A 144179-nucleotide genomic window follows, 5' to 3' on the forward strand; every position below is an offset into this window, starting at 1 on the left:
TACATGTGATAAAACATTTGTACAGTTTTTTTGCAGGGACAAAAGGAAGAGAAAAACCTGAAATGTGATTATGGACCTCAACAGTACACTGCTTAAGAAAGTACTAGTAGAGCTCATCCCCTCACAACTAGCAACCAGACTTGTTCAGAAAAATAAACCTGCTAGCATTTCAACAGATGTGTACACGGAACAACATCTGTAGCACTGCCAAGGCTGGAGGGAGGCAGAGAAAACTGAGGGAAAAAATGGTTCAGGAAAGAGAGAAAAGCAAAACATGAAGAATGATAATATAGAGGAAGAAAAGGTATAAAAAAATCACAAGAAAAAATACTCTCCCCATACGCATCCATTGCTATCAGCCTTCAGTTTAAGGCAATACATCAATATTAAGAGTAACCTCCTCCAATACCCTTTTCTCCCCAAAGCATTATTTTACTGCTATTGTACCTGCTGCAAATACTGGGTCAAATATAATCATTTTGCTGAGTTTTTCAATAGCATACTGTCAGTTCTGGGTGGAAGGAGGTGTTAACAAACTTTACCACAGTTATTACAGCTACTCTACCACCAACCCAAACCTACATAGCACCTCTGCTGAGGCCTTACCAAAGTCCAAATGGGATAGTCATCCTGGATGGCTATTTGCCTTTTTAAGCAATATAATTTTGTTGATTAATATTTAGTTTATGGTCCCGTATATCCAACTCCTTTCCTGCCATAAGGCCGGCCTGGTGCTGACTTTAGGTATATGCAAAGTAGAAAGGTGGCAGAATGGCAGAGATGATAAAAAAAGCCCTCTCATGTTCAGTTGCTGGGGTAGTCTTGCAAAGGAAAGGCTGACTGCGTGCTCCAACTCTTCCAGGTAAGATAGGAGCTTAGGATGACTGTCTTTGTAAGAGAGAGCAACCCTTACAATTCACAAGCATTTTAGAGAATGAATAGTGAAAAGGCAGCAAAAATGAAAATGGCTTTTACTTATAGCAGCTGTGCAGTTGGAGATAGTTCTGAATGTAACAGCTGGCCCCGATATCATTCATTGCAGAATGACTCCTACAGTCTCAGGAAGTGCACAAGGGTGCTCAGAGAAAGGTACTTAACTTCAAGCTTTTGCAGAACCTACTTTACGTGAACTTTGTATGAGATGTTGCAAATGCTGAAAAAGCAATGGTCAGAAAAGCATCTGATATCATACTCCATACCCAGGTCCACTTTTCAGGGCAAAACACCCTGCTTAGCTGTTGCGTGGATAAACTGAACAAGATTTGGCATAGAACTAAATCAATACAACCATCCCTCTCCTGTGACTAAAGTGAAAGAACCATCCAGGCTATAAGCTGATTTTCCTCCAGTAACAGCTTATAGGACCCATGCATTTTTCCTGTCACTAGACACTGCATTTTTCACATTGTATATATCGAATTGACTGTTGAGGTACCATTCATTAAAGAAAAATACCTAGAGAAAACCAAAACTTGAAACATTGCCTACCCCATGGCAAGAGCCAAATATTTTTAAGAACCCTAAAGGATCCCACAGCTGCATTTTTCCCCAGTTGTTTTTGTAGAGCAATTCACATTACCAGCATCATTTAAATAGCAGTTTATCCTGCATATCACACCAAATTCCTTTAAAAATGATTGAAATTGTCAATTGCTTAACATGTCCTTTTGCTTTGTAAACAATTACCATAATCCAGGCAATTCCTAAATATTTTTGACAACCAGAGCAGCAAAACATCTGTCTCAATCTACACATATTTACATGCCCTTTATAAAAAGGAACCTGTGTTCTACTGCTGTTTAAAACTTGTCAAAAAGCCAGAGCTCATTGCGGTAGGCACAGGCTAGACACACAGTAAACTACAATCCCTGCACACAGACATTTAATTTTAACTCTGTCAAATACACTGGATAAATTATTAAAAACTTCTCAATTCCTTTATCAGAAACTATTATATATTGTTCTACATATAACATTCAAAGAACTGGTGCATAACACTATACTTAATTTCATGAGGTAAAGAGTTGCACATGACTGCCCAAATACACGCAGTTAAACACACATACAGCTAATTCACAAGACTTGAATCTTCCTTAATTACTCTGAACAATCTCTATGTTCATTTAACCTCAGGAGCAAAGTTTGTGCTCGAAAATATCCACACCTTCTGCCTCCCAAAAAATAAAACGGGGGGGGGGGGGGGAGCAGGGGTGGCAGAAGAACAAAATGGGTTACTTTGGGAGAAAGACATTTTGACAGATGACAAGAGGAAGCAAACAACTGTATTAAAAATCCCCAAATGGAACAGGAGATGCCAGTTGCTTCATTCACGTTGGGGCATGTTGCTTCATGCAGTCCCCAGGTGCTGGTGGCACTGGCTGTATGCAGGGATGTTTGGAGGTCTCTACACCACAACCTGGAGACCAAGAGCAACAGGCACAGCAGAGGGCAAAGACCTTACTATTCCCACACCTCACGCTCAGTCATGAGAGTTAGTTGGACTAACTCAGAAGCAAGGTGGGATCACACGGACATTAGGAGCGGATCCAGGAGAAAAAAACGTGAAGAGAAGGAAGTGGTGCTCCTGAAATGAGGTGGGGGGGCACGAGGTGCCGCTGCCAACTCTGAGTCCTGCTCCATGCAGACGGAGGTGTTTCAGCTCTTGGAGCACTGAGCACTGCCAGAGCAGCGGTCTGTCCGCAGTCCAAGATGCTACTTGGATCCTCAGTTTCCTCCTTGACTACCTGAGCAAGCAGGTAGCTCAGCTGGCTAATACTGCATATCATTTAGCAACTAGAAAAACTACGGTGTGTTACTGCCACTGCTGTATGAAACATTTCTAGTTGTTTCTAAATCAGATTTTTCTAGGTTTACACAAAGCAACAGTAACACATACTATTTGTTGTTATTAAGTAGCTCCAACCTACAATTGCATTGAACTCTACATGCTATCATTTCTTTAATGTAAAGGAAACAAGACTGACAACACACTTGCACGTCAGTGCACAGACCTGCACTAATTTGAGTGATACTCAGTGGGCAACGCTCACAGCATGACCAATGCTGAGCCAGTCGTTACGTCTGAGTGGCGTGCCCCGAACGATTTGACAATTACTTCAGCGTCTCCCAGAGTACCGTGCCACAGTTAATCACCTCTCCTCTCGACACTGTTCTGGACTTACCTCAGCAGCAGTGCTGCTGGAATGTTTTGCTGTTGCTGATCTCTAAGAAATGATATTTTCACCTCCATTGTTTAAAGGCCAAAGGAGACTGTTATTTTCGCCTGGTCAGCCGGATGCGCTCATGGAATTTCATCCAGGAGAATGATGCAACTAAAGGTTTCTTCCCTCTGGGCTAATACTAAGGAACTACTTATTAATAAAATTATTACACTGTTACGGTTTTATAACAAACAACAAAATTAGCATAATGAAAACCAAACCCTTCCTTCCCATTTCCAGGTCTCTGAACAAATCCCTGACTGCCAGAAGCCACGTTCACCTTTCTGTCCTCCAAATGGCAACTATACACCGAAAACAGAAAATTCATCCCAGTCGCCACATTACAGTCCTGTGCTAGTTCACAGACACACAGGTACCTTTGACTACCACGTGTTAATGCTGAAGGGATGTAACTGTGGTTTCCACAGTGAAGCAGAAGAGCAGAGCCAAACCACGAGAGCTAATGCATGTAAATCTCGCAGAATAATCTGCGCAGAATAGCTTCGCTGTATTTTCAGAACAGGCCTCCACTGAAGTCAGCGCAGTGAATAAAGTTCAGGAGGAAGATACCAAATTAGCTTTAACTTTAGTCTTCTTGTAAACTTAGTAGTTCAAACACAAAATGCAGAAGAAAAGACCACTCTGAATGAAAGATATTAAAAGATGTTAGGAGCTCTGTGGCAGCCAAAACCAGTCTTACTAAGGTCCCCAAAGTATCAAATAGTATAATATTTCAAGGAGTTTTTCCTACAAATTCCCTTATTTGAATTCCAAAGTTTCCTCCTATGGAGTGAGTTAAGCAAGTCTAAAATAATTTATCTTAAGTCACCTTTGAGGTAAATATCAACAAGCAAACTCCCTGGCGCTCTCATATGACTGCAAACATCGTCATGAGAGAGAAACCCATTTTCCAGGCAGAGATGTGTCTTCAGGTTTGCACTAAAGAACCGCAGCGGTCGACGCAAGAAAGCTATTCAATACAGAATGTACATACACAGCCACAACATCGAGACTTACAGAAAAGACAGATGAAGTGGACAGTGTCAGACAAGCAGAAAAACAACACAGGATAAGTACAAATAAATCCCGTATGTACTGGGACAAGTTCCGTGAGAATCTTGAAGCTGAAAAGGTTTGCACTAGACCCTGAAATGAGTGCCCTAAAAGGAAAGCAAAACATGAGTATCAACATGTTATTTTCTAGCAGTTGCCACTGGATTTCAGTTTTTATTGCCACACAGTCTTCATTACACTAGGCTAGCATGGAGTTTTTTTATTTTGCCTCTCAGTATGTTTGCAGAATTTCACTTCAACTTTGAGATCGTATGGATGTGTATAAAAACAATTTTTTTCCCTCTTGGTTGATTTTAATTATACTTTTCTGTATCCAGAAAATGTAATCAACCTAGAAGAGGAAAGCAAGATTGCTAATGAGAGAGACAGACTTACTTCTTCCTTGTTGGCCTGGGAATTTCTGACTTTAGTAGGATTTAAAAACACTTAATTAATTTTAACACAGTCACTAAGAAGATTAATATACCCATTTCCTTCATACAAAGAAAGTAAATACATTAATAAAATGCTGACAAAGAGTCATTAAAAAAATGATTTATACCCGAGATAAATATGCCAAAAAATAGTTTCTAATAGCTTCCAAAATATTCAACAAACTTGTGCAGGGACACTAGAAATATCTCTTTGCATTCAGAATGATTCCTTCATAAAGATTACCATTTTATATGACCTAATGTTTTTAAAATCCCTGCACTGAGCAATAAACTGAGGTTTATTACACACAAATTTTGAAACCACAAAGTAGAAAAGCACACATAATACTGTCATAAAAATACGTCTATCGGAAGGAAGTCTTTGAGGTCTTCTTCACGGCGCGCAGTTTCACAGTAGTGATGAATAGTACCCATTCTCCTAATCCAAAAACAGGAGCTTTCCCAGGTATACTTTAACCATGGCCACTATCGAACTGCCCAGTGCATGAGGCACAGTAGAACAAGCCGGACCTTGTCCAGTAGAGAAGCGTTCATCATGACTAACCAGGGTGCGGCTTGTGTACAGATGCAAAATACAATTCCCTAATGGAAATTTTTAATGCCCTTCTCCCTTCATATTTGAAAACAGGGAATATAATTTTCGTGGTTCCTTACTTTTTCAAATAAGCACCTTTTGTTTCAAGCAGTGAGAATTCAAATAATTTAACAGTTGACATGAAAGTTATGTTCTATACATCACTCTAAAGGAGAGATGGCAAAGTATGACTTTATCCTCTGATACGGTTAGCTATGGGAATTGTAGTGTCTTTAGTAAACGTGATTACAGGAAAACAGAGGATGATGATAGCGCATATATTGTTACTACAAAGCTGCACAACAGTTTTAACTTGATTGTTTGCATTTGCTCAACATATAAGTCAATTATATGGATGTTACTGGAGTCAGGGAATATTAATACTTGTCATGTTAGAAGAGCAGCACTGTTTACAGCTAGAACCAATATCATATGGCTGCACCTAGCAACTAAATATCATGTCCTGACAGCTCATATTGTTGTACCCTCATCTGATTTGTTTTGGGGTTTTCCTAATTTGATCCAAACATGGATTTCCCTCTCCTTTTTAATTTAAAGTGTGGTCTTACTACAGACCTTTGGAAGCCATGCACTTTCAGTGACATTAAAAAGTCATCAACATATTTCTTCCACCCTTGCTTTTTATCATGATTACAGAAATATTCTATCAAGATACACCTATGAAAAGTAATTATTCCAGATGTTACCTGCAGCTTTATAGGTCTGAATATTACCAGGCTAGACTTTATTCTGAAAACACCCCAGTGCATCAGAGAGGTGCATCATTAGCTCCCTTATCAAAAAGAATAAATATTGTTTTAAATGGGAAGCTACCTTTAGAGCTTCTTGGCACAGCTTCCTCAAAATAGGCAAAGTACTAGAAAGCATGAATTTGTTCGGTCTAGGAATACTGGCAGCATTTCTCGAGTCCTGGTTAGGAGATAAAAGAAGGAAGAGAAAACTCAGGCCCTTTCTGGAGATTAAGACACTGTGGGAGTTGATACAGTATGTCTTTAGCTAGACATTCACAATTCTTTAGTGGAAAAGAGTTTTGTTATTAACATAGGATACTTGTAAAAGCATAAGGCTGAATGTTTGTTTTCGGGGCATGATTATTCATTCCTCAGCGCAGCTTTTACCTCGCTCAATGTAGTGCAATAAAATTATAGACTGGTTATCAGCAAATTTCTCTCATACAGCCTCTGAATCTTAAATAAACAAAAATGGATGGCTAAGAAGGGCAAGATTAAAACTTCACAGACTTTTAGATACGAATACTATAAAAGCGGAAATCTGACTCACAAAGCATATAAACTGAGGCTACTCAAATTTTACCAAGATCTAACAGGGCATTTTTCTAAGCTCAGCAATGTGCTAGCTCCAGGTTGATCAGATCATTTAAATTCTATTTGCTTCATGCATGGATGCAGAAGGTGACAGTGCACTATTATTTTTCACCAAAAGCCTGGGGAAACAGTGAGAAATGTGGAATTTCCTGCTGACATGCAGGAGGACTTGCTGAGATCCAGATAAAATTTACTTCAAGTGCAGATCTGAGCACACCATTTTAACATCTTGAATTCAGCTGTAAAATGGAAGAAGAAAATAAAAAAATGAATGGCTGCGTATATAGGAAGCTGACAAAATAGAACAAGTTATTGCCTGTGTGTGGCACTAATGATATCAGTTGAATTCAAAGGAGACCCCAATAATTTAACATGTAGCAGGAAGAAATTCTATGGAAGTTTAGCACCAAGGCAAACCAGTCATCCGGACTAAAGCATTTAGATATTTGCAACCTGATCTATCATTTATGTTACTCTGGTTTTATTAGTCTTTCCAACCATGTAGGTATCATCTTTGCCTTTACTAAATAATCACTGAATTCATGCATAACAAGGGCATTTCCGTTTTAGCTCTTAGAGGAGATTAAAGGTATTTACGTTATTAATGATCTATACCACTTTCCCTCAGATTTCACTCATTCCAGTGCTGAAGATTCTTTTTTAAATTAGTTCTTTTGTGACATATCTGTGAATGACTTTTTAAAGAGACATTCATGCAGGAGACAGTCATTAGCATGTTGGGGAAACATTTTAAATATTTAAGAGAGTATTATTAATGCAACAAAGAAAATAAGATCAGAGTAATGAAGGAACATTGCATTGGAACTGAAGTCTGTTTCTCATTATTGGAAAGAAATTCCAGTCCAAGCATTCCTGGTATTTTCAGATGTTCAAAGCTAGAAGTCACTACACACCTTCAGACTTCCAAAAGACTGAAGTTCTTGTGCAGTTCTGATTTGGGTAGTCGATGGTGCTCCAGATGAAATGAGAAATGGAAACGGAAAACAAATGCCCAGTTGTCTGCAGACTAGATCAGGCCACTTGAGACCCAGTTTAATTTCCTGCTTTATCTATTTCTTCTGTGGCCCTCCACAAGTCAGATAGCTTCTACATGACACATTTGTCTATCATTCTAATGAGTTTAAACATTATGAAAATGAGGCTACATAAACAATATCAGTAGGAAAATAAGTACAGGGCAGATACTGGCCAAGGAAGGTGTCAGTTTCAAATTGCAATGAAAATTGTCCAAAAAACTGGACACCACTCCTGGTTAAGATTTTCTAAAACCAAATACTGTGGAAAATTTAGGATGGGAAATAAGAGTGGTAACCAATACAAAGTTAACCTACAAAAATAACTAACATTCTATTTCTAATCACTTCAAGCTAAGAGGTCTGCATTTGCAAAGATTCTTTGCTTGAACCTTCTTCTTCATGTGTGTTTGAATGAAAATGAATTTTAGCATAATCACACATAGAAGTACTGAAGAAAGATACTGATGTTTGAACATCACAAGGAAAACAGATTCCATCTACTTATTGCTGATATAGTATTAAACTTCATCTATGAAACTCAGAAGCATTCTACAGCTCTGCTGATGATTTCATTCTTCTTTTCCATCTGGGTTTTTAATTTAAATAAAAACTTTCATGGAACTCATTATCAGAGTCTATTCTTCTGGTTCTCTGAAATGATTGATGAGCATCACTCCATCTATTTTGTAACAGTACTAGCAATCAATGAAAGCAATTATCCTCATAAGAGAGTATGCAGAGATACACAAGATTTGATGAACCTGTAAAACTTTTCAATTATCTTTTTAGCTAAATAATATTGCTAAAACATTCTATCTATATTAATGATTTATACTGCTGACCAGTCCTACTGTGCCAAACCACCTGCCCTGCTAATTAGACAGGCTACCTGCAGTTTTTGGCTTGGTCCTTCCTTTGCATTACAGAACTTTGTCTCCACATAATGCATCTTCATTTAAATGTAAACAAGTGATTACACAGAAAATAACATTAAGATATACATTCTTCTTAAAGATCTGTGCTTTAGAATTGCTTTGTGGTGTTTTTTCCCATATAGGTCCCAAAAGTTTAAATGATGTACTTGTTCCGTTATATGCATAGTGAACCTATGGTAGGACCACAGAAGAGACTTTTAATCTCCCCCAGATGACAGACAGGTGTTTGAAACAACTAAAAGTCCAGGCTCATTTCTTGGAAGAGCTCTCCCTGCTTCATGCCAGCTCCCTCACCTTACCTTATCTTAGCAAAAAGCAGCCCCATGTGCCTGAATGAAAGAACCAGAATGGGTTTTAACCAGTAGCCTAAACAGAAGACCATCATCTCAGATTATTAGCACTCTTTATACAAATTTGAATGTCACTTCTTTGTATTATAAACGTCAAAGGAGGAAACTGCATTTTCAAAGCCTACAGTATGCACAAAGTTAGTGTTTAATTAATTCCACTCACTTTACATAACAATGATAATTAATCAAATCAGAATTTCAAACTGTGTATACATTTGCATATTTCTTCACGACCATGAAGAAAGAAAATAATAATTGTTTTAAAGGCACATTGTTTCTTGGACGTGAGGAGTGAAGATACAGTTTTTGTGATGAACATACTGAGCATTGTTTATAGCTCTGAACTTATTAATTACTGATAACATTCAAGCCCATCTTTGTATCAACAGAATTTCACTAACTACTAATTACCTTACAGTATTATTTATGAACTGATAAGTTTGAAGTTGGTAAGCCTTTCTGAAATGGCAGTTTGTACAGCCAGGGTGGCTTCAGCTACTTGACACAATGTTTCTCTTGCTCTCAAATAACCATTAAAAAGGTGAATATATACTGAAATGTTATGAATTTTACATTTCCTTGTAAATGGCATTTGAAGCTAACAACAAAACACCGCACATCACTTGGCTATTCCAAACTTACCAGCACTAGGGGGTAGAAGAAGCTCCAGCTATCACGTATGTGACTGGAAGCTGATAATACAGCTGGCCATATCTCAAAGCAAGAGAAGTGCTACTCTTCTCAGCTGCTGACCTCCAAAAGCAGCCACAGGGGTATTAAATTACATTCTAAAAGAGGCTAGAGAAAGGCAAAATACCCCATTTATCGCAACCTACCTGAAGAAAAGTGGAAAAGAATGTAAGAGCCATTAAATATAAATGCTAGAAACCCCAATAGCAGGCATTAGAAATTGCTATTAGAGGCAGGAAGAAAGATATAACAATGGTATAGCAAAGCTGGTATCGGGAAGTCACAACTACTGATACTTAAGGAGCTTGGAACATGTATGTAGGCTGTCGGAAAACACGGCCTGGGTTGAAAACACCAATTCACAACCAAGCAGAGAAGAAACTGTTTAACGAACTGTGTTTGATACACCGCATGGACAGTACTTTTTTTTTTTTTTTTTTTTTTGAAAGCTTTCCATTTTTATAAAAGATATGTGCTAAAGTCTTTTTGCAAAATGTAGTTAGATTTTCTAAAATTCTAAGATGACTTTTCCCTAACAAAAAAATTTTCTCATTTATTGCATCTAATATAGGATAACAATTCTTTGGGGGGTGGTGGGGAGAAGACATCCGTGAGCAGAAGGAAATAACACAGTAATTCCACAAGTCCAACTGTAAGTAAATAAGCCTGAAGATATCAAAATAGAAAATTAACCAGCATTTAACAGGTAAGGTTACTGCAAACCTTGCATTAGCCAACTGATAACTGTAGTAAAAGTCAGAAATGCTTCCTTTTCTACTTCACATACAAAACATAAGGAAACTTCAAGCTGAATAGAGAACACGAATAATTGCTCTGATTCAGCGTAACCTTCGTAATTAGAGCAGTTGCAGCAGAATGGTGATTGGCACTACCAGAACATAATGGGGTGTTAGTAACAAACATGGCAAGTCATTATCTCTGGTGGGAGGGAGAGACACAAATAATTCCTACCTGCAGATCACTGAGGAGTTAGTTGAGATAGATTGTGGGGGGAAATGCCATTTATTATAAAACTAGTATCTTTCGCGAATCCATGATTTTAGCATCCAGAGTTATACTCCAGCATAACCGACGTTAGACCCTGAGGTCCCAAGCTTGCCTATGGAAGTACTGCATAAGATTCTCTCGAGGAGTAAGACTCAGAGGTCTGACACAGCACAATCGGTTTTATACAAGATATTTCTTTGATCCATTATCAATCACATGTGAATTTGTTAGGCTCATTATGATCTTTTGTGGTTTGGTTTTATTTGCTCCTCATAAAACATTTCTACGGCCTTTGTAAGATCAAAACTGTAACTACATTGTTAAGGAACAGCCTGGTCCCTTCAGGAATTATTTAAAAGTGAAAAAGCCATAATGTAGAATGTCTTTTGGTTGCTCTCTCTGTCAATCACCTCGCAACAACGTGACAAAGTGCTGTATCAAATATGCATGCTAAAAAACCATGGGGTATAGAGAATAGTAAAGATGTTTACAGGCACATTCTGCTTTCCTCATGGTTAAATTTACGAATAAAGAACGGACTTTGCCCTCACCTACTCAGCAGCATTCCAAAATGCAGTACCCCACCGCCACTTTTGTTTTTCTTCGGCCGCTTCTGAGGGGAAATGGTTTGGTAACAGCAAACGGAATTGCAGTACTGTGCTCTCCACTTTGTTTTGGGTTAATGTGCCCATTTTCATCTACTAGCAAATGGTATTGCATCAGCCCAAGAAAACAACATTTTATATACATATATATATATATAAAATATATATATATCCCTTTCCCCTAGCTCCAAAATCACAGCAACCCACAAAGCTCCTTAAAGCCTTTGACATCAAAAAGGCACTTACAAAAACTCACTTTTATAACGCACTTTCTTGTGGAGCTTTACAAACAGCTCAAACAAGTTGGAACACAGCTACATACTTTACTAGAATATTCTGAGTCGGTATATACCTGATGGCTCTGTTTTATCAAAGCTATCAAGTATCAAGCAAGTTGCAAGCTCTGGTGTCTAAGCCATTAAAAGAGTTAACTTTTGTTAGGTCTCTTGACTTTCATTAGAAAACATTTTCTTCAATACCTTGTGCTCTGTGATGCACAGAGTTGCAAAGTCTAGCCTAGTAAAATTGGCTACTACAGTTACAGGAGCTGCCATATATCACAGTGAAGACTCCTTGAATAATCACAAAACTGCTAGGAAATACCAAGAGATCATGATACAATCTACTATTAAGCAGGCATTTCTTTAAAAGATCTCTAGACCTTTGAAGAGCAGTTTCACCAGTGCTTTTGGAAGTAGTAATGAAAAATTAAATAAAAGCATACCATTTATGTTGTAAATTGGTATTTCTTTTCAAAATAAGCTATTAATATAAAAAATAACATTGCCCTCAGATTTTAGGTTGACCATGAAAGCTACTGAAATTGCAGATTCATTCAGTGGCCAGGAATAAATCATCAGGCTGGAAGCTGGAAAAGGCATGTAGATAAACACATCTGTTTTGGAAAAAGGACACTAACTTTGAATGAGCACAAGTGATCTGAGGTTTGATTTTACTTCGTTTGTGAATAAGATCATCTAGCAGGAGAATTTCCTGAAGCCAAACCAGAGTTTGGTCAGGTGTTCACTGTTACCATCCTCACAAATGTCTTCTGGGTATTTCCTTAACCCAACTGAACTGGTGATGTGGATCACATCAGTTTTTTTTTCTTTTTCCTGAGAAAATGGAAAGTAACAGTTAAAATTGGATCTTCTTTTCTACCTTTATAGTTTCCCTTGTTGTGCTCCCTCAGATATGTGAAAAACAGCACTGAAAACCAAATAATTAAAAATTCATTTGGAATCTGTTTTGAACTAGTAAGGTTATATTTTCCCTGATACAGTACTCAGGTGGCCTAATTTTATCTTTTACACTGAAAAAACCCCATGTGTTACATTAAAGCAAAAACTCTGCTGCCTTTTATCATCATTTTCTATCAGGATTATGGTGCTCTCAGCACTATAGCTATTATAAGCTCTGAGCTTACAGCAGATATGCAGAATTGCATTGCCCATTATTCATAAAAATTAGGCTGAGCTTCACACAACAGAAAGCTCTATAGTGCAGAGCACACATCAGTTTTGACCAAAAAAGAAAGAGACTGAAGGGAGCAAAGAACATGAGGCTCACGCAGTTTCATGAAAAAGTCAGGCGGCTTCGTGCAAGTCTCATGCGCTTTATCTCAATGGTGAGACTACTGCAAGTAAAGAACAGTACACGAAAAAGCAATGTAAGAGGCAAATACTGATATATTGCTTTGAGATGTAATTATACCAAGCATGTTGATTTATGCAAGCTGCAATTCCATTTCTATTTTCTATGGGACCCTGCTGTCCCAGTAACACAAGAAACGCTAACCATGTCATGGACTCCAGTATGAAATAAGCACGTCATTTTTTTCTAATCCTGTAGGAACAGAAAATTATTTGGCTAAAATAAGAGGATGCAACCAACCTTAGCAATTCACTGTCATTGTTTCCCTAATATTCACACTAACTTTTGCTTTTTGAGTGAGCTGTGAATAGGTACCTTTGAGACACAGGGACCTCAGAGCCTTTTTTTTTTTTTTTTTTTTTTTTTTTTTTTTTTTAAACAGACTACTGGAATTTTAACAGAACTGAGTGAGAAACATAAAGAGATCCACTATGTACAGAGCTCAGAATATCCACTCATCGAAGATCCTATCTTGCTAGTTTCGTGCAGTTTTTTGGACAGATGAAACATTTGAACTACACCATTAAGATAATCTAGGAGTCAGACACGCACAACCAGGTTCATAACCTACCAATACACTTATATTTTTCCTAATTCACTTCAGATCAGCTGATGTCCAGTGCTGTCCAGGTCAATCTGTTGGAGATACAGCCTAAAGCCTAAAGAAGAGAAGCTTTCATTGCAGATTAATCATTGTAGAGAATTCGGTCCCACATGAGTAGAAAGATAGCCACATCAACTGACGTGGAGGAGAAGAGCATTGCAGGAATCGGGAGACGTTAATATTTCATTTTTTCCGTTACCCTTTCAAAGATTATGAACAAAAACAAAATGCTGCAATGAGACTTACCCTCTCTTTACATAGATCCTTACTCACATTAGAAAGAAGCAATGATTTGTAAAGAGAAGTCAACACCACCTGAATGCTGTTCTGCCCCTGAGGCTTGTGGAGGGTAATAGAAGATAGGTTAGGGAAATTGACCTCTGTCAAGGTATAATAATAGAAGTATTTTAAAACAGTTTTTTTGCCTAGTTTAGGATATTTTGTTTGCTACAGTACTGAATTCATTTTACAAAGCATTTTAGTTCATCAAGGTGATTCTTGAATGATGCAAGGACAGCTGTTTTTACAAGTACTACAGTCTGACAGACTGGAATGCAAAGAACCCTTAGGAAAGTAATAATGTGTAGGAGGTAGGGAATAAGGCTTTAGAAGGGGACAGAGGATAAAGAATTTAAGTTTAGATAAAGTTGCTCAAGCTTACCTCTCTCTCATGCCTTTTCTCCTCCCCCATTTTACTTGTTTTAATATTCTCTGATTGTGATTGTACTTGTCAACATTTATAGAGCTGTTATCTGTAATTATTAACGACAGCTGGAAGATGTAGTGAACTCCTGCAAAATAAGCTAATTATGAACAATTCCAGGGACGGGAAAGCCTAAAAGTCAGCACAGGCATCTTTGAAGACAGCACCAATAGACAGAGTTTGTCGTGTGCTATTGCTGTTCTCCTGCTTTAGCTAGGAGACCCCAAAATGACTGAAGAGGATGTAGGTCTGTGGAATTGCAATTTATTATCTGGAGAATATGCATAATTGCAAGCTATCAGTAAGACTGCCATGTAAGGAGAAGAAAAAGGAGATATAAAATAAACTACCATGATTAAAGAACACACCAATTTACAATCAGCCAGATTTAGCATTGACTCAAGTATTCCATAAAAAGACCCCAAATTCTTATCTGCAACTACTACAAAATCCTTTACACTGATATCCAGACATCACCTTAATTTCACATACACAGAATAAAGCAAAACATTATAAATCATACATTGCAATAAAGAACCATGTTGCTCTCCTCTACATTAAACAGAGTATATGCAGCATTAATTTTTTTTACTGCTAAGATGTTTGTAAGATCCTCCTTATTTCATACAGAATTTAGCAGTATCATTAGAGAGATATCTGAGATGTTTGGTAAGCAAGTGGGGCTTTACAATCCAGGCTTAATCCTAGCAAAGAAAAAACCATTCAAAGAAGATGCTACTTTGAGAGAAAAGACAAAACCAAACCAAACCAAACACGCATGGTGAAAGGCTACCTTGCTGCTATATCTCTACACTACCCTGAGTGGAAATGGATGCAACAGAATATTGGTAACTGTTGCTGCTAATCATCAAGAAAAGAGGTCTGAAAAACAGAAAGATTTGAAACCTGAGCTCTCAACACAGAATAATAGTGTTCTAGACAAAAACACCCCAGAACCTTTTAAACTGAAACGACCAGCTACCAAAATGGCCATCATCTCCAGCATGTATTTTCTTAAAAGATACTTGGTTTCATTACTGTCTTTTTTAAGACTACTACTCTTAAAAGCTCTCAATGGTGAATGAAGAAAAGCTTTCATAGTTGCATACTACTAGGGGGAAAAAAAAACATTTTAAAACACCTCAATTCCATATTTGATCTAGCAAAGGGGTTTTTTTCAGCAGTAACTGGGAAAGTTACTAGTTAAAGTGAGAGAACACTGTGCAGGTAAATATCTTCAGAGGAAACACACATGCCAAAAGCATTAGTAGCAGCTATTCAGGCCACAAAGCAGATGAAAGAATTAAACATTTGAACGGTGGTCCCAGAAAAGCGAGAAAACCAGAATACTGAGAGGTGTGCTCAATTCGCCTCCATTAGGAGAGCAAACTACTACTTCTACTTTTGCAGTGGAAATAGACGACTTTCTATTCCATCCAGGTACAAGACCTATGACCAAGTAATGCTGAGGAAAAAAGCTAAAGTCAGGGTAAGGTCCAGGATGTACATTTCTGATATCAATGTAACTTTTGCATGTAATCTAGCGTGTTTTTAATTAAGGCCAGTATTGGAGATACTACTTAAGTTTAAGCGTATGTGGGTTTTCTATCCAGCAGAAACTGTGCTGGACAGAAATCATCACAATAGTACCTAAAATTTCACATAGCTCTTGTGCAATTCTTTCCCCCTCCCCCAAATCCACTTAGTAAACTCATCTTCTTCTCCAATCTGTTCAACAGCAACAGGCTTTGACAGTATTAACTTCCCTGGCCTGAATATTTCTGCCTCTCACTTTCAAAGGAAAAAAAAAAAAAAGGCTTACTATCTTTCTACTCCTTGTAGAGCAGTGCTTAAAGGGCATTTTTTCAGTCATTAGCACTGGATAGCCTATTTGAGATGACGGACATAACATTTGGTCTGCAGTTTCCCATCTATTCATGGTTTAATTTACAAGACACAATCTTATTGTCAGTTTTATAGTCCTATAGCTGAATCAAAGCATAGCTGATGGTACAGCTGAGAAGAAAGAAATCTGTGGACAATTTGACTCAGTTTTACAACCTGTAATGGAAGGCATCTGTCCTCAAACTGTCAAACTCATCTGCAGCCCCACTGGACTCTTTAATGGCTATGGTCAACTCACTCAGCCAGAGCAGTGTCATCTAGGAGACAAGCCAGACATGTCTTAAATTCTTCAAAAGGTATCAACATAAGACTAGTCCAAATGAGCCAAAAAACCCCCTGAACACAGAAAAAGGTTGATCACATTGATTAAACTAAAACTCCAGGTATTCGTGTGACCAGCAGCCCATAAGAGCATACTTTCTTCAAAAAAACATACGGCCGCAGATGCTATCTTTGTTCTGCCCACACATACAAAACCAGGAATTCACTCTCAGTTACATCTTCTGCTGCTGCCATGATTCTGGCCCTCATGAGAATGAATCTACAGGAAGAGTAGTTTGGCTATACTGACATCTTTGGTGCAGTGCTTCAGAAATCTGGTATCTTTTGGCTGAAAAGATTTCCCACGAAGAAGTAATTCTGACTGCTTTTCCTCACCCTGCCCTTTCAATGCAACAGTTACTGACCTAGTCAGTTAATTCCTACTACCTCAGAGAAAAAGTCAATGCAGAGTTGGAACAGCAGCAAAAAGCAAATGTTTGAGTCTGGTCCTCTGGGGGGGAAAAAAAACAAAAACAAAAACAAAAAACAAACCAAACTTGTCTTCACCCAGCAGTGGGTTTTTAGGAGTAGAAAGCATTAGTGATACTGATGGCAAAGATGCAGTTTATAGAAGTTAGAAATGCGTGCCATAAGCAGCACAGAGACTTTCTCAGCTGCTCTGCTAGCTACTCTTACTTGTCATCTTGTCACGTCAGCTAAGGCTTGGACTCTACAGTGATTGTTAGTAGTCACAAACCTTTGCTTACCAATGTTACAGATTTTTAATCAATCACTCCTCAGTATAAAAGAGTAATATTAAACAACAGATAAACACTCCTCAGTATAAAAGAGTAATATTAAACAACAGATAAACTCTCTTAAAAAGCCTCTTCTGCAGGACTTCAGCAATTTTTTAACAAATTGTGCTTGCAGAAGTTCTTTTCCACAAAGCTTTCAGAGTTCAGTATGAAAAGCATGTAACGAAAATAAAGGCCCCATCTCAAAAAGCCTCATTGAATTTCCATGTAATAAAAGTAACTTTTATGTTAGTGATTTTCTAAAGAAGGTGGGCAGTGTAAAAGTTCAAGAGTTTTCTTCCTCTACAGAAAAAAAAAAACCAAAACAAAACCATAATCAAAAGATTTAAATAAATGAAACTCTTCCATCTTCCAGTTGCTTGAATGGGATCATGAGAGCTTAAGATAAAAGATAATATCCTAATTTCAAAAATAAGCCAGCTCAAATCATAGCAATTAGAAAGTTTAACTAAGGCAACATAAATGAAGACTGACAGACACAAAGAAAGAGATATCAAAGAGATGTATTGGTTTAATTTTCTTCAGAATTAATATAGAAATATATGCATCTTTTTAAGAGCTACATACGTTTTATTTAGATAAAGATGTGATATGGGAAAGTAAGATTCTATACCATTGCTGAGAATCAAAGAAGGGACAGTATTTACGGTTACATTCATGTTATGATTTTGTGCCTGCAACAATTAGAACAGCTTGTGTATTAGTAGTACAGTGAATCAGTACACTGATGTTAAGGAATCTTCATAATGTTTTGAGCATTGGTTCTGAACTAACTGACGTTTCTCTCTTCTGAAGTTCTTGACTACTGTGGTAGATGATCAAGCAGTTCAGAGTTTGGCATAATCCTTCAGGATCATTTCCAACTTCTGGCTCAGCATGATGTTCCCCTTCACTTTTAGTTTACCAGAAAAGAATGCCTACAAGAAGCAAAGGAGGGAGAAAGAGAAAAGTGTTCAACTATTTACCCACAATCCAAAGGGTTACTAGAGCCAAATAAGAAGCCAGAGAAAACCATGGCTATTCACTGCTTATGCAAAAGCCTTCAGTGAGCAATGTCTATTGGTTATTGGTCGTTAACAGAAAACAGTGTGAACTTCATTTTAATACCATCTTGATTTGTCATTGGCAAGGCCAAGCCTACTGCTCTGGAGGAAAAAACACCACCACCACCACCCCTCGGTGACTTCCATTTCTTTAAGTACAGCACAGCGCATTTCTGGTAAAACCATATTTCTCCGCAGAAGCTGATGACAAAAGTTAGCAAATACACAAAAATAAGGCTCCCAGTCCTCCCCACCCTACCCCACAGAAATCCATGTATCATTGTATTGCTCATTGCATTATTTGCTCAAATTCCTAACAAATCCAAACAGGAACTCACACCACATACATACACACACATATTCAAAGGGAATGCACCAACTTTGTACTCAGTACATTACAACATGCAAGACCAAAACAATACAGAAAATTTTGTTGTGCTTGCAGAATCACCAACTGACCAAAATTTTCACTGAAATGCTGGTATATTACATTTTTATTGTCTGCAGTTCAAAGACCTGCACGGCCTATTTCAATCTTCAATTTTTAACTTGTTTTGCTTTGCTGTGGCTTTGCAATTTGAAAGCTCTTTGAAAGTTCTGAAACAATGTGCTTTTGCATGGCTCCATTAACTTGAAATATGTTCAAATAAGGAATAGAGAGAGACAGCAGAACAGAATTTGAATAGATGCTTTGAGCTTCTTTAGATGAAAAACTTCACAGAAACTCAAAAGAAATACTAATGCCTAAGAACAGATAATGCGCCTGAATTGGAGTCACTGTCCTTTAGCGTTCTAAAGCTTACACGTCAACATCTTGTTTGTTTATGCCTTATGTCTGTTATATACAGGAGGTCACAAACAATTTTATTCATGTGGTATGCAAGACTTGTAACAAATATTTGCCAACATCGTTAGTCTTCAATTTTAAATTCAAAGTCTCCAACAATCCTTAAACTTCTGCTTGAGATCAAAGAAAAGCAACTGTTTGATATATGATGAGCTAATTAAAGTTTTCATTTACTGAAGTTTGAGTCTCTAAGCTGGTATATTCAATGTGTGACAGTTTAATTTACTTTTATGTGAGGCTTTTTTTTGCGGGGGGGGGGGGGGAAGTAAAATTAGTAGTTTCAGGGCAGTTTATCTCAAGAACCTGAAGTGCGGACAGATTACACACACATACTCCTTTCCCTTAAAAATTTTGCCCATTTTCAATGGATCTCCATCCATACATTTTTCTTCACTACAGTAGTAGTAAAATCAGAGTACTGCAACACGTGTAAACCTCCTGTAAGGTAACCAATTAAAACAGCCCGAGTGGTAAAACTGACAAATCCTAACCCTGCAAAACAGGTATTCTGAAGTGCCAGAAAACAAATAAATTTAAAAAATCTAATTTTGCAGTGGTAGGCTTTACAACATTTGAGGTATCTTTGTCTTCCCACACCTAGCATAAAGATGGCATAAATTCCTTATCACGCGCTCTGACTAATTCATTACAAGGTTAATGATATGCCTACACCCAGTCTCAATCTGGTTTGCACTGTCAAAACATCCAGTGTTGCAGACTTCAGAATGCTAACAGTAGTGAAACCACAGCTTGAATTAAAACAGATACTATTTCCCCATGCAAATGAATACATCTGTGACACAAGGGTTTTTACCTGCTGGGGGTTGGTCTTTTGTTGAACCACATCCATGAAATCCTGGTCTGAGAGAGTGAAGGTGGTATCAGCAGAACTTCTCGCAGGTCCTTGATAGACTTCTCCAGAACCATTCTTTAAGTCAATTGCTGAGAAAAAGCAGCAAAGATAGATTTATTTCAAAATAAAGATGAAATTTTCAGTCTAAAGTATGTTACTTTTCTTATCTATTATTGTGAAATGTCCAATCTAACCATAACTCTCTAGCTAAAAGCCACTTGGGAAATGACGCGTTTCTTGCTCTTCAATGAAACAAAATAATTGAGATTACAACATGGAAAAAACCCAGATGATTCCTGTACTGTTCTAATAACACTAATAAGAGTTAGTCACACAGGTAGTAACAGAGGTTTACATCCTAAATGTTAGGATTTAAGCCATTAGATAGTAATAAGCCCAAACTTCAAACTGCGCCTTTTTAGACAGTGGATATTAAAAAAGTGTAGGCTTCTGGTTTTTTAGAGGAAGCAAAATATGCCAGAAAGAGAGACTCAAAAATACAATTATCAAGTAATCCACACTTCAGTCACAAGCTGCACAGTGCTTACAGTAATCGAAGGAAGAACAATCCCTACATAGCCTGAAAAATCCTGTCCTTTCATTTTTATGAATAGACACCAAGTTCAAAGACATTAGCACTGTACTACCCTTCTCTGACACGCTAACCAAGACCTACCTGTTACAGGACGATGGGTTGGAATCCACTTGTTTATCTTACTGAAATCACTGATGCTTCTGTAGTTCAGACATTAGTCTTCACAGAAGACAACAGCATAAATTTCCTAACTGTTTAGACTTTTCCAGTGCTCTCTTAAATAGTTACACTGAATTTTTGATATTCAAATAGAAAATCAGACATTGCTCTCTTATAACGCCCATTTTCTATGTGGAGCATAACACAGCAAGCAAGGTTAAGAGACACATACACAGTAAGTCTTACTAATTTGCTGTTTTATCATGGACCTATGCACACGGGATCCAATAATTTCACTGGCATTAATACAATTTAACATAGGTAGTACTAGTAAATATTGTTAACAGTTTGGATGAATGGGAACTTTAGTAAAGGAGTAGAAAAAAAAAAACTATGTCAAAGCAGGAAAATACCTGCTTAAAGAAAAACAAAGACAACTGTTCAACATTGACACCTCTTGAAGGAAAAGTTAACTGGATCATCAAGAAAGCCTTCAATATGATCTCAGCTTCCTGGTTAGATCTAAAACATAGACACACGAGCATATGCATCCCAATTAAATTTTTTGTTTTGGTTTTACAGCAAGAATTTAGCAGTTAATCCTAGAAACATACAAGTTCAAAAAACAACCCACAGTTGATCTGAAAATTCTTCCATAGATGGAAAAAAAACAACCCAGAAAACAAAAACCAGCATCTACACAATAGTTAAGACTCAAAAGATTCTAATTAGCTCAACTATTGCAGAATTTTTAAAGTTAGTAATAACTTCAAGGTTTTAATATTCACAGAAGTCAAATACAGCACTGGAAAAACATGCTGTTGCATTTTCCCTGCTTTGCCCCATTGGTAATATAGCCTGCTCTGCTTGAGGTAAAGAGGATCTTAAGCCTTTGCAACTACTTGCCCTTCTCTTCTGGAAAGCCCCAAATTCCTCAGAGTGTCTGGAGCTTCAGAGTCCTATTTCCCCGAACCACATGCCCTGCCAAAATAATCTATTATAAGGTTAACCCTGTCAGGCATTCTGTCATTTGTTTAGAAGAATATTTTGACAGGATGTGCTCTGCCAACTCACTCTCAGCGTCTGCAGATTCCCAGCCTTTCCCTTTACACATTTTCCTCTTGGCCCCCACTTTTTAAGTACAAAGCAAAATCATTACTCAAGTGGCTGTCTCTGTAAGGACATGACACCTCTGGTTTCAGAATCATTGCTGCCTGGCCAATATTAAGACAGTCACACAGTTTCCCTTAGTTGTCACATTTTAAGCCACTTGCTTGACTACAGAGACTTATTTCTGCATAAACCATCTCATGCACAGTCCTTTTCCAAGTAAGTTTTCTGAAAAGTTGAGGTGCGCTGTATAGCTCAGGAATAGATTTTGTTTGAAGCAGTTAAGTCTTCCATTTTCTGAAATCTGTTCTAAAAAGGAATTTATGCAGTTACAACAAAACTAAAAAGGGAATTAAGTGTATAATGATGCTCTGTGAGAAGTTACATACTGGATTATTATTATCCACTTGATTTTAACAGATACTAAGGTAAATTACCACTTCAGGGACAGGTTTAATAGATATCACTGACTTGACATAATGAGAGGGGGAAAAACCAAAAATTACTGATCACCCATAAGAACATACTGTGTATGTATCAGAAAAGGTTTACAGCATATCAGTATTTAAGATGTCAGCATTTAAGTTACAAACACATACAAATAACATTACATTGCTGAACTTTTCAAAATAATTTCATTTATAAATTTTTGTTTTTATTTTTGTACTCTTCACAGCTAGTAATACAAAACATCAGACAAGTTCCACTTTTTCCCCAGATCAGCTTCATCTATGTATATGTTGGGAACATCAAAATCCTCTAAATATTTTGGTTGCAAAGGTTCATAGTGTTCATATGATGAACATCTGTTAAAGAATAAAAAGCCGAAAAACATTCACACAGCCTTAGGGCCACAAAAATTTTCCTAAACCTTCTGTGTTTGTGGGTAGGAACTGTGTAAAATCCTTTATGATCCAGAACACCTACTACATAATTTATCATCATAAATAAGCCTTTAAACATTGTTCCAGTAGGCTATGCAGGTACAGACCACTAAAGGGGAATATTTTATATATAAATATATATATATATACACACACATACACATATATTATATGTATATATCCATCCATTGAGTCATTAAATGCAATGGTTACCAGCTCCTCAGGTTAAGCCAACCAAACTTAACTCTCAATGAATTCTTAAAAAATACCTCTACTCAAATTCTAGCAATGTGATGAACCATATCAACATAGCCAAACTGAGCCCCTTTTGACCCACATGACTATAACTACCTAGTAAGCCCCTATATATATATATGAAGTCACAAAACACACTTGTGTACTTGTAGGATGCTTAAAATTATTAATTATTTTAAAAGACTTCTGAACTTTAAAAATTGAAAAAGCATGACTGCCTTCTTGTGCTTTATTCTACATGCATTTTTTTTCCCCGTTTTTCCCTTCCCAGCCACTTCCACAAGGAAACCCAGATCCTGAAAGCCTGACGTAACATCTCCCAAAACGCAGCACATCCTATTCTCCTCCACTACTGAGCACTGGCTGGAAAAAACAGACATGGTATATATCATACAGTTGAAGATTATAGTGATAGATCAGTCTTAGCATTGTGTTCAGCACACACAAAGTTAGAATTAAAAAGGTGTAGTGACTCAGGCAAGTTTTAACAACTCCTAGCCTTTAATTTCAGTATAATACATACTTCACATTATTGTTACAAGCCCTCTTCTCCTTCTCCATTATCCTTGCAAGGCTTAAGATCTTTATCTACCAATCCACATCAACAACCAACTGTAATCTCTCCAAGCACAAGTATGCCTGTGAACACTACATAATCATGGTACTATACATATAATTGCTACGTTTAATCACATCAAATCTTTACTACACCTCAAATTAAAACTTACTAGAAATTTTAAAAAGAGGAGCAATCCAGTAGTATGCACTTTTCCCTAAAATATACAAAAGACCATTTCTATTTAGCAATAGGTTAAATTTCCATTTCCTCTTTATTCTGTTTACAAAGTATTATCAGAGACCTGCTAAGGAAGAAAAAAAGAAAAAAAAAAATCGGAACAGCCACAAAAAAACCCCAAAAGTAATGTGATAGCAAGTGCTTTCCTTTCATGAAAACATTAAGGACCCCGTCCTTTTCCTTCAACTTCTTTTTTTGTTAGGCCTTTTGGAGATAAGTTACAGCATCACTAATGCAAACAGTGAAAAACCAAACAAACAAAACCAGAGGAATTACCAGAAGGAAAAGAAATCCTGCAGCTTGATTCACAGATGAGACTTACTGCAATTCTTTATTCCATGCTGGTGAATTACACTGGACAAAAAATAATTAAAAACACAGCATACGTTGGTATTTTGAAGAAGGAACATAACTTCTCTCATAACACAGAATGGAAAACTGTCTCCTCAAAGTTGCTTGTTAAGTTTTTGCAAGACAAAGGCTGAGGAGCTTGTAAGATAGCTTTTCTCACCTCCTGACATTCACCCATTCTAAAGTATTCAGACGGCAACTGAAACTAAAAGATAGCATTGGCACATGGACAAATGGATATAAACTAGCACTGAAAGACATTTCTTGGTATCAGAACAGATCCCAGTCAGAGACAAAAAAAGTCTACCTTTCTGAACCGATCAAAGACCAAAAAGGATGGCTTCTCCTACGAAGTACCTTTATGAGATAAAGCTGTACAACACTGTTGTCTGCTATAGCGGACAAGAAGCCAGGAAACTGGCTTGATACAAGTCTCCTATAGTCCCATGTCTCCATGGTCAGAGTTGCCACCTAGTCACTGCAATTTGTGTCCTGCACTGCCATTTCCTCCACCACCTTGAGAATGACTTGGTGCCAGCGTAGCTATGGTAGTGCTTAAACTCAAAAGGGTTCCTGGGTCGGTTGGTGACCTGGGTAACAGCCTGACAATGATCTCACACGCTGTTACTACAGCTCTGCCACCAGTGATAACTCCCCGGTAGCTTAAAGGTGTCTCACGTGTGCCCGTGCCAACTGCAGATGGTTCTTGCTCCTGAGAGCATGCAGCCCCACCGGCTGCTACAAAACCCAAACTTAGAGACAGCTTCTCCCCCAGCCACTCATAGAGCTGATTCACTCCATACAAAAATACAAGTTTTGCCTATGGACGTGGTACCTGCCAATATTGTGTGTGGCAACACAACTTAAATGAAACTCAGAATTTAAGTCATCAACCAGCTTGTCAAAAATCTAAAATTTAAGTTTTACATACCTGACAGAGAAACAGAATTGAGCCATTTCAGTGAAAGGAGCAGTAACTACCCTCCAAATACCTGTTTTTATTTGTGCACAACAATGTTAACTGCAGCAATCAGATACGTTAATTATTATCCCCCATAAGATGATCTTGGCAGAGAAATAACGAGGTCAAAACAATCACATATACCCAGGCTAAAACATTAGATATTCACCTTCTAAAGCATGTAGCCAAAAAACCTTAAAAGCCAGAACTGGGGGCACGGGGTTTGCTTTTGCTTTCTAAAACTACCATGCCATGTTAACGAGAGAACTATTAAGGGGTCAGACATTTTCTTCTTTATTCTCCTTCACAGAGGATAGCTAATTGCAATACAAGACTCATCCTCAAAGCAAATGTAACAAAATGTCACCCGCCCTTCATTGCCTGGAGTCATATCACATCATAAACTGCTTAGCAGTTTCCCAGTAATTTCAGCGAGATGTTCACCATCAACTGCACATAATGATTTCTTCTCAGTTCTCCTACAAAAGTTTTATTTTTCTGAGACTTGGAAAGGAATAAAAGTTTCTTCTGCCTTCAGCGGTTCCTTTAGAAACATGGTGAAAAGCAACAGATGGGTAAACTGTTTGGAAGAACCATTAGCTATCACCTAATAAATCTGAATGGCAATGCTTTTTCTCTGTGGAAGCAGAAATTGCAGTGAAGGAGCTTAACTCTTTACAAAGATAAAAATTCCATAACTATTAAAAACCTAAAAGCAGTTGTTGTACAGTATAAATATTCAGGAGACAAAAGAGGGCATGCTTTAGTGAAACTAACTGGAGAATTCAAAGCTAGGGGACTGCATTAAGAATTTTGTTATTAAAAAAAAGTTGTAAAAAGCTCCAGTAGTGCTAACCTTATTCCTCTAGCTTTGATGCTGTCAAAATCTATATTGCATTATCTACATTTTCAGCATCCTCTTAAATTAGAACAGTTTGCTTTCGTAAAGAAAAAACACCATGCAAGATCAGCTGACAACAGCCACAATCCATCATTGTTCAGACGGTGAATGAACTGTCCGAAATTTCACATCCCCAGTGCAAGACACCTGAGGTTCTATGCCTTCACAGTTTTATGTAAAAGCAAAGGTCATGGCTAATTAAATAGACTAGTGTTACTAATATTAACGTTATCGAGTCTCTCTGTAATGAGAACGGTTAAATCCAGTTCCCAGATCCCATTTAAAGTAATAAATACACAAAAATCTTCACTTATTGCATAGAAAACAGATCAAAAGGTTACAGTTAGATTTGAAACAAAACACTGACAATAAACATGAATAAAAAACCCTTTTGGTCCCTGAAATTTTAAAACCCACCAAAACAGCTGTGTGAGTAAACAGCTCCCCAGCAGTATTTCCTGCTGCTGCTTCCTCTCCTGCACTTGCCTGCCAGCCTCCTCCGCAGATCGCAAGCTCAAGGACATTAGCTGCAGACGCTGGAGCTACAACCATCAAGCACGACAGCACGGGGCTGCAGGGCCCAGATTGTTTCTAGCACTGTCAATTGCTGCAGTTTTCACAACAGCACAAAGCTGGGCAAAAGTGACAAGCCAAAAGATTAAAAGACAAGGCAACGCCATGGAGTAACAAATTTAATATCAGAAAGAAACCTAGCAGGTAGCCCGAGAGAACCGTAAACACTGCCTTCAAAGGCCTGGGAGGCCCTTAGCAAGGGAGGCCTTAAAAGACAGAAAATGAAACAATTAACATTAACTTAAGGCTTAAAACAAAAACAACCCCAAAACACAACCCACCTCCCGACATTTCAATTGTTTCAGTGATAACACGTCAAGACTTTTGAACATAAATTGTTAGGGTATGGAATACTTATCCAAAGGAACCAAAAACTCTTTACCAATTTTAATTTCATATTTTCCTGTTTGCTTTATTGCAGCTGCTTATGTTATAGGATATAGCTTTTATTACAGCAATTTTATTTTAATAAAAGAGAAGGGAAAGAGAATTCTAAATTGTTAGAATCATTAATTTAGCATAACATTTAGAGTACTGATTTAATATTAGTATACACAGAAGATCAACTAACAACCACTAAGCCAAATTTATACGCAGGGCAAAACAGTACAATTCTACTTACAAAGCTGGCTAACATCAAAACTGAGGCAGGTTTGAAATTGGTCAAAATAATGACAAAATAATTAAACTCAAGCTAGAGCAAGGACAACATTTATCACCCGAACTTTTAAGTCAAAAAGTAGTTTTTCAATGTATAAAACTTCTACTCATGTACAAAAGCTTCCACACCATTAATAGAAAAAATCTAGTGTTCAAGTCAGTAAATGGCATTGTCAGTGCTGCATATCATAAGTTGGCTGTCATTGTTTATGTGTATTACAAGAGTCTTGCTGATCATCATATAAAAGTTTGTCAGAAATGCCACGTTGCTTGCAATATCTTAACTACAAGAAAGCAGCCAGGCTTTGAAAGCAAAGCCACAAACCCCTGCCTTCTTTCATATCCACTATGCAAAGTGAATTAGGCTAGCATGCTGCAGAAGAGACAGTACATGACAATGCTCTTGAATACTGAATCATAATGTAAGCAATTGTTTATCAACTCTTGGATGCTTGCTTCTGGTAGGTCTTCCCTTTTTTTTTCCCCCCTCCTTTCCCCCCCACCTTTCTTTTTTCCTTCTTTTTTATTACCAGAATAGTGTTTAAAAAAAAATCCCTAAAATAAGAATTCCGTCATGCAGATATCCTAGGTCATTAGCAAACTGTTAGAGTAATACTATACGAATACTATTTAAAGTAGAAAACTATTAGAGGTAGTAGTATGCTACTATTCCATATAATTAGAGCTGATACTAGAATTGTCAGAATTTGGTAGCACTTTGCCAGTGAATTTACACAATTATTTGACACCAAGGAATTGCAGAAATTGAGGATAGCTGAGTTTGATGCCTTTATGAGAATTTAAATAACAGAAGACAGCACAGATTCCAAAGCCCACAAATTTTTAAAAATGTTTTTAATATTGCCCAACTTTGCTGGAAAGGGATGACTAATCTGTTTTTTCTTTAACTGTTCAAAATTTCAAAGAAAGACACAAACATTCAGAAAACTATCAGATTGCGCAAAGTTCTTTGGAAAACTGATATACAACAAAGGGACAACCTTTGCACACCAACACAACCCACACACCAATTTTCCTAAGGAAAAAAGTAAGGACATTTTCTACAGACATCCTCCTTGTCACCTAGATATTTACATATTTACATACAGTCTCACATGTTTCTGACACCACAGACATTAGAGTCATTCATAAACACTTTTTGCTATTTTGACAGCTGGGCTTGCAGGAACTGATCAACATGCTATTAATATTTGCAGTCACCTTTTCAAGTTACTGGAAACGTTTGGCTTAAGCTCCTAGTACTAGTAAGCATCAGGAGATGTTTAAGATAATATGAGACCCTTTATCCCAAAAGGTTAAAGTAGTTCCAAATTTGCATAAAGACCAGATTTTGCCCATCGTAACAGGGGCAAATGGAATAGTCAAAGAAAAGTTACAACTCTTTAATCCCCTTTAGTTAGGGCAATACCTATCAGAGGAAGACATTACCTTCTCCCCACCATTTTGGTAGGGAACAGAAGAGAGAACAAGCTCTGTTTGAAAAATAGAAAAGGTTCTGACTGACTTTTGATTTACCCAAAGCAGTAATCCTCTCGCTCAGGATATACTGACAAACATCACCCTTTGTAAACATGCATCCACATTTCAGCTCAGGCCTAAATATCTAGGTGTGCCTATCCTGCATTCAGCAGTTTGCAGCTCTACGTCTTCCTGAGCCAGAAATTTTATTCGTGTTTTTAAAATTCCCCAACAGATTTTTCTTACATTAATTTGTCCATCCATCCTTTGAACATATGTAATCTTCAGTTTAAGTCACAAACAAAGCAGTTCCAAAACCAAAGAAAATTATGAACCATCTTGAAGATGAAGTAATTTTCTGCTTGTTACTGTAAACATGACCATCACTTAATTTGCAATTATTTACTTCGATTTTTTAATGTGTTGAATGTCTTACTAAAAAACACATAAAAGATGTGACTGATGTAGCGCACACAGTGGCCCTTTAACAAGCAGAAGTCTCCCCTTCAAGTGTTTTAGAGTTTACCCTATGCATTTCTAATACAGCTTTTAGTAAAGTAAGAACACAGAAAAGACTTTTCAAGCCTTCTTGTCCAGGTTCTAAGCACGCCCATCATTTCAATTAAAAAAGAATGTAAGTGAAACATTGCAGAGATGTGAGGAATGATGAAGAGTAATAATGAGTTCTAAGACAGCAGATCCTGCAAGTTGAATTATGCAGTATTTACCCACTCTCATTTTGATTTAAAGATACTCAGTCTCCTGCATAATCTAGAGAGGCATTTTCGATACATTGATTAACTGCTATCCAAGTGGAAATCACCCCTTATCTCACAAAAATAGCCTGCTACTCAGTGAAAGTAGAGCAGAGCTATCTTGAGCAGTCTCAGGGGCAAGGCATGACATTTTTCCCCCAACTCGAACAGCAGCCTTGTTATTCCAAACCTCCGTTGTTTACTATTAGGAAAAGAGAAACTGAAATTACAAGATTCTAAACCACCCTGCAAGAAGAAACAAAGCAACTATACACCAAGAACAAAACACTGCACAGACCTAACACTAGCTAAAAAAAAATCACAGTTTATGGGATAAAGCACAGCACAGACTGGATCTGACCTACCAATGTGCCAGTCTCTCTCCTCAGGGGGCCAAAGGGCAGCCCACCTGTATGGTAGCTCCCAAAAGCATTCTGACCAGGTCCAACTATTGAGGCTAATCATAATGTAGCACCCTAAATGACAGATTTGACCCTAAGAGTTTCATTTCTCTACAAAAATGTGAAGACCTGCCATTGGCAACACTACTTTATCCCTTTTTTTGCATTGCACTAGTAGACCATTCTGGACACCTCAATAAAACAAATGAACAAAACAAACTAGTAACACCAAAAATATTGAAATATATTCAGTTTCAAAATGTACGCTTTGCTTTCGGCAAAAATACATGTCCCTACAACCTGAGCACAAGAGGGAAGAACGAAAATTTGAGGATAAAAAAATTCGTGAGAAAGCAGTTTTGCCAAATCAGACTGGTTCACATATTTGTATAATCCACTTATCAGGGACCCCTTCCCTTCCACCTATTGCCAGGCAAGCTTTGGCTTCTGTTTATCAACCCTTGAAGAATGGTAAGCAGCACAAACCTTCATTGAACTTTGATTTCAGAAATTCTGAACAGAAACAAGTTGTGTTATGTTTTCACTGAAGTCACAAGAATAATGCAAGAAATAAATATCCAGTTGGTTTAGATTAGTTAGCTTATATATCATCAGCAGTCTTGTTCCTGTAGCACAGAGCTCCTTGTGGGTTAATTTAGCCTGCTTTTCTAAGTGCAAGAGACACCCATTCTGGAAAATGTAAATAGAAATGCACTGAAGTTCTAGAGGGCAGCTTGCCTTTACCTACAACCAAATAAGCAAGTTATAGAGGCGTATTTTGAGAAAGCTTATTTTTGAACTTTATCTGACCTCCTTGCAAAAATTTCAGTTGTGCATTCAGATTTTTAAGCCCTAGTGAAAATTCACCTGCTACCCTTGTGCTCATCTTTATCAGTTTAATTAGAATGAATATAAGTAATCTCACTTCATTAAAAAATGCACCCATGCATTATAAAAACAAAACTATGACTTACTCCACTGAACTGTTTTTCCATCCTTAGTGATGTTCCATTGAAATACAGCATTCACTTTCTTTACCAGCTCATTTCCAATCTCTTTGATGCGACGACCAATTTCTTCAAACACAAGGTCACTCTGCAGCCCTGCAGTCTTAAAGAAAGACGGTACAAAGAATTTCAAATAGAAAGCTCTGTTAAAAAGTAATAAATATGATTATTAGTTCAAGTACTGTGTCCAGGAAAGTATCTATTGCAGAATGATTAAATGCAATTGAGACATCTTCTACTGCAAATAATCACCTCTAGCAATTGTCAGCATTAAAGATTATATTCAAGCACAAAAGGTTTCATGGAATCACTGTTGACAATCATTTCATATCTCGCTTTTATTATTTTTGTTATTTATCACTACAATTTAAGATATGCTTTATAATTAGGATTGTTTAAGGGTTTATAAATTGCCCGTTATTCCTTCTGCAGGATAACCATTGCCACTTTTTCCAGTGAATGGCATTTGTTAGTTTTTAGAACATAAAATGTTTTCACCAGTGCGTTACTTTAATTTGACATGAAAGACTTTCAAAACAGACTTCACTATGAACACAGTCAGAACTCCAGAGCAAATACAGTATTTTTAGCATTTAAGACTGGGACTAACTACATTTACATGTTTAACTTTTGCAAACATACAACATTTTGTAAGCCTTTTGCTGTTTTACCTTAACAAACATTTGTAATGGATAAAATACTACACTTTCAGAAGCTGTTTCAGTCATATTCCTCATCTGACTGCAACTGGAGTAAAGACATTCCTCATAACTTGAAGCTCTTGTGCTGAACCTACTCATACACTCCTTGCACTGCTATCTTGCCACCTCTATGGTTATGGCTGACAACATTTTCCATTATATGACATGTTTTCCTGTGGCTTCTAGGTTTGCCAAACTTCACTCATTCAGGATAAAGACATCCCTGGTGGATGTCTGCCTCAGCTAGTCAAGACATTTCAGCCAATACACCTTAATTCCTCAGAGTAAGCTTGAAGAAAAACAAACTGTTCTGCCCATGTTAAAAAAATCCCTATAATGATTTCACTGAAAAGTTCTAATGCCTATGTACTTTGGAACCTCAAATGGAAATCTGGCAACAGGTCACTCCAATAAAAGTGGTATGACTCTAAGAAAGTCTACTGAAGCACAGCCAAGTTACAAGCCTCTGAAAACCACATGCACACATGCTCAACCAAAAACTTTCAAAATGCGGCAACAGCATTCTCAGAGCACTCACTCTGTACTGAGCGTAGCCAGGAGAGCCGCAGGGCTATACCTGCAATCATTCCTTGTGGCACCTGGAGGCTGTTACAGTGCTGGCACTGTGAGAACACTGAAATATGGTGCAAAGCAGCCCTAATTTTCTTGTTTCCAAACAGGGGATAGCTTGACTAGCTAACTGCAGCTTTTTTCAGCAAAAAAAATTTTTTTTTTTTTTCATCAAATGTCCACACTACAGTCCTTGAGTCCCATAGGATTTCACTAACAGCTCAACTGCAGCTCCCATCCTGGGACTGCCTCATGTGCTCAAGCAGGACAGCTGTCCAAGCACAGGAACTACAGGGTGAGAAAACGAAGGTCACTCCTGAAACATACCATACTCCTAGAACCACCTGGTTCCACAGCAGACCCAAAGATGTCCTAGTCACCCTCCACTGTTAAGCCCGTGGGCAGACGACTGCTTTTGGACAGGCTGCCTGTGCCTGTCTCCCCAGAATACAGAAAGTCTACAGCTTTCCAGAAAGTCAGAAGACTAAACACAACCAAAGAAAAGAAGCAGTTTTCAGGAATACATCACAAGCTGTATATGAATGCCATTATTTCATAAACTTTAATGGATTAAGTCTTCACCCTTTATAGACAGGATTCCACGGCACAAAGATGAAGTTTATGAAGGCAATGCATTGTGCACCCATGTCTGTACAGACCACCTCAAGAACCTAGGACACTCTCAGTATTGCATGTGCAATTCTGTCTTTCAGGGCAAGTCCAGTACTTCAGGCTGACACACATATGCAGAGAATTTCTTCACATATATAGTGTAAGGCTTGTATCATGCGTCAGTCCTACTACATGTGCAAATAGCACTCACAGCCTTCTTTCAAAATGGATCCAACAGTTTTGGAACCCTGCCAGGCCTCTGTCCCTCCTTTAGTCACAGCCCCTATGTACAATAGGACGAAGAAAGCCCAAGATGAACGGCAAACCCTCACGTTTACAGAGCCTGATTTTGATCTCAGTCATGCAAGTGCTCAAGCTTGTGGTCCTCTCTGATGCATGTCTTGCTTGTTTGGTAATACATACAGCAATGCTTATCCTAATACTTAAACTGGAGTCAAGCACTTCTAACTGCATTAACCATTCTGTATATCCTGAAATGTCTGTGTTTTTCCCCCAAATAGATCCATGAACCTCTAAAAGCTGGGTAACTTGTGTTTTCGCATCTCTGAATTCATATATTCATCTAATTATTGCTAGTAAGACTAATAAATGATTCTAGTAGCTTTCCCATGTTTCCCATAAAAATAAGCCTCATTATGCTGCTCTGCAAATTAATGCTTCTGTTGCTTCCCCCTACCTTCACAGGCTCCCAAGCAGAAGGTTTATCCAAGGCTGATGTTATATCCGCATATCCCCCTGCAATAGCAATTTCTCCAGTCTCTTTGACCTGTAATGGGGGGAAAAAATTACATTAAAGAGGTAACCTATTGGCAAAAAGTCACAACAAACAAAGTGACAACCAAGGAGTTTTCTTTGCCTTTTAAAACAGACAGATCAAGAAAGGAGAAAGCATAAAAGCTCCAAAAGGGGGGGGGGGGGGGAAAGAATGCATTTTAGTCTTGAGACAAATTAGCATATGTGTTTCACAAACAGCTCAAAAAGTCAAATGATTGTTTACTTCTTGACAAATTATACCGAAAAGATGTCGACATTTCTCTGTTTACAAAATGGATTTAAAAATGTATTTAGCCAAAAATTTACCTCTGCATTATAAGCGTTACTTAACAAATAGTTCTGAGAAAAACACATTGTTTAAAATGTATTATACACAATCGGCAGCAGTGCATGTTTCACTATCTTTAGGCATCTTACACTGCAACTTGCACTGTAGATTTTTAAACACTGTAATGCCACAAAAATGGCAAGGAGAAAGGGGAAAATAACTATTTACAAGAATAAAATGGAAAGGAATTCAGGTAAGTCAGAGAAAAAACTGGGTTTCATTTTGACATTGTCTCTTTGAAGAGGACTGACGCTCAATCCTTTCTGACAACAAGACCAGATTTTTTTGGTGGGGGGGAAATCACAAAACCATGCTGACTTGTGACAGTGAACAGATTAGGAAGGCAAAATGACTCCCTACATACATTGTCAGTGAATAGGATGATAATAGCTGAAGAAGAAGAGTAACCAGTATCACAGCTTAGCTTATTGCATAGGTGAAATCATTATAGAAAGACTATATACTAAAGATTATTCAAATCATGTCTAACAGCTTGTCACTGCTACAATGCACAACTTAACACAGTATTGAAAAGAGATTTAAAAATGCATATAAAAGTTATATGGATATTTTTAGTTTGATTTGACTTGACTTTCTTGTAAGTAAAAAGATGGCTTAATTTCAGATTAACTCAGGCAACAATAAACTAAAGAACCCTGCAAAATTCCTTTGAGTAAGTAACTGTTGAAACACTGGTTTTCTATAATCCTGTTAAAAGTTGTAATTTCTCTCCATACTTACTCCACACTGAAGCTTGTTAAAAAGATCTGTAGCAAAAACACCCCCAAACTCTACATATTAGTTTTGATTAGACCAAGCACAGTAACAAACCAAGCCTTCAAACACAACAGAGTATCCCATTCTGCTTACAAATTTCAAAGGCCTGGGAAGCACATCGTGAATTCTGTTAATTTAGACATGCAAACCTTTAAAAAATAAGTATCTGAGAGGCTGGAAGTCTCTCAGGACAGAGTGGTAGTAACTTTAAACACACCTATGCATCTCCAGTACGGTAACCTCCCAGGTTCATTTGAGGCACCAAACTGTCTTGTTTAGACGACTAGTAACCTCAGATGGAAAGTCTGCACATAGCAGCCATATCGCTGTCAGAGGAAAGTGTCATCATTCTGAAATTTTACAGCCACTACCACTCCTCAGGTCTGCAGACAGAACTTACTTCCATCAGTCAACATGTATTCTGCAAAGTAGGATAGCTGTTCCCACAGGAATACTATGTCCTTGTTATCATTCCCCTCATTTGATTTTGTCTGCCCAAACCTCTCTGCAGCTGCAATGATCACCACTGCTGTGCTCACTGAGCAACAGCTTTGCCTGTAGTTTTACAGAGATGCAGTTGCAAAGCTTTGGCTGTCCACTAATGACATGTAAATTGTATGTGCATAAGCCAACGTGTATTCAGTTACCAACATAACAAACTCATGGTTTAAGAAAATGACAGTGCCACACAGCAGTACAACAGAAGTGATGAGAAGTTATTTTGGGGCTCTACATGGAGTAACTTCTCCTTAGCTTTCGGTAAGGATCCTACGGTGTGCAGCACTGGATTACAGGACACCCCTCCAAAATGCTAAAAGCGAAGCCAAAAGAAAGTCATGTAATATAAAAGCTGTGTTTATAGAAGAGTAAACTATGCCTGTTTTAGTGTAGTTAATATGTACAGCTGCTATGAAACTTCTGCTGTTAAGTTCTTCTGAGTAGATTCAACTGAGGTTTAAATCAATTTAAGCTAAACTTGTCAAAGTTTACCAGTGTAAACAAGCCACCAGGAGTTGGCTTAAGCTAAACAAACTTGTTAAAAAAACAAACAAGCAAGCAAGCAAATAAACAAAAGGCAAAAACTCCCCCATGCACATGGTTACAGTTAACTGCAGGAAACAAGTACAAACTATGCTGACTTGAAAATGACAGCCTTTTGCTTTTCCGTGGTGAACACAGAAAATGTGGTGCAATACAATGAGCTCTGATGCTATTTAACACAAGAACTGTATAAAGATATAATGCTATTTTTATTATTTAACTGGAATCTTAGCGACACTGTAAACTAAGTAGGAATATTTTATCCTATTGAAGTCCATTCACTTTATTTTCTTTTTCTTTTCTTTAAAAGAACCTTCTTCAATGGTGCATTTAATGAGCTGGTTTTCTCCCACTCTCTCACACCCACACTCTTTAAACCAACATATCCTACATGGAAGCCCACAACGGTGAGTCTTTGTGTTCTGACCTTGGTCTGAAAATGGATTCTATTTCCTTCCTTCCACATTTCCGTTTGTAAAGTTTGCCCAGGAAAGACCGGTTTTGCAAAGCGAACCTAAAACAAAACAAAACAAAAAAGTGAGAGGGAAAGGAGGATCTGTCATACATACTACCAAATGGTACTGTGACCTCACACACGGCTTAAAAGTATAAGCTCTACTGAAATCAGAAAAAAAACAAAAAAACCCATAGAAAATAAGTCAACTAGCAATGCAAACATAAAATTTTTTAAGTAATCATACTAGATACAGGAATTAAAACGCATACAGCAAAGAGTAAATGCAACTGTGGCAGACAGGACAACCCAAAAGCCTTTTCCCACCCTGTAGAAATTTTTGGCACAAAACCCAGAAAATTAACTGCAAAGAATGAACCTACAGACCTTGATTGCCTTGAATCTGGTCACATCATTATTTGCAAAGTGCTTCAAAACGTGTCTAGCAGCAAACCCAAATGAGCACAATCCATGTAGTATGGGCTTCTTAAATCCTGTTTTTAAAAAGCAACATTTTGATGTTTCTAACGTTAGGAGTTCGCATGTCTCTTCTATGAATTCTCACATTTTGTTTATAATCTTTTCCTCCAATAATTTTTCCTTAAGTTTAAAGAAACAGAAAAAGGACAATCCTGTTGAAAAAGCCTTTGTTACCACTTATTGCTTCCTCTACTTTGCACAAGAACATGTTCACTGAGAACCGGCACTCCAACATTACGTATCCTATCCAAGACACGCAAGAAGAATTAGTCCCTGTCTGAAGAGATGACAAAATGAAAAATAAGGACACTGTCTGTGTTAGAATAGGTGCATAGACAAATTAGAACCAATTACATGCATGTATGCATAGTAAGGACAATGGGTATTGCAATGATTGAGAACTGGTGATATTAAAGTGATTGGATGCTTCCTGTTATGCTTGCCAAACTTCTCATCTGTACTGCATCCTTCAGGATTAACTTTTCTTTGTTGGGGGGAAAAAGCCTCAAAAGAGTTCAGACATTTCAAACAAGCACAAAAAAAAAAAAAAATAAATAAATAAATCACACTGTTTTGGTTATACTGACTTTTTTTTTTGGTCATGTTTCCTTGTACCTCCATGCTTTGAATCAGAAACTGAACTTTGGCAGAGGATAAACTTTGTATTCTGCTGAACCTTTTCCTTCTGCGGAAGTCTGACAAAAAAAGCCTTTCAAAATTGGTTTGAGATTTGCTAAAGTGCAACAGTTAAGTTTTAAAGATGCTGCTTGTATTAAACATGCTCTGAGCTTGGTATGCAAACAATAACTGACCACAGTTGCCACAGCCCACGGATTCAAGGCAGGTCCAGCCTATGCCTTAAAAATAGCGGCATCAGCCTGGAACTCCTCTGCCACTAGAACTGTCAGCTGTCAGAAACTGTTTTTCCTGACCTCTAAACAGCTCCTCAAAGCATCTAACATAGCATGAAAAGTTCTCGGGGGACAACAGCTGGAACAAAAAAAGAAAAAAAGACAGGAGAGAAAAATCTGGCATCAGAAGATGCCAAAGGAAGAGAAACTACCTTGAAGATGGAGAAACAGAAACCACTAGGACTCAATGTTGGAAAAGACAGGGATTTTGAGACAGAGCCCTAAGACTAAGACTAAGACTAGCAGGAGTCAGGATGAAAAACAGAAATTGTGACTGATTGGGTAAGGAGAAGAGACATGACAGAAAGACAGACTGAAAGGAGCACAAGTCTGTTTCTCATCTGTGAGATAACTGTCCTGCTCTGACCATTCTGCCAATTCTTACCTTTAAGATGTTTGAATATGCACACTGATAACATATCATTTTTGTACATTGTACACTGAGTATTTCTGAATGCAATGATATACCTTACAGTCAATTTAAAACAGATTACTGGCATTATTGTAACAATATTGGTATTCAGCATCTCTCTTGCACACAATGTTATAGCAGCATTTAGCTCTTTAAAAGCTTAGCTTTTAAATGCAAGAGCCAAGAATGACCACAATCTTCAGAGCTCAGCAACAGATTCCTATCTTCAGTCCTGTTCTCCCCAGTTCTTTCGTCATAAAAACAATGCACATCCACAAACAAAAATCCATACAGTAATCAAGTTACTTTTTCTCTAGACTAAAATGGAAATAAAATAAATAATGTTTTCACTTTTTAGTATTTTGGGAATGCTTGCTATAGGAATAAAGACACAGGAATAAACACAGATGCTTCTGTATATTTCCTCATAAGCATTATCTACAGAGAAATAATCTTGGAATGACCTGAGTGCATTAAAGTAAACATTTAATCTGGTGCACACAGCCATTTAAAACATTTATAGAGCTTGAAGAAAAAAAATGGATGTGAATATGTCCAAAGAAAGTTTTTCTATCATTAGAAAAATATTTGTTGAATATCTCTGCAGTCATTCTCTTGATCATTTAAACCTGTACTTAATACAGACATTGGAACTGGACACCGACATGGTTCCAAAATCCAGCATGGCAGTTTTCTGTTCAGACAGATTAAGAGATTACCTCACCTACAGAGATAATTTTTTTTCCGCTGTCTAAGTGCCAGTGCTCTTATAACATGAGTGTGTAAAAACCCACAATTCCTCTACTTTTGTAAGGATTTTATAGAATTACCATCATTATTTTAAACATTCACGTCTCAAGTTATAAACAGATTTTTCTCCTCCAGCTTTTTCAAGAGTAATTGGGTTATTCCATCTAAATATTTATCTAAAACCATCATCTAAACAAAATGAGCAGAACTGCGTAGTAAACTAGTAAACTGGGGAAATGTCTTTATAAACCATATTTCATTATAATTAACACCATTTATGTAAAATTACACAAAACAGAGTAACTAAAGAATTAGTGTGCATTTTAAAAAGGAGATTAACATTTGTGAAATTACTTTAAGCATGACTTGAATAAAGGGGTATAGGTCTGCTCTATTACCTTGGTAAGAACATCGTATGATGATACTTCTATACTAAAAAAAAAATGGAAAATTGCAAAAGTAGAACTTTATACAATTATAAATATAATCCAATTTTTTATATAAGGTTTACAATGATAGCATACATATTCAGAAAAATTTCTTAAGTAAATAAAATATCTGCCCTTGAGTAATCACACTATGTGATTAGCAAAGCCTGAACAGAAGCCCTGAAAACATACTTAAAGTAAATGTTTATGCAAACAGACCATTACTTCGTAATTCCATCTGTGCAAGAATCAGTTAACGTAGCCTGTAGTCTGACACTTTGGGCATGTAGCATGATAGAAATGACCAACCAACTTCATTACAAACAGTTGCACCCAAGCAGGGTTTTTGGCTTTGTTTTGGAAAAATAAATTCTACCAGACTCCCCCTTTCCACCCTCCTGTAATTTATTGCGATTGAGACAGCGGCACAAGATATTCCACAAGTTCTAAATAGCCTTGAAGTTACTTAAGCAGAAAGAATGATGTACCAATGAGTTTATGGAATTCCCTCTGAGGCTTTAGAGAGTCAATTACATTATTTTCTCTTATGAAAACAGAGGTTGTACAGATGGGAAGGTGGCAAAGAATAAGCTCTAATAGGAAAATAGGGTTACAGACAGGTTTCCACCAAAGGTAAAGTCCACGCATTCCTAGCTACAAGCAGCAATGCTTCAAAGTGTTGCACAGAACTTTGAATTAGAAGACATCTGATGGTCACTCCAAGAACAGCTATAAAAAAGTATTGTTTTTCCCATCTTGTTAGAGACTCACAAACTAAGCGACAATTGAAAATACATTTACGTCATTCTTCATCCAAGTATTAGTACAACAGCATCTCTCAGCTCACCTCCAAGAGCAGCAAAACTTGGATCAACATGTAAAGGATTCCAATCCCCACTCAGCCGATATAAAGCAGCCTGCAGAAAAAGGGAAAGAAAAATGGGAGGTTAGCTCAGCTTCACAGAAACCATCAAGAGTCACTCAAGACCTATGATAGCTTGAGGAGTTCATCACTGTTTTACAAGTTGTAAGATAACATGCTCTACAATAAACCAGGTAAAATAGAAATTAAATGTTATTTTGTAGACAAACTGTCAAAGATTCAGGAAAAAGTGTCAAGAACTGCATCTGATCTTGGTATGTGACAAAACAATACAACTGCTTAATGGGAGGAAAAGTCAACTTACTCTGCTGGTAAGGTCAAGCAGTTGTAAAATAACTTATTTCCTAGAACTCTTCACTTCTTTTGCTTGAAGTGTAATTTTGAAAAGAATCTTCTCCCATGACAGATTCATTCACATTTTACAAAAAAAAATTTATAAATGAAACCTTTGCTTTTTTAAAAAACACCTTGCTTTTTCACCATAGGATTCATATTAGAGAGACCAGAAATATCCATATCCTCCTCTTTTAAGAGTAACATGATTGACTAATTGTGATGCACTGCTCTTAGGGGCTTCATGAGTAGTAGTCCAAGATTTAAAAAACACACACACGCCAAGGGACAGGTAAAAGCTAAGCTTTCTAGAACACTTTTTACTAGCAAAGCAGAACACTTACAATGAGGCAAAAGATGATAAACATGAATTTAGCGTATTGCATATACTGTGAAAGTGACTAAACCTGAGAAACGATGAAAAGTGTGGCTATGTCATTTTCTTGTCCTCATGTGGCTTTAGCATTTTTACCATCAGATCTTAAATTTCCTATATATGTAAAGTGGCTAGCAGTCCATAATAAAAGAAGCATGACAAGTCAACATTCTGCCATCTTTCTAGGCTAAAACCTTATTCCATCGTCATCAGATTGCGATGGAAGGACTAAATTATTGCGGCGTTTTCTCTAGTGCAACTTTCCCATTACACAGGACAGAGATAATCAGTAATTAGGTTAAAACTAAGTTCTTGAACCCTTTACTAGGGCAGTTATATGCTGACATATACAAATTGAACATGAGTTTTTAAACTGGAAGGGAAGACAGACTTTCTTTTAATAGAGGGTATCACTGGCCACTGGAATCCCTTATCACTAAATACCTCCTCCCTGCATTTTGGGTTGAGATCTTAAAATATAGTACATGTTTACACAAATGACGATAAGCTGCAACAAAGCAGAGCAGCACTAAATTCTGTTTCAAGGCAACAAGCTAATAGAAAACCAAGAAAAAAAAAAAAAGGAGGGGGAGAAATTCCCTTAAAGTAGTTTTGTTTTGATATATACATATATATATATATATGCCTAACATTGTTTTTCTATCCAAATAGGAAGCAAAGGATATTACGACTAAGAGATTCTAACTTTGTATTATCATTTTAATTCATAATCCATTTATTTATTTTTAATCTGTTAATATTCAGGCACATTTCTTCAAGTCTATGCAGCTTTCACACTGAGCTATAATTCTCTCTTATTCGGCCTGACAGAAACACCAAGTGTTTGACTCTCCATTAAGGATGGGGGAACATAGAAGAGTCTGACATTGCTTTTGTGTCTGGGAGTCAGACACACACACACACACGCAGAAAACTCTAAACTGTACCAGAGCTTAAACACACAAATCTTGGAAGGGCAACTACTAAACAGATATTTCTCCATGGCTGCTTGACTTGTTGTTTACTCCTGTTGAAGGACATCTCCTTTTGCAAACAAAGGTGTATTGGTATGACTGGATCTGAAATTTGTAATTGTGCTTCTACACTTGCCCAAAAGGCCTATATTTTAATGTAACTTGTTTTATCTTCTAATTGATCCTACAGACTTTCAGAAAATAGTAAAGACTGCAAAATTCATACTAATGTAAGATTACAGTTCAGATGAGTTTGAAGAACAGAGCAGAGAACATTCATAGAGTTTAACCTCCCAAAAGGGACAATGGAGAGGGTAAGGTCCCTTGCTGAAGGAATGGGTTCCCTGAAACCGATCTTAGAGCCTCACCAAGAATTAGAAATAGCTAAGATATATCATCCAGAAAGAAAAATAAAGTCAAGATGTCATGAAGGCAGCATCCTCCAGTCCCAGGAGCTGTCAACTAACAACCCTCAAGCCAAATCAAGTCCAAAAGAGCAAGCCCAATGGTCCTACATCACAGAAGCCACTATAGGGGGCACCCAAGGACTGCATGGTAAAGCACACAGTGCTGGGTTGATGGGGCAGTAGGAAGTAATACTGAGATAACAGGGCAAATGTAGATATTTACGCTCTACTATGCCACGTTTAAGGGAGCTGGAGTGAAATGAAGAGTGGAAGGAGACAGCTGGAAAAGGCTAACAGTTACCAGCATCAGTGGAGAGCCTGGGCTCCGTCACGGATGCCTCTGTCTCATCTCGGTCCCCACACAAATACAGAGGAGAAAGAACGGGGAACAGAAAGGGTGGCACCCCACTCCCCATACAAAAACCCACAGCACCAGGGGTTCAGAAAAGGACATGCACACACTGCTCTTCTAATGTGCTGAGTCTTTACTTGTCCTCATTCTTGCTCCCTGAAAACTAGATAAAATTGTGTCTTCGCTGTCAAAAGCTAGAGATGAGCAGACCTGATGTACCACTAATGCCTTTGCTAAGAACTGCCTACAGCCTTAATGCCATCAATATCAAAGTTATAACATTATGAAAGAGCGTTTAAGTAAGGAAAGTCTTGTGACGTTAGTTCCATTGAAAATAAAAATAAAAGCTGACAATTTAAAGAGAGTTGTTCTTGACAGAAGTCTCCGAAGTACAATATCCATCCTTCATTACTAAAGTTCTTCCTTCAAGAGTCTGAAATCTAATAGCAAATCACCATCCCAATAACTCAAAGAAAAAGTTTCCCAGACACGACCTAAAGAAAATAATTGAATTTTTAACTAAATTAGAATTCTAAGGTCTCACTTTCATACTTGTATTATTTAAAGTTAAAAAAAAAGTTGTCAGGAGGTTATTTTCACAATGGATCTGTTGCAATCAATTTTAATTCAAACTAATTAATATTTAATTGTAGTACTGGAAAATTCTACTTACATATGAGAAAAATAATGAAAAATCTGCTTTAAGCCCAAATCTCAACTTAAACCTCGCTATGCATTTGTTGCTTACAAATGCTACAATAAGAACTAGCCATTTACTTGGGGTGATATTAAGCACTATTTGGAAGACAATACTTCAACAAGACACTTTTTAAAATAACGATGCACAATTGTGCATCGTTAACAAAATAGATGTAGGATTTAGGAACTAATTAGGTTCAGAGAATTAAATGCGATCATCTATTTAACTAAAAATCTGAAGCGTGGATATGAGAGAAGATGCTTGCTTTTCTATATTTTCAACTATCAGAGTGGCACTGGTTAGAGCTAGAAAACGCATAGGCTGAACTGGATAACATAAAACAGGTTATTTCAGATTTAATGCAGCCAGCTTAGGTGTGCCAACACTCTTTTCACTGACCATGGTCTTTGGTATGACTTCATTATATAAACTGCATTCCATATAAGAACAGAATTGTTTTAAAGCCTTGTTGGCTCTAGTTTCTATACTCCTACAATGATGACATTTCCTGAAGTCTTGAGTGATAGCATTAAAAAAAGTGATACATCCTTGGAGGATGACAAGAGTCAATTGACATGGGGCATTAGACTGAAGTCAGTCATAATATGGTTAGATTGTTCTCCAATTAATAACACAAACTGTCAAGTCTCATTTCCTAACAATTTAGGAGTTCTGCCAGACCACAAAAGGAAAGGCGATATCCAACCCGTCTGCGCCAATTTTTCTGTCTTGCCTGCAGACTACAATAAAGGTCAGTGGTAAAGCTATCAAAAACGGAAGCCAGCTATGCATATTTTCCCTTCTAACTGGGGAGAAAGCTTTGCCCAAGAGCTTATCTTTCCAAGTATCTGCGTGTGCATACATGTATAATTACTTTACCAAACAGCCTTTTTTTTTTTTTTTTTTTTTTTTTTTAAGTAGGAGCAGGCAGTCAAGCAATCTCATGAAGAAAAAACAACTACTAATCTCAATGACACATTTCCAAGAGCTCAGGTTTACACCAAGAACAATGAATGTTTCCAGTTCAGCTGCCAGGGCTGATGCTTTGAGGGCTAAAATTTATTGCAGTACTTAAGTAATTCAATGTACTTAAAACTAAGCAGCTACACTTTGAATGTCTGAGGTCCCCATATGCCATAAAACTTGTTTTAATTACCTCTCATGAGGACAGATACTAGGAAAAAGCAGTTGAAATTAGCACATGGAAAGATAAGGGTTTGTTTGTTTGTTCCTTCAGATAACCCTCAGATAAGTTTTTCTCATCAAAGTAGGCATATGTGGAAAACAAAACAGTGTGAGTTGCTCATGACAATTTCTAAATATATTTCGTGAAAATCTGGTTTATACATGATTCTATCTTTAAGAAGACTATGAAGTATCAGTGTACAGTTATCTAGACTATATTAGGTTGGCAATTCAATGTTCTTTGTGGTCTGGACTATCAAAACACTACCTTATCCCCTAAATCTTTTACTCCTTCAGGAAGGAGAACTGTTAGAAATGTTTTACTGAAACACCTTCACATATGCAGGTAAAAACAGGCACAGAACAGCTCTACATCTCTTCTCCTTCCCCATGCCTCATTATTCATGTCTTTACCATTTATCCCTATCATACCTCTTCCAAATTTAAAATCAGCTTAAATGCTTGTTGGCACAGAAACCTCATCTGAATAACAAGGTGCTACATAGAACATCAGTCATTTTTCAGCACCATGGCAAACGTACAAAAAGTCTTTTCTTCAGTAGTGCCTCCGTTAATCAAAAAGAACAAGCCACTTTTGTAGTAGAACTTCACTACAAATGCAATAAATATTCATATATCCTTCAATAACACAGCACATAGATAAGGGGAGGAAAAACTCTTGGTAATGAAAAGCATCTCATTTAAAGGAAATAGGCCCAGTACCTTTTCTTTTCTCCCTTACCACACAAAATTCTAGTATAATCCTTTTTAAATTACCAAGATTAGAAAATTACATTCTGATCTGCCCAGCAGGGATAAACATGGAAAAATCCAAACAAATCTTGAAATAGGCACCATAAAACATAACAAACTTCCTAAGTAATTACTATTATTAGGTGCTCACTCACTACACAGTAGTTCAGGGGTACTACAGTACAGTCTCTGCACACTGAAACCTGTAGGCGAATTAAGAAAACATTATCACAGCCTTGCAATGGCTTCACATTTCTTTGTTTTGTTTGTATCATCTTTTGTTTTTATGCACATTTTTTCTGGCATGCTCTTCAGATCTGTGAGCCAACAGCAGCATTTCATTCTCTCCACCATGAAACAAATTATTCATGCTACAAACAGCAAGAATCACCTGAGGCTTTCAGGAGGCTCCCTTGTGCTGTCCTCTCAAGTTAATATAAATTTACATGTTTTCAGGCAATGCTGTACCACATTCTTTACAGAGCAGGACACAGAAAATGTTTGTTCTGTAACTATTTTTTTCCCCGTACATGCACACGCTTTCATGATCTTCTCTCTCACATGACTATACCACACTCATTCAGAAAACACCCTCATCTCAAAACATCAGCCCTCCTGTAATTTTTTTCTTTCTATTTAAAATAAGTCAAAGAGCTCTCCAAGGAAACAAACACCAGTTGGAAGTAACCAACATATAGTTTTTTAAATATAAGGTAAACAACTACTTATTCTGCCTACAGACACATTTTCTAAAAACACACACATTCACATATGCTTAAAATGGTAACACAAATGAAATCTGTGTAGAATAAAAGATGACTTTCTACAGGGGAGCACCCACAATCCCAATTACATAAAAAGCTTATAAAGGTCTTACAATTTCTCTTCAGAGTCAAGCACGTATTGGTATCAAAAATAAGATAGCTGTCTTACAGATATCGAATCTGTTTGACAGCAGTGATGATGACGGGCAGAAAACTTAGAGGAGGTTTTAATTTAATAATATATTAGGCCTTTACATGTTTCCCAGGCACTTGTTCCTTTCAAAGATATCTTTTTAAAAATGCTTAATTTCAAAATCTACTCTTTCAAAACAAACTAGTTTTGTGCACAGAAGTCTTCACGATTGTTTCCAGTGAGATTAAGAACTGCAGTTTTAGCAGAACTTGCGACACTGAAAAACTCAAACCAAGTAGCTAGAGGACCACAGCATGAGCAAGAGGACAGCAGGACTGAGACTGACTCAGAAATGGAAGGAGACTCCTGCGGTCTAATCACAGGGCACCGAGGACACTGCTTGAAACATGGCAGGTGTCAGTTCGTTCTTCTCTTTCAGAGGAAATAGCAAGCAACCATACTTTATAAAAACCCACTAAAAAGCAGCAGTTTCTTCCTATCCTGTCAGCCAAGGTTTGATCCATACCTGTAACAGGAGACTTTACACATCTTGTATATTTTAAATCCTGTCAGATTAGTGTAAGTGTGGATTTACTGAATCTCTTTAAAATCTCAGAATAAATAAAGAATAACTATATCTCTCAAGGGGGCTTTTCTATGATGCTCACTATATCACCTTCTCAAAAAGCACCATCAGATGCTGTATGCCACTCCTTAAAACATTCCCTACAGAATTAAAATGCCTCAAACCTTTATAAACATCCTCGCTTTACAGATTGGAAACTACAAGACAGCAGAAAAGGTCATAACTGTCAGCAGTACAAAACAATCCTGGCTCTCCAGTTTAACATTTGAAGGCCTGATGTTTCAAAGCACATCACATTTTCAAAGCACAACACACTAAAAGTTCAAAACAAAGTTCCCATTAATTTCAATTTCAGCCTGCAGCGTTCGCTCTCCTTAGTCATACTCCTAGGTATCAAATTCAATCTTCCCATCCTCTCATATGAGCCACCAAATAAGGAGTACCCACATCTGAGTAGTTTGGGTTATCTGGTTAAACAACTGCCCACAGAGCACAGAAATTCTCTGGAAAAAAAAGAAAGTAAATCCATTGTCCAAAAGCTGCATTTCCAACCAGTGTCTAACCCTGAGATCATTTTCCTCTCATTACTCTGTCTCACAATGCAACCTTCCGCACGAAACAACACAGGAACACAGATTTCCTACTCTATTTCAATTCATGCCTAGAGCCTTTGCCTTGCCTGTGGAAGGAGTTCTTGAAGGACAGAGAACAAATACACTATTACGACTGCATAACTGAAGACTGTATCATAAGGCATTACATACACATGGCATGAAGACTACACACAAAGCAAGATTTGAAATTTTTATCTTTTTAGAGACTCCGCAATACTTCCAAACTTTTGAAAAGCACCTTCAAACTGACAGGATATCAAAAAGTTGTTCCTCCCAACAGACCAGTATCGGTATCCTGAGTTTCAACAGCTCTCGAAAGGATTTTAAAAAATTCTCGAAAGCAAGGGTGGCCAATTTTCCTGGCTCTGCAAACCATATACCAAAAGGTAACATGTGGCAGGGATACCCCAAGTTGCATGGAAAAATAGCTCTGGGAAGAATTCACAGGTGCCAGCTGACATGACACTGCTTTGCAGAGCAATATAGAGGGCTGCTCTACTGCCCAGTTGCATGTAGACAACTGGTCCCAAAGAAGACTCATCAATGTCACTGGGAAATCGCATACTTCAAAACTGAACCAAATGGTCTTTTCTACTTCGTCATTATGCATATTTCTTCCTCTCCATCATGTGAATCCCAAAGAATATTCAGAACCAGAATTCGGACAAAGTAGGAGAATGTTTTAGTCTAAATACACAATATTGTTGCAAGAAAAAGGATTTTTCAATTAGTACTCAGCTGTTAAAACTTTCCACATTTTACTGAAATGAGTTGACATTAACAAAAATGCAACAGTACTGCACACCCCACTTCTTATAGCTTCAGTTTTTCATTTAGGCAAACAGCACCAGTAGTTTTCAGAAGAGAAAGAGGAAAGCAACACAAAACACTCAAACTGAAGTGGCTTCCTGAAAAATTCTGTATTTTACTGACTACTATTATACTGTCTGTTCTGTCCCTGTTTTACTCTCTATTTACCATTCCAAGGCCATGTATCCCGATTATTAATTTTGCTATTTGAAGTCACAGAACAGCTCGTTTCTTTACATCAGCCTCCTAAGAAAAACCAGACCATGCTGCAACAATATGGCAAATACTTTCATAAACAACACAGAAAGCCCCTCTCAAAATCCATGACCCCAGAGCTTTTCGAATAAGGAAATAATTGTGAACTGCAACCCTTGGCCGTCTTCCACTTCTAATACTCACCGAAGCTTGTTTTGTTTTTGTCATCAGAAGATTAAGTCCCAAAAAGTCAAACTCATTTGGGAAAAGGGTGAAGAGAAAACTCTCCAGAGACACAGGTCACTAACTGTGTATCTTAATTGCATGAGGAACCATTTAGTGGAATCTGTTTCCATTCATTAATCTAAGGCACTGGTTTGAGAACCAGCAGGATAAGAGTAACCTGGTGATACCAGAGCTCTGTAACTACATTAAACATTCCCTACAGGGTTGAAATTGAATGATTCGTTTCTTGTTAAACAGCTAACAGTCAAACATTTTCTAGACTTCTTGATCTTCTGTCAAAAAGGTCTATTCTATTCAAAAGATTTATGACAGTAAATCTAGTAAAAAATGGCTCAGGTTACAGAGAGAGACCAGGCCAGGAAAATGCCACAGCACATGGTATTTCTACCTAACACTGTGACATGGAATAAGTCACCTAGCTCTTTGTGTAAAAATTAAGAGCGTCACACAGGAGATGTTTTTATGCCCTTATTTGGCAGGATGCAATTTTTAAGCCTTAAAACCTTTTAGAAGGCCAGGTACATCTGGTAGATTTTCCTTAACAATCTTTCATCTTTATGCAGCCTATAGTATGGCACTGGCACTCATTCATAAGCAGTGGTTGGTGCTTAAGTAACTTCCCAGGAATGGGAACAGATCTGATAGTCATAAACATTTACTACGCTACTTGTTATTAAGTCTTTAGTACCCGTAACAATAAGAATTAGTTTGTTCTGTCAATAGATGCTGACATGAAGAAATCCAATCATGTTTCAGGGAACTGAAAGGCGCTGTAGCCTCTACTCTGATAACATACAGAGAAGGGTGTTAAAAGAAAAAAGAAAAAAAAAAAAGAAAGAAAAAGAAAAAGTAATTTGACTGGGCTACTAGCCCTCAGTCTCCTGTCTGTTCCCAGTCTCCTCTTCACTACACAGCACTTCTTCCCATCTGTACACATGCAAATCATATTCCTCCTCTTAAACCGTTGTTTTTAATATCTGTGAGCTTTCCATGCAGTGCAAGTACAAGTGCAATGTGCTCGGTATGGTGAATGTAGGGAAGTGTCTCAGCACAGTGGCAGCATGTCGTTACCTTTGGATTGAAGACAAAATCCAATATAATCAGAGTCTGTTGACTTCAGTGAAAGGTAGGAGTCATCACTGAAAATTTTTAAAAAGATGCATGATAGTCTGGTTATGAGGAATTTTACTATATGAACACACTAGAAAAAAGTTAAGGGGAAACAACCCTAATTAAAAAGATCAGTTTAGCACTGTAATAGCAAGAGCACAAAAAAATGACTGCTGAATGTCACAAGAATTACTGGAAATTAATATGATTTAAGTGGCTAATTCAAATACAATCTAGAAACTGACTGTGATGACTGAGCAGCAATAGTCATTTCAGCCAATACCTTTTTGCATTTAAACACTTAGAAGAAAAAAAATTTCATAAACTCCTATGAGATTTGCATGCCAACTTCCATTTTCAAAGAAGCTTTAGGCAGTTAGTGCCGTTCCAGACACCAAAATGTAAAATCTTCATGACACTTCCCCAAGCTGTCCTTCACATGAAAGAAGTTTGTATTTCTTCCAAAGAGCTCCCAAGTTATACACATTCTCCTTCAATCTACAGGCATCATCACTTAAGCACAGATGCTACCAAATAATTTGGCAGATAAGCCTTCTTGAGATTCTCAAAGTCCCCTGCCTAGTACACCTACCTGTCAGAGCAAACCATAAAAGAACACTGTTTGGTGGCTACTCTGTGCCACTTCCTTTATTTCCAAAAATCAACTCATTGTAACTCTAACCTGAAGCATGAGAAATCCAGGCTCAAGTCCTTCCCCTAATTTTGAATAGCAGTTTGAACTGAAGATACCCAACAACCAGCTTAGTATTACAAAGATTTTGCTATAATGTATGCTGAAGGCTCTCATTCTCTCTTGAAACCATTCCACTTAAGTTAATGAAACCAGAATCCATTTACTTTGCAATAGCCAAGTCTCCTAACCTCTGTATTATAGGGTCATTACCATCTTCTTTTATCTAATGAACTTAACATCGGATACACAGTAAAAAAAATCTAAACATGAGAGTTTGAGACAAAGAAATTAAGATTACCCCGCAAACAAAAGGTTCACAGAAGTCATCTGGAAGTTGATGTAACTGGAATCAAATCCGATACAACCACGCAGACAAGAATTTGAACTAGGTCTCCAATATTCAAAACAAATGTTTTAACTACTAGGCTATTAAGGCAGCTGCATTTCATCTAATGATTTCTTTTCCCCACCACACCCTTATTTCCCAAGGAATAAAAGAATATCCTGGTTAAAGAGCCAGCTGCAAGAAAACATATTCTACTGTATTTAACCACCTCTCAAGAACGGGGCACTCTCTCACTGTTCACCATTTCTCACTCAGCTTGCTCTCTTTGATGAAACATATTCAGATGAGTGAGACATCCATGTCACCTTTATCTAGGCTGTGAATTTTAAGAGGCAGCAAGTACTTCAGTGGAAGAAATGCTGAGCTGAAATCTCTTTTCTGGTTTTAATTGCTGGGGCTAACTTTGACCTAAGGCACGTGAATCAGCTGGCGTTGTAACTTGCTGATAGTAACTGTCCTTCTACATTCTTTCAGCTTGCAGAACAGGGGCACAAAAATCCAATTTAATTTACCATATGGTGAAATAAGATGAGACTAAGTTGAATTACTATTACTATAATCAGAGACTAAGCAGACATCAGTTACCACAACTCAGCTGATGCTCTAAAAACTAGGAGCATGCCCAAAAGCTACTGACACCTCAACGTGACCAAGTTCTTTCGAAAATACTGTTTGGTGTCTTAACACTGGTAGCTCCTGATTTTCCTTTCTTGGTTGTCTGACACCTGCATTTGCTAACCTTCAGAGTAAGACATTTATTTACTCAGTTTTTTGCTTCTGGGAAGTAGTTGCCTGTGAACCAGTTGGGACTATGGGCAGAGGGAAACATATATGGACAGACATCTATCAGCTTTTCATGTTTTCCTGTCTACTTGCTTCTTTAACTTCCTGTATATGCAACCAGAAATTTAACTTTTTCAAAATAGTTTTTTCAAAACCACTCATGACTATTTTAAGTCACTATTTTAAGTACTCTTTGCTTGCACCATCTGTTGTAATAGTCTGTAAATTTTGTAAGTTTTGAACCTTTTTTCTTACTACAATAGAATATGAAACATTCATTATATACTTTTCCTCTGTACTATATAATATAATTAAAGCATAATAAAATTGTATCAGCCTTATGAAGAGAATTATCTTAGATAGTACTTTGAATACACACTATCATAACTTAACCTAGCACAAATTTTAGTTTCATTTTAGTACAACAGAAAATTTGAACTATTAGTGAACATCATATAAGGCTCCTTTCTCCAAGTAAAATGAACATTTTCACATCTTAAGCATGCAAAACCTTACCTGATCAGCTGTTGTGACATCAGAAAGCACAGCATCAGGGGGTCTCTTGGGTGGATTTACTGTTACCTAAAAGCAAAAGAGGTAGTATCAACATTTCACTGTAAAAATCTCTTATCTGTACCCATGCTAGAATCATTGTAAGGTATGTCTGAAGAGAAGTATTTCCAAAGCTGTTAGGGTTTCTCTCCCTGCCTTTTATATTTAAGGACAAATAGGAAAAAAAAATTTGTATGCCAAAAAAAGTCTCTTTTCAAGTTCATCTCTATAGAAGATGGTGATCCTGAGGCATCAGATCTGCCTTACAGTTACAAGTTCTAGCTGATCAGTTTCTTCCAAATGATCCTAAAAAGCCCAGGAAAGAATTATTCACCTCCAAAAATTAGTTCTCCAGTAAAACCAATGCTTCCACCTAGTACCAGTTTCCGCTTATATAAAGCGATGTTGGTGTTTTGGAACACAGCGTGAGAATGAAGCTTTTAAAATAATGCTTCAAAAAGCTCAATGGAATAAAAAAAATTTACTACCTCACTTCTGAACTATAGCACTTTAGGGCTTACAATAGCTTCCAGCTCTTCTTTCCCCCCTTCCCTTTGACTTTTTTTTTCCTTTTCTGTCTTTGCAATTACGAGTTGTATTTTAAGCCCTATGGCATTATAAAAAAGCCATTTCTCATGCAATCTACAGCTTTGTGGTTTGGTTTCAAAGCCTGTAAACTTTACCAACAGACTGCCAGAGAATATCTTAGATAAGCACAGAGACAAAATACCATAACCAATTTAAACTATTAAAGTAGCTGAATTTTTTTTCAGTCTTCATGGAGTTTCAAAGAAACAAAACAAAACAAAAAACACCCAACAAAAAGAAGAATAAGAGAAACTAGCTTAAACTAAAATTAGAAGAAGCAGCTTGACTAAGGATCCTACTTAATGGTAGTTTGTATAAGCTTTTCCTGGAATAAAAGAGAAATGGACAGAAATTAAAGGCTGAATAGTTTCACATCTAAATCCAGTAAAAGCTCTTTTCTATTTATTACAGCACAGCAAATCCACCACTTGGCTGGGAGGCTTAATAACATCACTCCTGCCACCTTTGTCACCTTGGAGCACAGCAACGGCCCTACACATCAACTCACGCATAAGCTGTGCAGTCAGCAGTAACAAAACTTAGCGGGTTTGATAACAGGACCACCATCTAAAAGGCTTTCAAAACACAAATGGCTTCCCTATGGATTTCCAGTCAGTTTAAGGAAAAATCAGCCTGACCTACTGAGTCCTAAAGAGGTTGAAACTAGTTAAACTTATGAATAAATTAAGGAAACCCCTTTGTCTGAGAGCATCCAACTCAGAGGAGAAACATAATTTACAAAAGGTGCTGCTCATGATAAACCTTAGATTGGAAATGTGTTCACCTTGGTTCTCCGATGCAATGAATCTGTAAAATGATAAAAAGACTCACTGCAAAATATGCCTGCTCAGTTCGGGACTTCTTTTGGCAGAGAGGGACATGAAGGATTTTTTTTTATTTGGGAAGGTCTGTGAAGACAAAGTAGGAAAATCTGTGGTTTGGAACTGGCTTCTTGCTGCAGAAAGGCTGCTGAATTTGCTGTCGCTGCCTTATCTTAACTAGATTGTGTATTTTATGTTTTCTTCTTTCACAAGAGATACTGTTGCTTGAAACATGCATTCTTTACATATTAAAATGTACAATAAAGTAATTTATATAGCATTCTCATCATTCACCAAAACAGTGAAGACATTATGGTTGCCGAAACCACAATATTTCACAAAAAAGTCCCAAAGCTGGACTCTCTGATGCCATCATTATAGATTAACAACACTTCATTCAACCACCTTTTCTTTTTTTTTTTTTTTTTTTTTTTTTTTTTTTTTTTTTACATGCACTATTATAAAGCTGATTACAGAAGAATTAAGGGTTCCATCGTAAAGAATATTATATTCCATCCGCAAGAATATTCTGTGAATTTATTATACTGGACAGAAGCTTCTCCCATTTCCCTTTGAAGCAGCATGCATCTCAAGATTTGACCTGTAAAGTTACATATGGGAAAACTTTTATATAATTGGTACATATTTAAGTAGAAAAAAACTTATAAATTTATAAATGTGTTATTATAAATTATTGAAACTATTGAGCTTCTAATACTGTAGGTCCAGCTGACTATTTGTTAGAGTACAGCCTCAAGGCTCTAGTCTAGAACAATGTTCTCTCATAGCTGGCCCTGCCCTTATAACCATTCTCTCCTTAAATACTACGTTTATATGAAGTAGCTGAATAGCTACTTCATGCATTTGGCCATACACACTATGCGTTCATGTGACACTGTTTGTCACCTGCCTCTCCCAAGATGCAGGAGTTCCACTCCAAGGGAAATAAGAACAATAATGTTATTTTGAGCTTTTTCTCCTCATGCTTTCCAAGCTCACACAAACTCTTAGACTTCTAAAGAGCTACACCTAGAGGTTTTTCCAGAAACTGCAAGCTCAAACCTAACATCATTTATCAGAGCATGCCTCATCAAACAAACTAAGCTTTTCATTAGCGCAAACATCTTTTAATAATAAACATATATTCACGTCTATTAGCACAGTATTAACACATGAAAAGCAATTTACTAATCAACATTAAATATTAACCATACCCTCCATATATGTACACCCAGAATTATCACTAGGTATCAGTTTATTTTTCAGTACGAATAGCAGTCACACACACACACACGCGCGAAATAAAATATTCTGAGGAGGAGCAGCAGAATACACTGCAATGCTAAACTGAGGAAACACAGATCATGTATTCCCAACTGGGGCTATGAGCTCTGAAGTAAAAGTGGAAACGCAGTCACCACAGGAAAGTTGAGATTGGTTTAAGCCAGAAAAACAGACTCTGTCATGAGCCTAGTTGGCACAATCCAACAGCCCAGGAGAAGGCCCCTAGACAAAGTCTCTACGATCTCAGTCTTCTTGTCATTCCCCTCCTTGCCCATGCTTAAACAATAGCAGCCAAAAATTCTGCTCTTACAGCTACACATAAGAGAGGTAAAGCTCCCAGAATGTTCTTGCAAACACCAAGACCTATAGATAAAGGTCATTTCTCTGTTCTTGTTCCAACCCAAGAGGTCTCTTGAAGATCATCGAGATCAAAAGTAGACTATAAAAATAAAACCTTTTTCCCAGATAGTTTCTAACAAGAAATTTATAGTTTTCATCATCAATTCACTTACGAAGATCTTGATTGGGAGCAATTAAATACAAAATCAAAACAGGCAATTTCTTTTGTTTGCAAAGCTTACATTGGGGCTTCCTAAAACCTAAAGTCAATATGACTCTCACCAAATTGGACAGTTCAGCTGATAGCCTCTTCAGCCTGACCTACAGCAGTAGGAGTTTAAGGACTTCAGTACAGCTCAGAGTATAACCTGAGGTAGCTTTTACTACTTTTATGGAATTAATTGGGTCAAATTTAGCTACTTCAGGTTACAGTCTGCTAAATGGTCTACTTCGAAAGGCCTTCTTCTACAAGATTTAATACAAATCCTGCAGACGAGCTTTCTGTCCACAACATTCATTCCAAATATATATCTTTCAATTTTAACTAATTTCTGATATTATTTTCTAATTCCAAGTTCATAGATGATTGCTAGTCATTTCAGATCCCTCAGTAGACATTAAATAGTGTCCTTCCTTCTTGGGAAGCAACGGAGTCTTCAGATAAGACTTGTTATTAACATATTATAGAAAGGATTAGATACTTACTGAGAAGCAGACAGCTTTTCCCAGATGTAGTGTGGTACAAGATACCAAAATACTGGTTTTCAAAGTCTTTATGGCTTTTTGGTTTATTCAGAACTAAAGCAACCCAACTTAATTTAGATTCTAAACATTTGCCAGACAGTCTCTCATTCTGTATGCCATTAGGACATTTAATATCTGTAATTTCAAATGTTTAAATGTAGGAATATCTAATCAGTAGCATGTTAAGGAATTCACTTTCTTTCCCAATTGTCAGAACCATTGGTTTTCCAGGCCCTGAACAGTACCATTCCCCTCAGACTCTTCCATGAACAGAACCATTTAGACTGAATTTGAGCTTGCAGGGCTACACTGCTCAAACGCTAGTTTATCATTTCTAGTTGATATAGCATACGTTTTTCTTGCAATATTAAGATGTTTTTTAAATATCAGTAAGCTTGAATTTACCTTGGCTTTTTCTGATGTTCGCTTTCCACCTAATCCTCCAGCTCCAACAAAAAACACAGTGAACTGATTATAACACAACAGCTCTTTTCCACAATAGGTATTCACTGAAAGACAACAAAAGAGGAGGGCTGTCTATTCCATCTTTGATCTTCGTTTCTTTTGTAGCATGGTAGATACATAGAGTTTCACTTCAAACATGCCAAAACTCAGTTTAACAAGTTACAGAACAACTCTTTCACCTTGCACCATTGCAAGTCAGTGCCTGACTACCAATGATTGATGACCTGTTTCAAGTAACATTATCATGAATTTTCTTTGTATGAAAACATTAAAATTAAAAAACGAGCTATCAAAATGCTGATGACATTCAAATTGTTAAAAGTATTTGACAACACAGGGCTGAAATAAATATTTATTTCAGCATTTCATACACCATTAGCAGTTTATTTAAATATGATAGAATTGTGCCATAAAATATGATGTATTAGAAGCTGTTAAGAATCCCTAGTGTGTAAAGCACATTACCAACTCATACAAAAAGCTGTACTAGTATCAGGTATGAAAAGAGCTCCAGAGCAAGCTTTAGTTTAAGGTCATATACTACTTCTTTTCGAAGCGAGTTTGGATTTGTTAAACTTCTTACGCTGAATCATTGAGATTGAGCTATTTCCAATTCCTGCCTACTCCACTACATTAAGCCTTAAACTAAAATTTACAATAGTGTTAATAGTGTTCATTTCCAGTTACAGAAGAAATTTAAAAACCACTAAGATTCTGCTCAAAAACAGAACTTCCACGTATTGCAGAAATAGACAGGCTTAATGTTAGCCAAATACAGAAGAAAAATACAACTAGAAGGAACAAAGAGATGGAGTAGAGAAAAGATCTTTTTAAAATTTTATCCATATATATACACACCACAAGAGTGTTCAAGATTCATTAATCTACTCTTACAACCTAATTTTCCAAATGGTTTTGGTATATCATGCCTACAAATACCAAAATTCAGCAAGTAATGACCTAAGGACTCTTATGGACATTCAGATCCTTCAACCTAGATACAAGAGGAAAGAAATACTTTTTATTTAAAATATATAAATGTATATTATAATATTTATATGCATATAAAAATAATCCAGGACAGGCTATTACAGAGGGCTGTTTCACCAATGAGACTAACAGCACAGCATACACACATGACTAACCTTTTCAAACCCTCCCTGACACACACCGCCTTGTTGAAGGGTGGCAGAATCTAAAACGGCTGCCTTCAAATAGGGCCAAGTACTAGTAATAAAGAAGTTGTTCCGTTTCCATGATGCAGTATTTCACCTATGTAGGCAGAAACCAAATTTCTTCTGAAATCTCTTTCCAAAAACAGTATTCTTGATTTCAGGACCTTAACTGCCTAAGAACAATGACATTATACATTACACAGCTATTGCAAATTAGCTCATTTCTCAGCTCTCATTGAGATTTAACAAGGTCTTTACTGTGGAAAGGCTGGCAGTAATTGTTAAAGCTAGTTAACATTAAGCCTGTCGAATTTAACTGCATGCTCTTAAAAGAAACATAAACCTTCTTACCATCTACGAGCAAGACTGCTCCTGAACCTTTGTCAAGTATATCAGCAATAGTTGAAACTGAAGTTAACTGCCCTGTAAGAGAACAAGAACACATAGAATGTTTTAAGATTTTGCTTCAACAATGAACTGTGCAGCGCTCTCTTTACGTTTCTTAACTAACAACAACAACGTGAATCTGGGAATCTTTGCAAATCTTGGTTTAGTGTAAGATTACATAGAAATTTATTACAAAATTAATGAAATTGAACATAGATGAGCATTTGAGAGTTTGGTTTTTTTGTTTTTAAATAGAAACTTGTTAGTTTGTGTATTCAGAGCTAACAAATTGCATTTCATATTCGAATATGTAATTAACTCTAAAGATAGCTCCTATCATGAGGAGTGTCCCCCAACTTCAAAAGTGTTGAGATGATTACAGTTCTACAGAGGGGAAGCTCAACTCAGGGGCTGGTACTAACTGATTTATGAAGTTTGGTTTTTTATTTTTTTTAAATGAGATTATTGTTGTAGAAAGATATGTAGGCATATATATAATCAGCCTATGAAATGGAGGCATGGGGGAAAAAGGACTTACTGAGTCCTCATCATCTATTATCAGACTGAAATGAATACAGCATTCACACATTTCCTTCTTGCTTATATAAAAAACATGATATTTATCGCTGGTTCATACTTTTTTATTCCTTTTCTACACTCTGGAAAAAACTTTTTTAAAAAACAAAAAAAAAAAATCTAAAGAAGAAAGCCAGACACATGCACACATCCTGAATGAGTCTAATAACCACCTGTCGAGTGCTGCAGTACGGGAACACATATCTACCTAGGAAAAGAGCTTGCTACCGCAGTAAATAATATCTTGAGAATTTTGACAGGAAGAACAAGAAATGTTTTCAAGCCTCCTCATCAAGACGTCCATTCCACCTTAGTATACATAATTTAAATCTTATCCTCTTAGAGGCACAAGGAGGCAACCACTGTCAAAGTAATTTCGGGTGAACATTACAAAACTACCGTGATACAACCTTACAGAAATAACTAAAAGTTCTCCTAGTTAATATCAAATGATAAGAGTAACAGCATGAAGCAACAGAACAGCATTTAGCTTAAATAATCAGTTTAAATAATCAGCTCATTTCTTTTCAGACCACCTAAAGAAAAAACAATTACAGATTTATTTTTATTACTTCAAAGATTAGGCATGAGTGTACTAAGTATACTACTGAAGGGCAATGCCTGATCCCACTCTTCCAAAGAGCAGAGCTTCAGAGTTCCTTCAACAATGCAACAGGTTGCCTCTATTCTCCCCCACCCCTTGCAAAAAGAATATGCAACAAATCCAGTTTGAAGCAGTGTGTCCCTATTTCCCATTTATAATGTCACTACAAGAAGTGTTGTCATAGTGACAAGCAAATTAGCCACACAAAGGACTGACCTGAGGTTGGTAATGGTTTATACAGCTCCAGATACTGCTCACCATGCAGCATCTATGTAAAGACAGACAATGCTATAACAATCAATTTAGTCTATTGCTTCTCCCATCACAATTAAAAATGAATGTACAGATATTTCACAAAGAAAACAAAAATATTACAAGTTTACAGAAGGGAATACATCTATATAGACAAATCTGGGAGTTTGCATACTGTAAGAACTTCACAGCCCACTAAGTTAAAAAGGCCTATACTACCTTTTGAACTGCTAGCAAAGATTACCTATAGCATATAGCTACTATTAGAAAACAGCATTTCTCAAAATAAGACTTTTTTTTAAATTTCCTCCCCAACAAAATATATTTTCAGAGCAAGATATAAGCTTTGGGGTTTTAATAAGATATATTTATAACAAGTTAGAATTCAACACAAAATTGGTTTATTAGCAGCTTAGGAAAACACAGCCTATACACGTGAACTAGGCGAATTACTACTTAGGAGGCAAGAATACAGAACACTAAGTTTTCCTTTCCTAGAAGGAAGTGCACTTATAAATATTATAAATATGCTAATTGCCATCAATTTATAATTACATAAAGCATAGACAAAAATAGTTACCTAATTCTTTCATACCTTTGTGAAATCAATATTTAGTCCTGGAAGAGAAGGAACACCATCAAAAACTGAAATCTGAGCAGGAATGACTCCAAAGCTAGGTAAACAGCAGAACTCTTCACTTCCTTCAAAGAGAAATTTTAGGTGATCTGGATCCTTAGTCGACATTCCCACACCAAGAGCATATAGAATAGGCTCTAAGTGAGTATACGTATACACCTTGGTAGCCAATTCCCGGCCAATAATGTTTGCCTAGAAATTAGAAGTTAGCATAAAATAAAACTTGGTACTCTTTAATATTGCACGCGTATTCTTCCTACAATTCTCATATCAAACAATTAATGTTTGAGCATTTTTTTAAAAGTATAGTCACATGTAAACGTGCCATGTAAACAATAAATATACTGTAACACATTACTGTATTTGTTGCAGTGCAGAAAACCCTATCACAATGCATCACAGCTTTCTGCAAGCAATCTACTTCAAGAATAAATGGTATAACTTCACATGGCTCAGCTCCCAGCCATGTTATAAGTATCTTTTGAAAACCAACCATGAGTGAAATAATTAACACTGTAATAAAATTAGGAAGAGTAAAAGTTAAATATATATAAAAAAGGAGAGAGAGAACAAAAAAACGAATTGCCTAGCAAGCCCCCGCTCCTGTTTCTGAACAATACCCTAATTAAAGATGCTTGCAGAATTTACAAGCACTTGTATCAAAGAGATTCAACATATTTAACCTCAAGAGTTACACCATCGATGAGAAAAGTGAAGAGTGGAGTCTGGAGATGTTTCCTATTCTACCTCCTCATTTCACAGTTTAAACCCACCTTTCTTTCTTTTTGCAGACAGCAAGCCAGAGTGGAAGTTGATCACCAATAGAATAAGCTTCTCTGCTGAAGGTTTTCAGATAGCTATAAGTATGCCTTGTAGAAAGAGGTACTTACAGTGTCAACAGCTGAAGAGATGACTGAACCAGAGCTTGTGGAATGCATAGAAACATTTCCTTGAGACTCTATCTGACTTAGAGCATCATTCAAAACATTTATGGACTCTAGAGAAAGGAAGGGAAAAAAAAACATTTGAAAATAGACAGAAATAAAAGGCTACAATCTGACATGCCACAAACATGCAAGCAAATGAGCCTTAGCTTGGTACTTCTCAATTCATTTTTAAACACAATGAATATATACCTACAAATTGAGCATCACGCTGCATTTTACAGGCATCTATGCAGTTGTTAGTGATAAGCAGTCTCTACACCTGTTCCATCAGTTCTGCGCCCAGTAGTCAACTATGACATATTTATTTCAAGTGCTTGAAACACAATTCATGCTACACAGCAACAGTTAAGCCAAGTGAAATACATCAGCAATTATTTGGTTTCTTTTACTCCCAGAGCCATGGTATTAAGAGAAGATAATGAGCATTATTCTTCAACTGTCTCAAAAATTAGCATCTGAAAATTAGCCCACCTTTCCCTATCTTTAAAATTATTTTCAATACAAGTAACTGGGCATCTCTTCTGGCGGTTATCCTCTTTCCTGAACCACACTGTAAAGAAAATCCAACTGAGGCTTGAACAATGTCAAGATTACAAGAGATGATGCATAGAGGAGATACAGAGCTCAGCCGTGGTAAATGCAGGCCATCAAGGACATTTGTCTCCTTGAAGCTCAAAATGGATAAAGTCAATACTGAGCATTCTGGTGTCGGACAGAGTCAGACAAAGTGGTGAAAATCACGCACAGAGGAAAAAGTGTTTAAAGGAAACAGAGGAACTCATTATTTAACTACTTTTGCCTGCTCACTTCCAATCCATGGGTGCCCATCTCAGTTTCTAAACTCATATCCCCATATTGACTTCCATCGACCCTGAGGCTCCTACCAACTGTGCTTCTCTCTATTGCACAGCATTCTTCTAAATATCCCTCAAGCTAGCTGCATATTTTCTTGTAGATTTCTGATTTCCTAAACTTCAATTTGCTTCCCAATCTCGCTGCCAGTAGCACTGTAACGTTTTATTTGTGGCCTGAATCTCATGAAGAAGTAGGAACATCTACCAGACAAATGTAAGGTTGTAGCCACTTCTGCTAAAGACAAGCTGTGGCTTTGCGTACAAACGCTGTCATTTTGCATAAAGCAAAATGTGCAAGATATAAGAAAGCTGTAATTGATAAGAACCCTTTAAAAGGAAATCCATCATGAAATGCACAAAGGAAAGGCAATACTGAGCTGCTGGGAGAAGAAATAGACTGCTTCTCCTACTCTTGCAAGGGTACAAGAAAGGCTTTAGAAAGACATTGCCTTAGAATCTTTAAGGGAAAGGTTTTGATTTCTGAGTAATTCTCAATGTTTCCCTCCTTTTTATGTCCACGACCCATTCTGCATGCAGGGAAATAATCATCATTTTTAATGGTGAAATCACAAAAGCAGATTACCAGTATATATTTTACATGCAATTACATACATTAAGACAAACAGTAATAGCACAATCAGTAATTTAAAGTATGCAGAATGCTGCAATCTCCTGTATAAGCAGTCTTTCTTCCAGAATACATGACATGACCGGACTCTCAAAATGGCTACTTACTGAGTATACGGATGAACATTACAGTTATGTGTTGGGAGTTACCCTAACTCTAAAAGGCTTCAGCAGAAATGGTTTTTAAACTTTGGCCTATGGCTATATTTGTAATCAGCAACAGTACTTGACCTGGACCATATCAGAATCATTTAAGCAAGAGTCTTGCTGCTTTTCAAAGCATATTTATGCGGAAAGAGCTCTCTTTTAGGATGGAAAGTTCTTTCAAGGATTCCTGGGTTTATTTCTTTACATCCATGATAAAGACATCTAAAGCATGAGACGTGTCTATGGCTGTAGACTCAAGCTTCTTGAGAGATTTCAGTAGAATGTGTATGTTACGTACACATTTATGTTCCAAAGTGGTCTTAATAACTTTGACATCAACACCATTTTTAAAAAGAAACCTTTCAGGCAACTTATAGGGGCATAAGTAAGCTACTAGAATATCACCAACTACAGGTAAGCAGGGAAAGACTTTTTTTTTCTTTTTTTTTTTTTTTAAGAGCAAAGAAAAATGTTGCTTTCTTTTTTCCTGAGCTATTAGCTTACTGGACTCTTCCAGTCAAGAACCCACTACTATATTTCCTTCATCTTTAAAAGGCTGCAGGAGTAACATGTGACTGATGTGCCTCAACATACTAATTCACTTCGGTCTTCACTGGCCTTCTGCTGCCTGGTCTAATACCTGTAGCATTAAACTTACAGTAATATTCTAGTAGTTGACCAGATATGAAACCTTTATGTGAGGCACGGTTACAATTTCAAAGAAGGGGTAAATTAGATCATTGTATTAAATACTACAAAGGTTAAGATCAAGCCCATTGTTATGAGCTACCAGCTTGCCAAGAAAAAAAACGAAGTGTTATGAGTTACCAGCTTGCCAAGAAAGAAACGAAGTATTACAAATTCATGAAGCAGTAACTACTTGCTCCACATAAATGTTTCTCTGCTTCTGGTTGCAGTATCTTGTGGTTGTCAGTAATAAATGCAGAGACATAAAACACTCAGATTGTGAATTCGTGCCCTTCAAGTTAGGAAGCGGGTTTTAGGATGGTTCACAGAGTCTTCATTTCTTCCTTTTGTGCATTCCTTCTGTGTATTGAATGTAAAAGAGGGGGAGGGAAGCATAGAGTGGTACACTATCATGAGGTTTCAGTCATGTAAACACAAAAGGAAGCCTGAAGTCAAAGTTTCATGAGCAAACTTAAATACGACAATTTCTACTTTTCAATACCTGACTTGACAAGACAAGCGAGGTTCTTTCAAGATCCAAGAAAGAGCTTGGGATAGGGGTATAATCTTCTCAGAAACAAAAGCAGCAGGAAATCTTTCTATTGATTTTGTCATTGTCAATGTTGATTATTAATCGTTCTATTATCAGTGAATTCTAAAACCTTAAATGTTCACTAACCCAGCACGGTCTGCTACTATAGAGCAAATTATGAGCAGACAGCAGGAAAAGAGTCACCTGAAGAAGCAAGATTGAGCATAGCCATAGCAAAGCCTGGCTCTTTCCAAAGGTATTCCTCTCACTTTCTAATCTGGGGACATTGTATATGAACCATATCCCTAAAGTATGGAAGAAATGGCATCGGTGCTTAACACTTTTTTTTCAAACAAAGGAAGCTGAAATTGAAGCTGGAACAATTTTCATCTCATGCAAAGTTCTCATTTTTATATACACACACACATATATGTACATACACACCTCCCATGTGTTTTATATTAATTTGCTCTACACTAGAAGTCAGCCTTTGAAATCAGCCAGAAGTCAGTCAGTGTGAATACTCAAGTTGTTTTCTGTACCTCTGCAGCTTCTAAGAGAATTAAAAATGCACATGAACACAAGAGCTTGATAGAGACCTGCTAGATTCAGCTAAAACTGGCTAGCATGTTCAAAATTAAGGGGAAGATGGAGGGTAAGAGGTATGACTCATACAGGGAGCAAAGGACACAGAACACTGACAGAACTAGTTCTGTTTTCTTAGAAAACAAAAACTGCTAAACATCTGTGCAATCAATACATAGTACAGTACACTGTATGTAGTACGCAGCCTGCAACACGGGGAGCTGTCTTCCACCTAACTATCTCAGAACATAACTTGCTTTCTCCCTTTGGGTAATGGGAAGAAAGACTAGGACACAAAAGCAAGTAGCACCCTGTGAAGGCAAGGCCTACCAGACCTAGCTTTGACTTAGAGGAAATACAAGGAGGCAACATGCCCATGTGCAGTGGGTCTGATAAACAACTGCGAACTATTGCATGCACAGCACACATTCAGAAGCTCTTGTATCACATCTAATCTGGTCTTTCCGTGCATGCACTGGTGCAGGGGTCCAGGACCTCATACTATCTCAAAACATGCAATTATGTTACCATGACAAATTCATCAGCTGAGCTACAGCCAACTGCAAATGAGAATTTGATCAATCCCTCTCTAGTAAAGGCTCGGCCAAGCCACATTATTCTGCAATTGCTGCTGCCTAAGGGTGCACACGGAGTTCGTTACAGTGGCTCAGCTGACACACAGAAACTTGGAAAGCCACTGTAACGTGACTCTGTGTCTTAACCCTAAGGCTTCAATTATGCGCTGCTTATTTTCTTGGAAGATTCCTAGCCATTTCTGAAGCAGTATAAAGTAAGTTAGAACTATGAATTCAGTTGAATTATTAGCAAGAAAATTATTAGCATTACCATCCATATCAGGCAAAAGCTCTAACATATAAGGCAGATTCATAGCTGCCTTGGAGGCAGTGCCGCTTTCACATTGGATTAAATACACTGTTATCTCCTCAATCCTGATACAAGGAACAGAGGAGAATGCACATTACAGTAAAACTAAATCCTCAATTTCTATGACTTCCTGAGGCCTAAATTGTCACATAGTTTGTTTTCAGATTTCTCTTTTGTTAAAAGGACATAACGTAGTGAAGGTATATGTAACCGTATCTTTTGCTAGTTAAACAGGACTATAACTGGAAATGTGTGGAAGCAGACAGGAACTGCCAGAACTTCTCCATGTACACCAAGGACTAAGCTTGTAGGAAAGAACTATAGAGAACATCCAAAGACACCTGAGGCACTAAAACCAAAATGAAGAGGTGTGCATAGTCAGTTATTCACACCAACTGTGGCAGAGAGATTTTGAGGTGGGACGTTGGGGGCGGGGGGGGGGGGGAGGAAGAGGCTTGCACAATCAGCAGCTGCTCATGCAGAAGGATGTAGGAGAACTAGCTACAGGAATGATTGCTTTATTGAGCACATCATCATGATATCTGAGAAACTTCCACAAGTTACTGAACTAAACATCAACTGCCAAATCAAGTGACAACTAGCTATTTCCTGTTCATGAAAATTGCATGAACCTTATACACAGCAAGAGCTGTTTAGCTTTCAGTTTATATCAAGGGAACAAGCTAAACCCAGAAACTTTAGAAGTGCTTAAAAAAGTTACAGAATGACAGAAAGAAGGGGGAGGGAAAAAAAATTTCGGATCTTCTTAATCAGACTGTTTTTAAGAATCCAATCATTTAATTTCTTAAAGGATCACTACTAATACATGAAGATGAGATCACACTTCCTGTCAGCCTTCAAAGCTCAGGGTCTCCAATAGCTGAAATATACAACTGCAAACATGCTCTGGTTCAAACACTGAGTAAGGGTTGCTAAACAGGGCTCTAAATACATTATCATCCATAAATCAGATATTGCGCATTTAACTTGTTTATCCTAAAGAGGATGACTTGTCCCTGTGCTTTCAAAAAAGAAAATTCTACATAAAAAAAAGTACAAAATATATCCAAGTATTCAGTTATACACGATTGTTACAGATGTAGGAGAAATTACCTTTCAAATAACACATGACAGTCCTACTTTTTGTAATCTAGAAGGAATTAAAGTCAAAATGCTCTTATCAGTATGCTCAAATTATGAATCAAGATTAACAACTCTGATTATAGGATTTTCTAGCAAATTACAGGCAAATACTTTATCTAGTTGTATTTTTTATAATTATACATAATGGTTAGTACATCATTGCTCTTCACAGCAAATTACTTAATGCTGGTAATAGATTTTAATGAAATCTTCTGAGAGAGTTTGAATTTGCAGATATTAGGCATTGTAGCTTTTCATTTTTAATGCAAGTACTCTAATTAGTTTTCTTTATTTAACAGTCAAATGCCTATAGGCGATGAAGTAGAAACTCTCATAGTAGGAAAAACTTTTAATGTAGTATTTAAAAATTGTATCTGATCAAATAATTTCTTCAGCATTTTGCTCAATTCTTCTGCTATTTCTTACATATAAGAAAATAATTAAAGGGTTTTCATTCAGACTAGCAATACACCTCTGACTTGATGTCACTGAAAGGACAATGCTATATTTTGTCTAAGTTTATAACAGCACAACAGCTAAGGTAGGCTATCTGCACAGGGAACCTATGCTAAGGAACCCTTTACAGATTCCTGACTATAGAAATCTGCTATGTTGTCCTGTAAGCACATCTTTTACTTCCTAAATCTAAAGTCCTGTTCAATTTTTGGTCCAGAGGGCAACAAGAGACAGATGTAATCTATCATATCCAGTGTTTAACCTGAAGTGACTTTCAATGGAAATTTCCATCTACAACATTTTTCTGCTTGCAATACAAAAATATAGTAGTACAAGTGACAGGGTAGAAGACAGAAATTAAACTGGAATAACATTGTTGTAAATGTCATCCCACAGTTGGAGAGAAAACATTTAGAAGTTGACATACATTTAGAAAAGGGACATCTGTAAGCCAAAGATGAGTGAAAACAAAATAATGAATGTGATGCAAAACTACTGTACAGTTAGCCACATTACCAACATCTGAGGAAAAGGCCAAAGAGTCTACTCTTCTGGTTTTGTTTTATGCATCTAAAAAATATATCCCTTCTGTTTCTATAAATCCTAGGGATTTCAAGACAAACTGCTTAAGCATCTACTGTGTTTTCTGGCAATCTACAGATCTTTGAAATTCAGCTGGCGTTGAATATAGGGATGCCTCTTTCCCTCCTTCCCCAATCCCCTTGTAAGCTGGCATTTCCTGATTTGGCAAATACTCAACCCTTCAGCTAAATAATCACACGCGTACTAAGAACACACTGTCAGGGATATTAAACACCTGTAACTCACACTGACAAATTCTGAGGGTAACTTTTTGAGAAGTCTCGGAAAGCAGTGGAAAGGCTGTGGAATAGTCTGTATGGTTTAAGAACTATGACAACGATGGTTCTAAATAGAGAGAGACCTAAGACACAGAGAGAAAGAGAAATCTTGGAATATGAAAGAGAAGCAAGTACAGCAGCAGGAAAGGTCAGAGTCATTTTGGCAAAAAACAGAGACAAAGAGTGAGAAGGAAGGAAGAAAAGAAGCAAAGCACTGCCATAATGAGACAGTCACTTTGGTCACCAGCAAAAGAGTTGGTGCTATCCAGGAAAAGGAGGCAGGGAGGAAAAGCTCTCTTGCTGTGTCACACCAGTTGACTCCTTAACCAGACATTTTTGGTATGGAAATGTCTAGGACTAATTTCAGGATTCCACGACTGAAAAGAACATACTGTCTCTTAAAACATTGCTTCTACCTAAATTTGGGTCGAATAAAATAAAACACTGCCTATAATTTGGCTGTAATACATAAAATAACACCGAATTCACTTTACTGGAAAACTCTTAAGGAGAAAGATAAGCTGTCTTAATTTTAAAAATGGGAACATATAAGTAGCTTTAAAAAGATCTGACTCTACTGAAAGAACAAATGATTAATGTTGCACATACACAGAAGAATTAATTAATTTAGTAAACTTCTTATTTAAAGAAAAGTTTCAGTAAAAGTCTGTCAAGAAAGTAATCTCTTGTAATCTTTGCTCGCCCAAACTATCTACATTATCAAAGCCTTCTTTACCTTGGATACTCCTGGGTTTGCTGGCATTATCAAAGTCACAGACCTTCTCCCATTTATCTCTCACTGCTTCAGGAGTCATTGGCTGATTCTTTCCTCTGACAATAGCACCCAAGGATCGTTCCCAGCGCACTAATAAAAAGAATAGAAATGGGAGACGTTGACCAGAGAATTCAAGCTGGTTATCACAGTAAAAAATGAAGAAACTTTTAGTTTCTTTAGAGCACTTTTCATCTAGGCCACTACTTGCAAGTCTGCGGAGGAAAGGAACAGCTTAAAAGCTCTCCAATATAACTCACCGGTATCACTTTTAGTGGAACTAAGAGGGCTCACCACTTTTTACTAATGCTTAGAAAAGCAATAGCATTGGTTTTAAATTTCACTAAAGCCAACAACAGACTGATTGCTCTTCAGAAATATTACATCAGGTTTTGGATCCTGTCCAGCAAAAAGTTACAGCCAGTTTGCATCTAGAGACATTCTCTTCTGACATGATTTTGACTACTGCTGCTCAGGATCTTCTGAAAGTCTTGGAAAACTATAGGGAAAATGTGAAAACTGCCTGTTTTCTATTAAAGAATGTTTATACAGTAGTCAGCATCTCCAAATTGTTTCCACAGTCATATCTCAATACTGATACTTTAGAGAAAGTTACTGGTAAGATAAACATGAAACCAGTTCTGGAAGAATATCGATTTCCTAGATCCCAGTTAATCCTTAATCTTTTTTTTTTTTTTTCTCTCCCAATTAGCAATAAGTAATGAATAAGGCCACACTTGTACTCAGACAGAAACCAATACAATGATGAAAAAGGTTCTTTTCTTCTGACCAGAGATGAGGAGGAGCCAGAGATTTTCACCTGTATGAAAACTCTAGTCCTCATGGAGCACAACAGGAGGTTTTACACTGCTGCTCCAGTTTAACCTGTTTAATATGCTACCCCAGGAAAAGCTGTCCAGAGCCAGTTCCAGTGCCATCAGAACGTTCATAGTCAGTCAGAAATAGACAAAACTCACTGCTTTTTCGAGTGTGTCTGTGTGTCTGTGTGTGTGGAGGGGGATGTCCCTTTGAAAGAAGGGGGAAAAACTTCTTGAATTTAATGGTCCTACTTTTCAACCCACACTAATGCTGATGGTATTCATGTAGGCTGGAAAGTCCTTACTTTAAGAAAATAATACTGACTAGGTTCCACATACTTAGAAGAAGAGTTAATGAGTTTTCACACACTCAAATAAGTTTCCCATCTGCTCAGCAGTCACTAGTGCCTGTGAGTATTCTTTCCTCTCGTATTTAAGCTAGTTTCTGGAGTCACTCAAGGACAATTCTTAGCTGGCACAACTACTAGTAATTAAAAGGCAAGTTGCCTCCAAACATCAATGTACATCACTAATATTTTTGTACGAGTGGTGAGGAGCTTAAAAAGTCTGCTTTACTAGGATCAGTGATCAGTGGAACTCTTATACCATTAAAAATAGAAGTAATCAAGAAAGGGCAGCATGTATATGCCACAGGAAAAACAAAACAAAACAAAAATAAACACACTTCAAGATATTGTTAGCATACAAAAGTTAACGCTACTTAGGCAGATTTTCAACTACTGTTAATCAGTTCAAAGCATAACACAGCACAATACAGAGTTTCACAGTATCCCATTTGTAGTGAAATTTGTCCCTTTTACTTAATATAAGTAGCCCCCACAGAACCCTGGGTTTTCCCAAATATTCTCTCCTAAACAAACTGTCTTGAGTAGAGGTAACTACAAAAATAGGCTGCATAATTTTGTTGCCAAATGAAAGCTCAAAACCAACCTTGCAACACCCCAAACACTTACATTTTCCAATCCATCCGGCTCCCACCTGCCAAGAAAGAAAATCATCAGCTTATCATGTGTTACTAAACAAGGTTTTGGTGAAACAAAACTATACTTCAGAACAAACTGAATACAGTGAAGTTTCTGAAATGCTGCTAATAGTAGCTTTAGTTAAGCACTGGAATAACAGCAATATAAAATTTCAAGAACAAGACACTGATGGCAGATAACTACTTTCATCTAATTTATGAGGTAACATTTTGATGAGTGTGCCCATATGCATTCCATAACTAGGTAATTCATCCTTTTTGCAAGTTGCTTTCTGTGTGTTTGAATGAAACACAAGCTTCATTTTGAAGTAGTTGCTCTGGTACCTTTTTAAACATGTAGACTTAAATAAAATAATTGATTTTTTTTTCCCCTAAGGTTTTTTCGGGAAGGTGGGGGAGCAAAAGCAAAGGTTATAATCCCTTCTTTTGGATACTGAATAAAGCATTAATAACATTATGTTAACAGTACATTAGTACTTACTTAAATAACTACAGGTACAACTTAACCACAAACGTAACATATGCAGACCTGTCCTAAGAAAATACATGCTTTTGTTTTGAAGAGATTCAACTTGGATTGTTCTAACCACTTCCCATCAAAACTACCTTTGGAATTGCACGTATATGTGACAAAACCACTGGCACATTCTTTCCCTTCACATATCCCTTAGCAGCATACAGGAGCCTTCAGAAAATGAATGCATACGTACCCTACTGAATGACAAATATGCTTTGCGTATACAGAGCAGGAGCGACAATTTAAACACAAAACAAATTCCAGCATAAGTGGATAGACCCCCAAATTTTAAAACAGCTGATACTAACCACAGAGAAACTATGACAGATGGAAAGACAATGCTCATGTAAGGAAAGAGGCTTTCAGACCAGCAGAAAGCTAAGAAAGCATATTATATAGCATACAGTTACTGAATTATGAAAAACAGCTCCCTCTTATTACTTTAGTTCAAGTTTAAGAAGAGTTATTTTTGCATGGAATCAGAAAACACAAATCCTGAGTTAGCTGCTATTCCACACTTTGTGCTTTAAATGTTTAAAAATGCATTACCTGTTTATTTCAACATCCCCCCCCCCCCCCCCCCCCCAAATTCTAGACTTGAGAAAAGAATCAGAACTATATTTTTAGAGACTGGTGAAATTTTAATACTATTTGGTCAATACCATTTAAGACCAAGCCACTGCGCTTTTTGGCAACCATAGCAGGGAACGCATCCTAGGTTGTGTCAAACATATTGTGTGTTATTTTCTATAGAACAGAAGCTTCCCAGGCAAGAACCACTAAAAAAACCTTAAAAAAGCGGGAAGGTGGAATAGCTTGTCAAAGACTCTTTTCTCATTTTTTACCCCTTACCAAAAAAAAAAAAAGAAAAAGAAAAAAGAAAAAAAAGGAAAACACAGAGGTATTTACAAACTAGAACTTATTCTGGAGAAACCTACAGTCCTCTACCTTAAAATACTTTTCTTCCCTTTTACCAGTCAGTGGTAAAATCTCACATGATTTGGTAGATTTGTTATTATCACAAAGCCAAGAAAATATTACTCCAAAAGACTACAAAATAAGGTATTTAAGGAAACTACCTAGAAAGCACATTTCCTATGAAAGGTGTCAAACTCCTAACCATAATGCCACACCACTGTATTTCACACTGTTTATGTACAGTTCAAATTACATGTGTAGCTTATGAACGTACTGTAACCTTCCAGATAAATGCATGTTAATATGTTAAAAATGTATTGTTACGGATGAGGGGGACAGAAAACAGCATATAAATAAACAAAGAACCTTATACTAGAGAAGAGAGGAAAAGAAGAGCCTGTCTTAAACAACTAGATCTAGCTGGCAAGCGTAATGCATTATTGGAGAAGTGTAAGATTTTGGTCTGCTTTAGATTTAAAAAAAAAGTTACAATAAGAATTTTAACAACTGGTAACATTCTGAGCAGACATCAGCAATAGACAAGTTTGCTACTGCCTGGCATACTTGTCATATACAAAACAACAAGGTAAATACTACTCTCTATGCTGAGTATGCAGTATACAATCCACATTTTGTGGCCATTATATTCAATATATTATATTGAATCTCACACGACAATTCAGCTTTAGCAAGAAGTTTAGGGTAAAGTAAATCATTAATTTCCAGCAGGCAAGAAAAAAAAAAAATTACCTCAAACAGACTGCCATTCTCCTGACAGCTCTCGTGACAAAGCCAAAGGACTAAGGGAGCAACATACTCTGGTTTGAAAGCATCAACCATATCTACAATAAATGCAGGGCAGGGGAAAACGAGGAGAAAAATAAAAATCATACAATAGAAATATGATATGATTTCACCAAATTATTACTCTAATACTTTCTGATCATCACTACAGCCGGGCAGTATTTACCAACAGAGTTTAGCAGTGAAAAGAAAGAACAAACAAAATGAAACATTTGAAGATCTGTTAAATCTGAACGACTTGTGATAGGTGTATATTTCCTCTAAACCTGATCACATTGGCTCTGACTGAGAAAGATGAAAGACTGTCTCAGTGTTGGGAACACCATAATATTCAGACAGCAAAACCAGGTAGCTGCCTAAACTCTCAGCTGAGGAAACTTAGGCCAAAGCTTAGACACTCCCAGCTGACCGGCAACATGAAACGAGGACAAGCCAGCTGGACATAAGCCAGACAGAGCTGTACCTGAGCAACTTTCATTTCAATCTGATATTCAGTTATGAGTAAGAAGGAACATGGGAAGAATTGCAGCTGCTGAATATTTGAGAAGTAACTCATTTGGAAGTGACACATTCCAGGACTTCCAAATGAAGTACTGGGAGTGATCAGCCATGACAGATTTATATATTAATTGATTTTTTGGATTTTCACTGTCATCTGGAACAAAAGAAAAAAATTTTGAAAACTAAGAAACTGTCATATAGCAGAAATGTGATTTTCCAGGCAGCTCTTATCAGATATTCCATCAACTTTCTGAAAATAGTAACTAGATTTGTTTAATTTCCTTTATCAGGTTTGAAAATATTATTGTTTCAGCAACAATAGATACATAGCTGTTCTTCAGCTAATAGTCATTTAGCATTGTAGCATTTTTAAATATACCCTAAGAAATGACAGAGAATAGCATTCAAGAAATGAATGCTATTTCTTAATAGCAGACTTGAAGTAATAGAAGTTCATTTTTAGAACTTCCATGAAGGTAACAAGAGACAGAACTTCATTTAACATGAAGTTATACTTTGTAACTTCGTAACTGCACCACAAAAGCCTTAGGCTTTTCTAAAGCATTTCAATTCATGCCATACACCCTTCTGTTCCAAAAATTAGCACTGACCTGTCATCACTAATTCTATTAATCCACTGTTAAATTGATTAAGAAATTGCTGATAGAAGTTAAAAAAAAAAAACAAAAACAAAAACACACAAACACACTACACAGGAGATGCAGATTGCATTTATCCTACTAGCAAGAACAAAACTAAAATGGACCAGAAGTTGAACATACACAACTGTTGCAATGCTACAGCGCAATTGCTTGCAAACATCTAAGTATCCATAACAGGAAAGTGCTGACTATGATCCCAAGGACAAATCGATAGGACTTATGAAAATAATTTTCGAGTTCTAGTGCCCAAATCTTTAGGAGTAGCTGAAAAAATTGGGCAGGAGGGAAGAAATAAGTGATTAGAGCAATAACAAACTGTCCTATAGGGAGACATCAGGATCTCACTCTTAAACATGACCAAGAAGGAAAAATCAGGAGGTGGTTATCATCACTGTATGCAAACATTTTCAGGCACAAAGATATTCCAAGTACTGAACTTAAAAAGCCAGCGTCTGCAGGCTTGACATATCTGACACTTACTTACATAAGTGAAATAAATCCCCGGAACTGACTACCTATGGAGATACTGGGTTTTCCAATCGCTTGAATTATTTAAACCTAAAATAGAATACTTTACAGAGAACTTAGTCAAACAAAATCACTGCATACACCCATGCATAACTGTACAAAATGTATTAGTCTTTGCTATCTTGTATATCAATCTGGAAAATGTAATGGTTCCCCTGATTTCGAACTCTGCCTAACACTAGGGGGAAAAAGCAGGGGAAAACAAACATTGAATAGGGCTGATTCTAGAAGACTTCTTCAAAGCACGTTCTTTTTACAGAGGCTTCTCTCTGAATTCTTTGCATTTCTTTTGATCGTTTGCCAAAACAAATAGTTGATCTACTTATCCTAAATTTACACTTTACACACAGCTCTGTCTTGCACAACATTCTCCATACTGGCTTCTTAGTGCAGTTCTCTGTTAAAACCTGTTCACATATTTAAAGATTAGTAACTGTGCAGTTCAGAAATACCCAATATATCAGGCATCTGTGTTCATCATCATCTCCTGCTGCTCCTGGAGCCAAGGACTACATACATGAGATGTTGTGCAAAATAAGACATTTTGCAATCAGATGATACCATAACAAATGTAGACGCCCTACGAATATATCTGATTCCATACCTACTGCAACAAACCTTTCCACTGCCTTAGGATGATCTTAAAAGAGGCTATAATTACAGAGCATTGCCATATGCAATTGTTTTTGTGAACTACAAAAATTGCTTTGTATCTTATGACAGAAAATAAGAATTTCTAACACCACAAAACAGGGAAGTTGGCAGTCCAAAGAAAAACAGAAGGACATTAGGAACAGCAAATTAACAGCTTTTGAAATATAAAGGATTTACATTTTGTAATTGATAAGAGGGCCACGCTTCACCTCACTGAAAAAATGTCAGTACACATCAACCTTAAATAATTCACCTTGTGGCATGATAGTCTGGGTCAGCCTGGATCCAGCAGTGGGTGCAATTGTGTTGCAGTGGATGTTGTATTTCCGGCCTTCAATTGCAATTGTGTTTGAAAGACCCAAAAGGCCAAGTTTTGCAGCACTGTAGTTTGCCTGACCAAAGTTTCCATATATTCCAGCGGCTGAGGAAGTCATAATTATTCTTAGGGAAAGAAAGATGGGGCGGAAGGGAAAAAAAAAAAAAAAAGTTAAACATTCTCTTCAAGTTGTTTACTTACGCATGACACTATTTTCTGGCTTTGATACTGTATAGTCTTCATATTCCTGCAAATGAAAACATGTAAATAAGAATGAAAGCATTATGTAGTTTTTTTTTTGCTAATAAACAGATGCCCTGTCTGGCTGGTGGGAAACATCAGACAAATCCTGAAGAGCAGTCACAGCAGTGGGAAACTAACAAAGTCCTGAACCTTTTTGAGTTACAGTGCAAAACTGCAATAGCTACTCTGTGACAACTGGGTATGGTACTGAAAAAAAGAATTTTTCTTTTCACGTTCTAACTGCATTTCATATGGTGATATTAAATAACAAATGCTTCCAGTAGACAGAAAAAAATTATTCCCTTAAAAATGGCTTCATCTTAACATCGGTGTGATAATACATGAAGATGCATTCTTACAAAATTCACAGAATTTTCACAGAATCTTAATATATGTGTTAAACACTTGAGGGAGGGAGAATGTTTATACTAAGGTAGCAAAATCTTGCCCCTTGTCCCCTAACACTACTGCTGTTGAGAGGACAGAACTGCTCACAAGGAAGCTCTAGAACCACTGCATTTTACAGTAGTTTTGAGACATGAAAACATTGTGCTGCATGTTTCCTCATAAATCTGAATTCAAAAGAGGGTTTATACCCTCACTTCTGAAAGAAGCATTATCAGAATCAGTTCCAATCTACTGTAAACACACCGCACAGCTGAGATCAAAATCTATTTCATTTTTTTAATCATTTGCTTCACTGACAATAACATTGTTTTTTAATTTAAATAAAGAGGTGTTATTAGTACTGTCTCAATATGGTCAATATGAAAAAAGCTACAAAATCTATAGAAAGCAAGCATTCTGCAGCTGCCACACCATACATACATAACCTGAAGAGACATTCACTAACACTATTATCTGAGCACATACATAAAAGGAGCCTAAAGAAGCGTTTTCCTGAATGGATGCAACTCCTGAACTTTAGCCATGCATTCTGCCTGCTTACTGGGCTCTCTATTTCTTCCCTTTTCTTTCCAATCCCATTGCTTGGATGAGAACGAATGTCACTGTGGTCACAGAATGAGGAAGAAATTAACACTGCTTTAAAACACATGAGTACTGTAGTTAAGAACAAGACTGATTTAATCACATTGGTGTTTTGACACAGAAAAAACAACAAAAGTTAAAAACTTGAAGCTCTGAATTGACAGCGCTGTTTCAGCTAAAGGTAAGGCATACTAAAATAGGCTATGAACATCCCACAATTACTGTAAGACAAACCTTTGCCCAAAGGGAAACAAACTGCCCCCCCCCCACGCCGAACAAGAACCACAAGCAGAACTGGATGCACCTGCCAATGGAGGAGTAGGAGGAAATCCTCTTAGACATGCAGTCACATGCATATAATACCAAATAGTTCTAATGAGTTCTGATGAAGAGAAGTGATATTTCTATAACCCTATAGCTCCTGCCTGGGATATCTGCATTTACAAGAAGTGCAACTTTAAAGGTTTCTATGTGTGGAGGTGGTGGTGGCAGCAGAACTGAAAGGGTAAGATCTCATACATCTGGATGCTGATTTTGTTCGTCTCAGTAACAGTGAAAAAAGGACAAGAAACACCTTCCCTGCCAGGGCTTGCAGTCTGGTACACATTGTTGGAAGGGAGGGGGAGAAGAGGATATACACATTTTTACCTGCCAAACTTCTGATTTTTCATATGATTCCATGCAGCTCGGGTGACCAGGAACGATCCCCTCAAATGAATTCTATGAATTATATCTAGGATCAAATTAAAGGCAGTTTAATAAACCCAGGAATTCATTTGCCAACTTGAAAAAGACAGTTTGTTTCTTCTTCATAAGAAGAACATAAGAGTCAGCCATGCTGAGAATCTCTTCCTCATCTCTGATGGGGCTGTCTTATCTAGGACTCACAAGCATCCAAAATTCCTGTGCTCGAGCACAGTCAAGCAAGGACTGCAGAAGCTAGACCCTCTTTGCAAAAGCTTGCCACTTAACTGCCTCATCATCGCCTACCATCTCAGTGAAGGTTCCCCCTGTCCTTCTGTTCCTTGGCACATCAGCTTTCTTTCCTTCGTTGTTAGTTTTCGGTCTTTCAAGGTATTCGGTCAGATGGCACTGGGCTATGAATGCAATCTGCTCACAGAAACTGTTGTGTTTCACGTGACTTTTCTGTATTCCACTCAGCACTCAGGAGTGGTAGCTAGAGCCTTTCTTCCCCTCCAGAACTGCGTAAACCTAGCATGAACTGTAGCACAGATCTGGTTTGCAATCACATAGGCAGCTAAATACAAGTAACTTACAACTGATCTTTGAGGTTAAATGCAATTCTCTGCGGTCAAGCACAGAGAGCCTTCCCTTCTTCTCTTCTTCCCTGTGCGACTGGAAGGGATGCACCTTCTATCTTTCACAGAGTAAGTGAATCTCACAGTTCATCAACTCACCCCAATCTTCATCACTTATCCGAACGAAGGAGCGATCTCTTAGAATCCTGGAAAACATTATCAGGAAAAATCGAAAAGAAAGATGAACATGTGTCTACACAAAAGTGACATTCCATAGTCAAACAGAAAAACAAAAACAAAAGCTTCAGATTTACTTACCCAGCATTGTTTACAACAATATCTGTAAAAAAAAAAAAAAAAAAAAAAACACACACTAAATGAACACGTGCTGATAAAGTACAAGCTTATTAGTGTATTTCAATTTTTCTCCCACTTTAAAACCAACATACATGACAGATATAACACTGTACACATATATTCTGTTACTTTCTAGAGCTGCTTGTCCTGATTAGGGACATTCTAACATTGAAAAATGATTTTAAAAAAAAAATCCAAGATATTTAGCAACAGACAAGCCTCAGTCTACCAAAAGAACAAAGACCGACAGTGAGGAAACACTGAGAAGTGCTGGCTACCTGGGAACACAACACCTGCATGATGCAGCCATCCTGCTCAGTTTTGCAACTTGCTCTGAGTTTCAGAGTGCTCCATACTATGCAGTTTGTGCCACCCTCTTTGTTGGAGTAAATCCAAATAATAGCAGAAGTCACCACTGAGGAGCAGTTGCGAAGCCACTAGAACAACTTGGATCATAACAACTCTTACAAGAATATTTCATTTGGTTCCTGTTAGCTTGGATTAAGTCTACTTTTAGGCACCTAAACGTTAAAGTTAGATAAGCTTCACACTTATATAGGAGCAGCACATCCAAAACAGAAACTTGACTTGTTAGATATAACACCTGAAGTGTTTTCTTAATTTGCACCAATACGTTTTGATCTTCATACGGGCTCAAGAGCTTCCAAAACATGACAGAGCATGACTGACTCTCTAATTCCATTATTTATCCTAATTTTATGCAACTAGTTACAATATTTGATGAACTTTGTGAGCTTTCAAGACAGAAATTATCCACCATTATGTACCAAAATTCTGAAGAAAAATAGAGAGTCTTATTCTGAGCTTTATACTTCTATTAAAAAATACCAAGAAGACAAAGCAGCTGCCATTAAAACTTAAAGTGAAAAGCCTTGCATTTGAGAGTTTTAGGTTTCAGCTATTTAGGGCTACAGATATCCAAAACTTATGACTTCAACTGCAATCACGCTGTATTTCACACACCTCTTGTCAATTGCACTGTTTATAATGGATTTGAGCTTGCAAACAAGTTACAACAAGAAATAGGCAACTGTACCTATCTTCCCAAAAGCCTCAAGTGCTGTCTTCACAAGCTTTTCACCATCTTCTACCGAATCTATTTAAAAAAAAAAAAAGTATGACTTTCCAAGTAGAATGAACTGTATACATTGCACTTCCAGGATATTAATAGCTAATTCCATGGAGTTAAAAGGACTGTGTATAACCCCAATATAAACTAAAATTTAGCCACTATTTGCATACAGCCCTAGGCACACCCTACCACACAATGTTTGCCATTATAGGAAAAACAAGAAGCAAAAAGAGTCAGAATAGTCCATTCCCATTCTGCCTCTGACAACTGCTGCTGGCACTTTTCCAGTATCCCAATGTTGAGAGAACACATGAAAGAAAAGGGATTGGAGTATTAATTTAAAAAATTCTTTATGTCACTTGGTTTTAATGTCTCTCTCCCTACTCCAAATTACATTCCACTCTATCTATATAGTTTTGGCAAGCTGGCAGTAGTCCTTTATTAAGCATGTCAACTTGTCATTTAACATGGTCCATTATTCCTGTAGTATTAAATCTAGTTTGGAAAAATAACGTACCATAATTGGGCACTGCTTTCCCTCCTTTTGCTCTGATTTCATTAACAACTCTGTCAGCAGCTGAGGAGCTTTTGCCATATCCCTTGAAGTCACCTCCAAGATCATTCACTGTGCATCACAAAGAGAGGAATTTTTCATGATTAACACTCAACAGGTTTCATTGTCTCTCCTTACCTCATTACCACACTGGAAGTCTTAAAGAGTACTAACAAAACCCACTGCCCCTGGATCCCACTGGGAATCTCTGACCATTAGAGAAGAAGAGTATGTCATGTTACTGGATTAAAAAGTATAATATACCATATCATTTTTTAAAATAACTTGTAAAACAGAACACAGACTCCCTCCCCCCCTCCCCCATGCATTCAATTTAGTCACCCTGCCAAGGTTATCCCTCCAATTGTACTATTACAGTTTGGAGATTAAGATCTACCATACCACTCACAAATGATTAATTCTGTTCTTTTGTCAAACTGCTAGAGCTACTGCACGAACTGTAAACAAGATTGAGAAGAGTTTGTTCCTGTTTTCTCTTTAACTGAGTAGCTAAAATGTTACTGGTAAACTTAGGCACAGAACAAATCAAGAAATCTGAACAAGGGCAGAAGAGCCTGCCCTGGAACTTTGGATCCTGCTCCTGCAGGGGCAGGAGTGACGGTTGACAGGGGCAGCTGTGTTGTTTCCAGACTGGTCTGCGTACTGGAGCACACACCATTAACCGGACCTGCACTGTATCACCGCTGTGGTTTACTGCATTTGCACGTCCTAAAGTTCCACAGAATTCATCAGAGAAAACCCTGATTCAGTCACAGATTTTCAAAAACAACAACAAAAAGGTAAGACTGTTTCAACAGGTACAATACACATCGTAAGAAAACCAGAAGTGACTGTGGATTTACATGCACCATTGAAGAGTCCTTTGCAACAGTGAACTCCAGCTTTGTGCCTTCCAACTTTTGCACAGACTTAAAGCAGCCAACTGTAGTGAAGTCCACAAAAGATATAGAATTTCCTGGTCTTGATGCTAAACAGCAACCTTAAATCTGTTACATCATCACAAAGTGAAATAAAGCTATGTCATTCTCGCCCCCCCCTTTTGTTTTTTTTTTTAACTCCACATCTAAAGAGGAACATAGCTTGCAGGACACGTGATAAAACCCATCTCGTCTACTGAGAAGTAAAAAGGCCTCATCTGGAATTCTGCATGCAGTTTGGTGTGCAGTATTTCAAGAGAAATGTGGAACAATGGAGAAAATCTAGACATGTAAATGAGAACACCAAAGCCCAGAGTGAACAAGCCATGGATATAAAAAAATAAAATACACACACATACACACAAGCTAACCCCACAGATCTGCATAGCCAAAAGCTAGAAAGAATTAAGACAGAACATGACAATGTACTCAAAGACATTAAAAAAAAGATGCAAAAGAAAAAGGAAATAAACTGCTTTCCATGTCCAAGCTAAGTAGATCAACAACTATTAGTCTGAATATGTCAGCTAGCACAACTCAGATGAGGCATTACAGAAAACTCACAAGAACAGTGAAGCATTAGAATAGGCAAGGTGGGACGACTGCCCAGTCCACAGCACCAAAAGTCTTTAACGTGACATTAACCAAAAAATGAGTCAGAGTCAGCACTAGGAATTATGATCTCCTTTTGGGAAGAACAGACAACTGTGTGCTAAACATGTACACAATGTCATTTAATTAGTCTTGTTAAGACATTATAACTCTACTAAAGGCATGTTTATATACGTTTATATTTCACCTAAAACAGCAATTTGCTGACAAAAGCTTAATTAAGAATGCCGTATGTAAGCAAGAATTTAACTAACATTAGTTGCGTCCATACTTGAGAGTTCCAATAGTTTAGCTAGATTAATTATTCAAATGATTTGTCGAGTTTGCTATTGCACATGAGGCTTAAGGCTATACCAGTATGTTAATAAAAGTAAGGACAACATACTAACCTTACTACTACATATAAACTACATCCTTCTACAGAAGTACAAATTTGACTCACAGAATTTTAATATGAAAGACAGAAGTAAGTCTGCAGTCAGAAGGCCTTTCATAAGTGTATTTCTGTTATGAAACAAGGTTACTGTCAAATCCCATTAGTTTTCAAGTATCAGTTTTCAAGCTTGCACCACACTTCAAGAATCACTGTAAAACTACAGTAGGGGACAGCAGTACCAATAAATAGCTTCATATTCATCACTGTTCTTCTCTAACTGCACTAGTTAATTGTTAAATTAGATTTAAGCAATTGACTTAGTGGAAAATATGAAAGTGAAAACTAGAGTTCAAAACAGTTATGCAGTTAACATAGCCCTCTCTGTTTGAAGGTCAAATGATTTAAACTAAGTGACCACCACATCAAGAAGTTCCACAAAGGGTATGGTGAAAGGGCTGCTTGTTCTTTTTGTTGCTGTTATAGCACTACCTCAAACTAATTGGACAGCTGAACATGTGGCTCTGCTGCCCTTTTAAGTATTTTCCTGGATTAACAAAATATATTAAATCAGTATCTTGAATAACATTTCAATTTAAAAGTGGTATTAAATTAATATTCAGACATAATAATATAATCACACAGTTAAGGCCAGATAAACAGTTTTGTTTTGAATCAACTTGTCAAACAAAATTACTTTAAACATATGCTTGCATGGAAATTATTTGCTGCTGCCAACTTCTTTCCTATGCAATAAAGCTGTGATTTTAGAAGTGAAATAATAATCACAAAATAAAATGCTTCAAGAAGTATTGAGAACCTACTGAGGCTTTGCAGGTCCACTCCAGAGTGCTTAAAAGCAGAAGTAAGCCTGGAAATACTTGGGAAAGTTCACAGAGAGCTAAAAAGCCCCAGAAGCATTCCACAATGCAAACGAACACACAAATAGATATGATCAGGAGAGATGCTTCAAAAGCATGACTGTAATCCAAACTAAGACGTTAATTCAGACATACCTTCTGATAAGTTGGAAAGAAACAGTATGTTGTCTGGATATAATTCACTGTGTGAGACAAAAAATAAAACATCCCCTTTCTCCCCACTTGCAACTTTTTCTGATGAGAAATGTAACAGAGATACCTAGAGTGACAAAAAAAGGCAGTAGCAGGCAGCCTTTGAGGGAGAAGAGTTCCATTTTGGCTGCACTGGTCAGTGTAACCAAGATGACGCCAACTCATTCAACAGAAGGTGAGTGGGAATGACATGAGGGACTGGACAGCAGATTAAGAAAGAAAAAGCTCCTGTGCTGGGACCCAGTGGTACTCCTCTAACTAGAGTATTTGATCACTGTTCTTACAGTAGACCTTCACTTACATAACTTAAAAAAAGTTCTTTTGAAGACAAAAGACCTATGCCTTACATCTGCTTTTGTTAGAGAAATTCACAGACATTTGCAAAAGTAACTTCTCAACTCATTTAGGTCAGAATCATAAGACAACAGGAGTAAAGAAATACAAAGCATTTATGAGCATGAAAAGCACCACCATAATCGGTGATAGGATTCTGGCAAGGGCACGGAAACAGCTGCAGATAAAGAAGAGATGAAGTGAGGCGCCATTTCCAGAGAGAAACAAGACGTTTCCCTTACAGTCAGTCAGTTCTGAACTTACTGATTTAGCTATTGTGCAGTAAGCCCAAGAGATAAAGAAGCATTGGTAATAGTCAAGCAATATAACAGATTCTCTTCCAGATCATTCTGAAAAGCCTGAAAACTAACTACATAGGATTTATACAATTAAATATTTGAGCTGCTTTAGTAACCTAATTCTTGTTAAATAAGAACTTGAGATGAAATATTCCTGTTCCCAGTAAATAAGTACCAAAGACAGCACCTACCAAAAAAACCCCCTCTAGATTCTTTTAAAGTTTTTTTTACTTGTCTACAGACAGACTTTTTGTATTTAATCAAGAAAGTAAAAACAACTGATTTATGAAATTTTGTAAACTGAGATTGAGATTTTTTTATTTGAAAGTTACTAAAATCAGTGGGCAACTTCTTGCAGGTTTAATTACATACTCAGCAAAGTCTGTTTAACCCTTTAATCTTGAACTCATCAGCAATACTTATACAAATTCACTCACAGGCAGTGAAACTGCAGATACCAACTGCTGAACAGCGCACAGGAGTGTAATTTAACTATCAGAATTAGCCTGTGATATGGCAGTTTGTATGGCTAAATACTCTCCAAAGAGGGTTCAACCAAATGACTATGAAACTCTGATAGAAATCATTTACCAAGAGCTATTTGGTACTGTCTTTGGGACCAGACGGCTCTTACGCATGATGGCTTTGCATAGAGAAACAACGCTGTGCACTTTCAGCACGTTCTGTGTTTTCTGAAGACTACTGATACTGCATTACGTTCCAATAATTCCTCTCCTTGGAAAAAATAATAGAAGTGTTCACATTTTCAAATGGTCATATCAGAAGTTTCTGAATAGTGCTCACCTGAGATAATATCTTCTCTGGCCACAACTTACAGTAAAGATTGGTACGTATGGATGAAAGTCAGGTCAGGATGATGATGATTCACATTGACTTTCCAGCAGAGATAAGCCCTTGGACAAACTTGGATTACTTTTTTCATAAAAGAAATAAAGCTTAGAAATGAAATTTAAATCTCAAGAGATAAGACAGAAAACTATTAAACGATAAAGGTTACTATCAAAAAGGGCACAGACTGTTGAATGCCAGCTGTGTAAAAAGGCAAAGGTTATTGTCTAGATCAAGTTAGTCAACATAAAACTTACCAATTACGGAAGCTCCTCTTTCAGCAAAAGCCAGAGCATATGCTTTGCCCAATCCTAGTTTAAAAGAAAGAAAAAAAAAAAAAGTCAATTTGTCTTTTGCATTACAACTCAGAGAAAGCTACACAGAAGTGAATTGCATTAAGAAATATGTACCAAACTAACATAAACACCTGGCAGGCCTAAAATAAAACTGTATTTCATCTAGAAGTTAAAGTTTCACATAAATTCAAAACATAGAAGTAAACTATCTGATAAATTTAAGATGGAACATTCAGTCAGTGAGGAAAAAAGAACACATTGCCCATGCTCACTCTTTGTTATTGCACTCAGAGGAACCATCAGGAAAAGCTGCTTGCTGCTAAGTTCGTGCTCGTGCTAGAAAAGACATTTGTAAGACAAAGTTGAATGTCTTGATGTGTTGTAACCTTGCAGACTGAGGGGATGTTTCAAGTTAATTAATCACATTCTAAGCTAGTAAGATACTTCCCTAGTTCAAGTGAGTCTTGCAGATTTGAAAAAGAAACATACGTGCTGAAAAAATTTAACCATGACTGAAAACGTACTGAAAAAAAATCTTCCAATTATTTGCATAAAAAGAATTCACTTAATTGTGAAAGACTACTCAGATGCACCCATAGGTTTACCTAGCATAATAGCAGAAAGTCATTTTTACCTCATGTACAGAAACAAGACTCTCGCACCTTTACTCTGACTTAGACTCTGTGTGTGTTAAACATTAGTTATTTGTTATGATTAATGATTTACTTACAGGGATATTATCTATCATATCAAAAGTTACTGAAATCAATGATAAAGGTTCTTTTTCCCATGCCAAAAGATACCAATATTTAAATGATCAAAGGATGATCAAATACCTCTTTGCCCCTCAAAAAAACATTCAAAACTAGCTCTCAAAAGAAGAAAATCAAAAATTAGAACTGTTTAGACTGTTTTGAAATACACTGACCTCTCTATGTAAACACAGAAACAGTTTGGAATTCTCCTTACGACTCTTATGGGCCTCCACAAGGGATGGTATCACATGTGAGGCATACATATACATCTACTGCCTGATGTAATTGAAGTCCCAGAAAAAAACTATTTTTTGGAGAAATCATGTAACTGAGAAGAGTACAAAATCCAGACCATGACATATGTGCCAGTGTTCTCAATTGACATGCAAGGACAGAGAGCTTAAGCATCAGAACTAATTTTAAAGAAATATAACTTAAACCTCTGAAAGCAGTTAAATAGCAACTGAGCTGCATAACAGGCAAGAAAAATGCTCCACACTAGATTTGCCCAAGCTGAAAAGAAACTATTTTTTAGATGCCTATATGTGTTTGTGAAAACAGGTCTCATTTTAAAAATGAACAAGTTAATGATTCAGATGTTTTGGATAAACCTCCAGATCTGACCTGCGCTATAAACTATGCTATAAAAAAATGCTATAAGCTAGAAAAAGCCAGATAAGAACTAATATGAAAACAGAGCCTCCAACTGCCCCGGTTTAAATTCAATTAACCACTTCTGAAAAAACTGTTGCGAAATAAGACACAAAAGACAACTCTCTCTGTTAACAAACTACTTCGAAGCAGCCTAAGAGTACAAGCGTCTGCATATCCATACTTATGGCAAGCAATTTTTGCTTTGTGTGTTGCTCTCTTAGAGCTTTGTTATTGATGACATTTCTTTGTTTTCTTATTATCTAGGGTCTTAACTCGTACTTCAGTGAGATCAGCTATACAGACAGAAGCACACCAATAAGTCTGGTAAGAGCTGAAAAGCATCTTACAAAGATCTGGCCTCAATTATTCTCAGGTTTGTCATTTTCAGGTGAGTCAAATGTTCAATAGCTTTCCACAAAACTTCACAGTCTTGGTCCTCCTCTGCAAGAAGTCACGTAATTTAGGCCTCAAAATGTCTCCTCTTGCTACATGCAGCTCCACAAAAAATGCTGCAGGAAGGCAGAACCTTCCTGGAGGATTATGGAACAAACTCCTTTGGTCGCTAAGAACAACTGCAAACTTCGCTGCTTTTTGTTCCAAACTCACAGTTCACATCTTCGCACTGGAAGAGTGCGGGGAGGAAGAGGGAAGAAAAGAAAGAAAAAACAACAAGAACTTTTCCTGCCAAAACCAAACATTCCAGTGCAGAACCACCTCCTGCGGAGGGGCCAGGCCCAGCGTCCCCCCGACCGCACAGACCGGCCCTGCTGCGGAAAGAAGCCTCTCTCTACCCTTCCCCTCCTGCGCTGCCCTCTCCCCTGTGCCAGCACACGCCTCCCTGCTGCCACAGTGAGCCAGGCCGGAGGCAGTGCGGACATGCAGAACAGCGTGTGAGATCGCGCATGTCACAGATGTCAACCGCAATGTCCAAGGCAAAACTGGAAGGAATTAGGATGCTAAGCGCAGCTGGATCAGCCCGCTGATGCCGACCGGTGCGAGGTGCTGCGCTACCCGCCGCAGGTAACCGAAGCACGGCAGGCACGTCTGCGGACGGGCGCTGATTTGGAGCACGGTGGTCAGGTGGGTCAGCGTCAAACGGCGACACCTCCCAGGCACCGCGAGAGGCGACGCCGCAAGCCCTGGGCGGCCCCGGCCGGGGCTGCCGCGGCGCCCGGCCTCCCCCGCCCCCTCGGCGTCCCGCTGCGGCGCCTGCCCGCCGCGCTGCTCCCCACCTCTCTCCGGCGGGGGAAGGCACGTTTCTGGCAAGTGAAGCTGCTCCTACGCGCCAGCGGCCGCCGCGGAAGGGCACGGGGCCACGGCGGCGAGGTGACAGCCGCCGCCGCGACAGCCGCCGCCGCCCCCCCCGGAGCCCCGCCACCGGCCCAGCCGCCGCCTGCGGGGGCAGAGGGCCGCCGGCAAGGACGCGGCGAGCCGCTCACCTCCTCCGGCGCCGGTCACCAGCACCACCCGCCCGTCGAAGCGCAGCCCCGCCGCCATAGCGCTGCTCCCGCCCGGCCTCGACGCCCCGCGCGCAGCGGCTGGACGGCGGGGGCGGGGCGCGCTGCGGCAGGGGGCGGGGCGCCCCACCGCCCTCTGGGAAACGAAGTCAACAGCCGCGCCGCGCGCCTCAACGGCCCCCGGCTGGGGTGGGGGCGGAGGGCCGGGCGGTGGGAGGCTGTTGTTTTCGGGCTTCGGCGCCGCCTCCTGATTGCGTTTTCATACCTTTAAAGACAAGGCAAGGTGCTTGTGAAACAGTCGCTGTTTAACGTGCGAGCCCGTCGGGTCAGCGGCACATGCCTAAACAGGCCACAGGCGGGTACGGTGGATTTGGAGATCCGGCCGCGCGAGTGTAGGCACCTTGCCTCTGGTTAAAGTTGATCTGAAACAGTCTTTACTCTTTCACAGTGCAAATCACTGCTTTCTGTCCTCACTTACTTGGTTGCAGGAGTTCTTCTGATCAGAACAACTGATCAGAACGATTATTGGGAAACATACCATTTTTTAACCTCCTGGAGTGGAAGACTTCGCTGAAGAACTGACACTAAGGAGATGTAAGGGTTAAGTATCTGAGAATCTAGATTCACCAAAAAAACCCCAATATTGTGGAAATATGCTAACTACTTCTAGCTTTCTATATTTCTGCATCTTAGAAATGGGTTGTTTTCCTCAGGAAACTCAGTGATCATAATGTGAACACACATATGCATAAGCGTATATGCAGAAAGCATATATATGCTCCCAGTTTCCAGCCTTTTGAAAAGTACAGTATATTGTCAGTCGGCCTAATGAAACATTACTTATTCACAGGTCCAAAACTGGGGAGTTAAAAATACACAAAGATAGAAGTTTTAATTTTGTTTCCCCTGTTCCTTTCTGAACTTGACTGTCTGCCATGCTCTTTGACATTCACAGAGTAAACGCCCTTGGATGCAATTTCTCATTTCCAGACAATGAATTCATTCATTTTAAAGCATTTCTCTAACACTTATCATCTCGGAGTCTGCTTCATTGCTCTGTAGTCAGTGCAAAGAAATCCATTGACTTTGCTGAGCATTGGCTCAGGCTGTAGATGAATTTCTCAGAAACATCAAGCATATTTGCTTCCAAATAAGCCTGCAAAATGGATAAACAGTTTCCTTTTTACAGACTGGAAACCAAGGAATGGTTGTGTAACATACGCAACTGTGTAGCTGAGGGAGCTGGATGCAAATTCCCCACCCTATAATCTTAGCCTTTAACTTCAAGATACTAATCTGATTGTTCTTTACGATTCACTTTTAGCAGTTGGCAGTAACTATTCTTACAGTTTGTGGAACTGACCAACGCATTAAGTAGTGAGCATATCTGTTCATTATATCATTGCAGAATCAGCATGGTTTGGGTCTCAGCCCCTCAAAATGTAACTGTATTCGAGCATTAGGTGGCTACTGCTATGGAGCTCAGTAGACCTAATAAGGACTTTCCAACATTACCTGCCCAACTCCGGGCTCATTAACTTTATCTGAACTACAGACAGGGATCTCTTGGAGTTCTTCCTTCTTTCTGGCTACCTCTCCAAGTCAATTGAGATGCCATAAGCCTGAGTATCCAGGAGCTGTAAACTTTCTGCTGCATTGTGTTGTCTGTCTTAAATCTAGGAGGTGTTCAGGGAATCAAGGACAGTGTAGATAGAGTCCCCAGAATTCAAAGTAGTTGGCTATCATTTTCTCTGAGAAATCATCTACATACTTCCTCTGCACAGCCAAACTTTACTTCACATATCTTTCTTGTACAGTTGATCTAGCTTGAATTATTTACACAGCTAGTAGAAAGAAAAATTGTATTTGCTGCAGATTGTCTCCTTGACTATTAGTGCTTTATTGTCTACACTGAAGAGAGGTGATAGCTATTTGGAGAGCAAAATAGGGGAAATTAGGATATGTGACATGAAGTAGTCTGTAACAATTACTCCTTTAGAAGTATGAGGAATAGAGGTATATTACCTGTGATTGCATTACCTGTAGTTCAGTTTGAATGGAGGCGTTAAAATAAATTAAATGCTATAATTGCAATTTATAGTTTGGACACTAGGGGAAGTATTGTGCTACAGTAAAACTTATTAAATGTACATTTTCAGATACCACACCTCTAGTAATGCAGTTCTACAAAGAACCTAAGAAAGGCTTATGTAAAGATGAAATCAAAGGGTCACTGCTTTTAATACCAACTAGTTTTACTAAGCCAATAAATTTACTTGTATGGTGGCATTCTTCCAGCTATGTAGGCACGTTAACGTACCCATTGGGAGCCAGAATAAAAGGTTCCTGAAGCAGGTAAGGGAACAGAGGCCAGTTAAGTAGTCTACTAAAAGTCATGACTTTAAGTATGGGAAATACTGTTGAATGTGTACAGAAAGAACCCACTGCCCCAGATGTACATTATTACAGAGCTGGATAATCAGACTAGAATACCCTCATGACAAGTTACACTTTCCAAGATAGCCTCTTTCATTTTAATACAGCACAACACAAGACCATATTTTCCTACAATGAAAAGACCAGTGCAATTAGCTTTATATTACATAGAGAACCTTCTTGGCTCTGATTTGTCTGTACACTTGGCAGTACAAGGAAGCTGTTTCCTGTGTGAGTAAGACAGAGCTGTAAGTCAGTTTGTGATTGCTCTTTCTGAGGAAGTAACAAATTGTGTTCTTAATCTTCTGTGTGCTTTGGTTCCACCTCATCCGCAATGCTTAATATTTTCGTTATTACTTCTACGCTGACAGACTACACTCCCACTTGGCAGAAGAGAGGGAAGTCTCCCAGAAGAAGAGTGGTGCACCCTCCTGCAGGAGCAGTCTGGCTGGCCCCGCAGCCCTACCCGGCAGGAAAAGCATGACAAACATCTTACCTTTAAAGGTACAGTACACAGAGGACGGACTTACACTGATGCAGTGCATAGCTAATGTGTTATCTGCTGTGCATTATATACCCCCATTCACACCCACGTTTTTCTTAGGGGTTCTGGGGTTTTGTTTCTGTAACGTCCAGTAATTTTAGGATGTAATTTGTTAGGAGAATGCATGCAAACTAACAACATAAACACCCAGCTTAGTCAACTCTGCATACATTTGTGGAAACATCTGTTTCAGACTGAAAATGCTCAGACCCTTAGACAGGAACTAACCTAGTCATCCTTACAACATCAGCTTGATTTGCATAATCCCTCATATATCTGAAGCAGCACAGTTCTGTGTCTATAGCTATAGACTGTCTCCTAGGAGAACTTGGTTTAGGTTTTTGGTGCTGGTTCTGTGCTCTTGTATGATTTTGAACATGCCATTTCATCTCTGTCCTTTAGGGTCTCAAATTTTTCTGTGCCCTGTCAGTTTAGATCATGGTCTATTCAAGGAAAGGACTCTTAATTTTTAATTTGCCTGGAAGCCAGTTGCTACATGCCGCAAGTGAAATCAGGCCCAGAGGTACCTGCATAGCATAATTTGTCCTTTAGGTGGCTAACATACCTTGTTAACAACTTAGGGTCTTTTATAGCTTCCTCAATTTGGTACACACACAGTAATCAGAATCAGCAAAGAGGTCACACTTGAAAACAATAAATCAAATTGCATACTTCCCTCAACAGAATTTTTTTTTTCTGGAAAACAAAACAGAAAGTGCACTGAAGTGAAAGTACATCACTGTAATATTTTATGTTCAGGTGAAACTTGTCCTTGTAAAAAGATAAAAACAGCCACTCAAAATACAAAGGAATTTGAAGTGTTCTCCTAATAGTTGGAAGTGATTTGTTCCAAAAGCCATAAAGGTATCAGAAAATAATTGCATCAATCTGAAACAAGGTATGAGCAGAAAACACCACCACCATTAACCCCGATGAGGTGGTATTAGCTGGAAACTTGGATGTAATAGATGTCGAGCGACAAATCGATAGCAAGTGTCAAACTGACTTAAATGAATGAATCATAATAGGAGATTAATAGCAGGATAGCCAGGTTCCATACTCAGCCAGACAGGCTTTAAAGTGATTGAAACCGGTAATGAAGTAAGTGAGTCAAAAAGGAAGACCAAATCTACTTTGTCTCTTAGTGAACAGTGTTAACCAGCATGTATCTATCATTACCTCTTTTACTGACATAGTAGGCTTTTTAGACCAGGAAAAATTTGCAGAAAACCCCCCAGATATTACCCTATAATACTGAGTAGAAGAATTTGTTTTCTTTAGTTATGCTTCAGTGCTTACAGCAGTGAGTTCTTTTTAAGTGAGTTTTCGTGTTGTGCACCAAAATAAACTTGCAGTATATTCTAAAATCACTCATTCAACAAACATGTTAGATAAATTTTTTGATTTTGCCTTTTTTTTTTTTTTAAGCTGGAGTTGCATATATTGTGGATACTGTGCTACTGTGCTTTTCATCCCATCCAAAATATCAGCTGTCTACAGCTACAGACTGACCACTTTTGAAATAATGTGTATGTGCTTGTGGGGGAATAAAAGAATTGAATGACTTGCTTTTACTCAATGTATTTTTTTTAATATTGCTAAAAGATATGTTTGGGTTATAACGCTCATTTTCAAGAGCTTAATTTGCTTTCTAAATGGTTCTGCTCACAGAGGTTTCTAGAGGCCTATTCACTGGGAACAATTTCTCCACAAATGTGAGGGAAGGGGGAAACCAGATGCTTCTTACCACGTCCTGCATGTAGAAATTGAATCCAGTGTGCGTATGTTAAAAATTGTGGCACTCTTCTTTTGAACTGTACGAAAGCATGGCCTACACCAGATGGTACCTCTCCACACATGACGTCAGCCATAGCACTTTAGAAGTCCCTGGGGTTTTTAATTTAGCATCTTCTGTGACCAAACAGGCCTTACTCAGCCCAATCATCGCCTCCACTTCCTCTCTCTCTGCAGCCATCCACTGACTGCCAGGGCAGAGAGGTTGATGAAATGACTCAGCCCTTAGCTGGTCACAAAAGTTTATCTCATACAAACCACTTGTATGGCCCACTTCACCCTACCTGTGATCTCTCAGTAAAAGTGGTCAAAGAAAACTATTTATTTAGACTAGGTATACAATTTTATGGGACATAAACCCCTATTGGAGAGTTCTTCAGCTGGCATATAATGATTGTTGTATTGATTCCTTCATCTGCAGAAATGGCAAATAGTATTATTTCTGTTCTAACTTGCCTTCTCTCCCATTCTTTTCTGTGAGCCTACATAAATCAGTAAGTAGATTTTTTTTCCTTGCCATCGAATCTATTGTTTGTCACCATCAGAACTTGAAAAGCAACTTTCCTGATCTGATGTTGAGGAGCAGCATATTGTGCAGTTAGCAGTGAACGTATTCTTGTGAACCAACTGTAACTGCAAACATTTTTATAGCTTTTGTCAACAACCCACTTCATAGGAGGTCTCTGATGTCCCTGTTTTGGCAAGAAACATAAATTTTGGCATTTGTCACACATACCACTCAATTAAGTGGAAAAGCCATGCTGTGGGCACAAGCAGAGCACTATGGAAACACTCCATTTAAATACATGAGAGACTCAAGTTTTAAGGGAGACTGAAGTTGTGGGTCATTTGGGGCTTGGTGGACTGCTGAGCTGGCATGTTACAATGCACTAGCAGAACAAACCCATTAAGCTGAAACTAGTTGCATGTGCACATCTTGTTAACAGCTTTGAAAATACATCCTGTGGAGATGTTAGGGAGGTGCCAGGAAAAGGTTATGGTGTTGCTCTCATAACATAACTATTCCATTTCAGCCTAGATGTTTCCTTAGTAAAAATCTATTAACTTAGTCTCCTTGTAGGTGAAAATGGAGAATAAAAACACATGGACTAAAATAACAGGTAAAGAGATTAGCAAATAACCATATGTTGCATTCTCTGGAAATCAGATACACATTGGCAGTACTACCAAATTATGGGTAAACAGATTGTACAAATTAACTGAATCTTTACTGAATAGATGGAAGACTTGAAATCCCTCCTGAAAAAAATGATTCAGTACAGTGGCTTCCTCAGTTAATGGCCATATCAAGCTTTAGAACAGGCAGAAGTTTCAAGAGGCTGTGCTGTTATAATAAATCCAGGCAGCTCCTTTACTGAACAAAAAAATGTGCATAAAAGATAAGCTCCTTTTAAGCTGTACCTCATAAAATGGCCTCTTCTCTCATGCTGCCACTAAGTACATTCTGGAGTTCTTAATCCTGTCCAATAAATAACTCAGCAAATTATAATATTAAGAAGCTTTTTCTGTGCACAACAGCAGACATAAATTCTTTCCCCCCATATCTATGGCAGCTCTCTACCTGTCTCTCAAGAGTACCCACTCCACCAGCTTCCATCCCAGCCACCTCCACCATTCAAAGGAAAGCCAAACACCAGAGGTTCAGATCAACTCTCTTCTGTGGTAAGAATTCCTTCACAACCTGAAGTAAAGAGCAATTGTAGTCAAGAGTACAAGTATGGAATAACCCACTAATTGAGAAGCAAGATGAATAGACAGAGAGCAGCCAGTCAAGTGTGTAATGACAGGAATACCTCTTCCTCCTCTAGGTTAGTAGCCATGATTCCTCTTTGGCTCTTGCCTTACCAATTAGGAATGAGGCAAGAAGTCTGAATTCCCCATCCAAGGTTCTCTGAAGTCCTAACTGTAGCAGAGACTACTTTTCATCAGTACTGTTTTGTAAAAAGCATCCTTCCCTGTTACCACATTTTATCATATGAATTTAGTTCCAGCTTTGGGGTAAACTGTAGAATGCAGTGTCATAGCATACTAGAACTATAAGCTTGAACACATCCCCTCACTTAGGCAGATAACTAAAAAATGTTCTTTGCATACTGTAGGCAATAGACTTTTATCACAGTGATGGTGACAAGGCAATCATATGAAGTATCAGTGTCTGATCACAGCCCTTTCTCCCAGAGAAGTGCTGAGCTTTCCTTTCCACTCCTTTTCCCTAATAGGTTATCTTGTGATGGCACAGCAAACATACCTTTGGGAGTGTCCATACCATTGAAAGCAAGGTAAGCAGTTTGTAACTGAGATAGCTTCCGAGTTGGGCAAAGAAACTCACCTTAGTTCCAAGAATGACATCATTTTTCTGTTGCTGAATTATCAAAATCCTTGCAAGATGAAACCAACTTTCTGAAAAGTCACAGCTGATCTCGTGTCATGTTGCTGGACCAATGCAGTTGTTTCCCCCCACCTCCTACCCCAGCAAAAAGTGCTGCCTCAATCTATTCTATTTCTGCAATCTCTTAGCAGACCTAGCAGATAATACACAGTTGTATATCTTGGCTCCCCACAAAACAAAACCCCAAACAAAGAAAACAAAAAAACACAGTATCTCAAGTCTAGACAATAAAGTAAATTGGTATCACCAGCTAAGCATTTCTGGGCTGAGGAAAGACTGTTGTGACACAAAAATTCTTAAATTAACAGTACTGGATTGGAGTATCAACAGCCAGGGAACTTTCTCTTCAAGACCCATGCCAAGCTCAGCTACTGGAACTACTAGACTATGCTCTTCAAATGAAAGATGACTAAATTCTGCTCAAGAAAACCAAATAATTATTCAACACTATTCCATAATGAGGTAAAACTGTTGCATTGCCATTTCCATACAAAAACAGAAGGGTAAGTGTCATAACATGGGCCTTTTGGGGGCTGATCTGTCCCATCTATGCCATCATACTTTCTGTATTAAAGAACTCATATGACCTAAATGTAACAATATTTTTCATCCTCTGCTTCCTGTTGCTTGGTCAGAACAATCAAAGATAAAACTCTGAGAAATTTAACACAAAATACTCCACAAAGGCTGTTGCAAATGCAGAGCTCTAAATTGCCATGTTTAAAGACTGGCAGAGCAGATACTCTGAAGAGCTGCCAGCAAAAATGGGAGAAGAGAGTGAAAAGCCAACAATTTTCTCTCAGAAATTATTCTCTTCAGAATTATACCCATCAAGAAATTTCTTTGTAGCTCAGAAAAGTCTGAAGAAAACACCCCAAGATATTTAGCAAGAAAGAGATAGTGCACCAGGCCACCTGTAGCTACATTTAAGGAGAGCTGGATAACTCTGCTAAATAAAAGATTCCATAGAAGTCAGACTGGCTTCTACTTCATTTCAGCTTATATCTATGTGCATAACAAAAACACTTTTAAATCCAAGTATTTACTAGTAACTGACATAGGAGTTACTTTGTCATGAAGCCAATAGGAAGTGTGATTTTAAAATCCAGTGTTAGGATTTAAAAGTAGAAAGTGGAAGATCATGTGTGTCATGGCAAAAGTAATTTATATCTAAATCACAGTAACTGTAGGAAGCTCCACCTTTGTCCTCCACCTACCACAGCAAGACCTTCCCACAGGGGAGAAAACAAATAGCAAACAGGTTTCGGCTGCTTGGGAAAATTGGGCAAGTAACTTGTATCCTGCCTCTGTTATTCTTCATTATTACAGTCTGTTTTTTTGCTTGATACTGTGGTAATCATGGGACATCCCAAAACTATGAGCTGCCTCTTTCCCACTTGCTTCCTAATACAGGAAATGCCATAAGGGATGTTTCTCCAGAAACCAGTATGCAGTGATAGCAAGTACAAATGTACAGATTGGAAAAAGTTATTTTTCAGCTCCTGCATTTCCCAAACTCGCAAGAAAAGGCTGATCTTGATTCAGGAAAGTCCTACCCATAAGTATCAGTTTTAAAATTGGAAACCAGAACTATAATTGTTAAAACCGAGTACTAAGAAAAGACAGGTCACTTCAGCACTTTGTGGTTTAAACATTAAGAAGTCTTGATTTGTGATACAGACCATGCAATTCTGTAACACAGCTAGCTCTTAGAGCCTGTAAGGGGATACTGCTTGTGTATTTTCACAGAAGGAAAATACATCACATCGTAAACTAAAACATATGATACTTTAGGTATGAATGTCAAGGTTACAATGTAATTTCTGCAAACTCCAGAAACAATACATCAGTAATCTAGTTAGAATTAGTTTTTGTTCAAGAACAAATGCAAGAGTTATTTGTTAGTAAAACTGAAAATAACAACTGCATTACATAGCCTAAATATATTGTCCAAGTAGTAGCCACAGTGTGGTTTTTGGTAGGTTGTTTTTTTTTTTTTTTATGATAGCAAACTTTTTTCTCCCAAGGGAAGCTTCATCTATGAGGGAAATCACAGATATAAGATATCATGGAAATTTTCTGAATGACTGTAATCTCCTTTGACAGTTGTTTGTTTTATCCAGAGCACAGATGTTTGCCTCTTCACTGTGAATGTTGGCTGACCTGCCCAAATCTCAATGAAAAACAGTCGTAACAAGAAGTTTTCTTTGCAAATGGTTATGCAAACTGGAATCTTCATTTTATGTTCATGCTAAAGTATACCCTCGGGAATGTATACAAAAGCACTATGTTTCTTCTAAAAAGTTTCAGAGGTACATGTACTGAAATTAAGGTTAAATGCTTACTATACTTATGAGGATGTAGATTATATACAAAACAGTATTAACAACTATATCAAGATGTAGATTATTCCTTCAGATTAAAAATTACATTGCAGAAACGCAGGAAATTGGTATTTAGGGCTGTTTCTTTGAGTAAGTGAAGAGTTAACATATTCCATCATACTGCTTTCCTCAGGGCAACAAGGATAGGGAAGGAATAAACCTGTCTGAAGAGCCAATAGGCAGGAAAAGCATGTAAGGCTTGAAAAGCCCTGGTAGCAGGAGACCAGCTGACTGATGAGCTTATTCTGCTTGACTTCCCCCTCCTCATCATAACACTGTCATCTTTGTGAGGGACTCCCGAGGACAACGCTCTCTTCTCTGCTGGACCATTAAAACAAGCATGTTGAGGTCCCTTTAACATTTACATGTAGAATTCCAGTTTACCTTTAGTCACATTATAAATGGTATGCAAGTGGATACAAGTGGCTGGAAAGGAACTGAAACCAATTAGCATCAAAAACAGTTTATTACTTCCTTGGGACAATGCAGTATTTTTAGGGAGAGATGGGGAAAAACAACAGACCATCTGCTCTTTCCCTTATTTTGCAGGAATTTGCTTCAAGGGAGAGGCTGAATCTTTTTTTCAAGATTAAGCCCCAATTGCTGGAAGCTTCCAGACTCCTGCTAATAATCTCTGGACCTTCTAAATGGAGATAAATCTTAAAAGAGTTCTATGGCAAGAATAATGCTCATAACTTACCTGATTGTCTCTTTTTGCTTGTCTACGCATATACACACGTGCATACAAACATAATTAAGGGGTGATGAAAAGTTCTAATGAAGCCCTGTTAAGATGACACACAGAAAACAGCCATGATAACATCCCTCTATCTTGTTTTCTTTGTACAGCTGACATAGTAGTTTGATGCATGTTGCAAAATGTATCCAAGGTCTTACCACTTTGCAGCTCCTCCAAAAGGCTATAAAATAGTTTTAACTTCCACAACTTCAACAACATATATTTTGATGGCATCAAGCACTAATGATAAACTAAACATTAGAAGGGCATTAAAATCTGAAACATCTATGGTACTGAGATTTAAAGTCTATTGTAAAATCAGTCCATGATGAGCAGATTTTAGGATTTTAAGAATTTCTGTCATTTCCCCCCTATTAAAACACAGTGTTGTATCAGTTTTACTGCATAGAATAAGGGGCATTATTCTATCAGTAATTGAACAGAACTACTGTTACCTTTTCATTTTTAAATTCAGCTAGACAAAGAATATGGGTTTAAGATAAATCACATCCGTGCTAAGTGGCTGACACTTTAATACAAGTATACTACAAGGAAAACTGCTATGAATTTATTTCTGAAATTTGATAATTAAAGCCAGTATTGTGTGTGCTGCAGGAAAAATAAATGAACTCCAAAATCTTACAGTTTAGTTTAAGTGTTACGTCATTTACTTATAAAAGTAGGTCTTTAGAAGTCCTGTAAAATTATTTCCTTTAATCATCAAAAAAATTGCTTCTTTGTATTTGGAAAGGAATGCCAGATAAGAACTATTTTTACAGTATCTCAGAAAAGAACATGGCTAGATTGTGAGCTAAATGTAATTTCTCATAGTTGTCAAGTTTTTATGTTTATAATCACTTTTCAAAGAGCACTTTTCACTTTTTCTATAAAGTATACATTTAATTTGATAATGCAATGGAATAAGAAGTTACTGAATGTCTCAAAAAAAGACACTTCGACTACAATTACTCATATGTATTTAAATAGGTGTAAACAATATACAAAAAGCATGTAAGCAATTTTTGTCCCTGAGAAAATTTGAGCAATCAAAATATTTTGGATCATGGTTGAAGCAAATGTGTGGTAGTTTACCTAGCAAATTTGTACAGTATGCCTAGTTCTAATCAATGAGATACCCCGTCCTTTCAATAACTTGGCAGTCTTCATTCAAACTGTGCTATTTTGTAGATCAGTATATGATTTAGAAGTGCGATTTACAAAGAAGAGAGCTGCAGTTTTGAAAAGTCAAGGTCTTTTCCCAAAAAACTGGGAAAGCAATAGGTAACTTGCTCTTTCCAAGTGGAAAAATAAAAAGAGTATGTGGGGCTGATGAGTCAGAAACTATACACTATACGATTTGAGAGATTTCTTCATGATGTTGCATTACTATAAATTAATTCTGAGAGACAAAAGTGCAATGTATTTATTCTTTTTTAAGCAAAACAAGAAAAGGGATCTTGCTGATATTATTCTAAACTCTGCACAAGTTCTGTTGCATTGTCATTACATGAGTTCCTAATTGCTCTAGGCTAATAGTGCATTCATCTTTTCCTCTTTGCTGGACACTAGTGGCTTGTATAAAATGAGTTGATACTTCAAACACACATTTCTCCAGCACATTTTTGGTTCCTTTCTTGGAATATTCAGAACCTAGTGACTGAATGAATATGAATAAAAGTCAACTTTCACTCTAGAAAAGCCACAAGTAGTGCTGAAGACATCTGACAGAGGCTGTACCGCTTTGGTTGCCAACACAGGCCAGGTTTGCTCTTCATAATTTAAAAGCAACAGGAAAAAAAAAACTTGAAAAGTTTGGAGTGCAAATATTCTTTGGTTTACTCATTAAAACAAAAAGAGACAGCAAACAGCAAAAACATTGGCAATTAAATAAACTGCAAATTCTTTAAATGCTTCCTAACAAAAAGTCTTCAGATGTTTGAAATGTATTAACTTCATGCTTTTAAGCACATTACAGTGTCTAGAAAGTCACATTTTTTTCCTTAAGGGCAAGGCACAGAGAAGAGGGAGAAAAAGAAGGGTGACAGGTAGGAGAGGAGAAAAGAAAAGAAAAAAAAAAGTGATTCAAGATGACACTTTTGCATTAGTTAAATAGCATGTAAGCCAATGACAAAATTAATTTCTGTTTCTAGATTCATTATACACATGGCAAACTGGCTTGGAATTTATTTTCAGATGTTTAAGCTTTCTGAATTCACATCATCATACACATCAGGCTAATGTATAAAATACACTCACCCACACCTTTTCAAAATAATAAGGACATATTAGAAAAATATCATAGTAAATTGCATAGATTAGTCATTGTGTTTTACCTTTCAATTTTATAGGCAGAGTTTAAAATTATGCACTGCAGATGTTTTCTAGGGAATACTTTTTCCCAGTCAGGCTGTTTTACTGTAGGTTATCATTCCTGAAATAATCAAAGGAAACAGGCATCTGTGTAAATCTGTAAGGATCACTTGGTAGGCAGACATATACAGTTTTCATCACTAGCCTGCAGACGAACAAGCCAGTTCAGACTTTATGAGACAGCATCACTGATCTGAGTATTCAAAAAATGAATGGTTCATAAGGGCAGCACTAGGAAGCTGTGATCTGTGCAGAGAGCATAAAAGACTATAAATCAATCAAATATATATTTTACAAGTAAGTCAAAGAAATTATAGAGTGTACCATCACCGTGATAGTCTGTTACCAACAATATTGGACTGATAGTTTAGAAACATTTCTGTAAATAAAAGAGACAAGATTCAGATTGTCTGGCAACACATTGTTTTGTTTCGTGTCGCTATCTTGCAAGAGTCTTGCTCTACTTGGACAGTTCTATTTTACTGTCTTTATCCAGCTGTTTCCATAGGCAAGGCACAGTAAGACAGTTACATGTGCAGTCTTTCTTCCAGGCGGACTGTGCATAGCAACAGATAGCTGATGATAAGGAATCAATTTAATAAAGATCTTTTTGAAATACTCATCTTAAAAAAAACAAAACAAAAAAAACCCAAAAAAACCCTTTTGCTTGCTCCCTTATTCCTTCATAAATCAGCAGTGTTCCATCTACAAGTAATACATGGGCAGTCAACTTTAATCCAAGTACTTATATGTTCCCCTCATCTAGCATTTTGTTGACACCATCACAAAGTTTCTGCAAATGGAGTTTATAAGGTCCAAAGGGATTGTACAAGGCAGCCAAAAATTCACAATCAGAGAAGTGATCAAACACATTGTTGACACGTCCATGTGATTTTGCGGTTAGGTGACGCTGAATGATTTGATGAAGTAGCTCTCTACAGTCATTTAACAGTTTGGACAAAAAATTCCTGTCAAAGGTATAATCCACCTGATGGAAACTGACCACGGTCTTAGCCAGCTGATGTACTTTCTTCTTGAATTTTTCCATCAAGGCTATTTCATCCTGATTAAATTGGTTGTTCCTGTAGAGAATTGCCAATTTGAGGACTATTTTAATGAGGTTTTTAATGATCTTCTCTGCTTCCTTTTTATTTTGTGTGTATTCCTTTGTCACTCGGTAGAGCTCATCTAAAACATCACTGCTTGTGTCATCTATCAAAGTAGTTGCTATTGATTTCGACACCATTTTTCCAAGGATCTTCTTCTGGGCCTGAATGGCCAAACTTTTGGAATTGAAGACATCTGTGGCCACTGGGAAACAAACACAAAAAAGTATGCAGTCAATACTTCATCACGGACATACTACAGAGAGTAAGGTAAGGAATATTTCCATGTCTATCCTTTCATCTGACTCCTAGTAATTTCCAAAAAAATAATGTAAACTTAGTATATATAGTTGCAGAAAAACCTGTCTTTTCTAAGCCTAAAACTTTGTTTTTAGGTTTATATTCTTTTAGACTGTTTTAAGCTTGAGAACAAAAAAAATACATATAAGAAGATGCTGAAAAATAGATTAAAATAAATATATATGGGCTGAGGGAATTTCTATCTGAGGCAATAAATCTGCCCTAATTGATCAGACAATGCCTAAGTTTGATCTGATTTTCATATTCATAATGAAATCTGAAACCAGCTAACTTGGCAAAATCCTTTAAATATTCTTCCATGAGAATAGCTAAGAACTGAAAACTAAAGGAACCGAGCAACCATGACTATCCTAATGTCATGGCAATTGCCAGTGTTACTCAACTGGAAATAGTAATTCAGTACACCAACTGTTGTAAATCTTTTCCTTCTAAACATTCTACAGGATCAGAGAATTCAGATCCCATGTGTACGTGTATATATACATGTATAGAGAGAGTGAGCCAATCCTTTGTCAGTACACAATACTGAGATCCTCTGGATGCAATCTGAAGGTGCTAGTTTCCAGAGCAAAAGGAGTGTATGTAAATCCTTCTATGTTCTATACTTAATGGAGAGGTAGCCAAAAATGGCTACCATTACACTTGTTAGCATGACCTCATTAAGGAATCCTTTTCTGGTCATTAAAGTAAATTGTAGAGCAGGTTTCTACTCCAAAACTATGGTAGTTTGCATCAATATACCCAATGACTGGTTCCAGTCTTTGTAAGGTATTCAAATACTAAAAAACCCTCAAACATTCTTTCAGAAACTTGTTTTGTGAAATTTTACCGCACATGTTCTATTATCAGTGACAATTACTTACAGCATGTTCTCGTAACCTTTTCCAGTAGGTCACATGTGAACTCAAAATTTCCATGCTGAATGGTCTGGGAGATGGCTGCCTTTAAGTTGCAGCTTTCTCAGAGTCTCAAACAGGCTGAAGGGAACCCTTCATATGTTTATATTTCTTTCACATATGGAAGGTTTTCTTTGCAAACATGGGGGCTGGAAACATTTTTTTCTCTTTTAATGAAAACAAGCTCTGCAGATGCCATACAGTTAAGTCCCCGAATTTGGAAAAAGTTTCCTATTAGCTGCTTGTATTTGGGCAACTGGGTGTCTTAAAACCCAGGGTGTCTCTGGGTTTCCAGCAAATAAAAAGAAAGTTGTGCTGAAGGATGAGTGAGATACCAAGCTATACTTTGCCTTCAACAGTACCTTTGAGAAATTTTTTAATACGCTTCTTTTCTGTGATCTGGCAAACTTTCAAAAAGGATTCTCTCTTAAGTCTTTTAGTTCATACCTATATTTTGTTTTGAAGCATTAAATGTTTGAGCACATTTTTTAAAATAGCACATCTTTTTAAATTTTTACTACACACAGATATTCAAAAACCAAAGAACCCAACTGTCAACTATTTTAGGGATAGCACTCAAGATCACAAGACAGACACGTTTCTAAACCACATCGATCTGGGAAGAAGTTAAAGATGCTAAGTAGGCAGTCTGAACTGAAGATATTTGATTCAATATTTCAGTTTTTAAATATAAAACTGTATCTGTTATTATTCAAATAAAACTAATCAGAATATTTCAAAGGGTGGTCAAACACTAGAACTCAGTAGCCAATGTTTTACAAAGATCTACACAGAAACATTAGCTGTATGAGTTATGTCTGCTTAATATAAGAAGAACGAGAACCACAAAACTTAAAAGTTTCCAGTCTTTTTCTCCTCCCTTCCCTCCCCCTCCCCAGCAGGAGTATCAATTGTTACTTTATTTCTTAAAGCCTTCCAATTTACTCATCTCCCATTATATCTCCTTTCTGACATTCCACAAAGATATACAGGCATTTGTAGTCTCATAAGAGCAGTCACGGCATTTTGAAATATCTTCCATAAAGTTGTGAACAAAACACAATACTGTATATATATACATATTGTAAAAGGTTCTTTTCTAAGATGCTGCAGGTACTCTTATTATCAAATGCTAACTTCATCACAAAGAATATTTTATAATTGAACAGGATCAGTACAACCTGCCTCCAACAAGTCACACAAACACCCAAAATTTGTGTTAACAATTTACACATAGCAATACACAAAGTAACAATTTTAAGCAATCCAAGATGTGACAGTTTTCCCAACACCAAAATATGATGGTTTTTCAATACTAAAATAACTTGCATTACATGATTTAAGATTTGACAAAGCAGAGCTCCACACACAATTATCACTGCAAAGCAAAACAGGAGTTGCTCACTTACAAAAAGTATCAAACTCTTAATGGCATTTCTAAAAATTCTTCCAGTTTTGAGACTATGCAGCATAGCCTATTTTCTCTCTATTTAGCAATACAACACAAGTCAGCTTCATTTTCTCTGTATTATGTGTTCTAATTTGTTAAATCCATGAATTTCATACCTGTCTGTCAGTCAATCCAAAAAAAGACATTTGCAAATTGTTTGTATTTTATTATAAACAGATTTTTTCTCATTACTGATAACAAAAAAACCCTATAATGTTATTTTCCAGCCAACTGCTTCAACAAAACTGAGTTTAAGCACCGAGCTTCTAGAACTCCAACAGAACGAATTTTCTTAAAAAAAGTAAAATTATTACTTACTTTCTTGTCAAAAGGAATTGCAATTACTAATGCTGATAGCAGAAACACATCTCACGTACAGATGCAAAATATCCTAGGTGAAGCCTGTTGCTTGCTCGTTCAGCTAAATCTAGCACATACTTTATCATACATTTTGAAACACTGTCGGAACCTATCACAGAGTTAAGGTGTTTTTTTTCCTCTCTCCATAACAGCAACTTTTCTCAACTACCTTTCTCTTCTGTCTGAAGTGCTTCGTTTTACTTTGGCACCTCAAAATGCAAAAATACATTGCAGCGGTTTCACTTCCTTGAAAAGAGTGCTTAAAGGAAATTGCACTGCTGAGCAAGCAATGTAACACCAATAGCCGTTATTGCTAACTGACAACTGGAACAATTAGCAGAAATGGAGAGAGAAGAAAGGTTCTGTAACTTCATAGGGCAGGGTACTTGTTAAGAAGAGGTTAAAATATTAACCCAATATCTGCAAATGCCAAGAACAGGAAACTCACCTATATTTGAAATGTCTGATTAGCAGATCATAAAGAAACAGAGAGGAGCTGCTATCAGCTGTATGCTTCACTAATCCCCAGTTCTGAACGTGAGAACAGTCATACATCCAGTTTAAGAGCTCTGACTGAAATTTCAAATGGAAGCACCTAAAAATAAGCATGTAAATCCACATTCAGACAACTAATTAGAGCAGTCTGATTTTCATAGGTGTTGCTCTCATATAGTCACTATTTAAGGAGGGGATACAGTAGATGATCGATACATACAAACCTCTGAGTACACTTACTTCATTGACAGTTTCCATCCAGAAATAATGCCATTTCTCTGGTGGCCTGCAGAAGCCTCAGAATTTGGGCAGGTAATCCAACCAATTTTAAACATCTCATAGATAGTCTTTCTCATGATTCCTCTTTATAGCCCCTATTTGTTTTCTATGCAGTCTTACATTTCACTTTCAAAAATTATATTGCTCCCTTTGAAATCAATGGGATGTCATTTCCTGTACAATCAATATACCTAAACATTTCTGGTTCACTGCCATGATTACGTTCAGTGGAGCCAACCCTCTGCAGAGGAGAACAGTCTCAGGTGACAGGCTCTCAGGGAGGAATCCTCCCTCTGTCACTCAGAAATTGACAGGACCTTAGGGATATCAGGGACATCTGAAAAGTCTTCTCATTTATTTACAATTTAGAAGACAAGCCAGTTAGTTAACAGAGGCTGATTTCTATGGAAGTTGGGAACTTATTAATTACGATGCTTCTTGTTTTTTTGCAAACAACACCAGGTGTTTAATATTAGTTTTGTATTTTATGCATTGAAGTAAATCAATACTGGACAGGCACCTCTCTCAATACATTTTCCCCAGAATATTTACCTTAGAGATGTTTTCCTCAAATCTTTAACTGTGTAGAAAGTATGAACTTTCAGTGAAAACTGAAAATTCTGCATTAATAAGCTCTCAGGAGGAGACTGGTATAAAAGTACAAGAAGGCTCTTTCTTATGGCTGTGATGCTCATTCTTCCTGCCATGAAAGCCAGTACACTTCCCTACTTACTGTGGCAAATGCCTATTGCCAAATATCCTATTTCTCAACTACATTTAAACTAAAACTGAATGTATTTGGAAAAAAATCGAATCAGATGATTTCAGTACCCCAAACCAAGGCAGAATGTTTTTGGTCCTCCATGCCCCCCCAAGGTAACAATCACTAGCACAACTGATAGTACATACAGTCAAGTCTGTGTATTCAATCTAATGTCTATGGATAAAATTGTCATTGAGTATTTTTAGGCTTGTAATAAAGACACACCTGAAGAAAAGCATCCAGTAAAAACTTGCAGTGAACCACGTTAATTCTATGGACAACTCGAGAGTTAAATTTTTTGATGCAGTTCCCATTTCTGGCGAATATACTCATGAGACTTTAACATGACAGCCTTAGCTGAAGAGGAAATATGACTGTGAAGCCATTAATGATAACATTGCAATGTGAGACTGAGCTCTCATTTTACTGATTGACATACCACCTACTAATTGTCACTAGTACCTAGAGAGTAAGCTTGCCCACTGTAGGGTGCAAGATCCAAACATGAAAGGGTTTTTCTGGTAAGGATACAAAGAATACATACAGAGGATTAGGAGAAAAGATCCAGCACCAACTGAGCACTTTCTGCATGATTTAAAAGACTGTATCACAGAGTTTTGAGAAATGTGGCAACTGATTTCCTGTCTGGCTTCCTGTGTGGAAAAGTGTGTTTGCCTCTGTTTAAACTGTGGGTTAAAGCTAAAGCTACAAGTCTGTGCACACGCTAAGAATCTCATGTTCAGTCACACTCGTGGAGGGAGAGCGAGCGAGCATCATTCCCTCAGAGGGAGGCAACTTGAAACCAAGTGGGACTGTCAATACTCACTTCCAAGTATTTGTGACCGTGAGTCATGCCCTTCCAAAACTGTAAGAGTGCCTGCAAACCAAGATATTAGAAAATTACTGAATTTTGATATCTTCTTGCACTCTCCGTTTTCAGGGTCTTTATACAGGGCTACATTTGTTTTCAAGAAGGGTAAAGGCTAGAAATACTAAGAAAGTAAATACACTGAGACATATAAATAAATGACTTCATATAAAAATACATGACTTCAGTAAAGTGAGCTCAAACCATGATAAACTGCAAGAGCTAGTGTCCATAAAGGAACAACTCCTGAATTATATAACAAGCAGAAATGGAGCCATAAACCTTTGGTACTAGCAGAGCTGTTACATTTTTTTCACAGTATATTAATTACATAAAGAAAAGATTTAAAAAATGACTGGTAGAACACGGACTACTCATTCTTCAGATATAATAAAGTAAGCTGATTTTTCTAACTGCCACCATGATTTGTAGCTTCTTGATCACCATCTAATGGAATGAGTCATATTTTCAAAGAATGTTCCCCCCCCCCCCCCCCCCCCACAAAAGACTCAGTGCTTTGATTCTAATCTGTAGTGAAGTGCTTCAGAGCTTTCTTAGGTAAAAGGCATGTTAAATGCAACTTTCTAAAAGCACAAATAAAGTCCTTGGAATGTAAAATTTACTCCAAAAATGCAGCAGTCCCCAAACAGCCACTTCAGAAAATTAGCTAGTCTTTGCAATTGTGAGTGTTTCTTCATGTGTCTGCCTTTCAAAAGCTGATGAAGCTTGTACGAGGCATGCTAGAGCAGACAGCTCTGACAGCCTTCACTCTTGACCTTCAGACAGAGGGACTCTGACTCCTAAGGTAGCTGATGGCAAGAGTGAGGAGAGACCAAGGCCGCCACAGAGTTTATCAAGTCAAAGACTGGGAGAAGGGCAGATGGCTTAGGCAAGGAGCAAAGAACAGAAAACCTGGAGGGCAGACAGCTATGTGCAGGAGAAAAGAAATACAACGCAGTTAAGGGAAATAAGGAATGAAAAAAAAAAAAAAAAAAGCACTACTTTTCAAAAGGAGAAAAACATATCAGAAGAAACAAAACTCATCAATGAATATTTTCCACAGCAATATTTCTGGTAACACTCTAACAGCTTGTGGGACATACAAGGATTTCTAGTCTTTAGCTATGATCTTCCTTCACAGAGTGTAAAGTCAGAAGGACTCTTGACTTTTCCATCCACCACAGCAGCATAAGAGTTCCCTGGCTTATTTCTGGCCTTAAAAGGAACAGCTGTGTTTGAACTTTAGTTAGAGAAACATCTGAACATGATACAAAAAAATGTCAGGGGGTGAATTCAGTCTTTCTTTCCAGCTTCCCTCTTGCCCAATACCAGCTGAAAAGGCAGGACACAGGTAACACCACCTCTCTCTCCCAAACGTGAATCTGTTTTGAACTGCAGTGGGACTAGACTCTAAACTGTAATTCATAACTTGCTGCCCTGCCCTCTGGTTTGACACTCTTAGAAAAGCAAAAGCCCTGTATAGTACTCATTTCTTCCACATACATCTGCCTTTATTCGATTCAGGTACACATGCACCTTATTGGAAGAGCAAATATTTGACTTGGCACCTTCTTTTTGAAAAGAGAGATTTATATATGAATATCAGTTTTGACTAGAAAAATTGATCTGAAGTTTTCAATGCATACAAAGTATATGTTCATAATGGTAAATAACTTTTGCCTACATTTCCCTTAACAGATGCAGTAGATTGTACTAAATTCTCATTCAGCACGATCTTTACCAACTAAGCACAATATAAGAACGTTAATTAGTCCAGCAATGTGTACTAATTTTAACATTCATATTAGAAGATCTTCAAAAGAAAAAAAAAACGAATCTGAAGCCAAGACTAACACATGGCAAACACTGCATGAGCAGGCTGACTGGATTTGGAAGTTAGCTCTGGAGCTGGAAGTCACCCTGCAGCAATGGATAATCAAGCAATTTTGGAAAAAATATCTGGTTAATCAAGCAACTTTTGGAATATATAGTATGCCTGATCTGCATACCCATACTGAAAGGGAACACACATTCAGCAGCAGAGAACAAGAGAAAAGCTAGCAAACAATGCTGGGAACACCTTTCTTATTTAATAAAGTCCTGGAGAAGTCATTGCCAGTAGGTTTACATATCACACACTATATTTGTTATGTAAGTTCCTGATTTTACTATTCAATTTGTAGCTTTAGCATATTAAAATGTCCCAAAATTTGACCAACAGAAAAAATCCACTTCCCAGTTGCAAAAAAAACCCTAAAGAATGAAAACCAGAAAATAAAATACTTTTTGATCAAGAGGTGAAAAGAATTGCCAAAAAAAGTACTTGCAGGTTAAGGTTGGGTAGTGTGGCAATGCAGGATACTATTTCCAACAAGAATGCATGTGTAGAGTTTCGCAGTCCCATGAGAGTGGTTTGTGCCAACAAGTTATTCTGGTTTTACGTGCCTGTGCTTCCCACAGCCACCCTTTGCATCACATGATACATACTGTAGCTGGTTTAGAAACTTTAAAAGCCTTCTTAAAAGCCCTTTTCCTCAAGCCTATATATGTTTTTTCAATTAACAGTATGGCTTTAGTAAGAAAAAAATTAAGATTTTAACCTCTTTCCATATACTTCTGATGACTGCTCTTACAGAAGCATGTATTTAAATATATTGGATATTTAACAGAGAAAATGACAGTCACGCAGAGTAGGGTCATGAACTATATTTGGTATTTCACTCCTTTGCCACCATTTGTTACCCTTGCAGGAATGTAGTAACAGGTGCTGTGATATTAAATACAAAGCCCACATATTTCAGCTGTTGGCCATTTCAGGGCTACATCAGGTTCCTCTGTATCTACCAGGTGTCCATGCATACTCAACAGTAATGCTGTACAAATCTTTTCATTTTCACTTCAAGGCTATTCCTTCAAAACAAGCAAATGCAACCCAGATACTGTAGTTTTTCAGCCAGCCTTAAAAACACACAAACTGTGCAGCAACCCAACAGCACCAAGCTCCCTAACCCAAATAGCACTTGTGAAAAAAATTAAAATTGAATGTTTTATCAAAAGTAAAAAAAAAGAAAAAAAAGGCAGAGATATCTAATTGTTTTATGACCAACACTGCAAAAAGAATGTCTTCACACAAAACCAAAAGCTTAGCTGTGGGCCCAGGACATACAATATGTAACTGAGGATCTTTTGGCTTGGATGCAAGAGGAAAAGCATGGAGACAGGCAGTCCTAAGGAATGCATGGTGAAACTTAAATTTGACAAAGCAAAAAATGTAGAGGAAGTTCAAGATGCATGTGGCAAAAAATATAAGGAACTGACATCTGCCCATACAGTAGAGACAAGACAGCATGACAGGAAAAGGGAAATCAATTACAAGAACAAGGTATCAACTTGGCAGTCAAAATGCAAAGGGATATGTTTTGTATAGAATGTAAAGCAAGCCACAGCAGAGGAGAGTTAAAATGACAGAAGGGTTTGCGAGTCATCTTACACTGACTTTGAAAATAGTTAATAAAGTTTTTCTTGTATTTCTAGTCCTGGTTCTTCGCTCTTTGCAATGTCAATCTGTGTGTCACTCTCTCTGTGTCTTGGACACATGGTAGGTGTCCTTTGGTATCTGTCTCAGTGGAAGGTTGAAAGAAGACTGGATTGCTCTTTTACACTGTATTTATATGTATTACTATTGTCCCTTCCACTGGTTGCCCTGAGATACAGGATGGAATTTCCCCACCACCACCGTCACGCGTAATTGGGTTTCTGTTTTTTTCTTCTTTAAGAAACTTATTCTGAGGCACCAAGGAGTGCCACAACTATAGACAGGATGTAGAAAAAACTAGGAGCAATTCCAAAGGCACTAAATTCTCTGATGTTTGGACAGTTTGTTCTTTTTTCAGTATCAAATGAATTATCACATGCACGAGAATAAACCGTCTGAGAATTTTCCTTGCCAGATACCTTGCTATTCTAGCGGCCTAGGACAGTGGTGATGCCCTTCATCTCTTTTGCTGCCCATTACAGTTTTATCTTTTAGTTTTTCAGTACAGGTCTTGCTGTTTTTATATCATGAAGAATAAGTTTTCCAGCATGAAATGGATGGCTGTACATAGAATATATGCTTTGATTACTCTTCTGCACAAACCATCCATTGTACACTTACTTACGATTATGGGGAATTAAAGTTGATGGTCCTGCCGGTCTCTTCCATTCCCACTACTGAAAATATATTTCCTTTGTTTTCCTCTTCCACAAGGAACAAAATAGATAAACCCTCCAGTTTTATTTTTTTCTCCCAATGTTTAGTAGCCATACCCTGTTCACTATCCTGTTCTCCACACTACAACTACCAGGACTTCAGTCCAAACTTCCAGCCATAAAAATCAATGGTTGAAAGTATTTTCTCTCCTGGATTTCCCTCGCTCCCTTGCTGTCAGTTCAGAACAGGCCTCCAAGATCCACCTCTTGGAAACTTCGCTTTGACTCTTGTTTGTTTGCCTTTGGTCTTCCTTATTCCTGGCTTCTCCAATTCATAACCAATGATCAAAACAAGTGATGCATTATGCAAAATATTTCTATACATAAGATTATTAAAAACAATCTTCTTAAAACCTTTGATTTAAGCAGTTTTCAATAGCTTAATTCTCAAGCATAAATTGCTAAGATTGTCAAATCCGAGACCCACCTCCCAAAGTATCGTACGGTTTTGTTTTGCTTTCATTAATGTTATTATATCCTAGTAAAATATAGAGCATAAGGGGAAAATTAGGCCTCTAATACTGTCAGAAAATTGTTTTGTAAAATTTACCCTTCTGGTTACACACAGGATGTGTGTAACACTGACATTTTCTTTTATATCAGGAAGCGTTATTATTAGGATGCAGAACCTTGACTAGCAAGGCACTAATGACCCTATTTAATTTTAAATTTTGTAAATCTATTCACTAAAATTAGATGATCTCCAGAGGTCCCTTCCATCCTCAACCTTTCTGTAATTCTATAAAACCGGCATCTGTCTTGTGGTTCCCCTCTTTGGCCAAGGCATAAAAGGCTGAGTACATTGTTATCCCAGCTACTGACAACTGCAGAAGTTAAATGTCCAGCTTCGTTACTTGGAACTGGCATCAAGTAGTATTTTTAAGTAGGCCATGAACAGTACAGACCAACTGTGAGGGGCTATCCATATGACCTTCCTTTGGCAGGAAACACTCTAGTAGCTTGTGATTTTCGGGACTGTTATTCAAGAAGTAAGAAGGAGGGAATGCAAATTTGAATCCTGAAGAAGGACAGGCATTCCTGTGATGACAAAAAACACCAACCATCTAAATTTCAAAATTAGTTAATGACATTTTTGCAGTGTCAGAGAAAATAAAAACGACAACAGTTTCTCTTGTCCTCACCACAAGATACCTCCTATCCTCTTTTCCCATAAGGTGTTGCATTAATTAATAATAGGCCACAATAAACTGACCAATATCTAAAACCATAAATTACATCTTTCAATTGATTATAATACAAACCATTTTTTGCAAACTAAAACTCAGTTTAAATATACATCCAGGGCAGTTTTAGAATGTCTTGCACGAAGGATTTTTAAATCTCCAATCCTCAGCTTTTAGGCTGGGAGCTTGGTGAAGACGTCTTATTGTGGATGTAGACAGCAGAGCCAATTTCTTTATTCTTATCTCTTCAGGAAAGTGTCAACTATTTCTGCTCACAGCTGCTCATAACCAGAGAGAATTTTAAAAATGACTCACTGTTTCATGTTATTTGTAGTTTCTGAGATAAAGTCTAAGCCACTGTTCCTCAGTGAATATTGTTAATATAAATGTTTCTGAATAAGCTTCAAAATTAATTCAGTTTTTCTTTTGTTACTGGGAAAAAATAGCCCTTGGAATCGCTAGTTCAAATATTCATCAGTGTCATTTACTCACTTTTGCTAATATTCAGCTATTCTTTTTTCTATAAAAAAAATCTCTTCCTAGAATAGTTTGCTAAAGAGGACATAGTAAAAGCAAAAACAGATCTCATGAAAGTTTAAGATTTAAAAACAATGCAATTTCTGCATTTTCTCCTTTTTCTCAGTCAAAGTTTTCTATGTATCTTGAAGGAGCTCATTACGTGGAGGCTTGTCTGTGCATGCGCTGATTCAGTGCTTTATTAATTCCTGTAACAAAGTGAAATGCAACCATTTTGGCATCAAGACCTGACGGGATCATTCCTAAAGGTCCAAAATCACAGATCAGTTTCTAAATACCTTAGAGAATCCTGCAAGTACCTATCTATATCTATAGCTGCTTAAAGTACATCCCAGAATATGCCTCTGAATTTCAAACGACAAACCGTCCAAGGACAAATGGTCTCAAATAGATGAAACGCTAACTCTCACTTTACTGCAATGTATTGTCATACCATAAACTGCCAGCACAACCACAACTCCGCACAGACGCCAACATTTGTATCTTGCAACACCAAACTGAAACATAGATTTCCCCTATTGCCACACAAAGCACACTGGCTGATCTTCCATTATTAATCTGTATAGTTAAAACTGCTGAGGCTGAATTCAGGAGGTACGGAAAAATATCTCCAAATTAGTTCATACAGTGCGCATCTGTTCCTCTGCATTGCTTTTGCAGAAACAGATCTGTGGTAAGCATTTCGATCCCAAGCTCCCCAAATTCAGTCAGCCATGAGTTGCAGGGGTGGCGGTTCTCTGCTTTTCATTGCAAGCCAGTCAAACACCAGAAATCAACAACAAACCCAAATTGTGGCAGGGAACCAAATGCAAAAAACAAACCAAACCCCCAAACTTAACCAAGGCAGGGAATCTTATGAAGAAAAATAGTATTTATGAGAAAAGATGCCAAAAGGATGAATGCAGAATAAAACTCTAAAAGGAGAGATTTCTTAATTTCTCTTCTCCCCACTCGCAACAAAATTGCATCCAACTGAGAGCAAGTTTAATGCCTACACTTTTGCTGACACTGGTGATAAGGAACCAACCAAGTTGCCGGCAGTCACATCTGCATCACTAATCACACAATGTATCCTGTTCAGGAGTCATTACAGAGATGTGTCCACGAAAGAAAAAATGTACAACTACCATTAAAAAACTAAAATAATTCAGGAAATCCACTGACCCAAGCAGAGAAAAAATGGAAATCTACACACTTTCCATAGTAAAAGAATTTGTTACTATCAGCATGTACAAAACTATCTTTCAAGTTGGTACTGTTTTCCAAATACTTTATTCTATTTTTATTCATTTCTATTTTTATAACGCAGAAACAGTCAGCTCAAGCACTGATATTTCTTACATAGTCATATACAGCAACTGTTACTACTGACTAGGAGATCGCTGGATCTAAAGTATTTACCCAGTGAGCAAACAGGAAAAAATAATCCTTAAACAAAAAGCTAGACTTTAAAACCATTATGAAATAGATCTGTTTATTTTTATCCTCCTGCTTCTTCTATTGAGTATGATGAAAGGAAAAACAAAAACAACAGTTGCTTAATACAGTGGCATAAAAATTAGTGTTTTTTTCCCTACCTCTTTATGAAATGTTCTCCTATTACCATAGATTGTAATAAAACCGTAACAGAAATCAGTCCGGGGGTTGAGATAACACCTGAAATACAGTTTTTGCTTGCTTGTTTTATTTATTACCCAACTGTGTTTATTGAGACTCCAAACATTTGGGAAGAGAACAACAACAAAAAAGCAATATGCTCCTCAAAAAACTCCTTACAAAATCATCACATTTAACATAAGATTTGACCAAATGATAAATACTGAGTGATGAAAGCAATCATGTGTGCCTCTGAATAAAAGATACAAATGATTATTAGTATCCTAGTCTCACATTTCCCTTATGCCACCCCTGGCTCATGTATTACAAAATACTCATCATTCTTAGAAGCCATTCATTTAGCCAGTTCCTATGTTTGGAAATAATATTGTTGAAGAACACAGCCTTTCTGAATGTGTGTGCAGGGCCCTCTTGCCTATCTAGATATAAAAAACTTATTTGATTCTCCGGGGATTGCCTATTGACTGACTTTTGCTCCCTGATCTCTAACTTCTGCCTGATTTATGGCTACTTGTAGTTTGCAAATTCCTCAAAGAAAACAACCCTAGGGTCTGAAAAGTGCTAGAATATAGTAAATGCCATCATAAACAGATAAATGAAAGGGAGAAGGGGAAAGTAAGTCACCAAAAGAAGCCATTCTGTAAAATGAAAAAATCAGATCTAATTTGAAAAGAAAGCATCACCTGCCTGTACATGGAGTACTGTGTCTAGTTTGAGGCTCCCCAGTATCTCTCCAAAAAAGGCACTGGCAAACCGGCACAAGTCCAGCAAAGATCCACCAAAATGGCTGGGGAGCTGGAATATATGACCTACAGGACAGGCTGACAGCAAGGTCTGTTTGGCCGAAAAGATGACTACCAGGGGACCTAAATGGTATCTGTAACTACTGACTGAGTGGTTACCAAGAAGACAGAGCCGCTCTTCCTGGAGATGCATAGCAAAAGAATAAGGGGAAATGGGCAGAAGCTGCAGCAAGGGAAATTCCAGTTAGATGTAAGGAAAATATTCTTCACAGGGAAGGTGGTCAAATACTGGAACATGTTGCTAGAGAAGCTGTAGGATCAGCACTTGTGGAGATATTAAGAGCTTGGCTGAACAAAGCCGAAGCAATGTCTTCTAACTTCACATTTGGATCTAACTTTGAATTTAGCTCTGCTTTGAGTAGCAGGTTGGGCCAGAGGACCCCCAAAGGCTCCTCACAGCCTAAGTTACCTATGATTCTATTTTCCAGGTAGCTCAAGGGGCTGTATCTTATTCACAATTAAACACGTTAGTCTTGCAGTTCACTATGGATTACTAGCTTTGATTGCGTCAGTATAATTATATTAATGGAATTTTCTTAGAGCAATCCAGCACTCAACCCAACAATTGTTGCTAAATGATTAACCTGAGTTTTAGTGATCCTGTAATGCAGCCTAGCTGCTACAGCAAATGCTTCCCCATGGCCTCTACTCAAATTACCACCTACCTTCCTCATCTGCTCCAGCTGCACAAGGAAGAGTGCTAAACTTGTGGTGTACACAGACTAGCAAAGCATTCTGTAGAAGACAGCTACTCAGTATTGGTTTCCAAACACGGAATACAGCAAAATAAAACACCAATTCAGCACATCAGATTCTAAGCCTGTAAAACAGGCAATGTGTGTGTCATCTAAACCATTTACAGAAAAGTTATCTTAAAGGTTAACCTCACTCGGTAAGGAAAGGTCATCTTAAAGGCTACCCTGATTTGGTTAGGAAAATAAATAAAACAAAACATTCCTTCAGTTTTTGAGGTGAGAGATTCAGAGCTGCTGCCAGAGTTTAACAGCCTTAAATCAGTGCTTTTACTGAGTACTGCAATGCCTACATCTAGATGTAATTCTACCAGCTACATTAAGAACCATGTGGAGTTGAATCCCTGTCCTCAAATCCATTCGTTGTCTTCCTGTATCTTGCTTCATTAAATACACAATCCTCCAAACATCATTAAAAAAGAAAACCTTACTTTGACTTGCTTGGATCTCCTGATTTTTTTCCCCAAATTTATGATTGCTCCTTCCTCATTAAGGTGCTCACTTCTTTTTCCATCCACTCCCACTATTTTGCACCTCTGGCAATGTTTTTTGCTGTGCATGTGGTATAGCATTACAATGTCCAGTTAGTAATGATTCTTTCTTGCTTCTCTTTCATAAACTTACTTCTTTCCTTTTTTCTTTTTCTTATTTTCAAAGTTAAAATTATAATATATTTTGCTTTTGGCTTGTCCTATTACTCTAGAACTCTAACAACCTATAGAAAGGATTACTTGAACTACGTAATTGTTAATCACTGTTTTGATTCACAGAACTGTGTACATGACATTTACAACCCCAATAACCTCCTAATGCTCTTCCTCTGCAGTAGGGAACTTATCAATGCAATAAAAAGCCTTCAACTGGTAAATCCGGATCACTAATATCCTTTGGAGCCAGATGATTCTTCCTATCTCTAAACAGAACTTTTCAGAATACTATCAGCAAAAAGCCACTGTTTCACCGGCCTTAATGTTTTATGGAGGTTATTGTTTTGACAAGGGAAGGTAGAAGTGGGGCAGGCAAAACAAAGGGAGCACACATTCCCTAGCCTGGGGGGCAGAACATGGGTCTAAAGGGGCAGTGGGGAGGTACGTACTACTAGTTCTTCTGTGCTGGTTCACTTTGTATGGAAAACAGAGCTCCACAATAGAAAAGGAGTCAAATCTCCAATTTTTGCAGCTGTCAAGGCTACCACAATTCACACAAAAACACTCCGTTTTGGGTCCAAAGAAATTCCATTTCTGTTTAACCTTATGTTTTTCATGTAATTTATTCTAACTCTGTCTGAAAACAGTTTGTAACTTCAAAAGTTGCCATGAAATGGGACTGTCAACATCCGATACGTTTGGCATTTAAGTATGGATAACATTCAACTTGCACAGTTTGAGTCTCCTCATTTACTGTCATAAAAGCATAAAAGATTCCAACACAGATGCTACCTAGCTTTCGATATGGTGGGATGACAGAATCTTATATTGACACACTACATATTACATTCCCAGAAATGATGTGGATGGAGTAATGGGCCATAAGAGCACAACAGCAGACATTTTATTATTTAAATGAGGAAGATTCTATCCTAGAAAACTCTCAGACAAATCTAAAAGAGCTCAAAGACCTGTCTGAGAAAGAAGTGACTGCAAAATGGCAAAGCAAATTCAGGACTACTTACAGGAGGGAATATTTACTTCTTAAAACAGTGAGTGCTCCATAATTTTATAACATGTGTGACTGAGTTCTGAAAGGAAAAAAAACAGGTGAGCTCATTCCTCAATAACCTCACTTGGATTAAAAAAATATGCTAATTGTGTCTATATAAAGCTCTGAGCACTTTTAGGAACGCAGAGAGGCGTCTCTCCCATGAAATATGGAACTTAAAACTAAATATTATAAAGATGCAATAGGCGCTCTCACAGCTTCTGAATTTGTAATACATTATCCACTGTTTCATAGGTTATGTATTACAAACCCTCTGATATCTAATATTATTCTACCCTACCTTCGAGACATTAGATTTATTTCCTGTTATTTTCTAAATATACAACCTAAAACCTGTAAATGAAGCTGAAGTCTTCTGAAGCTTTATGTAAATTGCTATTTCCTTTTATGGGAGAACTATTATGTCAAGAATCCATTAATATCACAAAAACTTTAACATGTATTTGCATGTACTTAAAAAGGTATATTCACGATACATATATTTAATATCAAGAACATTTCCCTGCAGACCATAGCAAGCAATTAAGTCAAATAACAGTCTGAAACCATTTGATACTTTCCTTGGTGCATGACTTATCTACCATACAACACCAGATTAAAATTACAGCATGTAGTAATATCTTACAGCCTGTTTCTTGATTTTACCATGCTCTTTGTTTCATCAAGCACAAAAGTAACTGCAGGAAAATATGCCAGGTTTATTTATAGCATGGCAGTTGTTGGAATCTGTATATGTAATGCAGACTGATGCCATGTATCTACATATCACTGTTCATATAGTAACACCATACATAAGTAACAGCATTGTGGTATACAGATGAATATAAAGATTGTTTAAAGGTTACTCAGCATCTCAACTGAAAAAAAAACCCCCCACGTTTGATGTCAGCATTCTAACATGCACCACGCAGAGATCAAAAACAGAAGCTGAAAAGCCTACATGCATTACTGCATACCCCATAGCCAACAATTAGTACAAAATACAGTTAAGTCACATTGTCTTCTAGCAATGTGTTTTTACTCCCAGTTCCTACGGATATAAATGAGAATAGATTTGAGATCAAAGAATATACCTTTGTTAAGTATGAAAAAAAATTAAGAGAAAAATCTTTGGCAGTTCATAATTCAAAACTAAGCTGGACTTTTGGGTTTCATTATAACAATGAGTATAATTTACTTTTATAACACTAAAACTTATGGGCTTTGATCTTGTTTTGCAGTTTTAAAAATATATATATTAAACCCTTAAATCCACTTTTTGCAGACTTCCCAATGTTCTCTAAATACTGCAATTACCTTCTATAAATAGCTAAAAATGAAGTATCGTTCTCTTCAGCAACAGATAATTGTCAGAATAGATGTGACATTCAAGACTATTACTGTGCCCTCAATCCTCCTTCCCCTTCAGGCTGATCCTCCATCATATGGTCCTAGAGTCAAGCCTGGAAGCTCCAACTATATTTCAGAATGCCTCATATATCACTTCACTTGCCCCTGCCCAACAATGCAGGTATCGACCACCTCAGCATCTCTGTATCTGGCAAAATGGAAATATTCTGCCTTTGCTTTTCATCTTACAAACAGCATTCCATTAATAATTTCCCTGTAGTTTTTTTCCTCCTTTCAGGCTTCAGCACGTAGCAGATTAGCTACTGTATTTCCATCACTACCTTTGGCCTTGAGATGTACGATATTTACCAAAATAAGTATTTTGTAAATCTTCTAAATGTACCCTCTGCCCCCTGTGTGACTAGTCATTGAGCTTTACCTAGTAATTCCCTGGATGGTCCTCATCATTTGTGGCTGAATCAGAACACCTATTTAGAGGGATGTTCACTCTTGCACTAAAAGGAAAAATCAACCACCTGCTTTGGTAAACTGCAGAAGAGATTGTCTGTCCTCAGTATTAAAAGCCTGAGCCTCAAAATCCAGTTTGAATTTGAGAAGTATCGATCTTTATGCAAAAAGCACACAGCCCTATTCTTGATGAAACTGAGCTGGTTAATTAAAGTCTGAATACTTAATTTCTGCCACATTCACTAAGCTATTTTGATCAGTCACCTTTCATGCAATGTTGAATCAGACTAGATAAAGTAGTACAAAGCTGCAATTCTGTGTATTCACCTGTTAATCTCAGTCTTTATTCACATACACTAAATCCCCTTTTCCCATGCACCTTATAAATTATTCCTCTACACACGTGAGCATATCATCACAAATGCATTTACAGAGTGACTGAGAAACTTTCGCAGTGACACCTGTAGCTCATCTTCTCATAATGGTGACTGTTTTTATTTTTCCACTCAAATTTATTAAAATCACAGTGCAGCAAAACCCAGTTATTTTCCCAGCTAAAAATAACTCAACCAAAAAGTTATCCCATCTTTCCTCCCTCAGCCACCTGCTCCAAATGCATTTTTCATCATGAAGATCCTGGCATCTCAAATTATATCAAAAGAAACCAAATAATTAGCACAGAACAGCAAGAGTCTTTTCAGAGAATTTTGAGAATCTGAGTCAGCTAAGAAGGTAAGAGGTTTCTTTAAAGAAACCAGTTTACATTTCAAATATAGCCAACTTTATAAAATTGTCTGGAACTTCCTGTATATAAAGCAGAGGACCTTTCATGCTATGGCATGCATGCTGATCTCTCCTGCTGTACCGCTGGGGGAGAACGTTCACACTGCCATAGTCTTATTCGCAGTTTCTCTTTTTCAAACAGTTTCTATGGAGAAATATTTTTCAGTTCTGCTTTTCAATAAATCAGTCCTACAGAATCCTCTCGGGAAGAAAAGCTGCATTTCAGTTTATCTGTTCATTCAATGAGAGAGGAAGATGAAACAGGGAGCATTTTTATAACTCTTATCAAAACACAGGCTATCGTGCTTTGTTATTAAGTCCACTCTATCAGCATTTTTACCATTATGTTTGATTCAGTCCAAACCTACTTTTCTGAGGATCAACAAAATACTCTTTTATGCAAATGGATACATGCCTATAGTAATGGTATTCTTCATGTGGGGGAAGCTGTAAGAGTGTGAGGGGAAAGCCAGCTGAGATATTCTGAAAACATCTTGTTTTCCCCAAATGCAAAATGCTTGGGTTTCCTTACTACTTGCTAATCTATTTTTTCTGTGCCATACTGAATCTCTGTAAGGTTGAGGCTCCCTAGGGACTATTCATAACCATGAAACATCAATTCTGTTCTAAGAAATCCAACTTATAACCCCACTATTGCCCTATTCTCTTCTGTATAAATGGCCTTTTGTATGTACACACTTTCAGGAAATGACCCTCCTCCTCCTCCCCCACGCACTCCCTACTATCCGCCCCCCTGACTCGCACAAAACACCCCCCTCCCCAAAACAACACGAGTGAATAATTGTGTTTTTGTTGGAGCACTTCCAGCCGCTCCACACGTTCCACTCCAGGAGCAGTCAATGAAGCCCTTCAGCTTTGGCACACTTCTCTGTTTAAACACGCACACTCACACACCACACACACACACGTGTGTGCACTCATTCTGAAAGGGAAGTAAGCAGCACCAAGCTCATTCCCAAAATAATGACCTTTCACTTCTCCCCCACACAACTTCCTCTTTTGTTAAAAAATACAGCACTTGCAATTTCAAAAAATCTTCCTCTTTCAATCGGCTGTTAATGTTTTAAAACACCATTTCACACTCCTAAGTGTGAAACTCACTTCATTCACATGCTCCTAAGTTACCACTGCAGAGACAGACATAAGATATCCCTGGTGTCAACATGTTGGTGATTTCATTTCCAGTGAAATCTAAAGAAAATTCTTCAGATGATTTTGCCAAGACGTTTTCCCTCCCCTTTCAACAACCGAAAGCTAAAAAACGAGCAGAAACTCTCACTCATGCTTTCTTCTGGCTCACAAAAGCAGCTCGGACGATGCTAGATGTATTTTTCCTTTAATCAAGGCCTTTAAAAATATTTAAAATCATACCTTCCTTGGATTCATCAGCTTCCGAACTCATGGTGTCAGTGTAACTCACTGGAGACCAGATCACAGCTGACGTGAGCTTTGAGAAGCAGCAAGCCAACTTCTCAAAGGGGAAAAAAAAAAAAAGAAAAAGGGCTGGGATTTTAAGGGGAAAAGTCTGCGAATTCAACAAATCACAGAGAAGCTACGTGAAAAGGATCCCGCCCCCTTCTGAACTGCATACGAGCAACTGTCTGGAAAAACAGCACCTTAACAGAAACTCTCATTTTCCTTGCCAGCAGTTGCCGTTTATGCATTTTATTCCCCCTAGTCTTTTAGGCTGTAGAGAGGGTGGAGTTCTACTTGTTACGGCTTGCCAACGTGGTATGAGAAAGCAAGCGTACGACACCAAAAAACCCTGAGCGTGGAACAGCGTCTGATTGTGGTGACTGACAAACAGATTGGGGCGCTGATATCCTGCAGTAAAATTTAATTTAAATCACTTTTAAGCCTAAACTATACATTTCAACACTACTTGCTATCTAGAATTCATTCTGTAGCATCTGCAATTGTACTGACTAATACAGGATGACTAAATAAATGCTTAAAGGATGAAAAGCAGCAGCCTTCTTTCAGGTAGTTCAAGCTAAAGCTAAAGAATTGTATTACTTTTTCCTTCACCATGGTCAACAAATGGTGCTATCTACTCTGAAAGCAGCAACTGGTCTCTGATTCTTGAAAAAACTATTTGACTCCTTTGCGTTATAGCCCCCTCCCACATATTAATAAAGATATCCTTTTTAAAGGCATATTATACAATATTGTTTTACAGCACAGCAAGAGAATGGCTATGTTTTACAGCATTCCCCTGACTAGTCACACGACAGAAGTCATGAACAGGATGCATGCCTTCAGCGCAAAAGCAATGGCAGTTATTTGGAAGCCTATTTTCTGATTGGCACAGCCTTCAGTAAAATCCCAGGATAACTAGGAAATATCTTTTCCTTATTTATTGCTTTACTATATTTTTAGTGCAGCAAACAGAACAAAGCCTCTGTGGAAATGCTATTGTTCAGGCACAGGAGCAGAGGTGCGAGCTCTCAAGAGAAGTGCCGGCTGCACTGCCTGCACGGGCATGCAACCAGCTGCGCCGCTGGCGCGGGATCCCCCCTGGCCTGCCCCAGCTATCAGGGTTAAATGTGCACCCCTGAGGGGGCTGGAGGGTCTTCGGGTAAGTGACGCTATAAGCAATTAGGGACTGCGTTACTGGAGTCATAGCCAAGGGGAAGTAAGTATATTCCAAGATGAAATCAGAAAGTGCCAAAGCTCCAGTCACAAGCTCAGTGTGCCTTCAAAAAATCCTTTGCGCACTTCTGATGGTAAAATTCAGCTACATCCATTAAAGTGTATTTGTAAGTAATGCAAGGCTTACATTGTAGGTAAGAAAGATGTTCTCACAGGTAAAAGGCATGGAGTCAGGAAGGGTGGTATGCATTCTTGAACCAAGGCAAATTTGCTTTGTGAATCAGGGTACATAGTATTTCCGAATGTGAGCAATTTTTGTCTTGCTTTGAGTGCTTTTATTCAGGATAGGGACGGCCTTTTACAACGTACTCGTGCCTGTACCATACCTAAGAAAGACGGATCTCATTTGCACTGAAGCCTCTTGATGATGCTGAAATATTTTTATCGGCAATAAGCACAACTCCACAGGTCTCTGACAGACACTCAAGAAGCTAGCTGTCTTCCACAGGCCTTACTACCTAGCCTGCTGTGGCAAAGTATAGCAGTTGTGTCCTTCAAAGCACACAGAGTGAAAGGGAATATTAATGTAAATGGTATCACAGAAAAAAAGCAACTACAACACCAAACTAGCTAAAGAAGCCACATTTTTCAAGCAAAAAAATAAATAAAAAAATAAAAGAATTATTACTCCTCCACATCTTCCTGCTCCCCAAATGCTGGTTTGGGGTAATTACTGGATAGCAGATTGAAACCACTCAGAAAAACCCACACAGAATAGAAGAGGAACAGGAAGAAACACAGCATTAGCCAAGGTTAACTGTAATAGCTTTTGGGGTCCCTTGATTAAAGGTAGTGTTCTTATGGAAATAAAATAGCCAGAATATAATCTGGTATCCTTCCATAATTAGATTTACACAATAGATGTCTTTCTCCTATTGTAGATGACAGATAGACAGGGAGAGAGAACGAGCCTTGCAGCTAAACCTCAGAAAGTTTTGTAATTTTAGATTTCTGAAATCTCTCGGACACGTTAGAACTCTGAAGACAGATGAGAAAAATCTGATTATTCTGATTTGTTTCTTCTCTACAGAGTCCAGATTGCACCTCCTTACCCAGTTCTGTTCCTTTTGTGTACAGGGTTGCAATTCAGACTTTAGACACTTATTTTTTATATTTTCATTTGGGTTGTTACGCTTCTTCAAAACACATCTGTCAGCTGAAAAGACTCCAAGCAGCCTGAAGACAGTTCAGGTAGGTAATTTTCCAGTCTTACGATAAATAGTGACTTCTAACGGCAGAAGCTTATTGGGTCATTATTATCCTCGGAGTCTCCACCCGATGAACAGTCCTCGAACTCCAGTAAAAGTAACAGGGTAAGGTAAAAATTAAATAGAGACTCGGTGGATGATGCCCTTGCACAGGCAAGAGACGATACTGCAGTATGCCTGGAAACTTGAAAAACCCTTTTAATCTGAATGAGATAAGGTGTGAGAAGGACAAAACAAAGAATGACAAAACTCTAAAAACAGAATCTGTAGGCAAAAATAAAATTCATAGGACAGATTCTCGGGGGGGGGGGGGGGGGAATAACTTCCTAAAATGAAGGGCTTAAAATCCACCACACGTTCTCCCATTTGGACAGAAACTATCTCTGAGGGAAGGCCAAAAAACTCAGAAGAAAATTAGATCTAAAATATGTGGCAGAACACACACAAAAACTGGCTTTACACACTAGTTTTCAGTGGTTCAAAGTTTAGAAACGATGATGCTGGATAGGACAAGGAGGGTAAAGTAAAGTGTCGTCTTTCACACACTCTTCCCTTAAACGAAAAAAAAAATTCTGTTGCAAGTGACCTAAAAGCCCCTAACTCTGCTAACTCAAACGCCAGAACACCGCACAGAGGACAGAGAGCAGCCAGGCCTTGGCTTACTACAGCAATATATAGGGCATTCTTGAAGGAAGGGTAGCTGTGGAAGTACCTCTCCTACCCAGCTTATAATTCTGCTAATGTTTTGTTTCCCAAACCACACTTAGTCACCTCTGTGTACATAGGCATTTTCTTAAAATCAATTTTTAAAATAATGAAAATTATAGAAGGTCCAAAAAAGTCCTGCAACACCTGCCAAGAGGACACTGAAGCTTAATACTTAAATATCAAAACAGACAATAATGTTTTGGTTTACAAAAAAGAGGAAGCAGACCTACTATATGAAAAGGATCAGGAAGAAGCTTTAAAGAGGAGGCAGCTGCCATGGAGCAAGAACAAATCTGCTACTGCAAAAAAACCACACGGCCATAGAGCAGTTCTAGAGAAGAAAGTGGTAATATAACATTTCAGACATTATATATTCCTGGGAAGAAAAAAAAAAGAACACCCTCCTCTTTGCTTAAATAAGTTTTGCTCTTCCAGAATGTCAGGTTAAATGCATTGCAAACTTCTAAAAAATAAAAATAAGGTACACGCCAACTTTAACTCCCTGTTACAGGCAATGGCCACCAACCATTTTCTCTTTATAAGCCAACTGCATGTCTTTTGCTGGCTACAACTGTACTGAACTATTTGAAGCCACATGACAGCACTTTGATTGTGGTAGAGGAAATCTGGGTTTCCCAGCCTCACTCTCAGCTGTGATAAAAGACGCACAAGTGCCTTGAGAGAGCTGGTACTCATAACTGCAGCTGTGATTTCTTTATGCTATGCCAACAGCCATGCCACAGACATTTTCGTTCCCAGAAATTGTCAAGGGTGAGGTAAATGAGAATGTTATGTGATCACTATGATGAGAAAGTAAAGCTTTGCACTAAACTGTCCCATGGAGGACTAGAGACCTGAAAAAGTAGCAAGTGCACAGCTGTTTTCATGGTGTAAACTCACTGCTCAAGGAAGATACCATACTTGCATGTGTGTAACCTAGGGATTACTTAAAACTTTGCAATTTAGCAATCGTGGTAATATAAAAGGAAGTTTACCCCAGAAACTTCTCTCCTCCATAACCCCAACATCCGTACCTGCTTCTGATACAAGGGTTATTTGTTGACTCATTTTCAACTTCTGGCACTCTTCATGGGGAGTGGATTACAGGCATGAAGACGAGGCAGTTCCCTACCTCAGCACTTCACTTCCAAACAAATTTCCCATAGGACAAGGAGAACATTGGACACAGTCCTAAAGCAGTCACATGTCCTATTATATCTTGATGAGCATCAGCTGCAAAACATAATGACACTATGACACATCTGTCCCTATAACTGCGTTTCATAATTTCATAATTCTCAAATATTTGAGTTTTGCTCAAATTGACGTTTTGAAAGGGGATGAGATGAAAGACTGCTGTATTTTGATCCAAGGTTTTCTAAGCAGAAATAAATGCAATAGATGTGTTCTGCATACACCTCTGGAAATTTCAAACATGCAACCCTATCAGAATAGCAACAAGGCATTTGTAATAGCTCCGAAAAATGGCACAAGTCTTTAGACAAAAGTTTGGGGCAAAAAAGAGGACAAACGGTTAAATTCAAAAACACACCATCAGGGAATTAACTGTAGTAAACTTTTTTGGTAAGCGTCTCCTCGCTTTCAGTAGAAGTTACCAATTGAGTAAGCATCAAAGACAACGTATAAATTTGCCTCTGACTTGCTGCGTTGGTCCTTCTTCACATCTTTCTCCAGTGGCATTACAAATTTTCAGACAAGCAGCCCATAACTGCACAAAGTTTCAAGATGCACAGATTTAATAAAATGGGAGAAATTTGTCTTTTCTAGCCCTTCACTATTAGTTTCTGCTAGCGGATGTGCTTCTGTGTCTCCCTACTGTGTGCTGAGGTCTCCCAGTGCTGGGCTCTGGTGATGCTGCCCCTCTCCTGGGGGGCAGAGCCCGAGCCGCCAGGCATCTCCCAGCTGCCCATCTCTCTGCCCGCCCCGCTGCTGCTGCACACGCGTATCGCAGCTGCGTGTGCTCTGCCACGTGCATCTCGCGGGTGCGCTGCTGCTGCACACGGAGCAGGGAGGCAAGGCTGCCAAGGGCAGCACTGTCTTTAGCGAGGCCTCTCCCTTCAAACTACATGCTGGCTCGACAGCAAGGCTGAACTGCTGCAAGTAAAGACATTTTCTCTCCCGACGCATCTCTCAGCTCCTGCATCCTTTTGCCATCACAGCTAAAATAACACTGCTACAGGCAGAAGCAAAGGGGAGGCAAGGGTTCACATGCTTCCTTAGTCCCATTTGACTCAGTCTCCTTAGCTGTGCCCATAGCTCAGGCAATGCAGCCCCACTCACCAAACGCCGAGATGACTTGCTCCCTGAACGGGCGACTTCTGAACTTATGTGGGTTTTGCTTTGCTATGTGTCAGCTCTCCGCAGTCTCGGTTCTAACACACATTCGACATCGCAGCAGTTAGGTGAGTAATCTGTTTCAAAAATAGCTTGGAGCCACTTTGAATTATCCACTGCTTGGCATTATAGGTACCAAAGTGGGGGGAGGAGTTTGCTTTTATTTTAAGAGCTGCGACAGGCCTTATTAACAGATTGTTCTCAGATTCCTGCAAATAATAGGGTTAAAAACTAGAGCTACGACACAGCCTGTCTCCCTAGCGCAACCAGATTTCACAAAACAAGACTGATCAGAAACCTTATCGCCTAATCTGCTTGTGCGTTTAGCACATACATGCTAAAGAGATCAATCTGTTTTATAATTGCTGCTTCTCCACAATTACATAGTCATCTTGCATTAAGTACTGAGCAACTATGATCAGCGGAAAACCATTAAAAACAACGGCTTACGTGCAAAAAAAAAAGTTTCTAGGAGCTGATGATTTTATGAAATAGTGGACTAGAGAAAGTTGTATACTTCAAAGTCTTTGACCATTAACCTAATTCCACAACTCCAAGAACAGCAGCAAATTTCAAGATAAAGGTTCAGAAACATATTGCTCCAAGATAATCAAAACTGCCAGCGAAAAAACTGATTGCAGAATCAATCACTTTCTGAAATAAATACAGAATTTGTATTTAATCCTTTCTCTAGACATTTTTCCCATGATAGGCTGGCAGAAAACAGAATGCCTATAAATTAGCCAAATCATTTCTGGAATATGTCAAGGAAAGAGAGATTTTATGGTATTATTTGTAAAGTATTAAAACACCAATGTAACAAACGCAAGAGATAGTAGACTGATAAATCAGCTTTCCTTCTACAGATTCATGAACTCTTCCCACCTATGTTTATACAGTTAACGGACTTGTGTAACTAGAAAGTCATACAATTAATTTCCACAAAAAACTAACTGCTAGTTAGTAATTCTGAGGAAGCTTCTTGAAGTAGAATGTATTTGCATATAGTTACAAATATTTTTTGTAGAATTACCTTGAAAGAAAATTCAGACAACAAAAGTGTTTAGTAGGATTAGAAATATGACAGTGTATGAGTCAACACCAAATATTCTTTTAAATGAAACCTTGCTTAATGCCATCTACTTCTGCATGCAATTCTACCGCTTCTTTCATTAGCCTATAGTCTCATAAGACTTTAAACCATATATTTGAATTCCTCAAGTTCAATAATAAAGATCTTGGACTTCTTTGGAAGAATAATACCTTACCTCCAAATATCTAACAGAGAACTCTGCTCCTACAGTATTAAAAGCAGTGCTGGATATAAAATTTCCAAGGAGATTTTAACTAACCAGGAACAGTTCAGAAGAGCAACAATAATTGAGAGAGAGACTGAATTTACAAGAGAATTCTTCTAGAAGAAAGAACTTTAATAAATAAATACCATTAATCCTCTACTAAATGTTGTTTGGGATGCTTCAAAGTGACTAATTAATAAAGGATAAAATAACAACAGTTAGTTGTTAGTCATTGCTTTATTTGCATTTGTTGTTGCTTTATTTACTCTTACGTCAGCCCTCTAAAGAGATGGTCAAACAACCCAAAGGCTGCCTCAACTCAAGTGACCAACAACAGAATTATTTCGTAAATCTCTCTACACTGTAACTGTGATTTCTAGAAGACAAAGCATTTTTCATCAGTCCATGACTGGGGAGGAAAAAGCATGCAGGGAGGAGCACAGAGTCACAGAAAAAAACCCTAGATTTTCAGGTTTTTTGCGCTATATCCAAGTTGTTCTGCTCTCAGTTCTGCACTTAAACAGTTACACACAGACATTCAAATTAGCAAGCCAAAAAGCTATTTTAAAGTTATTTCTTAACCCAGAGATAGAAAACACCATCAGTAGTTGTGTCACTTCTATTATTGCAAAAGCGAATGCAACATGCGCCATCTGTGTAACACAAGTGCAGCAAAAACAAATTCCAGCTCTTATGCAATTTTGCCAACTTGGGATTTAATGTTATTTTACATTAAAAGAGAACTTTTGACTAGCTGTGCTATGTTGGTATTGTTTATACAGCTCTGTAAGTGAGAGAACTGGATGCAAAAACCCATCTGTTGTCGCTATAGCCAAACTTTTCTCCCAAGATCTATTTGTTTTACTACCTTTCACTGTAAAACCCACATATACCAAAACAATCTTGGGAAAATTCAGTCCAGTGAAAGCTAGAGAGACAAGATTAACCAAAGCATTAGCAGGTGGAATCTACAAGCCAAGTCTGAAAAATACGGGAATTACAGGTTTTGGCCTGATCCTTGCTGCATGCTATTCCTTATCATTAACTCTGTTTTATCCTTTTGCATTGCAGTTTTCATAGTGATTCACACAATGTTGCTCAAGCCACCTGCTGAGGCACTTGCAATACTTTGAGCTATTCGGCAGACCCATAGATGCTACTCTGGCCTATGTTTCTACTACGTGGTTAAATTATAGAAAGTCCAGCCCCAAGTACCACAGAGTGATCTCCCCCCTTCCCCCCGCCCTGAACTGCTCAGCCTCCCTTACTTCATTCTATTTCCCCCATCTGTGCTTTCCTCCTTGCCTATTTCCATACCCTCTCCTTCAGCATCCACTCTGCATCCCGCTAGTTCATCAAGGCCCAGCTCATCCTTTCACTTCCAAACGGCAAGAGCAAAGCATGCAAATGCAGTGCCACAGGAACACGGGTCTGACTGTGGGCGCAGCTTCCAGTCAAAGCAAGCAAAACTTGGGGCTTCACCACAAGAGTGAGCAAAGCAAAAGTGTGTCTAAATACCTGCTGTAACAGTAGCACAGGATGATAAATGGATTCAAAATGAGCCCGCCAAGTTAAGGGTTGGAAGAAATGCAATGCTGCCAAACAAGTAACACGGGGGGGAGGTAAGAAAGTATACACACAAGAGGCTTCATAAAGTTGAGCTTGCCTGACTAATATTGAACATAAGCTTTACAGATGGGACTAACAGGACTTTAAAAATTTCATAATAAAGTTACAAAGTTCATCCATGCAATACCCATAATAATGTCAATAGCATTTGCAATAGCACAGTAATGTCACAATAGTGCTTCTCCAGTGCTGACCACCTGAGAAGACAGCGTAACAGTAACCACTTTGCACACTGCAAAGACTCTGTGCAGGATAGGTTTTCCAAGCCCAAATCACTGCTACAAGTATGTTGTCTCAGATTTCTGGTTTACAAATAGTGATAACAGTTTTTAAACTGCTGCTGGCAATTTTCAGAAGCTCTGTGGTAAAGAGGTGAGGAAACTTAGCCTCAAAATGCAACTTTTTTCATGAGCCATCTGCTAACAATCCTGTTTCAATGCTAGCACAGCCTCAGCACAGGATGGAGGCCAAATATATTGAAGGCTGTGTTAGCTTGATCTGCACCTTTGGGCCTCCAGGTGAGCAGGATCGTTGTCACGGAACAGCACCCTGCCACATTACATGACGGCTAATGAAGTTCACAGGCCTACATTTTTTCCTTTCCAAACAACTTTGCAAATTCACACACAGAGCAATGCTATGACTTCTGAGATATGAACTCCATATAACGCTGCTGCCATGACTGCAAGCACAATCTCGTATGAAGCCATTAATAGTATGATGGCTTTACAGTAGCCAGGTAGCTATCATGCATTGACAAGCACGCTTATTTATCCAGCAGTTACCATTTAGTGAAGACAAGGTTTCAGTGCAGGATAAAGTATAAAACAATTTATCAAGAGCAAACATGCTGAATAACATTAAATGACTTGTTTGCTACGAACAAACAGGCAACAATCAGCAATACTTGCTAAATGTTCAGAAGATCACAGAGGACGCAATAAAAATCATGTAGTCAAAGTTCGCTGTCTTTTGAGGGCCTTGCACCAAGAACTGCAATAGTTACAGATGCAGGTTTATAGCACTATTTCTCCAGATACTAAAAATTACATTTCTGGCTTTAATTCCTCCTTTAAAAAAGCACACACTGGTCATTACTGTCAAGATAGTTATTCCAAGTAAAAGACCTTATAAAAAACATTATAAAAAACATTGATGAAGAGACTAGCAAGAACAGAGATAAGAATGTGGAATCCTGCAGTTTGACAAAAGAGTACAGGAGATCTGAGTTAAATTTAAGATTTTTGTGGCACACACACACAGAAAAAAACTTCCCAGAGATAGTTTATGGTAAAATTCTTACAAAATGGTCATGTTATTATATGACATCACATCCTTCACAACAATGAAGGGAAGGTCTAAGAAGAAATCTGAGGAGCAGAATGTCAAAATTACTAACGTAAGAAATCCTGTACCAGAAATTGAAAATGCACAAAAGTGTCACTAGATTCCCTAGATTATTGGGGAGTAAATACACTACACAGAGACAAAAAGCTTCACCACAGAAGACGAGAAGAGATACTTAAGCTAATTCTACTCTGAGCAAGATGCAAGAAAAGAGGTATTTCCAGATACTTATGCATTAAAACACAGTGCTGGAATAATTTTAATTAAAAGGGGGCATTTTAATTAAAACCAGAGAATCCAATATTACCTAGCCAAAAGACAAAAGAGCTTGAAAACAAAGCGGCTGAATTAGTGTTAAAAACGGTATGATTTAAACAATCCTACTGGAGTTCATGGCTAATCCGGTACATTTCTCTTTTAAAAGGTATTGTAGTGATGACGACAGAACAACATATTGAATAGTATCTTAAAATAGGAAAGCTTTTGTTCATATGAAAACAACATACATATGGGAAAATACGTGTCGCAGTTTGTGAGGGCTGTGTTCCAATTTCAAGCTGACAATCCAAGTGTTTTGCTAATACATAACAATCAAACCATGCCCCTTTTCTTTTAGATGCCAAAGTCATTAATCATGCAAATGCTAAAAACATCACTTGCATATCAAATGCAATCTTATCCAGATAAAATTTCAAATCAAATAAAACTATAAAAATACCAAGCTATGAGAAAAACCTCCTTTTAGTTCAAATTTAAATAAAAGAGATTAAAAGAGGGATTTAAATGGATGCTAAATCTAAGCAGAGTTTACTCTTTAAAAATTCAGTTTAGTTACAGTTTACATTCACAAGCCAGATGTACCTAATTATGTGGTGTTCATTCAAAGAACCATATTGATTTCTGCATATTCCAAACTGGTCTTAAATTAGTTTATTATTTGCCTAAAGCTTAGACTGAACCCACATCAAGAATTTAGAAAAATACTTGTAAGAACTGGCTTTCTTTTGGGAAAATGGTAGGTAGGACTGTTCTGAACAAGTGCTAAAAATTATTTCCTGTGACCCAAACTTAAAATAAAAAAAAGATAATTTGTGGCAGCCTTAAAAGGAAAATTTTCAGCACTCACTTATCCTGGTCCATGGTGATATTTTCGGAACTAAAGTGCATTAGGAACTCTGCATCACGGTCTAAGTCAGAGTGATTCTCTAAAGACGTAGTATTATCTTGCTCTTCCTCCTCTCCATGTGCCATGCTAGCATAGGCACATCGTGTTCTGAAAAGGAGGATTCCTATTAAAGCCAACTTTTAATATACATGTAACTTTTTTTATTGGCCAGGAGAATTTTAACCTCAGTCAGCTCTCAGCTCTCGTGCACTGCTGCACAGCCACATGATCGTTTATGCTGGCATGAAGGTGAGGCTGATGAAGGGGAGGCATGACCAGGCAGGGAGGACAAGACAGCCGCTTCAGCAGTGAGTCTAAGGTGCACCAATCCTTTTGAAGAGTTAGGCTCACAAGTCAAATATTCATTTAGAAAATGAGATATAGATGCTTTTAAAACTGTTACTTTTATTTTTAAGACAGTAATTCTGTGCAATTGTTAAGAAAGAATAGCTATTAAGAGTAGTCACTAATAACACTGTACCTTCTACTGTGTGCTTTGCAAAGAGAAACCAAAGTTCTTTACAAAGAAAGAGTGGCATTCTCACTGTCATTCACAGTTCACCCATTTTTCCAGATATTAAAGAGGCTTATGCTAGTGAGCAATGCAGGTAAATTTTAGACGTTAACTCTAATGTTTGGCATATTAGCGTTACATTGAAATGGCAACACTGGATTTTGATTGATTGCATCTAAGAGTTCCAATGAAAATAAAACTGAGGAATTTTAGCTGGAGCCCAAATAAGTTTTTTTAACAAAAAGAAAGTCCAAGTCAAAGTACTTTATCTGCTTTACAGGAAATTCATCCTTTCGTTCTTAGAATGTCGTAGTAACAGAAATAACTCAATGTGCACTGGCCCCAACCTAATGCCACTCCACAGGATTATTCCAAGACCTTCACGAACTATTTCAAGTATTTAGTTGCAAGAAAGAGACATAACTAATAAAATCTGAATGACACTTCTAAGTTTATTTGTTCACTATCTTCTTCACTGAAAGCTGAATTGCAGCACAGCCTTACGACAGTTAGTTAACTGCTTAGGCAGCCTGTCTGTTGGAGCTGCACTGCTGTAATTTGTTTACAGTCTCAGCACTTCACCACGTGCTTTCATAATTCGAGACTCAGGATGTACAAGAGATGATATCTTCGGTCATTAAGGGGACTAAATGGGGCAAGGAAAAAAAAGATTATCCACACATTCTGGCACCACTGGCAAATGTATTACATGTTCATATGTGACTCTGGCATTTTTATAAGGACTCCCATCTGACAATCTATGTGTTGCACAGATGTGAACCTCAAAAATCGATCTCATCCTCTACCTTACAATAGGAAGAAGAGATATTAACAGCTCAGGAGGAGTGTTTGGGAGCAACAGGACACGAGGCTCTTCTCCCCGCCTGTGCTCAGCCAGGCGAGGAAGGCCTGCCTTGGAGGCAGGGCTGCCACCAGCTTGGGGAGCTGACGAACCATTTTCACTTGTGATTTTTGTCAGCGACTGCTTGAGGCCACCGAGCAGTTATTGTTAGCTTCAGCCATTGCCTCTAGGTGGCAACAGTGCCCCGAAAATAGCAGGTCCTCAGGCTCCGCTCCCGTTTCTGCCACTGAAACGGAACAGGACGGACGAAGCGAAGCTGCAGTGCGGGGGGGGGGAAAGGTGCCTTGCTTCGCACACGCCCGCATATTGAAATTCCATACTGCAAATCATACACAATCAGGCAGTCATGACAAGCAAGCACCTTTCATGTAGCAGTCATCACCTGAGATCAACTATCAACACATCGGACAGCAGCAGAAAACGTTTATCTTTTTTTTCCCCAAATCCCAGCTATGATAAGACTTCAATTTTGTACTACAGGGTGCCAATGTCTAGATAATAGTGTAATGGATGATACAGTGATAATAACTTGGCTCTATGACTTTAAAAGCATAGTAAAATTTTAGGTATCCTGCAAGGTATTGATGCGACTGTGATACCTGTGGTATTGCTCCTTCACCCACAGTTCCTGCCTGGACAGACATGGCTCAGCCCCACTGCTCCCTACCCTGCTGCTCCCCTTCCCAGAGGACCTCCCGCCTGTCGAGACACAAGACGCTGAAATACTGGGACCAAAAAGTCGGGAACTGCCACTCCTGTGAAGAAAGAGGTCAGAGTGGGCTGCCCATCACAAGCAGGAAATGCCCTGGCTCAAGACGGCGCACACGGCTTTAACCAAACCGGCAAAACACTCTGAAGGGTTACTGCTTTCTTTGAGCCGCTTCCAGGAGAAGACAAAGTCTCACTAATTCCACGGGAAGGCAAAATTATTTTGAAAATTACAAGCAACTCAAATGGCAAAGAAAGGAAAATTCATCAGAAGTTGGCCAATAGCAGTCCTTTCCGTGCACGCTGTAAGACAGAGATTATTTGATTATGTTGGGAGGAAAAAAAACTCCAAAAAAATCCCACAAAGCAATCCTTTTTTTCCTTGAGTATTATTCACATTTTTTGCTGAATGCCGATTAAAATCTTATTTTTCAAATTCAATTGAACTGTAGCAATACAGATGCAATATAAGACAAACGACAATAGTCAAGTTTAATCAGTGTTGGGCTACATTAGAGACATCTCCCTACCATGTCTTCAGAAGTCTGAGAAAATAAAAGCAAATATTAAATGTATATCTTCTACTTCCTGGTTACCTTAAAACATTATGTCCTAAATGAAAGTACAAATACCTTCACATTCCCTACAAAAAAAGATCAAGCAGGAATTACCACCACTCAAAACATTCCCAGGTTACATTAAATAATGCTACTCAAGAGGTAAGATTTCCCTCAACATTTTCATTAGCCAAGGTTTTTTTCTCTCTAATCAAAATTGAGTAAGTCTCCATCATTTATCAGTGGAAAGCTTATATATTCACTTAACTATAAAGTTATTTCCTTCAAATTGGATTGTTTTATCCACACAAGCTTACTTGATCTCAGCTTAGTTGATTGTAGGTAGAAAACAGCAGCAAATCTAGTAGATTCTAGAGAGGAAAAGCCGAGGTGAAATGTAGCATTATGAGGCCAGGCTACAAATATACTCGACTCTAAGCTAATACAGTGCCTTCCCAAAACAGATCATTCCAACACACACATAACAAAATGTATTTTTTACATCTGAAAAAAGTCAACAGAACCTTACGTAACAGTAAACAGTGAACATGTTTGGGAAACATAATACCAAAGCTGTCATGTTTCCCTGTTTCCTGAGAGTTTGGTTCGATTATCCACTGTGGTTTTTCACTCTGCAGTTTGTACTGTAAACGTGGACTGACCTTCAAAAGCTTGTGGTCAAGTCAAGATCATTCTTTAATGGACACTGCACAAATAATCTAATTCCTTTTCAAAACCTCTAAGGAATTTAAACACAGCACTCTCCACAGGTAGGTATCTGGAATGTAGCAGGAGGTGAAGTATTCCTTGCATCGAACAAAACAAAACAGGGTATAAAAAAAAACTTCACTGCAAAATCACAGGCATAAAAAAACCCACAAAGATATTTATCTGATCAATAGCAACAAGACTTTTGACCCTATTGACTACACAAAAAAGTCCTACTTGTCATAGAGGATTTTACCACGTCTCCAGCTTTTATTCCAACACTAATCAGAAATACATGAAATACAAACATTTAATAGTGAATGTATATTGAACAGAAAAAATCTACTGCATTAAAACATACAAGCAGTTAAGGCTAAGAAAATGTTTCTTAATATATTGTTGCTGTCTGGAGAAAAATGTTGCCAAAAAGACTTTAAAAAAGCTAGCTAATCAAAATTTGTATTTTGTGTATTATTTTGTGTGTTATTTTGTGCTTAGTTTTTAAGAAGCATTCGAACACACTCAGCATGAAGTGTAATTTTAAGAATAAGGTATAGCAAATGTCAGTATGACACTACATCACCATTGACAGTACACAAAAAATGAGGAGCTGCAGGGTATCAACTGTCCATTCAGCTTTCCACTTGCTCTGAAATATGGTCTCTGTCAGCACTGACCAAGAAATGTTACATATAAACACTATCTCCTTTATGTGTTTTAAATACAGCTTAAAAGCTCTTTGCAGAGCTACAGAGGTACATGGGCCAATGTGCACAAGAGAAAACATAAATAGCTCATAGTTAATAATGTTTGGGCTACAAAATCTGAAAACAACTAAAAGATTACTTTTGTAATGTACTGTATTTTGTAATGTATTTGAAGACCACATACCACTCATCTTATCTGATCTCCAACTAAGCACTGGTTATAGCTTTTCACCAAATGGTTCCTAAATGAAATCAAAATTGAACTGGCTTTGAGATACTCAATACTGACTGAAATTTGAAATTTTCAAAATCTTTTAGTTCCAACCCTCAGTATAAAAAATATATATATATACAACCTATTTCTACTCTGAATTTATCTATTAGCACCTCCACATAATTAGATCTTTATCATCATCAAAAAAACAACTCTATGTTCTTTTTGAACAACCACCACACAAGGACTTCATTCCAGAGGTGAAACTCCCAGGCAACAAATTCTGGGGTGAAGTAGGCAGTGCCCTTCTGCTCAGAGCAAGGTGCCTCACCGGGAGAGGCACCGAGACCTCCTGCATGCCAGTAGCTCCTGCTGAAGCTGAGGTAAGCCCTTCCTTAATCCACTGGTGGTTGTGAATGCCATCTAAACTGGCCAGTTCTCTTCAGGGGTTCAGGGATCTGACTCAGGGCTGTGTGCTGACATCCCTAGGTGCATTATCCTCTCCAAATCTCCTGTAGATACTAAAAAAATCCTCCTTACGAAATAAAGTAACAGAACTGATTTCATACAGTATCAGTACAGTAAAAACATGGTAGATGCTGACACTGCAAATACCTATCTAAAATTGGCTGTACATGGCAGTTAATTATTCACAGGTGTTTTATACTAAAACAAGACATAAATGTTATTTTGACTAAATAAGATAAATCAAACTGTATGTATCCTGAGCAAATCTGCCAACCCTCAACAAATAAATAGTATCTGTTTCTGCACCAAACCAGATACCAGCTATTGATCAAAGACTCTGATAAGCCTTCATCAAAAACAAGGCTAGTGATAACGTGAAAGATAAAGGCTGGGTAGTGACTGAAAATCAACAGCACGTGAGAAAGCACTTGCAAGACTCATGTTTAAGTGAATTTGTGATATCCAGTATTCCCCCCAAATCAAATATGTATTTCTACTTTTACATGCATTTTAGCAATTACAGAGTTGCTGGGGAACAGTTTCACTATGAAAATTAAGACAGTTATTTTTAGGGCAAATGTTTGTTTTCAATGTTGATACTCAGTGAATATATTCAACAGTCTACCTCAAGGCTGTGCTACCATTCTAGTCTGTATAAACCACAATTCGTTATAAAATCAGACAGCAATATTAGACAATGGCCTATCCGATACACAGTTCAGAAATATTCCAAAAACAACCACGCTTCATCCACAGACAGTAGTGCTCTCCAAGTCAGGCAATGTCATCTCTTACGAGACAGGATTTGAGACAGAAAGACAAAGAACTATGAATGTGACTATGGAAAATGCAATCAGAGTAACCTCCAGTGACTATTAAACAGCTTCCCTTTCTTCTTCAAATGAGTGCTTATTCATATTCACCATCATTTTCTTCCAGAAGAAACAGCAAAGTATTCATTTGTAGGCTTGAAAGGCCCCCTTATAAGAGACACCATTGCCCGATTAAGGTACCCTGTGGAACGGTATCTCTGATCAAAAGAAAATGCTAAGGAACCTTAGGCCTGATAGGAAGACAAAGTCTATCACTTGCATAGATTAACACTGACTGGTGTTCCTCATAGTTATGAGAAACCCACGCATTTATGTGGCAAAAACAGACCAGATTACAAAATGGAAAAGGTTTAGGAACCAGAGCTGTCCCAGCATACTCCTGACGACCATAAAAACTCTGGAGTGTTTTTGAAGAAGAGATACCTCAGACTGAGGGAGAAGGAAAGCATCCAATTGTGATGCTGGCAACCAATTGCCTGGGAAACAGAACAGTTGTTTTTTTTAAAAAAAAACCAAAATGAAACATTAGCCTTAAGAATTTCTTAATCCAAAATGTTCTATCTTCAGCCTTGTTTCTTGACCTCCCTCTTGTGGTCCAGAACCTTAACCAAATCTTGTAAGATAACTGCCCAAAGGTCAATGATTCTCTTACACAGGAAAAAGATCTCATTAAAATTTATGTGATACCTTATAGTTGTTAACTGTCAACACCGAAGCATGACAGTTGTTGATTCAATGAAAAAAATGCAGGACGTTGCTCTCTATAGCTTGCAGCTCCTGCACAGAAATGCAGGACGTCGCTCTCTATAGCTTGCAGCTCCTGCACAGAGGTATATGGAAATGCTGTACCTTAACCATCCTGGTGTGCTCCCAAGCTCAGGAGAGCGCTACATGCTATCTGAATCTGGATGGATATTTCCCTAAAAACGTTGTATTGCCTTGCACTGCTCAGAGGGATTTAAAATCCTTGGCAGGACTGTGATCACAGGTATCGTAAGGGATTGTAGACAACTTTGCAGCAATTTATGTGGAGTCTGGCATGAGATGTTATGTCAGTTGATGCCATCACATGCTCCACTATAGCTAGACAGGATGTTGTAACCATTAAAAGTGATGTTCAAGATCATACAGTTCCAAGTGAAATGGAAAATGTACAATCTGTGTCCAAACACAGAAGAGAAGAGGAAAAAACAGAGAAGCTCACAACTTCTGGCATACATTCAAAGATGTTGTGGTGAGATAGAATTGGAGGCAAGGACAGGAAGACGGTCTACATCAGCAATAGCACCACTTCCTTTTCTGAATATCTGGATGGGTATGACTGGTTGTAATGTTAAATCACAGAGGCAAAGTTTGTGGTTCTAGAGAAGAATAAATTCCATCTTAGCTTCTTTCAGTGACTCTGCAGAAAACTTCCAAATATCTTACAGTCCTTGGCTTCTTAAAGGAACAAGAGTGGAAAAATCTCTAATTCTCAAGTTGAAGATTTTAAACTACAGTCTGCTTGTTATCAGGAAATAAAGAGCTCTACCGTCGAGAAATTCCTCTAAAGACAACAGAAGCAGTGTAAGTCCTTACTGCTGTGACTCCAGCACCTCTTGCATCCAAACTAAGCATTTAGTCTCCTGAATATAAGCTGTTAGTGCTGAAAGAAAAGAATATCAATTTACTGTGCTAGTCTGAAGAGTAGCATAGAAATACAAGTTTTATCACAAGCACCAAGTTAAGCTATTATTCTTCATAGTCAAATAGCAACGAGGGAAATCAGTTTAAGACAGATAAAGAGGAAGTCACTGAATTAAGAAGGAAAAGGACGTGAAACTTGTGCTTCTGAAGTATTTGATACGAATATGGTGACATTCATGGCTTCTGACATCCTGCAGCAGCCTGCTCCAATCAGTGTAGCAACTGCACACAAGCAGAAACCCTCAGAGCCTCCATCAGATTCTGCAGACTTGTCACCATACACTTAAGCAACTTGGGAAAGGCCCTTAGATCTTTCATGGTAGCAGCAGACATTGAAAGAGTATGCTTAACTGAGCCTTAACTGAGGCAGCAGGGAGGATGCTATTTGAGATACCACTGTACTGTAGGGGATGGAGATCAACAGCATGGTTACATCCTTTCTTGTCCCTGTGCAAGAAAAAGCATCTTGAGATGGCACAAATACAAATAAACTAATGTATACTGTAGAACAGCCTGACATCAAGCAACAAACTGATGTTGACAGACTGAGGCTGATGTACATGAATAGGGATCATCTAGAACTGACAGCGCTGAGTGTTGCGTGCACTGTTCGAAAATGTCACCAAGGAGACCTGAATGTTTCCTGGGATTATACTTTTTTGTGCTGATGCTTGAATAGCCAAGGTCTGCATTTCTGAGAGCAATCCTCGTTGATGGAGGATGAAATTCTAATCTCACTTGTAGTACGACATTGTGCCAGGGCTGGCTCCACTATTATTACAATAATCATCAAAATGCCAAATACTGAGGTTACTCAGGATGTCAGGGACCTTTGGCTGCACATAGTTTTTCTTTATATTTTCTCAAGTAGTTCTCCTCTTCCACCATTATCTGCAGGACTGCCAGGATTTGCACAGAGATACTTTGCTATAGTCTGTGAGATGAGATGGCCCAGAGTACTCAGCTTTCTGACTAAATCTGATCTGCCCTTGAAAAAGCTGGAGACTCTTCCCATAATGCAGACTTTTTTTTCCTCCTCATGATAGTGAAAGATCCAAAGTTGGCATCTGTCTGACACTGAGGAGAAACTGCCAAGAGGAAGGCTTTCCTTGGCACCCCTTCTTACTCTACATTTAAACCTCAGAACACATTAGGCTCTTCATTAGCAGACACATCAGCTCACAGGACCAGAAACCTCACAGTTACAAACTGGAGGGGTTAGCTAGGTGACTGAAAAATTATGAGAACTAGGGAAACACAGGATTTGCAGCTTTTGCCACTGGGAGCTTAAGAGGTTTTTAAAGGTCACCTTTGAGAAGAATTACATTTCATCCCAAATGCTGCAAGTTTTCATCCCTTTAAATAATCACTTAAGAACATAAGAACAGCTGTACCAGATCAGAACAAAGGTCTGTTTGGCCCAGCACTCTATCTTCAACCATGGCCAAAAGCAGGAAGAGCACAAGACATATGGCAATACTGCCACCAAGCACTCCCCCAACAATCTGCAGCTCAGAAACCATGTGAGGCAGAGATGGTTTATACATAACCATGCAAAACACAACAGAATCTGAGCAAGCATTAGAATTAATGAGAAATAATATAGTACATAAAAAAGAAAAACAGGAACAACCAGAAAAACATTTAAGACTTCATAAATCTGTAAATTAGAAAATACATTTCATAACTCATAAGGTTAAAGCTTTCAGCTTGTATAACTAACGTCTAGATAACAGAAGACAATAAGAATTGCGACAATGTTTACATAAAGGATTTATATGCAAACTACTCATCTATTTAAACATCAGTGCAACTATTTTCATATTTTAAAATTTTAAAATGTTTGCTGGATCCACACCCAATATCAACCCATCTGCATTTCCTAAATATCACTCCTTATGAACAGAATTATGTATTATGGTACTAGTTTCAAAGTTATTCTTAAACTTCATGGAGAGACACTTCATGACGTGTTTTAGTTTATTATAATCAAAGCTCCTAAAATATAGAAATTACCTATTTAAACTGTAAATCTGAAATTAGAACAAAAGTTATATTGATTAATACATTAATTTGTAAGGCATTCAAAAGATCTACTTTTATGCATTTATGTCAGAAAAAAGGAACCAACAAAAGTACTATGGTCTTCTCTGTTTTTTCGTTTTAAGAAGAAAACCAGTCCACACACTTTGATGATGTTACTTATTAACTCACTTTGTCCCAGGACTGTGCTGCAACTGTTGTGCCTGCCTGTCTCTCCTAAATGCAGATGAAGTACCCTGGATCTCCACAATCCCAGCACATTTATCTTGCAAATGCTTTTGAAAAGCTCCAACAACCTCTCTTGACAGATAACAAGTGAACCTGGACCTATTCTGCTCAAACGTACTGTTTCGAAGCAGGACTGCAAAATAATACCAGATCTCAAGGACTCTGTGGTACTTCACTGAGTTTCTACAATTCTTCTGGGATCCCCAAAAGAGCTTTCGGAATCCCTGGAACAGGTATGTAGATGGTCATTCATCCTACTCTGTCCTGTAGAGATTCTCCAACAAAATCTTCAGTTGCTAAGATGACAAGCAAAACAATTTCATTGAATAACTGATGCATCCAGGAAGCTTCCTTGTCAGAAGTTTCCTGGTAGACAGCATGGGAACCAACAGATTTCATCTCATTCTGAATCACTGTGCTTCAGCTAGCTGCACTTGTGACTAAAGACTCCAAAATGTATACCCTCATAGACTGACCCGTGCTGGTTTACTGTTCCTTTACTGGAGGTTACTGTGCCTCTAGTATAGGCAGCAGGACAAACGGTTGTGTCACAGCTGTCCCTCTTCACAGATATTAGTGTCAGCCACTAATAAAGCTGGGTTTGCACAAAGATCCTGGGGTGTCACATGGAGTGGACAAGGTACTGGCACATTTACAGTCCACCACCCTGATATGTTTTATCACAAGGTCCTAAAACTTCTGCAGAATGGGGGTAAAGACTCCTTGAGAGCCAAAGGTAACACAAGCTGTCACAGCTAAACCTGCCAGAATCCTGTCAGAGCCTTAATTTTTAGAGCACTAAAACTTGTTAAACAGTTTACAACTTTTCAACTTCAGTATATAAGCCATATGGACAAAACATTCTGTTCATAAGGAGCAAATGTTAATCACAAAAGACTCTAAACAGCTTGTGAAAAATCTGGCTGTACTATTTCAAGACAGATCTCATAGGGCTTGTTAATTCAAGCTTTTAGATCAAACCTGGCTCACGTGTTATCAAAGTGGAGGATGGCACATGCTTGTTTGCCTACATCTGAACCTATCTATGTAAATATGTCCCAAACCTTCACAATAACAGACAAGGTAAGAGCTATTCTACAGAGGGGTTTGTATGTACCTGATGCCTGTTTCTGAAGACCCAACCGGATTTCAGGTCTGATTCACAAAGCTCTTCATTGTTTCACTTGCATTTCTGCATTTTCTTTGAATTATGAGGCAGCCTGAAAGAAAGTTCTCATAATCCAGAAAAAGATTTAGGATACCGCAGTATTATTGTCTTTTTCTTTTTTAAGAAATACTCTTTAAGTCATTTTCTCCCTGAAAGAAGACATTATTCTTCTGCTTTTATGCCACATTCACTGTAGTACTGGGCATCTTACACCAAATGACCTGTATTTCATCCTCATTTCATAAAGCCACAATGTGCAATGAAATCTCATTTGAACAGGTTACAGATCTCGTTTTTTAAGATGTAAACATATAATATATACATTCAACTACAACAAAGTTACCTTAATCTGGTGAAAGCCCACAACCAAACAGCTTTTCAAACTAAAGTTGTTTTTGTTATACTCCTGCTTTTAAAAGATGTTGTGATTAACTGAAAATAATTACTTCTGGTTTTGATTTTAATAGGCTTTTATTTGCTGCTGTATACAAAGCAGTACAGCATATTATATAATGGAAGATGAGCAGTTCAAGCTCTTAGCAGAATGTGATGTCAGAGAGCTTATCCACACAAACAGCAATAAATTTAATAGACTGGGAATGTACTAAATGTTCTGAAGAAGAATTTAAAACAGAGAAAGAAGTTAAGCTTCTTCGTAACTTAGAAAAAAAAATGCTAACTTTGATTTACACTTCCAAAATTTCTTCTCAAGAACCATAAACTAATGCGCAAAAAGACTGGGAAGTCTAATTGGCAGAAAGACAATTCAGATGCTTTATTCATCACAGCTTCCATTGTTTTAATTTAATGAGTCTTTAGAAGGGAGGTTTGAATTCATAGGGAATGAAAAGATAATTGACCATAAACTCTAGAGGGGTCTGCTTTGCAAATTAAATTTTAATTCCGACTTTGGGAATTAAAACTAAAATGCTTGTCTTATACAGACAGGTGCTGTCTTTACCAGGACTTTGTAGAATATTTGGATTTTTCAGGAGAAACTTAGTGACTCAGTAAACCTATCAAGATTTACCATACTTGCTGTCTTACAGGTGAGTGAACAAAGGGAAAGACCTTAAAAGTACTTATTTTATTACTTTCACTAATATGCATTTCAGCTGCTATGAATCTGTGCTATGGATCAACTTCTAGGGGCTTTGCTTTGTAAACCAAATTTAACTCAAATGAGATCACAAATGCTTTTCAGCGCCTGCTGCCTCTGTAGAACACTTGTTTTCATTATTATATTTGCTAACTGAGTTTGAGGCAGAGGAGATCAGGACTGTTAAAAGCCTTTAAGTTTATGTAAAGACGATAGAAACTCTTCAGTACAATACTGTATGCTACCAAATAATCATTCTTACGAATTAGGAAGAACAA

The 144179-nt window shown here is 37.8% G+C and overlaps 2 protein-coding genes and 1 long non-coding RNA gene across 18 annotated transcripts in view; 1 reads left to right on the forward strand and 2 right to left on the reverse strand.

The window, feature by feature from the left end:
• Positions 1-17705: 17705 nt before the first annotated feature.
• LOC135324835 (peroxisomal multifunctional enzyme type 2-like) lies at positions 17706-87184 on the reverse strand. Of its 2 annotated transcripts, none has more exons than XM_064501801.1 (24): positions 87048-87184; positions 84161-84214; positions 79391-79498; positions 78838-78897; positions 77742-77763; positions 77583-77629; positions 76813-76897; positions 74869-75056; positions 72217-72308; positions 70003-70027; positions 68175-68303; positions 60606-60712; positions 59674-59907; positions 59043-59094; positions 57611-57682; positions 56025-56128; positions 51808-51873; positions 39895-39964; positions 36454-36560; positions 36040-36126; positions 33369-33458; positions 30756-30891; positions 19923-20050; positions 17706-18135 (listed from the first exon to the last, which is right to left on the reverse strand). In XM_064501801.1, exons 1-24 carry the CDS (start codon positions 87103-87105, stop codon positions 18046-18048), a joined length of 2211 nt encoding a protein of 736 aa, XP_064357871.1. In that variant the 5' UTR covers positions 87106-87184; the 3' UTR covers positions 17706-18045. The 2 variants fall into 2 exon arrangements, with proteins under 2 accessions (XP_064357871.1, XP_064357872.1); XM_064501802.1 differs by lacking the exon at positions 87048-87184 and adding an exon at positions 84472-84514.
• On the forward strand, positions 86316-91610 carry LOC135324837 (uncharacterized). The gene is made up of 4 exons (XR_010386090.1): positions 86316-86688; positions 87554-87665; positions 89873-90005; positions 91474-91610. It is a non-coding gene; the product is annotated as an uncharacterized LOC135324837 (long non-coding RNA).
• A 7573-nt stretch (positions 91611-99183) lies between these two features.
• The window catches only part of LOC135324836 (tumor necrosis factor alpha-induced protein 8), a 65244-nt gene continuing 20248 nt past the window's right edge, over positions 99184-144179 (reverse strand). For 7 of the 15 annotated variants that reach the window (XM_064501804.1, XM_064501805.1, XM_064501808.1 and 4 more), the window contains one exon: positions 99184-101053. In XM_064501804.1, coding sequence (XP_064357874.1) covers positions 100488-101053 — 566 coding nt within the window. In that variant the 3' untranslated portion in view covers positions 99184-100487. Of the gene's footprint in view, positions 101054-103833; positions 104036-106238; positions 106258-117096; positions 117163-121115; positions 121260-135064; positions 135119-144179 lie in introns of those variants that run through there. The other 8 variants (XM_064501806.1, XM_064501815.1, XM_064501811.1 and 5 more) reach the window with 5 other exon arrangements.

The sequence above is a fragment of the Dromaius novaehollandiae genome, chromosome Z, assembly GCF_036370855.1.
Source record: "Dromaius novaehollandiae isolate bDroNov1 chromosome Z, bDroNov1.hap1, whole genome shotgun sequence".
NCBI lineage: Eukaryota > Metazoa > Chordata > Aves > Casuariiformes > Dromaiidae > Dromaius > Dromaius novaehollandiae.

Coding starts and splice junctions, on each gene's coding strand:
- LOC135324835 (XM_064501801.1), bottom strand. CDS start 87,105: ATGGCGGCGGGGCTGCGCTTCGACGGGCGGGTGGTGCTGGTGACCGGC. Junction 36,561..39,894: donor AAGTTTTGCTGCTCTTGGAG/GTGAGCTGAGAG, acceptor TTTTAAAAACAG/GATTTAAGAAGCCCATACTA. Junction 20,051..30,755: donor TGGAAAAACAGTTCAGTGGA/GTAAGTCATAGT, acceptor GCTTTTTCTCAG/CAATTGACTTAAAGAATGGT.